The sequence below is a fragment of the Haplochromis burtoni genome, unplaced genomic scaffold, assembly GCF_018398535.1.
Source record: "Haplochromis burtoni strain Fernald_Lab_line unplaced genomic scaffold, NCSU_Asbu1 Contig_182, whole genome shotgun sequence".
NCBI classification, from domain to species: domain Eukaryota; kingdom Metazoa; phylum Chordata; class Actinopteri; order Cichliformes; family Cichlidae; genus Haplochromis; species Haplochromis burtoni.
The window spans coordinates 681,263-822,624 of record NW_024582543.1 but is presented as its reverse complement, the minus strand read 5'-3'; the positions used below and the strand labels follow the sequence as shown (position 1 = coordinate 822,624).

Here is a 141,362-nt window from a genome sequence, read left to right as displayed (position 1 = left end):
GTGTGGACTTTGTATGAGGTCCCCATCTACATTTCATGGTCCCAAGTAAGTCGCCTAGGTTCAGATCAGGTTTTATTTTATTTTTTTTAAAAGACTTACTTGTTGCTTTAAAATATTATTTTTGGGTTTGGTTGTCTCCTCAGCTGGCTCAGTTTACCTCGCAGATCTTCTCCACAGAGGAGGACGCAGAGCAGGTGACCCCTCTCCAGAACAATTTCAGACACATTCATCACATCTTCAGTCGCGTTGTCTCAGCCTCCATAGATGCCAAACTCCTCAGAGGAGCGGCTGGTCGAAGCCTCTTGTCTGCTACATCAGTGCATCTGCTTCCAGTCCTTTTACTGGGAGGCTTCTTATCTGGACTTTAGCACCATGTTAAATCCAAGGCTTGAAATAGTACAACACCAAAATTAAAATTAAATAAAGAACAGGTTAGTTGAACTTTTCATTTAAGGAGAAGTTTTTCAGACATTTAGAAATACTCTAGGAAAAACAAGCAAACTGTGAAGAAGAGTACTGTAAGTGTTATTTAAGGTCTCTTGTGTTTTCAGGAAATTTGAATTTATTAGCATGTTGCTAACCGTTTAATGTGAAGCCTTTTGCATTCAAAGTGTGCTTTTAAAAACTACAACCTAATGTACATGTGTATATCCTTTGTTTTTCTGTAGTGAGCAATTAAAAAATAAAAAATAAAAGCAAAGTTAAGTCAAAGCAAAACTTGGTTGGTTAGCATAGCATGTTAGCATGCTAACAAGGTTGATTGTTTATAAAACATTTGAAAAATTAAAAGTATTGGTCAGGCATTTTAAGCTGATGATAATGATTTAAAAATATGCCCAAATAACGCAGTAATGCAGATTTATGAAAAAAGTAAAGAAATATATAAAGAAAAATACAATTAGATCTATAATTCATTAGACAACATCATTTCCATGTCCTTGTATGTCACTACAGTGGATTTCAAACTGTTGAGATGTGATTTAAATGAGAATTTCAGTTTTAATTTATAAACGTTTTATAAAATTTATATACCGTCTTTTAATTAATTGAACAAACCATATGAATTTAAACATACAGATTGTTGAATCTGACACTCTTACTTCCTCAAGAGTGTGACTAGATGTGAAACTGTTTTTTCTTTACCATCGAAATAATTCTGTGGTCATCCACTTCACCATTTCTGTGGTCTTTCAGACCTTTTTGATGTCGCCAAGCTGCCTAGTATTTATTCCCTTTAAGGTTGAACTGAACTGCTAAAGCTTTTGCTATCGCTCTGATAGATTTATTTATTTCAGGCTAACAGAGGTCTCCCTTACTTGTACTTCCACCTTTATGGGCCTCACATTTAAAATTAGAGTGAAAAGCCACTATATGAAGCTTAAGGTCTTACCCTTCAATCATTTCTTGATTTTGTTTTAATATAAAGTATCCACTGTTGTGTTATAATGAGGCAAAACTATAAAATATATTCATATTAATTAATATTAACCTCCTAAGACCTGAACTCTTTCATGGCATGCATTTTTAATTTCTCTTTGCTATTTGGGTTGATTGGGACCTGATGAATTTAAAAACAAAGAATTAGCAGATTTTTTTTTTTTTTTTTTACCTAATTTTAGTTTCTGAGAAAAATGAGATCCACAGTTGAGGACATTCGTTTTAAACTTTGATAGAACAGTGGCAGTATAACGTCCTCGTAAGTGGATATCAGGTCCTTGTAGAGAAAAATTAAGTATTTTGGTCTAGACAACCCAAAATGTGATGTCCACATATGTGTACTCCAGGTCCTAGGAGGTTAATATTAATTCTAAGTGTAACTCCTCTGTTCAGTAACCTCAATAGATGCAGAGTCAATCGCAACATTGTTCTGAAGCACAGACATGTCGCTGCTCCGTCAGCATCACCACCATTCAAAATTATTGTTATTTAACACTTAATACCACTTAATGATAGGAAAATTGATCGATTATAACCCATTAAACTGTCCGCGTTTGTAGCTATTTCCTATTTACTCATTAGTGTAAGTTATATATTAACATCAGTAGTTTCAGCTTTTTTATGTAATGCAATACTTTTAAGGATTTAATTTCTTTATAATTTACTCATAGCTATTTTAACGATTTTCCAAACTACTTTCAGCACCTTAACTGTGATATTAACATTACTGATTAAGGTTAACTGTGTGTGTTCTCTAAGGGTTTAATTTTTAGTTCAGAAAGTAGTCAAGAGAGCATGGAGAGGATGCTTAGCTGTTTTAACCACCGAGCCAGTTACTCATTGCTTAACTGTGTGCTTGTGTTGGTTAGCGATAAACTCTAACCCTTTCAACTCTAATAGATTTAGCCATACTTTAAGCTGGCTGTTTAAAAGATTTATGATACTATTACATCATGCAGGCCTGTACATTCCTTTCCAAATGACTTGGGCTAAAGCAAAATGTCCCCCTGGGCACTGTTAGCCTTTGATTGGGACGAACATTAGTGCTTTACGGTTATTCCTGCAACAGTACGTTTTCACTGCAGACATTTTGAAATCCAAAGTTACATTACTTTGCATGGTGCCTCACCTGCTTTTCCTACAGTAGCAGGAGGAAAGGTCTGTTTTGAAAAGAAGAGGGCGTTAAGGAAAGGTGCTAGAATATGGCACAGTAATGGCTGCCTAATGAGCCGATTTACGAGCGTCACGCAAAAACATGCAAACATTAGTTTGTACTCAGTGCTCAAGTCTGCATTGAATTTTGAAGTGTGGCCGTACGTCGTGTAAAGGAGGACTGCGGGTTACGCCAGGAAAAAAAGAAACCTGCAAGGAAACAAAAGCCTTAATATTTTCTGTGTGACTGTTCTTTAAAGTGTGACTCGCTCCCTTATAACACTTGTGTATCCTAACAATAAAATCATTCTTTAAAATCCTATTTGCTGTTGTTGTTTTTTTGTTATTCCTCATGCAAAAAGGTTTCAGAAAATTGAAAGTATGTGGCTGAACTGTGGTCAGCAATAAATGGGGAAACATGCCAGCCGACTCACACAGGTGTAGAATATATGGTGATCATGGTCACCACTGTGACAACATCCATGTGACCTTAATCATCTACCAAGTCTGGGATGTAAATCTCTCTAAATTTAGCATTTCAGGCCTTTTATAACACAAGCAAATAAATGCAAATACTCCACCAAGCAGCTACCTGCAGCTGGGCTCAGACGTTTGCATCCAGTCACCGTGGACATGATTGTCATGATAATTTTGGACCTTTATTTATTTGACGTCAGGGTGGAATGATTGTACATGTCATTAATGATTTTAATGGCAAGAATTAGGTGCACGTGGCTGTATTTTTTTTTTTTTTTAGATCTTCTTGAGGCCACACAGTCAAATTATATACATACATTCATTTAAATCTTTTAATAAGAGGTGCTAAAGGTTCTACAGTGTCCTTTAACTTGGCATGTACATGGCCTGTTATCTTCTCATTAGGGATTATGATTGACTACAACTAGTAGTTTCTCTTTGCCAGCATAGAAAGGATTTGTTTTGACTCACTGGATAGGCCGATGCTCCGAGCAATAGGACAGTCCAAGAACCTCAGTGAAGGTGTAAGAAGCTGAATTGTAGATTTACACAAGTTGGAAAGGTCTCTTCCCCGCCATGACCGGGAAACTGCTGAAACAGCATTACTGTCACCAGCCTGAGAGGCTGCTGACGCCTTCAAAGTCAACTAAAATCTGCAGCTGCATCTGCACCTGCCCGCATCATGCTCTGGGGCTGTTTTTGCCAGTGGTACTGGTACATTACACAAAGTGGATGGAATAGTGAAAAACTACCTGCGAAATCTTCAACTTCATGTCAAATCAACAGCTAGATGGTTGAAATTTTGATACAGGGAACCAGTCTCACATGAAAACTGTGAAACTGTGAAAACCTTGTGTGCTCAGTTCTTGTTAAAGGCGTACGCTGTACAATCATTCCACCCTGGAAACAGAACAACTCCACGAAATCTTTAACAGCAACAAAATAACCCTGAGCTTCATGCCCATGATTAGTGAGTGTAAACTCCTGAGCACACCTGCACATCATCCCCAATAATGGTAAAATGTAAATATCAGTTTTTCTTTCAGCTTTTATTTTCTAACTGCCCTTTTCATAAGGATTACCAAAAGAATCAAAGAAAACATTTTAAGACGATCTGAGCTGCAAAGATGACCGGCAAAGCAAGACAGCACAGTTGGAGCGACAACGACCAACCAATCAGATCCTGTGTTTGATTTCGCTAAGCAGATGGCGACGAGTGCGACTTGGGCTCCCATGCTGTCTAAGCTCGCTCTCTGAGCCCAGCCTCCCCGCTTGTGGTCACACCATCCTCCTCCTGTCACGGCCTTAGGGCGGCGCGCGCACACAGGGAGACCACACTGTGAGCCTTTTCTGTCTCCCTGGGGACTGTGTGAATGTGAATCCAGGCTTCTGCAGATTTTCACTGCAGATAAACACAAAAGCTTCTAAATTCACTGATCAAACACATTATTAATCCCAACTACAGAGAGGAGGGTTGGAGCACTGAATCAAAGTAGTTGGAGTCTTGCTTTGACAACTCGTTGGTTTGGTGAATGTTTTATTAAAAAAAAAAAGCCTTGGAAAAAAAATCTAATGCCTTTTCTGGGGTTTATTTAGATGAGCTTCACTACAATGCTTCTTCTGCCAGGGTGCTGTACTCGCTGTCAGCCACAGTCAGATCTGTAGGAGCAGTCATGGATGAAAGGGCACCCTCTACCTCTAACCCTCAGGCCACAAGTCCCATGCATGTATGTTGACTTGCCATTTGCTCATGGAGAATTGTGACTGACCCCTCAGTGAACTGACGCAAGACCTGGTTTGGACTAAAAGTCTCTTTGCATTCATGTTTGTGTATAGCGTATAGCGAGAGAGAAAGTCAGCATGTTGACAGTTTTAATTTGAATTATTTTAGAGTCAGGTTGAATCACCTATGGTCACGTGAAATTTAACAAACCTCTCCCATAAACAATTTGGCTCCTCTCTGCAATCCATCCATCCAATGATCCAGCAAATTCAGGGTTATGTGGTACAGCCTGGGAGGTCATCAGTCCATCGGAGTTTGAAAATGTGAATATTGTTCAAATCATCAGTAATACGTTCATAGGAGCATTCAAGAATTTGGGAGTTGAAAGTGGCTCGACAGTAGCAGTGGAGCGCATGATGAGCGTAAGCAGAATCCCCCCACCTGTAGTATTATGAAACCTGCACTGAGTCGCATGATTGATGCAGCAGCTGATTGATCAGCTGCCGCCTGCATCAGCAGGACGATCTTCATTCCATCAGTCGTATTTCTATCTCACATCGTGCAGCCTCAGGAATAACAAACCACCAGTGTTTATGGATGTATGCAAAAATGCTTTATTTCCATTTTTTCTTCCTTTTTCATACATTTGTTGTATAATAAATAGACAGGAGAAACAGGCTGACACATCAGTCCTCTTCTCATGCCGATTCTGCACCTTTCTTTTCTCCACACCGCAAACTTTTCATAGAATTTACAACAGAAAATTTAAAAAAAAAACAACAACCCCAAAGCTTGACACAAGCTGAATTTCCTGCTACCAGCTCATCTAATTCTGATAGATGTCTGAGCCGTGTTTATGTAGCAAATCCCAGGGAACAAAAATATATATATATTTATATATATATATATATATATTTATTTATATAGTATTCACAGTTACACTATTTACACATATTAGGATTACAAAGCAAATGGGCAGAAAAATGAAGACGTTTCTACAAGAAACAATCTTTCCAAAGGGAGGTGGAGACTCGTCCTGTACACAGTGGACCTTTTTTTTTTTCTTTAAATAAACAACCTTTTAAACCATCAGATTTCTTTTACAGATCCCTGAAAATACGTTTGTTTGTCTTTTTAAATACTCAGTCTTTTGTGAAAAACAAAGAGCGAGAGAAAGATGCATTTTAAAAGTTGTGAAGACGTATATAAAAAAAAGCATTAGATCTTCTGTACAAGTCATCATTTACAATATGAACATCACTGGTGGAAAAAAAAAATCTCCATTTTCAATTTAACTGAATGAAAAGCAAAATGTTAGACTTGGTCTTAGCGGGAGGACTGAGTGGGTGAAAAAGGGGGCGGGGAGGGGGGGGGGGACGCATAAGTGCGAGCCCCGAGTGCATTCACAAGTTTGTCTTTTTCATTGCGATGAGTTTATAAAGAAAGAATCGGCTCTCTTCTGCCTCGCGGGGAACATTAAACACTGGTAGTATAAAGAGGACAGAAATCTGTGAGCACACAAACACGAGACGGTGAACCCAGATAGAAAAAGGAAAAGAAAAATCCTCCATCAGCCAAAAACAGGAAGCATTTCTGTGCACATCCATGTTAACGCATCTCTGGATTCCTCGGGTTAAACAAAGACAGTAACGCATTCATATGGCACTTAAAATGAGAACTAACTACTCTCTCCAAAGCTGAAAACTTGTACCTTCACTTGCTCTGGAAGTAGACAGGACTTGATTAATCTTTAGTCTTTCTTGCTCTGCATGATTGGTTGGCTTTTCCATGCTGCGGCCCACGAAAGAAGGGGGGGTCAGTGCACTCACAGTCTCGCGCTCTATCCGGACGCGATAACGAACACATTCACACACGAATATAGTGTCTTTGAAGTAAGAAGAGAACCTAAACGAAACCGCAAAACACTGGAATATCATCAATACAAAGTTTGAACATCTTAATTAGCTTTTTTGCATAAACTAAGAGGAAGCAGCATGATCCGTCGCTGGCTGGTGAGAGCAGGAGATGGTTGGATATTCCAGATTTTGCAATGGTAAGCTTGATTTTTTTTCCTTTTGTTTCATTAGTTTGATTCACGTCCAGGAAAACCACCCGCGTGGAAACGGCACCGTCTGCCATCCGCCTCTCTTCCCACAAGTGGGGAAGAGGGTGGCGTTTACCTGGTGGGCTTGTGCGTCTTAACAGTGTTAGTGAGCAGCTGAACATGAGAGTCTGTGTTGTTTCTATGTACCACGTGTGGTGTGGGTAAAGCTTATGAGACAAATGAGAAAAAAGGAAGAAGAAAAAAAAACAAAAGGTGTAAAACTTGTACGAGCCAGGTGTAGAAGCAGCCACGCTGAAATACTGTCCGATGTTGAGAGGAGGGGAGGAAACGCTGCACCCGCAAGTCAAGTGTTTGCACATAAAAAACTAGAAGTTTTCTTCTTCTTCATTTTTTTTTTTTTTTTTTAATTTGTATGTTAAGAGCACCATAATTCGTAAACAATCTAGAGTTAAATATGTGAAGAGGGCCAGACAGGTAGCTGAACTCTGTCCGGGTGACTTGCCGGTTTTCTTCTCCTCACTCCCAAACAAGCGTTCCTTCTTCAGTTCCTCCTGATCCGAGATTTCAAGCACGGAGTTTGCGCCGAGTTTGGGGCGAGCTTAGAGAGAAGCTGGGGGAGACCTTTCTTTCTGACCTCGACTTGACGTTAATTCAGCGTTCCCCGACAGTTCTCTGCCCCACACAAACAGGGGATCTTCTCGTCCTCGATGGGGAACTTGTAGTCGTACGTGATCTCCTCGTTAACGTTGATTGGCTGCCTGGAGTAGATCACGATCTTCTTTTGAGACTCCACAGTGATGACCTTCGCATAACAGTTAGGCTGCAAGAGGGAGGAGAGGGGGGGGAAAAAAAAAAAGAAGGGCATAAGAACAAATTTTCTTTTTTATATTCATGCTGCTAAACCTTTTTCCCCATGCAGATGTTGCCTTACATTGCAGCTGTGGTTGATGAAACGAGCAAAGTTGCCACACTTCGTGGCGTCTATGATGGTGTCGTGGTCGACACGGAACATGTAGCTGCTGCCGATGCCCTCTTCTTCATAGCGTTTCTCCCTCATGTCCGCGATCACCTGCCAGACAAGAACGTCAATCATTAGATGGTATGTTAATACTGCAGATATCTGCTGACACCCCGTGAACATATTAACAGCTTCACTCCTTAGAACCACTGGTGAAGAGCTTAACAACCTAAACCTCTGGCTTCTGTCAAGTCACAATTGTTGGTTACCTGGACTAACCTGAGGAAAGGTTACTTTCAGTGGTACTGAAATTCCTCATGATGCACTATTTCTATACTGTAGGTTAATCAGACACATGTGAGTCACATAAAAGTAGGTTAAAAACAAAAAACTGTTTACATACATGCAGAAAGAAAACCCACATTACACAAACCAGCTGTCTGCCTCTCACCTGTCTGATGTTCTGTCCCACATATTCGATCACCATTTCATCAGCAGCGATGGGCTCCATGGCGAACAGACCCCAATCGTGGATGTGTGATTTGCAGAATCTGATCTTCTTCTTACGGAACTGAAACAGACAAACACTGGGGTGTCACAGGAAGTTTGATAACATTTTAAAGTGTCTGCTGGTAAAAACTGTAGAGTAAGGCAACCTCTGCACGGGTTCTCCTGCATAATATTTACTTTCAGCTGGTTGAACTTGAGCAGGTCGCTGTCACACGCAAAAGAGGACAGCAAGCGCCGCTGCTCCGAACGCCGCTCTGAGCCAGCTCTGGTTGAGGCGTGGACCTGCGCAGGAATACTCATGCCCTGCAGAGACAGAGAGAAGCTAAACGTGTTCACCCACAGCAAGTTTTTGTTACACACACCATCACAATCCACACGTCCTGCCCACCTGTGTGTCAATCGGCGGCTCCTCCGACTGCAGCCGCGTGCTCTGAAGGTACTTGATCTTGTCCTTCTTGTCGATCTTGTAGTATCCCTCGCTTCGCGCGCAGCCCGTCGCATGATCCCTCATGCCATCATCTCGCCTCTTTTTCTTCACTCCAGGGATGCTGGTAGGTGCAGGGAAGTCAAGGAAGGGACTAAAAACACCTTTAAAATTATTCCAGAAAGCCAGAAAAATCCTTGAACCCTGACTCAAAATTTTCCAACTTCCTCTTTTTCACCACCAGAGGGTGCTGCTGTTCAAAATACAGTGCAATACAATTTCATTTACAAAAAAAGAAAGAAAAAAACCTTTAATAAGAACTTTTATGTTGTTTCTCTCTGTGATATAAATTAGAGACTTGAGCATCGACTTTTGAGAATGAAAGGATATGAGGATGGTTGACCCAGAGCGTGTCGTTGAGCCAGTCGTTACCGTTGTCCTGCTGGAGCATCTTGTCGTAGGTGATCTGCAGAAGCCGTATGTCCTCCTCGTCTATGCCTTCGTTCCAGATGTCATACAGGATGGTCATCTCCTCAAAATCAGAGCGTCGGGTGAAGTATGGCCGTGGAGGCGTGGTGACAGGAGACAGGCTTCCCAGCAGGATCTCATCCCAGGGCCGCCGCGCCCTTCGTGCCGGCTTTGAGACCACAGTGGGTGCCTCGTCTTTGTAGGTCAGGAAGTTGTCTTCATCAGGTAACACCGTCTGAGGCTCCACTTCTCCTTCCCGGAAGTCCAGGCTCGAGTGCTTGGGGGACCGTGCAGAGATCGTCTGTACAGAGAGAGCTTCGAGATGTGCTTCATCAGGCAGATGGATGGACTCGGATGAGAGCTCCAAAGACTCCTCAGCCGCAGAAGCCGCTGGCAGCTTTTTGCTTCTGGGTCGTCCAGGTTTCTTCTTCAACGGCGTGACATCGGACGGCACAGGGACATCTAGAGAGAGACCAGTAGGTAGATCTTCAGGGATGCTGACTGAGTGCTCTGTGCCGGCTGCCAGGACCTGGCCTGGCACAGCGCTGATGTGCGGCTCCTTAAAAACTGGTCTATCATCCAAGCTCTCCAAGGACACTTTCCTATTAATTGCTGCAGGGTCAGGGAAGACAGGGGCGAATGTTAAGTCCCTTCCTGGAGTACGGGGCACTCCAGCGCTAAGGACAGGGGACTGAGCAGGGTAGGAGAAAGGACTACCAGGGATGTGAGGGGAACTAAGCAACAGACTGCTGCCCGTGAGTGGAGCATCACTGCCTGGTGTGTTGGGCACTGTGTCGGTGCTCTGGGATTTACCCAGACTTCGGGCACGCTCCATGAGGTCCCTGCCAGGCGTGCGGGGGATATCCTCATCTGTTGGGAGCCGGGGCCGCTGAGGGAAGTCGGGCAGGGGGCCTGGAGGCGGATGGAGAAGGGATCGGCCTTCTATTGCCGGGTGAGGAGGGAGAGGGAGGTGCATTACAGATGCGGAGGCCGATTTGGGGAGACCCATGCTTGAATGTAATTGGGAGGAAGCTAATCGACCAGGGGTGCTGGCTACATCTTCAGGCTCTGCTTTACCTTTTGCTTTTGTCTCCTGGTCACTGTCAAACAGGACGCCTGTGGGAGTGGGTGGCCGAAGGTTTGCTACAATCTCCTGATGTTCAGACTTCACTGCAGGAATGTGGCTGTCTCGCTCTTGGACTGAAAGACAAGAAACAGTTTTTTTTTTTCCCCTTTTCTAATTTTCATTTAACCTCTGACAGCATCATTTTAAAAATTAGAAATGCTTTTTGTTGAAGTGATGCACGCTAGACTACAGAAATGGGAGCAAACATTTACCAGGGATGTGTTGAGGTGACGGTGGCTTCAGGTCCTCTGCTGACGGCTCCTCAGGACTAGGAGGTCTGCGTATCTGCTCCTCCTTGACCTCTGGGAGCGGTACTGCAGGAGAGCTCGGAGGCTTAGCTTCTGTTTCTTCCTCCTCGTCCTCCTCCGAAGATGAAGATGTAGAGGATGAAGTAGATGAGGAGGTCGCGGCATCTTTGCCGTCAACCTCCGCATCTTCTGCTGCCTCCCTTTCTTCCTCATCGTCGTCTTCCTCTTCCGAGCTTAACCCGTAGCCAGAGGAGTCAGAGCTTTCTGACGAGGAGTCTGAGCTGGCCTTGGAAGAAGACGAACTCTCAGCTTCTGTAAGAAAAGAGGCAAAAACAAATGAATAACTACTGGAAACGCATTAAAATAAATAAAGCCAACCAGCTGTTTCTGTCAAATATCTGAAGTACCATCATCAGACGAATCTGAAGAGGAGCTTTCACTGGATAAGTCTCCCTCATCTTCACCTTCGCCCTCCTCATCACCACTCTCCTGGAAGAAATCAGAACGAAAAGGTTTATGATACACACAAAATTTCTGTACACTTGCTGCTTTTTTCCCCCCCTTTCATTTTGGAGGCGACTTACTTTGCCAAGCGACAGCCTCTCCGCAACCTCCATTTTAACAGGTTCTTCCTCCCTGTCAGACAGCGACTCTTCCTTCCCTGAGGTGTCCACCTCCTCCTCTCCCTCACTGTCCAGCTCAAGCGGTCGAGAGTGGCGTCTCTTTGCCGACGTGCCGTCGCCATCCAGTTTGGAATCATCTGAGGGGAGCTCAGCTGGGTCTCGTTCCCGGTCTGACAGAAAATTACCAAAAGATAAATTGGGTTTTGAAAGAGAACTGCATGCATGGAGGACCGAGTGAGAGTGTAAACGGTGGAGGGTTACCTTCGTCCTCCAGTTCGTCGTCCACAGGCGTGGAGGGTCGGGCTCGTTTGTTGTCGCCTGCAGCTGCGGCCTCAGGAGGGTCCTTCCGTTTGACCTGAGCACGACATGCACCATTTTAAACACCTGGTGCATATGATGCTTCCTTCTACAGTTCAGTAAAAAAATTTTAGAAATCATGATACCTTGAAGGAGGGTAAGCGGATGGCCCCTCGCAACCCGATTCCTAGGCCCATACCCTCGTAGCCCAGCCCCTCACCCTTGTTCCAGTTCTCAAGGAGACTTGAACCAATCGTCTCTTTGGGTTTAGGTCTCTCTTCTTCTTTCCCTTCTGCGCCCTTTACTGGAGTCAAAGATGCCTTGGAAAGAAAGACGTCAACTAAATGAAACCCTGTGTTTCTCATTACCACGAACAGCAAAAAGTAGCTCAGTCAGATTTCCTCAGTGATCAAAGAAAAGGGATTTTAAATTACTTCTTCATCCTCTGATTGTTTGTTTTATCCAATCAGGCACAAAAATGCAAATGAATTAAGTGATTTTAAACAACAAAAAAAAAATTTATTTACAAGATGAAACGCGTGACCTCTTCAGCTGTTCTTGCATTCATAACAATGCATTACCACATCAGATGAATTCATTATGACACTTGTCAAAATAATATCTCGTATTAATGCAAATCTCCTCGCTGTGCAAGCACGCCGGACCACAAACAGGAAAATCAGCTGCAAACGTGCCTTTTCATTACTCTCCTTAATAATCTTGAAACGCATCACGTGATCCAACATTAATGTCACTGCAGTCTGTGGCCTCTGGTACGTATAATTAATTCATATCCTATGGATCTAATTTTATTTCACTATTTAACTGATCGTAATTCAAAACTAGTACAATAAGCAGTCAGTACATGCAGATTTTCCCGCTGGAGCTCTTGATAGCTTACCTTAGCAGAACGTTCCTTCTTATCCCACCAGTCATCGAAGGCCCTAAAAGCCACAACCTCCACCATTTTGCGGTTCAGGTCGCGCTTCATGATGGCCTTCAGCTCTTTGACAATGACCAGGAGCACGCCATCAACAGTGGCCTTGTGGGGATCTTCTTTTTTAGTCTCATATCCAGGAGGAGGAACGGTGGGGTTGAACTTTGGTAAACTGGGATGCTGCCATTGTTGTCCAGGTGCCCCTGTGCTGCCTGCAGGTGTAGCACCCATGGAAAGAGGTGCATAGGGTCCCCCGAAAGGTCCGGAAGCGCCATTGTCCATAAAATGTGGATAGGGATAGGGCCCTCTGGTCTGAGCCATGCGACTCAGCATCTGCTGCTGCATCTGGAAGGACATCGGAATTGTGCTCCACTGCTCCCACCGGAAGCAGCTCATCAGATCCATAGGCACCACCGGCATTGGAGGGTAGGGACCCATGGGCGGCAGCATGGGGTGAGGCACTCCGGTATGGGCGGCCAGGTGAGGGGCCAGGGGGTGATGCGCGATGGCAAAGCCGGCTTGGTGGGACAGGGGGTGGTAGCTGGAAGGATGCATGGCCATGGTCTGCATCGGGGACACGGCAGAGTTCACGACGATGCCTTTGCCACACTCTCCGCTTGTGGTCGGAGTCCCGGGCATCTCATCGTCTGAGATTTCCATATCCTCTCCCGATGACTGTTGGCCCTGTGTGGAGACAGGACAGCCTGTCAGGACTGAACAAATCTGTGCAATCACCTGCCCTTTTTCACCTGACACCTGAGTAAATGTTATTTTCTTATGAAGACCTTAAAATGAGGTCAAACTATCAGACTAAAAAAAACAAAAAAAACAAACCAAAGCAAAATGAGTATACCTCGACTTAAGAAATGTGGCAGCCCCTTAAATATAAACAGCGCTGGGCATTGTGTGGAAATGTTTGAGATGTTTGAATAAAACATAATGATAGTAAAGGGATGATTTCTTGGGATACACCACTTTAAAAAACAAAACAAATGAACAAACAACAACAACAAAAACACTGGTTTTGTAATGTTACATTTGTCAACATTTAAAAAAGGAAAACCTACAAATCTCAGTAGGCATTCAGTGCCAACTCTCTTTTATTGCCCTCACTGATGTGCTACACGAAAACTTCAGACTGTACCAAATATTATCTTGGACTCACAGCACCTTCAAAATAAGAGCACTAAATGATTCTACACCTGGTCTGAGTTCAAAGTTCAGTCACAGTCAAACACAGCCGACCCGAGTCTTCGATCAGCGTGTTACCAAACCGAGATGTTTGCTTAGGCACCGAACTAAAGCGCCGCAGTGCAAAACACAAATGCAATACTCTGAAAAACATCTGAGCACTGAACTCTCATCTGTTCTGTTTTATTTCATAAGTCTCAGCTGCTGCAGAAATGAAACCGAGCAGGGAAAGCTCAGCATGGGAGTGGCGTTGTTACCCAAATGACCTGTTTGTACTGTTTGCTTTGCGATAACTTGAAATATGAGAACAGAGACGCCTCGGCCAATCCTGACTGTCAGGCTCAGCTAAACCAGGAAATGTGGCGTGCTGAAAGGGGCCAACAGCCAAACCGTGCTTTTCGTCCATGTGAGCGTGTGCTGCGAGTGTTAGAAAGAGGAAACAAGAGTGTTCAATTCCCCAACAGCAGAGAGGCTGTTATTCTTCCTCGCAGCACGCTGTGTTGAAACGCAACCTGACAGGCCAGACGGTGCTACTGCGACTTTAAAACAAAGAGAGGTGGTTTGTCTTCCCATGAATGCGAAGGCATTTGTAAGGCTGCACCGAAAGCTTTTTCATTCATAACTTGCTGCAACTCTTTTATCTGCGCCTGACAAGGAGTGCGTGTGCGCACATGAGGCAAACAAACACGCTTCCTCAGAAGGTTACAGGTGCTTTATTCTTCATTTTTCATTTGCAGAAAAATAAAGAAAGAAAAATGCCAGTGGTAAACTGGAGGAGCAAACACCTTTTTGGTATGGCCCCTATTTTTTTTTTTAAAGCACGGTTTGCTGTGAAACCGGAATTTCCTTTACAAAGCAGAAGAAGAAAAAGAATGAAACAAAAGGGAAGGTTTACTACTACCGCCGCACACTGAAACTAGACCCGACTTCCTGCGTCCTCTGTGTAACTGTCATTCACAGCTGTGCGTAAACATCAGCACCGCGCTTCCATCAACTTAATCAGTGCCATTAATGAGAGGTAATTGAAGCAGCACCTGTGTGCCGTTTCTTGTCAAATGTGACAAGCATGGAGGTAAATATGGCGCTATTTGGACACAAATATCAGGGAATTAAGAAAATAAATATTTGCTTTACCGTGTCCATTTTCTCAGCGGGAGAGTGGCCTCCAAAAGATCCTTCTTTCTCTTTCTCGTGGACAGGAGAGCTGATTCTCTTGATCAGTGAGGCAGTCCCGGGAATTGGCTCTTCATCTTCCGAGTCCGGCAGTGGCGTGGGGCTGATGTCTTCCAAACCTGTGCTGGAGGGACGGGAATTTTGCTGACCACCTTGAGAGCCACCTGTGTAAGGAGGGATCGGGGATAGCTGCGAGGACGAGGAGGAAATCGGACTTCCCTCCATTCGCACCTCGTTGTCCGAGTCCCGCTCGTCCAGGAACGGCAGCAGTTTTGTCCTTTTCTCCTTGAGCAGCATCTCAATGCGAGAATCCAGGCTGTTCCTCTCTGGATCCAGAATGGGGGAACCGGGTGAAGGGCAGTGCTCTGGTGTTTGAGGAGGAGGGGTGGTTGGATGAGGAGCCGGCTCTGGTGGCGGAGGCTCCGGGATCGGAGGAGTCTCTGGCCGCTCCTTGGCGGGCAAAAAGTCAACAGCAGCCGTCAGGGGCGGCTCTGGTGGTCGGAGGTATTCACCCTCCCTTTGGGCTGGGTGATGGAAAGCTGGCTCTGATGGAGGGAACGCAGGGGGCAAAGGGGGCTGGTAGGGTGAGAAGGCGGACTTGAAGTTGGGTGTAGCGGGGGGAGGCGCTGTGTAGTTGAAAGAAGTGGTGGAAGGTGGAGGTTCAGGTGGTGTGAGCTGGTGCTGTTTGAAAGGAGGCTGCTCAGGCGTACTTCGATACATGTTGCTGCGATACTGAGGCCTCTCCGGTCTCCGGTTGTACGCATCCTGAAATTTACTCTCGTGTCGGCGAGATTTGTAACCTCCGGAGCTCTCAGGACGGCTAGATTGGTAGGCAGGCGTGGACTGCCGACTGGAATAACTAGAGTCCTGAGAGAAAGGCGTACCAGCCTGGCGCGGGGTATGAGGGGTTCCCTGGGATTGTGGCGTATCCTGTCTTAGGCTGGAGTAGCCGGTCTCCAGGGTCAGGGGGGTGGAGGAACTGCTGGGCGGCAATGTTCCTCCCCCAGCAGACACGCTGCTCTCTGATAACCTGCGGATGGGCTCGCAAGCCTTAGAGGACACAAATATGAAATTGTTAGAGGCAAATTCTAATTTGGGCATTTTCTTGAGAACATCTTTAGGTTCGAGAAGATTCTTTAAATCAGTTTCTCAAACAACTAAAGCAAGTAAGATCTTTTAAAATCAAAATAGCAAGCTGGTGGCACAGCAGTGTGAGGACATCTCAAGATACAAAGCCACAGGTTTGCCTGACTTTCAGTTAAGTTCCTGCTCAGGTGTATCTTGAAACATTTCTACAAAGCACAATAAAGCATCTACACAAGAGTGTGCAACAGTTCCTCCAAATTGACCTTCAACAAACTAGCACAAAACTACTACTGAATTACTATTTTACTCTTAACTGCACAACCTAAGCTTTATTTCTTTTTGTTTTTTTACCAGTAAGGCTTCTGCCAGGCTTCGAGGGGAAACTTCTCTGGCCTCCTCTCCACCAACAGGCAGCGTGCGTGGAGTGTAGCTGCCATTCATCAGGAGCTGGAAGTACCTCAGGCGATTCTCACCTGCAGAACAGCAAACATGTCTGGGTCTGATGCCAGGTTTACAAAGCCAACAGACTTCATCGGGCATCATTTAAGTGACAGTGATTATTCTCCAGTAGCTGAACTCCAAACTAAACATTTTAAAGCAGCAACTTGTGCTTATGGAGGGGGGTTTGCAAACTAATATGATGCATTATTATTTGTATCTGCAAAAGCATCATTATGTTCTGGGATAAATACCACTGATCAGCATATTTTAATTTAAAAAAGCATGCATTCCTTTAGCATATTGATCAAAAAAGCAAACCCTAACTGCACTTCTTAAAAAGACATCAATCACACTTAGGGGAAAAAAAATCCATCAATTTGGGGTAATACTTTAACATAAAGACATTACTACGGACAATGAAAACAGTGCAAGCTGTGAATCTAAATATTTGCCAGTATTTATAACATTAAATAATAAGCAAAACTGCTAAAGTGGTATGTTACGATGCATTCAAGCTGCAGTTTTGCATCAGTAAAAAAAATAACAAGACAGAACATGCATGGACTTGGAATTCAAACAGTGTTAACAACAGAAAAACTAACTTCTTTTCTTAGTTTTAAGTTAAATGCAAACAATTTAAAGTACAGAGGACTCGGACAGATTGGCTTGTGTTTGTTTGCAGGTCTGAAATTATGCACAGTGGGAGTGCACAGCACTGTCAGCTCTGGGGTTGTGGGAGCAGGCTTATATTCAATGAATGAATTCAATTATCCACGTAACCAGGCAACGCACGTAAATATGCACACGTGAACGCTGTCACTCTAAAGGTAACACTCGGCTTGTCATATTTCTGCGCTCCCGACTCTTATAACACATATGATTCTGATTTTTTTTTAAGCAAACTTAAGCTCTTGTTTACCTTTCGGGTCCAGCTCCACGTGGATGATGTTTCCCATAACAGACGTGTTGTGAAGCGACTGCACGGCCACTTTGGCGGCTTTCACACTCTCGAAAACAACTTTGGCTATCCCCAGGTGCTTTTTGTTTTTCGGATTGTACAGGATCTCGACCTCCTCGATTTCTCCGAATTTTTTGCACATGTCGGTAAGAAATCCTTCCCTGATATTGTCGTTGAGCCTGGCGAAAGTCACCTCCTTTGGAGGCACGGGGCCGATGTAACACTCATCGATCTGGAAGAAGAATGACAGGAGTTAATGTTGCACCGCGTGTGTGGAGGGTCATTTCTGACAGCTGAGATAACAACTGCTAGGAGAAGTTTCAAAGATCGCGTTGATGCACTCGGTCGAGTCCGTAAAAGCAGACATGCATCACAGCAGAGCGTATTATTTTGGTCCCCGACAGGCACATTTTCACTTCGCATCCCGGAGATGAGTGAGAGGGGGGTGTGTCTGCAACTTTTGACAGCACCCCGTATCCGCAAGGAAAAGTGTGGCATCGATCTTCAAGCCAGAGTGGATACCTTAAATTTTGGCACCGGCAGGTCCGTCTCTTTGTACTTAGTCCACAGACGACCGATCCTGGGGTCTCGGACGATGTCCACCGGTGGTATCCCGGGGTTCTGTGGGAGAAGAGGGGGGAGACACACACACAATGCCGTTATCCATTCACAGCTCCACACGCTACTAACTTGTTGCAAAGTTGTCCTGCGTCGGTGAATCAACACGAACACCTCCGGGCACCGTGTTCAAGATGCTGAACGTGCCCGTGACAAACCCACGGCCAGCACAGCCACATTGTAACCTATCATGGAGGTCGGCTACTCGGTTACTATTGTAGCCGCTCCGCCGCGTCAAATGCGGCACTTACGGGCATGCTGAAAGTCTGTCCATCGTAGCGATACAGCTTGTGAGATCCCTTCTTAAGCGCCGGGTCGATTATCAACTTGTAACTTCTCCAGTGGTGACTCCGCTTCTCCGCTGAGCCGCAGACGGGATGACTGTCCATGCCGTTCGCCAAACCTGAAACGACAGGCAGCGACAAGGAGAGGAGAGCTAACGTTATCGGGAGCCAAGCGCTAAGCACGGTTCTCCTACCAGCAAAACCTCCCCCCTTTCCACCTCCTCCAACACTTTAAAACAGCCAAACGTTACAGATGCATGACTTCGGTGGCGGGGGTAACCCCAAGCGAGAGCGAAAAATGGGATCTAGTGTATATCCCACTTACGGAAAACAGGCATTAGGAGGGCTGGAGAAAGAGGAAAAAAGAACAAGCTTACTTGAACTCTGCTTTCTGCCATGGTCTTCGTTCAATCTGTTCCTCTCCCCTGGCTTGGACATGGTTCGTCCGATCGAGTGTTGTTTTCTTTGTAATTGATGAAAAGACGAAATCGCTTTCCTTTCGCCGCTTACATTACATGATTTAGCTTAAAGAATACTGCCTCCTTTTCGGCGAGAGCCAACACATATTGTGTGCCTCTGGTCTGTAGCTGCTTGTCTCTCCCACAATACACCGCTAGGCTTGCCCACCTCCAACGGCACTTTCGTTACAAACTTGCCTCCATGGCCGCAGCTTATTTAACGCTGCATTAGCCTAACAATAAAATAAACGTGTTTTTAGGCAGGCCACGCAGAAACGCTCCCATTTATATCCGCGACTAAATGAGGTCTGGCGATAGTTTAGTGTCTCACAAATCCTCTAAACGACATAGTGGTGAATCTACCGGCTGTATTTACCTAACTGGCAAACACAAGACAGACACAGGGGGTAATATCTTCTTAACTGCCACTAAAGGGCTAATAAAACTGCTTTGGTGGCGAGCTTTTCTGTGCGGTCTTGCGGGCGTTTGTACATTCAGGACATGTCGGTTGATATGTTAGGGTAAGAGTCATTACGGCGACACGGCAATAGGTGATGGCGGCTAATATAAAAATGTCAAACACGGGAATTGGAATTTTAATACGAACACTCGCATGTCTGGCAGCTCGATTTCGCTACTCGGCTATATAACCGTTGGAACGCGGCGGTTTGTTTGGTTACAGCAACAGACTAGTGCCAATCCGTCGCCTATGTTCCCCATTTGTCCTCTTTTTAAAAATTATTAATGTTATGCTACCATTTAAAAAAAACGGTGGCGCTTTTATTTATATAATAATAAACCTGACTGTGCTTCTCTTAGTTTGTAAATTATTTCAGTGGAGGTGCGTTGCTATCGGACTAACTGGGTTTTGTTTGACATTGCCTGGTGCTGTTTGCAGTGCTCGGGCAATTGGCTGGTTAACAGCGGTAGCTCAACGAGCCAATCAGAGCGCAGCAGCAGAGGAGCCGTCTGCTATTAGAGGCACGGCTCAGGAGTCCTTCAACAGAGAGCAGAGAGAGGGGGCTGAGCGCTCTCGGCAGCCATTTTCCTTAAACAGGACTCAATGGCCTATATGGGTTTCCTTTGTTCCAAAGGGATCTTACATTTGATTTCCTCATCTCTCACGGACTATGATAAAACTATGATTGCTCCTTTTAAAGGATTGAGAAGAAGGAAGAGAATGTGCTGGATGCAATTACCCCGTGACATTTTGAGCCTTTTTTCCTCTGCCTTGGAATCCATCTTTGTCTTAACTAGGTCATGGCACACCCATATAACAGTATTTATATTTCTTAAGTGAAAAGAAACCAAAAGTGTTGTGAATAAACAGCTTTATGCTTTTGGAGATGTTTAAAATGATAGAGGTTGGGGTGGGGGAAAAACACAAAGTGACAAAATGTGCAATGGCAGCTTGCTGGCATTGCACATTTTGGCCTTGTAGGATATGAGTTGCAATGAGTAAGTTCAAGTCTTTTATCATAATTTATTTTTAAATTTAACAAATTAATGTAAAATGTGAGGCATGCAGTTAATGTTATTAAAAGTATGTCTGTCACTTTTGTCTACTTGAGCTATGTGATCACATAAAAATGCTGCAGCTTTATTGTTTAAAAAATATGTCCACTGGCATGCTGACATTAAAACATACAAGGCTAGAGGTGCAGGGTTTGTAACATCAGTGCTCCTCAAATGACTGAAAGCAGGCCACGGAGACCTAATGGCCGCTTGTTAAATAGTTTGTTGACTGATAATCCATTTGCTCTGATTAACAACGTCTCCCACTTTTCCTCTCACAACAGCAACGCTTTAAACACCTTGGTGTCTCCTGTTGTGTCCTGTACTGCAACTGTGGAGACAGCTTGAATCGACTAGGTTTGTGCTGTCCAACTAAGAAAGCCAAATGTGCAATTGTCGACTTGACCTTACTTCAAGGGCATAATTTAAATTTAGAAAGAAGCCCACTTAGGAAGTCCCCCATCACCACCACCATTTTTAATTATTTAATTTTTTTTCCAGCTTTTGCAGCGATTTTTTTTTCCTTTTAAAAACACAACCTCAGATTAAAGAGATGGAGGGAAAACTTTCAGGCTGAAAATATTTACCTCAGCAGTTAACAGGCCTAAACGCAGGGGCAGGAGGAATGTTTTCAGCTCCATCTTCGGATCCTCTAATAATGGCATTAATAAGGGGTGGGAATGCGTCTCCTGAAAAGGAAGGAATCCATTAGCACGAAAAGATAGAGCTCTTTTGATAACTTTTTTTTTTTTTGATCAGTGGTAGCTTTGCCTCTCTCAGCCAGCGAATATGCATCTTCAAGCATCATCTGTGTGGGCAATATGCAAAACCATCTCTTCTCTCTCCCTGAAGACAGGATTGCAGTCGATAATAGCCTCTCTTGCTTTTTTTCGACATTTCTAGCTGATCTACACTTCACTTAAAACTACAAGGATAATGTTTTGGACAGGTAATGGATTTTTGAGCTATTTCACTCAATTTGCCAGCTTTATGTGTCTACATTAAATAGTCTCATAAGAGAGCAGACATCAAAGAAGCAGTTGATACAAAACGACGTCAGCGTAATTGTTAAAAAAGGGAAAAATGAGTAACTGTAACCCACATTTTTAATGATATTGCAAACTTACAGGCAGTATTCAAAACATGTAATCCAAGTCTTAAACGAGCCACCAAAAAATAATCTTATGGGAAGAAATCTTGTGTTTTTTAAACTGCTTCTTCCCCTTCTCCAAACAGAGACCTTTTTAGTGGTATGTAGGCAACACTTGTTCTGTGGTTTTCTCTGCTGTTCTCTGTCTCAAAATGGCTTCTTTACAGACAAAGGAGAGCACTGTGCCGTGAAAAAGCTGCTGCGCCATAACTGGGTGAGGCTCAGGAGAGCGTTTTTTTTTTTTTTTTTAATCCGAGGGTAATTTCAACTGGAAGTAACCACAATAAGCGCCACTGGGGGGTGATTTATTTTTTATTTATTTAATCCAAAATGGTGGTTGCTTTTACACGAATATAAAAAGAGAAGAAAAGACGACAACTGCGTGTGAGGAAGGAAACTTTCATAAAACCGGCGTAGTCAGGCGGTCGGTTGCTAGGCTGACTCGCGCCGAGAGCTCGAGCGCATTCGTTGGAACCCCCTCCCCCTCCTACACACCGTTGCCATATAAGGTCACGAAGAATCCACTGCAGCGGCAGCTCTGTTGTTTGGTATCTAGGCGAAAATAGCACGCAGCGTGCGCGTGATCTCTCGCTTCAAAGTCCAGCGGATCAACGGCTGCTTTACCAGATTAGACAAACATGACATGAACCTCTTTTTTTTCGGTGAAGGAGTTAAATATACAGAAGGGGAGGGTCTTTATTCACGTACGTAAAATGGAAGGGGGGCGCGGGGGGTCTCTAGATACACCTCTTTAGTTAAATGGTGCAGTCTTTCTCTGTGTGTCAGTGTGCGTGTCAGAGGCCTGTTTTTCTTGTTATCAACTGCCGGCCCTAAGCTGCCGAGCGCGCGCATTCAGGTCACAGGGCTTCAATACCCTCCCCCCTCTCTCTATGTTAAGCTTGTCCTTGCTCACAGCCAGCCCACGGTTACGGCATGTAGAGGGTTTTATGGATATGTTTAAAACAAACAACATAAAAGTGAAAATGTGACATTACTTTAGAGATGGATTTGCGATTAAATCGACACAAATTTGGTTACTTATAGGCCTTTTCTTTTTTCTTTTTTCTGTTGTTAAAAAAAAAAAAAGCTTCCCGAGTGGGTTGTGCCCGTTCAGCGCTGCCGCTGACAGTCTGGAATATTCCACACAGAGAGGACTGGCCTTTTTCCCCTGCAGGACAGCTGTCTCTTTCTCTTCGGAGTGATAATATTTTGACAATTGTTCTTTCTTTGTTAACTGATGAAAATGGGCTGTATGCGTGTGGATATGTAAGGACAATTTAATATCCTTTTAAGCCATATGTTATACTGCCAGTTACACCTTGTAAGTCAATCAAGCACTTTAAAAAAATGTAACTTATTCAACATATTTATTTTAAAATTTATTGCGCTAAATACTGTACAAAACTGACAGGTACACTGCTGTGTCTTATTTTTTATGGCTTTTTGTACTTTCAGCTTTAAATCCTGACGGACTGGATCAAATCAAACATTCCTCGGAGTCGTGTTTTTCATTATTTATGGGCACAGTTGGCTTTTTCAAGGATTTTTTTCCCCTCTTCCCCGTGCAGAGATTGATTGGTACTGTAAAGGGGAAAAAAGCCAGATTTCTTCTTCTTAGCTCTTAAATATTTGCATGTGTAGTGTATTGCTGTACTATTCCACATAATGATCTGTAACATACTCTCATTGCAAGTTTTATTACCTCTTGGCTGTGTGCGTGCGTGTGTGTTTGTGAGATGATGAAATAAATAGACTATGCATTAATTTTATTGTTTTCTTTTTATGGAAACTAAAAGGAGATTTTGTTGAATTTTTGGGCCCATCCTTAAAACTGTGCCTTAGCTGTGATGACACAATATATGGTATGTTTCACATGCTGTGGGGTGAGATTACTGGAGGAATTTTGAGTAGAAACACGTTTATTTTGTGCCAATTTATTCACATTTTAAGAATTGAATTTTTGAAATGGAGGAAGGGTGTCAGCCTTTTCTCTTAAAGGGACAGGTTGTTCACATTTTCAGCACTTCCATGATCCAGCTAAACATATCATTAAACATCCCTGGGTTTAATTTGACTTTTTAGTCCACGTCAGCATGTTTAAGTGTTTGGCGTTTTGTGATCATATATGGTTGTTCCCTGTGATCTGCTCTCTCCCGACACCCACAGTCACTGATAACCAGTCATCTACACTGCCGAATGAAACACGTTCCCAAACCTGCTTTTTCACACTTTCTGCTGTGTTTGTCTTTTAATATCTAGCCACGTCAGTGTTTAGCTCTAGTTTGTAACACTCACCCTTGTGACAAGAAAATACACCCAAAACACTGGAAAATACAAAAATAAACTTTAAAAAAAATCTTCACGCCCTTGAAAAGATTCATCACATTATAAAAAAAGACCAAAAAAAAAAACAACCCAAAAACCCCACATCCATAAACTGCACCCTGGGAAGAGAGAAAATAGTTTGTCCTGATGGTACCATCTGTGATGTCACGGCAGAGAAGCATTACTCACATCCTGCTGAGGACTCAAAATGATCACATGGTACAGAAAACACTTTAATTTTAAAGTAATATACAGTTATTTTGATCTAATCTGGAAGCGCTGGTGCTCAGATGCTCTGTTTTCTGTTTCAGATATATTAAATATTCTACCTGCAAGCTGCTTGCATGCTTCCTTAAGGTTCCAACTGTTATATCTTTCCAGCCTGACAGTGGAAAAGATAACTAAAACAGGCTTTTTACCTGGAAAAAGCTCACATTTAGATGGGTGCACCCAGTGACCCACTCAGTCTCACCAAGACAATGCTTCACACCTCCACAGGCAGGAGTCTAGAAACCTCTGTAGTGACAGCTGTCAGCGTCAACAAAAACCTGCTGATCCTGCATCAGTAGGATCAGCGTGAAAAGTGAGCATTTCTCAGTGTTATCCCTCGCACACACACGCCACACGGTCAGTGGGGGCAGTGCTTCAGACTGAGTACCCACCCAGAAAATGAAATACGCAAACACATTGCGGTAGAGGAAGTAGGAGCAGCCAGACTCAGTCGCTTCACATGTGTAATTCGGCGAGAGAGCGGCATGCTTTCAGTGAACAGGCTCATAATAGGAGAGGAGAGAAGTGGGGGGTCAATTGGAGGCAGACAGTGTGACAGGAACAGGAAGTGGTGAGCAGAGTGAGCTACCTGGTAAAACATGAGGCTTGGCTGTTCCTCACTCTGCCTGACACTCCCTGTAAATCATCTCAACCATTCAAAAAATAGACTCGCTAGGCTGTGTCATGTATTTAAGTTAAATCTGGAGGGAGCACCTGCGTGACACTTTGGAGGCGAGATGACACAAAACGGTGCCGGGAGCGGCACCACGAAAAAGGGAGATGAACTTAAAATTGTAATTGTGGGAGATGGAGGCTGCGGGAAAACATCTCTTCTGATGGTTTATGCCAAAGGTGATTTTCCAGAGGTAAGAAGAGCTCCCATGTCACTTTTCACTCATCACAGCTTTCTGAATTTATGAACGCAGTTCTGATGTGTGACTGTAACCTGTCACACCCAGCACTGTAAGCTGCCTTTCCAAAGATTAACGAGGCACACCTCTGAAACACTTCAAATCGGTATAAATGAAGGGATATATAAACATGACACTGTCTCTTAAAGTTGGAAATCTTTCTTTTTTGTGTGTCAAAAACAGAAGTATGCACCTTCAGTGTTCGAAAAATACACCACGACTATCACTCTCGGAGGAAAAGAGATAAAGCTCAACCTGTATGACACAGCCGGTAAGACGAAAAAAAAAAAATCAATGATCATCTCTGTGATTCAGGGTTCTTTTCTTCACTTAAATTTCACATTGTATGAGAAGACATCAGGGTTTATTTTTTAGCTCAGAGGCCACATTATTTGTCCTCTGGGTGGAATAAAACAGAAGTATTGTATCTAATCTAATGTGATTATCAAGCGAGAGGAAGAGAAACACCCTTTTATTTTTTTGCTTTTTAAGATATTAAAGTTCAACCACACTCCCATCTTGTGAATTCGGTTGTTATCTTCGTGCTCTGAGAAACACTGTAGAAGGAAGTAGTAAAGGTTGACGCTCATGTCAGAGCATCATCATCATGATATTTCAGGAACTGTCTAAAATATAAGTGTACTAAGCAGCTGTTAATATGAGGGTTTTTTATAGGGTAAATAAACCAAACGAAACACCTACAATCAAGTAAATATCCAAAAACTTGACTGGAAGTAAACCTAGAGTCTCAGATTAGACCCTCAAAACATTTTATGGACTAATTTGATGTATTTTTGCTTCATCAAACCATTTAAATATATATTAATAACAGTATTTTATATGTTTTGAAACAGAGCACGTATGGCCAGCTGTACAGCGTCGACTTGCTAGTACCAAAATTAGATTCGTAAAGTGGTCAGCGTGACTCAAAAGTGACAGTTTTAACACATTTCCATGTTATCTGAAGAGCTTTTTTAAGAAGACATTTCATTGTCAGGAAAAGCCACGGCAGTCTGGTCTGTCAGCTTATCTGCTGTAGGGTGCCTTACATCAGCTGCAGAGGAAACTGAAGCCAGGATGTGGTTTCTTATAGCCACCATAAACTTTGTAGCATTTTTATGTTTAGACTGTTGCATTTACAGCAGAATATTTGTTCTTTTGTTTCTTTAGACGCACACACAGAGTTTTGTAGCGTATGGGCGTATTCACACTTCTACATTTATCAGCTAACCCATATTTCTTGCCCTTCTCCTTTCAGGACAGGACGACTATGATCGACTGAGGCCACTTTCGTACCAAGAAGCTAATCTGGTTCTAGTCTGCTTTGATGTCACAAACCCAACCAGCTATGAGAACGTCCTGATAAAGGTGATCCTTTTCTATTTTACAATGAGCCAAGTTACTCATGCAGGCACAGGAATGTCGCCAAACGTTCTCGTTTTTTTGTTTAAGATCCAGTTTACGATTAATCATTAATCGCCTGGTATGTTGGTGCTGCCTTGCATTGTCTCGTATATTATTAACTCTTATGTTGTGCAAGCCTTCATGTGAGCAAGGATTACAATACAGGACCAATGAGTGCTGCAAACAAACAGAGTAATGCCAAATAATTCAAAAATCTAATAGGGGAAATAACAGACATGTACTCTATCACACCGTTAAACTCCCTATTCTGTTTGCCTAGTGGTACCCAGAGGTGAAGCACTTCTGTCGGGACACGCCAGTCATCCTGATTGGCTGCAAGACTGACCTCAGGAAGGACAAAGAGTGTGCCAGGAAGCTGAAGGCTATGAATCTGGCTCATGTCACTTACATGCAAGTAAGAAGCGAACCATGCAGACGTTCACCGATCTCTGTAAACATGTTTTCACTGATGTTACAGGATACAAGAGCATGCACGCTAACCAGAACCCATCACCACATCTAAAAGCTACAGAGTTCCTTCAGATACATGTTTTTTCCTTCTTCCTTTACTGATCGTTGTCTTCGCAGCTTTAAAGTCTAATTCTTGCTTTTTTCTAAAACTTGCTTTGATTTTTGTTCATTTTTTTCCCCTCACCCAGGGTGAGGAGACTCGCCAGCACATGAACGCAGAGCTCTACCTCGAGTGCTCGGCGAAGTATCAGGAGAACGTGGAAGACGTTTTCAGAGAGGCAACGAAGAGGGCTTTGGCCTTCAACCGAAAACAGAGGAATAACAAGAGGAAGAAGAAATGTATCATTTTGTGAAAGTTTTTTTTTTTTAAAAAGGACAAAAAGCCACAAGAACCCTCTTCTTCAGTGAGACAGATTGTGCTCAGTGTCTTGCAGAGATTGAAAGTTGGGGGCCTGCGCATGATCCTTCAGTGTTACAAGGAAATGAGTGATGACACAACAGGAAAGACAATTTTGCAAGTTGCAACGTGGAGCTTGAAACACCCTCTTTTGGAGGGTTTTACTTTCATATGTTATGTCTGGTTTTTTTATGTATTTTCTTCTTCCTGAGGAATTTTGTACTCTCTCTACTTTTGTACTGTTATTTTACCAAAAACATATTTATTGGAGGCACCGAGTTATTGTTTGTATTGTGATGTAGCTTTTACAATCTAAAGGAGTGAAGGAGAAGAAAAAAACCCCAAAAAACCCAACTCATGACTGTTAGGTTGTTTTGTGGCCGTCAGGCTGAAGCACGGCTCTTAGCTTTACCAATAGCACCCACTAGAGTTGAAAAACCATAACGCGTTAGAGCGGCTGCACAGTTTATTTAGGCTTTTATCACAGGTTGGACTGAAACAATGTAATGAATACAGTGAACACCTGTGAGAACAAGAAAAAACGAGTTACTGTTCTTAATCAGGTGCTGATTTAACCATAACGGACACATGAAAAACTCAGGGAGCAAATTGCATTCTTGAAAAATGGCTACGTACAATTTTTCTTTGTGTTAAAGACAAAGTGTTTTAATCACATCAGATGTGATCAATTTCCCTCAATAATAAAAAAAAGAAAAGAAAAAAAAGTACACAGACACTGAGATTCTCTCCAGGAGCATGATTGCACAAGACATGACACAATCAATGAAACCATTTTCACAAAACAAGTGGTGGTTTTTTTTGTCCCCTCCCCCATTCCATGAATAAAAAGTAAGGCATCAGAGAAAACTATGTGAAGCAAAGTGAAAGGTCTCACCATAAATTAATTCAAATATTATAGGGTATATGGGTCTTTGGAATTAGAAAAATAATTGAAAATATTAAAAAAAAAAATTCATAATCAGTCTCACAGTACTGGTGCCAATAGCAGCATTTAATCAAAACATTTCTCCAACATGTAACAAAACGGGAACTCAGAACAGTAATTTGAACCATCTTCCCCAAATACTGTGTCGCTAAATGTTATGTGCGTCTTCTTGGGATTTAAAAAAAAAAAAGTTATGGCTTTTGAAACCACTGCTTTCAAAAAGACAAACAATGTAGTGCTCCCTTTGTAGTCCCAACTCATCTGGAAACAAAACAGTGACAGTAAAGACAGAGCAGCTGCTCTCACTCGAGACAGCAGAGGGATTCTTTTTTTCCCTCCACCCTTTCAGATAATTCTCAATACTCAAGTATCAGCTTGATATATATATATATATATATATATTTTTTTTTTAAGCTTTGGACCTACCGTACATTTGAGATTTTCATGACCTAAAGACTAGCAGTAAAAATAATATCACACAACAGGGAGATGAGACAAAAAGAAGGTGGTGAAGTACAGCCTCAAACTGAAAGTGATCAATTTTTTCGGGAGACGTTTTGATCATCATTACTTCACAGAAGTATGAAGCATGTGTGTGACAGACGTTAGGTCTTCAAAGGCAAACTATTTTCTGTTCTGTTAAACGATGCTACCTTCCCTCATTACTTGCATATGATTTGAACAGAGGCTCTCCGCGAAGGTTCATGCACAGACACAAACACCCAAATAAACGCACTCTTTCCACCCACCCACCCACACCCACACCCACACACACACACACACACACACACACGTTAAAGAGACTAATCTATCAGGTGAACGTCACTTTGTGATGTGCCCATATGAACATCAACACAGTCATACATATGTAAAAACATGTTTGTCAGAAACTTTGGCCGGACGCTGCTGCCCGAGACAAAACGGTGGCTTCAGCCTCGTCGTCTCGACCTGATCACACTCTGTTCAGTCCATCAAGCGATTGTGCGTGTTACTTCAAAATGACTGGCCATTGAAGATGCCTTGCTGAGGTTATTCTCAGTCAGTTTTTTGGACCTTCTCCGGGTTTTTCTGAACTTTTTGGTGGACGACTTTTACCGTGGTGAGAAAGTTTCCCAGGAACAGGACGAGAAATGTTAGAGCCAGCATGAATACCTAAAAGAAGAAAAAAGGGTTACAAGTCATGGCATGTGCAGCTGTGCGCCTTTCAAACAGGACACGAAAATGAAGACGACTGTTCTAAAACGCATCATTTCCTAACACTTGTGTTCGCAGACGGTTCTTGCTGTGATGAGGAAAGTGCAGGCACAGCGCGAGCAAAGTTCAACAGATTGTAGGCGACACTGAACATGGCACAGTTATTAGTGTCAGACTGGGACTTTCCCGCACAACCATCTCTGGGGTTTACAGAGAATGGTCCGAAAACAGAGAATATTCAGTGAGCGGCACTTCTCTAGGTTAAAAAGCCTTCATGTCAGAGATTAGAGGAAATGAGACGGATGATGAGACTCTGATGGTAGGGTCAGAATTTGTAAATATAACTCTGAATACGACCCCAAATGTGGCCTTAGCTTATACTGCTACCAAATATACATGAGGAATGTACAAATGAGATCCAAAAGAAGCATCTCAAACATTTTCCTCTTACATAAAATTATCTTTGAGCTCTGCTTCAACATGTCGGTTTGACATTTAAGCACTTGAACTGCAAATGCGATCCTTACCTGCCACTCCTTACAATCCTCATGGCTTGCCAAGCGGAACAAGGTCACAGAGTTGTACAGCTGCCAAAACTGTGAAAGAAGAGGAGGCATCATCTTTCATGATGTTGCTGCACAGACACATGTTTCTTTTAAAAAACGCCAGGCCATTTTATGCTCTTAATGCCCAGTGAGGATCTTGTGCAGTCCTCCTGAAAAGTGCAATCGAGCAATAGAAGTTTTATATTGGATACAAGTAGAAAAACATGAAAACTTACATGGCCAAAAAATAGAAAAGGCAAAAGAAATGTGAGTCCCCTCCACATCCAAGATTGAAATCCCTCTGCAGAGACAGAAAAACAGTCACTTGTCATGTTTTGTTTTTTTGGAGTGCTCTCGCTCCGATTTCACTGCTCAACAGCTTGACGTTTGAGATGTTTGAGGAAGCAGATCTGTGTCATCGGTGCTCCAGCGTGTTGGGACATCTGTGACCCTGCACGCTGATGTTAACAACTGCCCCCATCTCTCACCTATCCCCCATTTCCCCCACCCAGACATGATGTTGCAGATGACTCAAACAACTGAAATGGTTATCATCAAAAATAGCTTACCCACTGTGAGGTCCAGCTGATTTCTCTCCCCCAAAGCTCGCAGCCTGTATAAGCAGCCGCTCTGGTAGTAGTACTGAAGGAACTGAACAAAGCCTGGAGGAACAAAAAGATTAAAAATAATTATTCATCGCTGCACTTTGTAACCACGTTCTTATTGTAGAGCACTGATGGCAACAATAACAATCAACAAACTGCAGCTCTCCATGTGAAATTTGGCTCAAAACCACAAGTTCTACATTCGGTTGAATCTGTCAGGCAGACTTTTTTTTTTTAAAATTATTACGCTTTCAAACATTTGACTTGTCATCCAAAACCCTGACCAGAGAGCACCCTCACAGAGTTGACACCTCATGAAATACATAGCAACAAGTACAACCGCCAGTGTGTCACATGACTTCCCTTCTATACTCAGGAGAAGACATATTTCCACAAACTGCTTAACAACGGCTGATGAAGCAGCTACAATCTCATCATTTTCCATCACTGTTAAATAAACTGCTTTTTGTTATAGTCCGGTTAGTTTTTAGGCCTTTCTACAACCTTATTAAATCCAACTATCAACTTTAAATCATCTATTATTAAAGCTCTTATTTAAAAAGGTTCTCACCAGGAACCTTTTTACAGACATTTACAGCAAGTTCTGCAAATACAGATCAAATCTAATCCCAGACTACAACAAAGAATTAATGAAGCTCTTCACTGACAGCTTTTTATTTGTGTACCTCAGCTCAATCCAGTTGTATGGCTCCATCCAATGACTTGTACAGTTTAAGAGTAAATATACAGACACATAATACAAAGAGACACGGTTTGCAAGAGCAGTTGCAGACACACTAATAAATCTTAGCTGCCTACAAATGGAAAGGAAAAGTATTCAAATCCAGTTTTTCCAACATCATTGTGAACATGAGATACTGTGACATGACTTTCTAATTACTGTATTTCTTTGTAGTACAAACTTGTAAGTCATCACCTTTAAGTGCTGCCCCATCCTGAAGTCAAAGTTTTCGTTTTATTGGGGGGTTATGTAACAAATTTGGTTTTGCAAGTGACCTGACCTTGCCCTCTTCTGGCACAGTGTGGCATCACACCACAGTGTGACTGCATGTCAGCGTCTGACATGGGAACATTCGAGGGAAAATAGTGATGAAAGCATCTGAAGTTTGTTTTACCCCCTCTGGGTCCTCAACTAGAGCTTTGATTTACAGAATGTGTGTGTGTGTCTCTCCCCCTTTTTTTTTAATTTTTTTTTTTTTTTATAAATCCCAGATTTTAGACCTTAAGCTCAAGTGCATCTTCTCTCTCCATGCACAGTTTTATGCAATAATTGGCTGAAGGGCAGAAATTATTATTTTCATCCCTTAAATATCACAAAAGCCAAATAAAATGTGATAGAAGCACCTCCAGTCTGACAATTTGCTTTTTAACATTTCTTTTCGTTTACTTCCGCAAATAATCAAAATATATTTGTCTCCGTCTCCAGGAAGACACTCGTATTGCCAACTATTGATGCAATTGGTAGTCATTTATTTGGCACTGCGACAGCATGGTGCCTCAAATGTGATGAAGTGTGGCAATGTTTGACAAAACAACAGAAAACCATGTGAAATGCATTATTTGTTATGAGGTTCCTTATAACAAACAGGAAAGGCTTTCATGCTTAAAACCCCTTTCTTTAAACTGAGGTTTAAGTCAACCCCAAGTATTTTTAGTACTGTACTTCATCTATACTTTTCAGTGGTGTGCCCAGATTGCTCTGCTGTCATGATGTAACTGAGCTGTTTATGTTGGACTTTGAACTATTAAATCTTGAACTGTTGCTTTTAAAGAAGCGCAGGAAGGGGAGTTGGAAAAACAGAAGATTACCTGCTGAAGTTCTGAGCAGCAGAATGAGGAAAGGTGAGAGAGTTAAGAGACTTTGACTGTGGGATGGTTGTTTCTGCCAGACGAGCTTGTCTGAATATTTCATAAACTACTCAGCTGCTCTGATTTTGCCCACATAACCATCTCTAGAGTTTACAGAAAGTGGTCCAAAAACGAGACAACACCCCATGTGAAAGCTCAAATAACCTCAAACTGGTTTCTTAAAAATCACAAAGAGTTCACTCTACTCAGATTACCTCCAAAGTCATCAGATCTCAGTCTAATAGAGGACCTTTGATTTATTGGAACTGGAGTTTTGCATCACATATGTGCAGCTGACACATCTGCAGCAACTGTCAATATGGAGCAAATGTTTCGAGGATCATATTGAATCTTACATGTCATGAAGAATTCTGATCTGAACGCAAAAGGGTTCCCAACTTGGTACTAACATTTGTATCTAATAAAGTGGCCAGTGAGTGTAAAGAAATAAGCTAATTTAGCACCACTAAGTAAATGAATTAATCTCATGGATTCATCTTACTTTGATAGATGGAGAAGGCAAGAAACTGGCTCCTGAACATCTGATACATAGCTCCTTCTGGCCTGAGGAAAGAAAAGACCAACTCATTCACATTTCCCAAAATAAAAACAACACAATGCTGAATCAACAAAGACAGTATCTCACCATGTCAGCATAACACCTGACAAGAAGGTGGAGACATAATGGTGAGACACCCACCACCCTTTGATCCTGAAAAGAAAAAAGGAGGAACTTGAAAATTTTCCCAACTAAAAATCTTCCATAGACAAAGGCTTTAATTTAAAAATAACCCACTAAAGGATAAATGCTCCGATAGTAGCAACACACCTGGAGCCGTTGTTTATGAGGATGCTTTCCCTTATGGTCAATGTGCAGTAGTACCACACCAACAAAAAGTTGAAGATTTCATCAGTGACCCTAAACAAGGCAGAAAACAAATAAATAAGAAGCCAATCCTTAATAAAATAACACCACCAGTCATGCTTTGAGGGGAGGGAGGTTATCTCACCGACAGTTTAGAAAGAAGAGGCAGGTTATTGCTCCGAACATCAGGATTATTGTCATGTAAAGCTTGAACTTCTCATACTCGTCTTTGTAGGCAAATCTTTGTACATAAACGGAAGAAAGAGATGATAAGAGACTGACATAAAAAAAAAACAATCTGAACCCACAGCGGGAACCTGCTCCTGAGGCTAAAAGTTGACACATACTTTGCCTGGTTGCTGAGAAGGGTTACATTCACGTTGCCCAGGACCAAATTCAAGTATAGTCTGAAAATGAAAAGCATGCAAGTTAATGAAATAAAGCTTAGTGATTACAGCAGATCTCTCACTAACAACAAATAGTACTCACCCATTTTTCTTTGGCAAATATGCTTCCATGTCAAAGAAAACATTTTCTTTATCTTTTATTTGTGTTTTGATGTCAGTTATTAGTTTCAGCTCTTTCTCGTCACACGTCTGTGCGCACCTGTAAGGAAAGCAGAAGGGCAAAAAGAGAAAAGACGAAGGATACTTTTCACTCTCCATGATATCACCGAAATCAAAACCAGATCATTTAAGTGCTTATTTTAGTCGTGGGAAACCGTCGACTACTTGCTTGACTACTTTTATAGCAGGTGTACTTACTTGGTTAAACTGTGCCTCAAGTCTTTCAGACATTTCCTCTGTTTACTGATGGCGTTGCTGCAAGTTGCTTGAAGACTGGTGAGCTCTTCTAGTTTTTGTCTGTATATTTTGTGAGTTTCCTGTGAATAAATTAAATACATGTCTGGTTAGAAACATCTGCTGAAATGCAGAAATAAGGATTAAGCACAACCAGCTAGGACTTAAAGATAAATACAGCCACAACTGAATCAAAATACAAATACAAAGAAAAGCCAGTGGGTGTTTACAGATTAACTTCAACTGAAATTTGTCATATTCCCTTGAAAACCTTGTTTGATAGAATAAAAATGCATTATTATCCCACACAAGTCTTTGCCAAGCTTTAAAAAACAAACAAAACAACAAAAGATGAAACTTTTGGCTCATAGTCTCTTTCAGCAGTAGTGGAAAAACTGTCCAACCTTTCTGTATGAAGACAAACTGCAAATTCCACAAGATTTTTTAGTAAAATAAATACTCAGGTTTACTTGCGTTCGTAGCTACACTGTCATCACTTTGTCCCCATCAAAAAGCATGAAGCATCACACACACACACACACACACACACACACACACACACACACACACACACACACACACACACACACACACACACACACACACTCTGTCTTTTACCTGACAGCTTCAATAAGAATTATAAATTAATTAAAAGTAAATTATATCATTTGGAAATATGAACTGCAGTTCAAACAATTAGTAGACTTCAAAATGTAAATAGAAATGTCCTGGCTAAACACTGAAAACTGATGACACACCCATATATATAGTCATGCTTCTAAGTTTAAGTTCTTTTATCATTAATTACATACCCATTTTTATTAATCCTATTTATTTATTCATTCTGTTCATTTATTGTCATTTTAATCCTAAGAGAAAGTACAATGAAAGTTTGCCCGATGTATAATGACAATAAAAGTTCATTCATCCATTCATGCTGAGAGTGACTCACTATCCTCTGAATCTTTGAGCCTTTAATACTCTGTTCTTCAGTGAAACAGTCCCCGTAAGCGGATCCTATTGTCATACATGTAAACTACATGTAAGTTTGCTAATCAGGGGTCAGATTCCTATCCCCCTTAGAGCCAGTTCAACCCCCTTTGTTGTACCTCCATCCATCCAGCACACCATCACAAAAGCAGGACTGATCTCTTCAGCAGAGCACAGTAATTGTTTAATACTTGTCCTATGAGTGTCCTTATGATGAAATAATTCAAAGTTAGCGACCCTACAAAAAGTAGGGAGAACTCCCCAGCAATTAATAGGTAAAAGAAAGCAATCTACATGCAGCTCTCATTTGTTGTGTTTCAGCATTCTTTGTTTTATCACATGATCATTTCCTGACATCAGTTATGATGAGGCAAATGGCCTGTTAAAAGAATGGGTTATACCAGTCAGCCAGTACTGAGCACACGATCTAAGTACACGTCCATTCAAACTGACACGAAAACGATGCAAAATCTGTTTTAAATTCTATGGGTCTGGCACCAGTCTCTCTCTCAGAGGTCACATGATCATCATATACAGATAAGTCAGATGCTATGCAGCTGGCCTCCTGGTCCCAAGATCTATACACCCAGGAGGAATCAGCTTTTAGCCATCGTGGCCCCAGTGTCTGAAGGTGAATGACTCCACCTCAGTGGCAATTTAAAAAACCCCTTGACTTATGTTTTTTTAATTGAAGTGGGCTCAATATTTCTGTACGTGTTAAAGCTTTACGACATTTTTCTTTTATCGTTTCAAAATTTGTTTACACATTTGCTTATAGTTGTAAAAGTTTAGTCAAAATATGTGTTTTAACATTCTCTAAAGAACTGCAGCTGTTTGAAAGATGTAAATAAAGCTGAAATATAAAAGCTATAATATGAACGGGAGGCGGTTTCTGCTCAGTTTCAGATCCACGTGTGCACAAACTGTGAGGTGTCTCAGAATCAGAGATTTTAGGTGAACAATACAGTTTTTTATCTTCATGTTGTTCAAAGTTAGCAAACTATGGCTAACGTGAGCTAGCGTGTCAACTTCACGATGGCTGCTGATGTCCCCAAGGACTCCTAAATAAATCACCCAAGCCAAAGACCCAGAAACTAATTTGTGAAGCCACTTTAACCTCTACCTCAACTTCGGTAGCAATGATTTAACATTAGTCAATAGCACAACAATGCAGTGTGCGGTTAGCTAAATTACTGTATCTGCTTATTAGCAGCAAAGCACCTTAGCCCTAAGAAGACTATTGCTAATGTTAGCGGCTACAACACAGCGATGTTACAGTAAAGTCAAAAAAATTATTAAACGCACGGCAAATATATTGCACCCCTCGGATACTGCTGCCAACAGCGTACTTATTGGCTCGATGCTCGGTTTACGGATGACCTGAGAATGAATGGCGAATAGGAAAGAGCTAGACAAACTGCTACAGAATTCTGCATGTCCTCGACGGCACGCTACTCCTACCAACCTAGCACAAATTATACTATACTCGTTTAAGAGTTTTCAGTCACCTGTAATTGTTGATATTCCTCATCAATTTCCTCCCACTCCGCCTGAAACCTCGGCTTGGACATTGCAGTGTTGTAGCTTATTCGGCGAAGAAGACTCTTTCACAAGGCTTTTCACCCACGGGCTGCTCCTGCTCCGGCCACTCAGGCGAGTTTTAACTGTCTTGTGCGAAGCATGCGCACTTCGTAAACCGCCGTCATGACCAAACGCTGTGGTTTAACCACGGTTGAAGCCATCAAACAGTAAATAAGAAAAACTAACGGCAGATAAATAAAACATGACTTGTGGATTAAAAATGACACCCAAGCATGTTAAACTCGAATTTTTAAATGGTCTCCCAATTACATTTATAAGTCACCAATAACTGTACACATTGCTGTTGCTAGGATACAGCATACAAACTTGCTCGCCTGCTGCTGCTGGTCAGCAGGGAAGCTGTGTACGGCTAGTCGTGTAACATGTTTTCTGGATTTCTTCGGTAAATTAATGGCTTTTGTTTGGCAAAGTTTGCAAGCGGATTCAGTTTCAGTAAGTTATCCGCTTGGAAACTCCGCGAAGGTACAACTACTTTGCTATTTTGCTTTTCCACGTTTCTATTTTACTTGTAATGCTAACTAAGCTGGAGAGCTTAACTAGTTTCCTTAGATTACCTTGTGGCTACTTTTCATATTCTGAATTAGAAAATACAGTTTTGATATACAATTAGACATCATGGAAAAGTGTCGCGAGTGTGTTTAAAATACTGTCAATTCGTAATTAAAACCTCAAAGAAGGGCAGTGTTTTTTGTTGTTGTTGTTGTATGAATTTGGTGATATGTACTGCTTAATGGGTATGGAAGCTTGTTTGTGCCACCAACAAAACTTCTATCAAGTCAAAAATGTATGTTAGGTATCTCAAAAAAGAAAATATCAATTTACTAACTCAAACATGACAAAATAATTTTAAAATTTGAGTTATTAAGTCAGATTTTGAGACAATAACTTTAAATTTTGACTTATGGGTGGCAAAAAATACAAATAAAAATATTTGTTTTCATTTTCAGTGGCAGAAAGACAGCAAACATGTATTTGTTTTTTTAAATTTCATTCTAATGCTTACAGGTTTCATCAAGGTACAACTAGCAATGCCATTTCTCAAAAGACCTCCAACTAGTCCCCCATTGTCAACACTGCTGGACATTAAATCACAGAAATGTGGACTACGACACACAGTTTTCTCAGCCAGTGGAAACGAATACACTGGGGAGTGGCAGAACAATAAGAAGCATGGTGAGATATAGTTTGTCGTCAGCTTCCACTCAACTCCTGAGAGGTTCGAAGTATAGTGCAGCTGTCATGTTTGCTTGTTTGTTTATTTATTTTTATAAGGCAAGGGAAATCAAGTTTGGAAGAAGTCTGGTGCCATTTATAATGGAGAGTGGAAATTCGGAAAACGTGACGGGTATGGTACCTACAGCATTTTACTTCCAGAATCAAAGAAGTATGTGAAGAAGTACTGTGGTGAATGGACAGATGGAAAGAAGCATGTATGTATCTGCCATAATGTTTCACATGCACGCTACAAGACATATCGGTATGTATGGTCAGTGATGTACTTGTCCGGCTTCTCAGGGGTATGGCACATACTTTTACAAAAACTCATCAGTGTACGAGGGGGAGTGGAGCGAGGACCAACGGAGTGGCTGGGGAAGGATATACTATGCAAATGGAGACATCTATGAGGGCAAGTGGCTGAGGGATAAGAATCATGGAGAAGGAATCTTTATATTTTGTAAGAGAAAATTTTCTATACATGCATGTGAATCAAAACTAGATTATAATTTGGATGTTATAATGCGACTTTCAAATTTTTGTTTAAGCAAATGGAAACAGGTATGAAGGTAGCTGGCGAGAGGGGAAGAAGGATGGTCGTGGAAAGTTCTACTACTGTGACAAAGGCCAGCTTTATGAAGGCCTTTGGGTGGATGGAGTGCCAAAATGTGGGACCCTGTCTGATTTTGGGAGAGATGGCGCACCAATGCCTGCAAAATATCAGATTCCAAAGGTACAGCGTTGCTTCTGACTGTTACAGCCATGGATCAAAATTAAATTACACGACTAATTACATTACACTGCTTACATGACATAATCATATGAGCACTGACAACAAAGCCCTGTTCCATTTGTACTACTGTGCATGAAAGCATGCACTTATCTTCTATTTTCAGGTACACCTGATCGATACTCAGCTGGTTTTAAGGGAAGCCGAATCAGCTTACCTTGGCCGGTTCTGATAAACAACAAGAGGATCAAGAGCAAGTTTCCACTTCACCGCATGCTTGCTGATAAAGAATAAAAAAAAAAAAGCATAATGGGTTCGCAGCATGTATCCATTTTGTCACAGATTATTTGTCCTTGTCAGAGGGGCAAAATCCTTTAATCATCCATTAATGTGACAAATTTATCTGTTGCCAATGCCAATTAAAAGTGTTTAGATAATAGATCATAAAGGAAAAAAAATGCCTCATCAGATTTTTTATATATATATATATATATATATATACCTCTTAAGATTGAAAACATTATATTGGATGACTTCATAAAAATATGAGCACACAATTGAAAGAGATTGTCATATGATAAATTCAGTATTACACATCCATCTGTTTGTCATATGGTGTCTGATCACACATTAGCCTTGAGTGTGTAAATCCTTGTGAACTTGTAACTAACACACAAGCCGCTTTGTTCTGTTTATAGTTTGTGTAGTTGTCCTAAGAATAAAACACTAGTCCTAACAACCAGTCTGTAAGAGGATGATATTTTGCTATGTTTACCACATCTAAACCTTGAAAAATACTACTGCTTCTCAAAGAAATACAAAAAGATAAAATTTCATATTATTCTATATTCATCGCACATGCAGTGATATATTTCACTACATTTCTTTTTTTCTTAATTTTGGTGATTATGAAATATAGATGAAAATCAAGAATCCTGTATCTAAAATTATTAGAATATTTAATTTAGAGTTTGAGTAAATTACTATTCAAACAGTATAAATACAGTGTATCTCACGGTTTAGTTCAATACCACCAACCACAATCATGTGGAAGACTGCTGACTTGACAGTTGACTAGATGATGATGATCATCACTGCGCATGAACACAGGAAGTCATTGCTGAAAAGGCTGGCTGTTCTCGAGAGTGCTTCATCACAGGATTTAAAAAGTTGACTGCTAGTGTGGCAAGAAAGGGTGCAAAAAAGATAATCACACCTTTGAGAGGATTGTCAAAAACAGCTGACTCAGGAAGTGATATTCAGGCACTCCTGAAGCAGAGACATCACAAATGTCTTACCTCGGCTAAAGATGAAGAACTGAATTTGCTCAGCGGTCCAAAGTTCTCTTTTAAGACGAAAGCAAATGTTGCATTTTGTTTGCAAATTACAGTCTTAGAGGTTTGGAGGAAGAACTGAGATGCGCAGACTTCATAGTGTCTGAAGTCCAGTGTGAAGTTTCTGCAGTCTGTGGTGATTTGAGGTGCTGTATTATCTGCCGCTGTTTTGGTGTGTCCCCTGTGTTTTACATCAACTCCAAAATCAACACAGATGTCTGCCAGGGTTTTCCAGTGCTCTGCATGCTTCCATCTGCTGACAAGCTTTAAGGAGATGCCAATTTTCTTTTCCAGCAGGACTCAGCCCCTTCCCACGGAGTCAAGCATTCTACTACAAGGTGTGCTGACTCTGCCGTTACTGTGTGCAAGTGGTCAGCCAACTCAGGAGACTGGATTTCAGATTTTCATGAGCTACAAGCCATACTCATCAAAATTAAAACAAAACAAAAAAAATGCTTAAAATGTCACTCTAAGTGTAATATGTTTTCCCCTTTAGAAATACAAAAAAACAAAAAACTTTTTCATTATATTTTAATTTTTTAGAATTCACTAGCAACTGGATTATGGCCATCTATCAATGTTCCAGCTGCTTAAGTAAACACATCTCTGACCACATTTGGACTACAGCCTCACATAGACTCTTAATTCAAAATAATCACTTTTTATGTTAAAAACACAATTGGAAAGCTCTCAGTATGTACTTCAAGACTGAATCACAAAGGCAAAATGCCAGTTCAGAATATGTGAGTGCTCAGACTCTTCAAAATACAGCACTAACAATTAATATTAACGTTACGTTTCCAGCAGAGATCCCAATGAGATTATAAAGCTGTGTTAGTGTGTATAAAAATGTCAGCAGTCTAAGGCAAACAGATAGGACTAAGCTCTTTTTCATACATATACTGCATAATTTTCTAGATAATCTAGTGTGTGATAACACAAATGTCTGGCTTGCTCTGACATTAGAGGCTCTTTATCCTGCCAGCTCCATAGTGCAAAGTCTGTGTAATATAAGGACAGAACATCTATCTATTGGCAAGTCAGCATCCTCACGAAGCCCAAACCAGACTCTCCACACGCAGTCACGTTTTTTGATTTTTGCTATGATCGTTAACTTTTAACATCACTTTGTGAAAAGGTGTTTATTTGAACACCACAGCCTGTGCAAAACGAGACAGCAAAACATACTGAAGTTGTACTGTAAGTTGTGCAGCTGATTAGTCGACACAAATGGAGAGCATTCTGAATGCAAATGGTGAACATTTAAAAAAACAAAAACAATAAGACCGTGTAAATAAAGGGTTAAATACACGTGGTTCACATGGTAATATACATAAACAAATGAAGTATTCACTGACAGACGGTTAAATAAATACAGCAGGCAGCAACAGACAGGATTCCAGGTTACTGTTCAGACATCTCTCCCATACCGTTGGAGATCAGTGAGGCAGCTACCACTGTTAAGACTTTCCGATTTCAAGCTACATGCAGCACGGCGGATATACGAGTTCACAGTCAATCAAGTGTGTTTTCTAAAAAATACAACTGTTCTTCACAAAATAAGTTTCACAATAAAGAGTGAGATTAATCTTCATTCCTGTAAAAACCATAGAAGCCAATAACGAGGCTTCTGACTTGGAGAATTCCCAAAGGGGTCACGAGTTCCAACACAGATGTGCATCAGCTGGACCCGACTATGGGAAATGTGAGCTTGGCGACTGCAAGATGGAAGATTCTCCTCTGTTATCAAGCTCGTTCTGTAGCCTGGTGAGGTTGGAGAGCTCCTCCAGCTCCTCAAACTGTCTGTCAGTCTTGTGGCTCACCAAGGAGCGATAGAAATGCACAGCGAAGACTATGAAAACCAAACCAAAGGGCACCATGATGGAGGTGGAGGTAATGGCAGCAGCCACTCCGGAGGAAACTGTGCTGTTGCTGGATTTGTTGGGCTTGATGGGCAAAAACTTAACCCAGCAGAGTAGAACCACCTCTGCCAGGAAGAGCAAAGTACCAATGACTGTGGAAAACGCCCACGCCAGCTCAATGTGCCTGTGCATTCGCTCATGTGGGGACTCCTTCACCGAGTTGAGATTGTGGACGTTGCTCACGGCCTCTATGTTGGGTAAAATGCAGGTGCTGACCATCAGAGCGAACAGGTGAACGGCTACGAGCACAGTGGTGCAGGCACTGAAGGCAATAAGGAGGGCAGGTGGGTAGGGGTAGCTGTTGTCCAGCTGCACTTCTACCATAGCCACCTGAGAAGACGGAAGGAAACAGGAAACACAACGTTACAACACAGGTCAGTAATGTCCTCTAACAGATTCGGAAGAGTGCCAGTGCTTGCCAGGAGACCGTGTTACCATAGCAAATCCAGACAGCAGAGCCGAGGTCCGACTGGAAGCCTTCAGTTTAGCTCGACTCAGGTACAGCTTTCTCCAGGACAGCGCTTGCAGGGAATGCTCGTTCAGACTCATACTGCGACACTTAGCAAAAACACTCTGTTACTTAAAAAAGGACAGCGTACACTTACACAGCATTTAACCTCGCACGCTAACTGAACTGCGGAAGCAATTTCTTGTCGTTCTTCAGCGTGCCGCTGTACCGCCTGCACCTTGCATTACCCATAAGTCTGCGCGCTCCCATGGAAACATCCGCTGCTGAGCATTTGCTTTAAAAACATGGTGCTACTCATTATTAATTAGTCAGCGATAATAGTGTAACTACGGAGTTATACATGTTAGCTTGTTTCTGCCAATATAAATAAATACATACATTTTTTGAAAAAATGGCTAAAGTCACATTTTGCCGGTACTTACTCAACCGTATGAGTAAATAACTCGAAAATTGAGGAAGTATTTGGAAATTCGAGATGTTAAGTTGAAATTTTGAGAAAATAACCGGAAAATTCAGCTTAGCTACGCTTAACGGAGGCTTGTTTCCGCCATTGATTTTTTTTAAATAAATAAATAAATAAATAAATAAAAATGATGCCAGGCAGAGGTAAGTTCAAATTCGGAGTTATTATCTCAAAATGTTCTCAGCGCTTTAAGTTGGTAAGTCAAAATTTTGAGTTAACCTATAATTTCGACTGAGCTACGTTTTACGGACCCTTGTTTCTCCCAGTGGAAAAAAAAGTAGAAAATAAAAATAAAATGATGCCGGGGAGAGGTGAGTCGATATTTGGAGTTATCTAAAAAAAATTGAGTAACTCAAAGAGAAAAAAATATGACTTAACAGTTTCGAGTTATGAAATTAAAAAATTTGCAACAATAACCCCAAATTTCGAATTAACTCTGTACTTTCCTCGCACTAGAGAAAAAGGAGAAAAAAAAAACCCCCTGATTGAATAGCTTGAAATTTCAAGCTATTTAGTTAACATTTTAAGATAATAACTTTTTTTTTTTTACATTTTATCTTATTTTTCAGCGGTGGAAACAAGCTTATTAGAATTGCACGTGTAAAACTTATAAACAAGGAAATAAAAAATAAACTTTTTAAGTTAAATGTACCGTTCTTTATAGTTTAATAAAAGTGAGTAAATATACCTCCTTTTTATTGCTTGATGTTTAAAATAGATATCAGCGCTATTCGATAACAGGGGGTTTAACCAGTATTAGTATCATTTTCCCCCCCACTACTACAATAAAACCGTGTGACGTGGGGAATGTTTATTGTTGGTGAGCGCGGTTAAAAGCGTACTGACATGCCGTGACGTTGTCCAACAATGTTTTGGTTCCTGGCGGTGACGTAATACACAAAAACATGGTTCCCTTGTTTTGAACCCGTAAAGCGTGCTAAGTGTTTTCTCTCAACTTCGCCACGCACGGAGATGCATTCGCGAAACTGAGTGGCCGGAAAACAATCGTAAAAGACGATGGCTCAGGCCGCAGAGACGTGTGCTGAATCCGGACGCAGGCTGGTGTGTACCATCTGCCGTGTTAAATGTTAGCTTATGAGGCGAGACTGGCAGCGAGCTAATTAGTTAGCTAAGCTAACCCTCGCCACTGTGAGCGTTGGGATATTTGTCAAGTCACTTAAGATGTCCAAGTTTAAGTAAAACGAGGAAAAACGGCTAACTGTCGCATTTTAGAGTCTATAACTTCTTTTCTGATCGCAGTAGTTGAGCGAGCGTAGCGTAATTAAAACGAGATAAATCAATATCTGGAGCAGCGGAGTCGAGCAAACATTTTACAATCGCTTCCATAAAATATCACAAACAGCTGGCTTAGTAGTTTTTGCACTGGTTCACACATTCAAAGAAATGACTGCTGTTATAGTACTATCAAAACTTTAGCACAACCCACTGCTCCAGTTTGAAAGTCACACGTAAAATTAACGATCGGTTCCCTCACACGAGTCACAATGACCGTTCAAGGGGGGCAGAAAGTGGCCTTTTGGGGTAGAAAGAGTTCTCTCTTTCCGCGTGGCTCTGTTTTTGTCTTGTAAAACATCTCGTTTTCAATGGCAGCGCTCCATCTCCCGGACGATGTACGACGAAAACGAGGACCTGTCTGACGTGGAGGAAATTGTAAACATCAGAGGGTTCAGCGTGGAGGAAAAGGTCCTCAGTGACAGCTACAGCGCAGACTTTGTCCGGGTGATGGAGGGTAAAGGTAAAGCAGCACGGTGCATATTAGCTTTCTTATAGGTTACATGTGACTGCAGTAGTTTTCAAATAATTGCTTTGGACCTAAATGTAAAACTACTGTCTTGCAGACTTCACTTATGAGTATGTGCAAAGGGAGGGTCTAAGGATCCCTCTCATTTTTAAAGAGAAAGATCAATTAGGGATCAGGTGAGAAACCTTTCCTTTAAATGTGCAATGCCTGTGCACATGCTGTAGATTCAACCTACTTTCTATTTTATTTGTATATATATTTATGGTTTTAAGTCTTTGGGAACTAAACAACATGCATCCCTTTCCTATAAATATGCAGAATGCCAGATCCAGAATTCACAGTCAGTGAAATTAAAGGACTAGTTGGTAAGTAGACACCGATGCACACACATGCATATTTTTACCCGTGCATATACTTATTACTCTTAGCCTGTGTGCAAACACGACCAAAGTATATCTGCATCTTCTTCAGAGAATAAGGGCTTTTGCATTGTTGTAAAAAAAACAACCAAACAAACCCCAAAACAGTCTGTGATATGGTGAGGCTCCATGCTGACTTAAAAAAATGTAATGAAGTCGTGTTTCATGGTCAAATTTCCTTTTAATTTAATTTATGATGAAACATGTTCAGTCTGCACTAACTATGACTAGACATGTGGGAAGTTTCAGGATAATGAGTAGCTGTTTTAGTTTTGTCACAACAATTTGCTAATTTTATCTGATATTATAGAAATTGCTAACTTGAAAGATATAGTAGAAATGATTTATTTACTGATCTGCCTACCAACCATCCAAATCTAGTGGATGTTGCCGATGCCAAATGCTAGAAATGGACATAAAAAATAGAAGTGAACGTCAAAAAAAGTCACATTTTAATCATGCATGTTAATACATCAGTGTTGTTTTTTGTATTTTTCTTAGGAAATAAGTTATTTAGTGAGCATGCATCTGTTAGTCACTCTGCTGTATGCCTGTATCTCTGTCTGTGTCTACCTCTTGTACTATTGTGTTATGTGTGTAGGATCATCACGATAGGTTCACCCAGGGCCTCTTGCTCATATTGTGGGGTTATGTTAAAGGTCTCATCATGCTGTTTTCTGTTTGCGACTGTTTTCCAATGCAGTGCAATATAATTATGTTAAGTGTGCCCTGGAAGAAATTGAGCCAGGGTATGATTGGGGTGTAATTGCCCCATCTAGTGGTTAAATTTGGGAATTACAAATAAGAAGTACTGCTCTTGTTCATAGTAGAATATTTTGCAACAGTACAACTTCTCTGTGTATAAATATGACAAAGCATACGCCGACTCACAGACAGACTGCACTGGATTGTGTGTTGATGTTGATGCGTACGATCTCATTGGCTAAATTCATCGTATCCTGGTTGTTTTTCGCAGGCAGTCGCCGGTCTGTGGACGTTATGGATGTGAGCACTCAGAAAGGTTCTGAAATGAGCATGGCTCAGTTTGTCCGCTATTATGAGACGCCAGAGGAAGAGCGGGACAAACTGTTCAATGTCATTAGCTTGGAGTTCAGCCACACCAAGCTGGAGAACCTCATCAAGCGTCCCACAGTGGTAATCTGCCCCCGACCCTCGCTGTGTATCATACTATAAGAGGTTTGATAGAGGTCACAAATCTGGTGATAGATTCAAAGAAGAATGACAAAAATAGAAGATGATAGAACACTGTGATTGGTTGCTGAATGGTGCTGCTTTGATTGCTCTTATAGGTGGATCAAGTGGACTGGGTGGACAACATGTGGCCTCCTGGTTTGAAACAAAGCCAAACTGAAGCCACCAATATCATCTCAGAGATGAAATACCCCAAAGTGCAAAGGTATGCATTGCACTGTTGTGCTTTTGTTTTTATGAAGTTCTCTTTGGAGCTGTGTGTCAGTCTACGAGGGGTGAAAAAAAACTGTGTGTAGAGCAAGAAAATAAATACTAATAAAAAGAAAACACTTGTAGAAAATGTCTGTTTTCCTCCCATCTCTCATCCATCGCTCCATCACGGTAGAGTACTGCATACTGTCACCTCCTGTACGTGCTCCTTGTTGTTGCTAGGCAGCAGGATTTTTTCCCCCCTCCTCGCATAAGAGAAAGGTTTCTAACAACTGTGGTCTGACTGCACACACACACCTCTCAGCCAATCAGCCGTTGAAGAGTCAAAATGAATCAAAACCAGGGCTGCCTGTCTTTTTAATGTCAGCTGCCCATATTTTCTACTGTTACACTTAAACCCTGCTAATCTCCTGTATTGTTCATAGAGGTTAGGGAGATGCTGGCAGTGGTTTAGGGTGTAACAGAGTAGAATATCAAACAAGACGATTTTACTGCTGCAATTTCAGCACACTGTGCAGAAGCTAGTTTAGAATCTATTACTCAAAATAAAGCCATTTTCAAAACTGAAACATTTCAGTCATCTGTACTCTTGTATTTTTCCCTTCAGCACACTCACTGGTGTCTCCTTTGCCTAGAGGCTTCACTTTAAAATTGTTAATCTAGTATACTGTTGCATGAAGACACATCCCATGTTGTTTCTCACCTCCTGTTCTATTTAATTGGACACCAGCTTTTTGTTAGGTACACCTGTTCAACTGCTCATTAACACACAAATATCTAATCAGCCTGCTGATGTTCAAACAGGTGACATAAGTGACTTTGAACGTGGCATGGTTGTTGGTCCCAGACTCGCTGGTCATATGAAAATGTTGATTTACTGCACAGCCAACCCATCCAGGTTGCTTTGAGTTGATACGAAGGCAACAGAAGCTCAATCAACTTCTTGTTACAGCCAAGTTATGCAGAAGAGCATCTCTGAATGCATATCTTGGACTACAGCAGCAGAAGACCACACTGACATTTTTAAGATGGGGTCAGACCAACATGAAAGCATCCATCCTTCCATCCATCCATCCATCCATCCATTCATCCTGCATTGTATCAGTGGTTCAGCCATCTTCTAATGGCTGCTTCCTGCAGGATAATGTGCCAGATCACATAGCTCAAACTGATTTTCTTTTAAACATGACATTGATGTCACTGTACTCAAATGGCCTCACATCAATATGAACCAACATCTGAACTGGAATGACTGACTATTCGCTTTATAATTTCAAATAAAGTTCAGAAAAAGAAAAAAAAAAACAGGAAAAAAACCAAAAACAATATGAACCGACATCTGAGGTATGTTCCCAGCACCTTGTTGAATCTATTCCATGAAGAATTAAACCAGCTCTGAAGGCATAACGGGGTCCAGCCGAGAACTAGTGAGGTGAAACTCGTGATATAGCTGTGGAGCGTTAAATTTTTTATTATTGTTGCAGTGAAAGCTACCCTGGATATGCTCTCATTTATGATTCACTATGAACTCAGTCTTCTTTCATGCGGTGATAACACACAAGTCTTTAAATTAAAAAGCTGTGAAATAGTCAATAATGATGTCAGGATTTTTATTTTTTTTTTAATTTTGGCTTAGCCGTTTGACGGATGGTTCAACTGGCAAAATTCAAGCTTCTTTTTATTTGTGAAGGTGTTAGATTCTCTCTCAGTGGCATTCACAGTATCATCGTGTGCAAGATGTCCTTGGAAGGGCTTTCCTTTAAATGTCTCCAAGTCAGTGGGGATTCTCTTAGAGATTATACTCTTTAGCTAAATTGGCAAATCATTTGTGTCTTGGGGTTCTAATCATTCCTAAATTAATTTCTAGAGGAGAATTGCCTTATTGTGAAGTGTTTTCTACGCTGTGTCGCTCCCGAGAGTTACCTGTGTCGGTAGCATCCTGAGATTATTGCTGCCTTGTAATTAGCCATGTTGTGTTTACCACTTTTTTCTGTTTACCTATTTACTTCTTGTCTCTTAGATGATTTTCTAATTTCCTTTGTAGGTATTGTTTGATGAGCGTGAAGGGCTGCTACACAGATTTCCACATCGATTTTGGGGGAACTTCAGTTTGGTATCACGTATTCAAGGGACAGAAAGTAAGTTTATTCTTTCTTTGTAAAGCTTGGTTGCCTCTTTAGGATATACTGATCACACCTACGAAGACGTCTGCTAATATTCCTCAAAGCTTTGAATGTTGTTAACAGTTACAGACTCTAAGTAGAAATGACTGCTTCTCCTCAGGTGTTCTGGCTTGTGCCTCCAACTCCCTATAACCTTGCCCTGTATGAGGACTGGGTCCTGTCAGGCAAGCAGAGTGATGTCTTCCTGGGAGACCGAGCTGATGGATGCCAGAGAGTGGAGCTTCAACAAGGATACACCTTCTTCATCCCATCTGGTGTGTTGGCATGGTTGTCTTAAAGTAGCCAGCAGGAATAGATTAGGCTCCGTTAATGCTCAGCTTTGAATATTTGACCATTTTATAACACATTTAACTCTCTGTAATTAAGGGTGGATCCACGCTGTCTACACTCCCGTGGACACACTGGTGTTTGGAGGCAACATTCTGCACAGCTTTAACATTCCTATGCAGCTTACCATCTATGAGATAGAGAACAGGACAAAGGTAGGAGTCTATTTTCTCCAGTTTGTGGCTTAACTCTGATCTGGACTGCAATATAGTAAACTCCACGTGGGAGAAATTAATCTCTCTGAGAACCAGGGGAAGGTGAAAAGTTTACCCTTGAGAGAGACAGGAGAATAAGAGGTGTGGGCATTTGCAAAACTATTTTTTGGATAAAGTAACCCTTTCTTGGGTTCTTTCTATATTTTACTTGCGTTGTGCATTAACATCTTTGTGGCTATCTTTTTCCACTTCCTGTTAAATGTGAGCTGGTCTGCTGGGATTACAGTTGCATTACTGAGAATTCTGCATAGCCTCTGACTGTCAGAGCACAAGATACTGCTACAGATAGCAGCCGCCTCGTTCCTTATACCGGTAGTCCTTTATAGTTTGACTTACGCTTTAAGCTGTTTTTTATATGCATTAAAGCTTTTGTGGTAATGGAAGACCAACTTTGTTTTAACCTTACTTAAATGACCAATCATTGAAAGCATCCATTTGAGATTTTCATTTACTTTTTAATGGTTCTTTAATTGAATCTGTCATTTTTAATTTTTTTTTTTTTGTCATCCCTTCAGGTTCATTCCAAGTTTCGTTTCCCCTTCTATTATGAGATATGCTGGTATGTCCTGGAGAGATACCTGCATTGCCTTACCAAACGGTCCTACTTTTCTCAGGAGATCCGTAAAGAATCTATGGGTGAGTGAAAAACCTCAATTACGGCACCAAAGTAATTGCACTCTATACCTCTTTGTGACCAACAACCACCAGCAACTGCTCGCCGGCTGGTTGGGTAATACATATTTTTCCCTAGCGACATGTGGTTGCCGGGGAGGGGAAGGGGCACTGACTGGAGCCTAACCCAGCTGGTATGTCACAGGAAGTCACTTTAGATCAAACTTGAATGTTTCAGGGGTTTGGATGTGTTGTTGTTGCTTTGTTATATGTGCTAACCTACAAATTGACCCATAATTTCAGGATTACTAACAGGTGCTCCCCAAACTAGAGAAATTATTTGCTCATTGGTATGCCCGTTATCAAAACATCCATTATAGGAAATCTGCTTTCATCCCTGCAGATTTTGAGACAAAGTCAAAGACAGAAAGCCCCTCCTCTGACTCCAGGAGTCAAGACATGAACGAGGACTCGTGTGGGACTCATGTCAGAGATGAGCAGGGTGAAAAACTAGAGAGAGTTCCTCAGGATGGACCCTGCACACCTGACAATGGGAAGGGCCAACATCTCAAAGCTGTTTTATCCATCGACTCTGAGGACAGCTGTAACCCCAGCTCGGCCTCTTTAGATTTCCCTAAAACTCCTTCAGACTCTCCGAACTCAGAGCCTCAGAATAAATGGATTCATTTAACAGAGTTTGAACTGAATGGGCTAAGGACGCTGATTGAAAAGCTCGAGTCACTCCCGGAAAATAGGAAATGTATTCCAATGGGAATAGAGAACCCCCAAGCGCTGTTGGATGACTTAAAGGTAAAAAAACCAAAAAACCAAACATGTTTGCGGCATGCCTTCAGATTACTTAACAGACAGGAATCATAGTTCGGCCCTATTTTGATTTTGTTCTCTGTGCCCGTCTAGGTTGTCTTAAAGGAACATACTGATGATGACCCTAAATTAGCCATCACTGGATATCCTGTGGTGTACTGGCCTAAGAAAACCATAAAGGTAAGAAAGTGTCACCTGCAATACATCTGTTTTCCAGCAAATATAGTGTTTTTACTTAATTTTCAGGCACTTGAGAATCATTTTATGTGCTGCATACCTGTGTAGTACAAAGCTTATGCACCTTTTGCTTAAATTTGTGGTGCAAGCAACATCACTGAGTATATTTTAAATAGATATTTACCTATCAATACAGGTGTGCATATTTTATATATTTCTTTACCTATGTTATACAGGTACATATCTGGTACAGGACAATTATTAATGGCTAAGGTCCTGTCTTCCCTCACTCATCCCACCACTCACTGCACTCCTTCCCTTTAGCAGGAGATTTAACAGTTTGCATAATTTTGTCATAACGGGCTGCAGTATTGCCTAATGAAGTAAATGATGAGATATTTTTGCTCCTCTGCATAATTTGACATGTGTTTTGTTGTCATTAATGCTTTTTGGTGTGCCTTCCGAATCCAAAACAAGCCTTTAGTGTCCATAAAAACATTGTTTACTAAGAGCAGAAATTATATGGCATGTCTCACCATGTCACAGCCTTCGCGTTTTACGTTGGGGGGACTAAATATTTACAGAGATCCAGAAATATTGCCCTCGCTAGCCTTTTTGCTGTCATATGTTTTGAGTGGTGTCGAGTTCCACAAATGCGGTGTTTCGCATTTGTTCGAAACACCGCGATGCGGTTCATTTGAAATTGTGATATCGTAAGACGAAAATGGTTGTTGATGTCAGAAGGCTCGAAGTGCATTTGATGTCATGTTACCTGAGTTTCTCTAGCCGTGAGCTGAGCAGCAGACTGTGAGGTCATAATTGAGGCTTTTCATTTATTATCCAAATATAACAACAACAACAAAAAAAACATGCTCCTTAATATCAGTACAATTCTTATCTCACTCACGGTGTAACATAAGCTATCCCAAAACAAATCAAAATGTGAATAAATGGCTTTAATCAGTGTGATGGTTGCAATTTTAATTAGAAGTGTTTAAATATGCCACGGTGCTGCTCTATTTTAGTCGCTGAATATGTGTGATTAAAAATGTATCCAAACAAACACACAAGACATCGGAGCCTCAGCTGAAAGTTTAAGAATGAGATGTGCTTTACAGGAATGCATGAAAGTGAAGTTTGTATGGGTCTTACAAACCCTCAGGATCTCCCCCACCGGGCTCTCCAAAGGCCAGCTGCTGGTCGTGGGGCCTCTTTGTGTTTGCCTTTTGTAATGAGATGCCATCTGGCTCTGGCTGTGCAGAGCCTGCTCTCCTCTCCCTCTGCTACTCATCATAAATATGATAATACCTTTACTGCATTTTCTCTCCACATTGGATGGAGGCAGACTCCCCCCGAGTGCATATTCTGATTCACAGCAGCCTCCCATTGGCTCTGCGCTGCCCAGCACCCCCTCCTCTTCCTCAGTGAGTCGATCCATATTAATGAGGCAGGCTTGTATGTGTTTCCTACATCTGCTTGTGGTATTGTGGAGCTTTTGGAGCAGGAGGGAGGGCTATAGGCCTGACAGCAGTAGCAGGAGGAGGAGGAGGAGGAGACTGCAGCCATGTCAGTTTGCTGTAAGCTGGACGGTATCTGAAAACCAGCCATGGCCATGTCGCTGAGCGCCGATGATGAGGACTACGACTCAGACTCCGAGCAGGTTAGCACCCTAAAAGCCCTGCAGGCAGGCGTAAGGAGGCCGCCAGAGGAATGCTTGTGTGAGACAGAGCAGTGTGCAGCATCACAGGGCAGTGAAGTAATGGAGATACCTGAAGACAAAAGCACTGATTCAGTTTATCTTCTGTGCTTGGGCTTTGATTTTCTATTTTATTTTTTTGCCTTTGTTTTTATTTTTTTTGCTTCTTTTTTTGTGGTAGATTTGTTGTTTGTGCGTGCGTGCGTGCTTGCATTTTTATTATCAGATAAATCCAGCAATAGGAGCTTCTGTTTATGTAGCTCGAGGTTGCTATTGGTTGTGTGAAGATGCAGGAGCTGAATCTCTAACGGTTTTATTGTAAACCTATCGATTGATATCAGAATACATGTCATGGTAAACCAAAACAAAAGGGGAAGGTTTTTCTTTCAGTGTGCGTTAATGAAAAGACATAATTTTTTGTGAAAACGTTAGAAGATGGGACTTGCACGGAAATTGTTCATTCAAATATTTTCCCCCCTACACTCTTTACTCTGAACCACACCCCCCTTACATTAAGCCTGTGCCTGCATTTAGATTAAAAAAATGCTGACTGCAGATGAATGAGTCAATTCTGCTCTGCTGACAGATATTAAAAAGGCTTTTTCCCCCCTCCAAGTTTTATCCCAAAGTTCAACTATTCAAACATCTTTGGGATGTATTACGTCCACAGCAGGTTGTATAACTGTTAAATCACTGCGTTGCTCCAAAGCATAGCAGTTCAACTTCAACCTGAGCAACTTGTGAAATATCACTGCCCGATTATCTGCTTGTGCTGTGTGGTCTCAATATCTCCGATACATGCTCTGTATATATGGAGATTTTAAAACTGATTGACATTGTAATTGATCTCCATTGAAAAGTTTACTTATCTATATCCCCTTGAAGAGAAATTGTGAATACCAGGAACCATTATTGCATCAGAGCAACGTGAACGTGGTGTGTTTATGTCAGTGCAGAGTTTAGATCATCACAGTGTTCCATGTATTACTGCTGTCAGCTATCTGATTGTGAAGTTTGCCATATTGTGTGCAGTGTGTGTTCGTGTGTGTGCTGTCTTCACTGTAATGATGGGTATCTTCCTACTAGCTCAGGGCTGTGTCACTGAACATAAGGGTCTGCTCCTCATAATGTTTTCCAGCTGAATGAGCTCTGTAGTGCTAAGAAATCACTAGCGGGTCACCCGTGCTGTCCTTGTTACTGCACAAAGGGGACAAATGTGCATCCTTCTTGCTGTAAAAAGGCACACGCTACATAATACAGATTTCATTGGCTGCTTTTCCTGAAACATGCTGATGAAGGCTTAGCTGCCACCGGTGACATATTTTCTTGTCAGGAGTTCTTGGATATCATTGCACAAAAACATGAGCAGATACAGGGAGTACTTACTGAGATTTAAGGGAAGTTGGTTGTCTTTGGTGATGTTGCTGTTGCCAGCCTTTCCTGTGATTGAAAATTGTGTGTCAGAAGGATATCTGCTTTAGAGATCACCCCACTTATCTGTCTGCAGGGAGGGAGCAGAGTTGGAGGGGGAATTGGTGGAAAATATAGACTACAATCCAAAACCTGCCTCCTTGTGGTTCATGTCACAGGCATAAACAAACATGAATGGAGGCAGTGTTCCTGCACGGCCCGGTTACTTGTTGTTTCATGTGAATCTATTGCAACTTCAGCCCATCAGCTGACACTTAAAATGGCAAAAGCTGAGTTGCAGAACATCATGTGTGTTGTTTTGCTGGGTAATCTGGTCTCATTTCATTGTTTCTTCTCTTCTTAATCCCACCCCCTCCCCAACCATCCCATCCTACACACACACACACACACACACACACACACACACACACACACACACACACACACACACACACACACACACACACACACACACACCCACACACCAATATCTCCCGCTAATCCTGTCTGGTCACCACATATCTGACTGCCTATGTCAGTCAATTCTGTGGCTATTGTTGGAATAAATTATTACAATGTGCGCAAGACAGAGCCTACTTAATTTTTTTTCTTTTTTTTTTTTGTGTTAGATGGTCTCATTACAGTTCTTATTGGTTACAAGTCCGTGTGTCATAGACTGTTCTGTTAGGGAATGGGACGTGGCTGTTGCTATGCTGACACTAGGAAAATCTGCACTGCCGATGTAACTAAAGAAATCCGATCTTCATTTCCAGGAGCTGCAGTGTTTTGCACTCCTCGTTCATGTTTATTTCATTTCACACACTCCACTCTTTTTATTTTTGATTTTTTTCTTCATGTGGCACGGCTGGCAGTGTTTTGACTTGTGGTTTTCATGTTAAAAATACATTGTTGTGGTGGGGATGTGAGCCCGAGGGGGTGGGGGCAAAATATATATATATATATATGACACAAGAAAAATAATGATGCTGATCAAAGACTCCCTCATTTCAATTGGCCACTTCTGTTAAATAGAGCACATTTAATAACGCGCACGGCTGTAAATCATGGAATAATAGATCCTAGTGATCCATGTGTGAAATGTAGCCATAAGTGTAGCTCCTCTTTGAAGTAGAAACATGCAAGCAATTGAGGTGCTAAATTTGGAAGACGCCTCCAGGGATGTTTTTGATGTGTTTGTTTTCTCTCGTACTCTGAGCTATACCAGGCGTGAATAATGTGTTTATGCGCAGCATGTTTCGATCAGGTTTGTGGATATGTGTTATGTGCTGTTTTTGCGTATATAAATGCAGGTGTTTTTTTTCCTTTTTGCTTTCGTCTGCGCCTGGAAATCTTGACCCAGAGATGGGGGGGAAACAAAGAAGAGTCCAGGCAGTACTTTAGACGTCAGCTGTAGCACCAACCGCAGCTGGATTTAATAGCCTCTTTTTTTGTTTTTTTTTGTTTTTTTTTGTTTTTATGTAACATGATTGTAAGTGTGCTCTAAAAGGGCCGCTCGACTGCAGAGCTTCATTATTAGAATGTAGATAATCAGTCATCAGAATGATGATAAACATGTACAGCGGTTTGTTATTAACAATGCAAACCAAAGGTAGTGAAAGCTAATGATGCGAGTACTTTGCCAATGACATCCTAATTGTTATATTAATTAACTGCGCTGCGCTGCATCCCGCTGCGTGCTTAACATGTACTTGGTGAATATTTTGAACATTCACTCTTTGCCAACACATGACTCTATCTGACCTTTAAGTGCATACTTGTTGGCTTATCGTTACTGATGCACCGCACTTTGTCCTTCTCACCGTTTTGTCTTTCTTGGGGCGATCGTGGCCCAAGAGTTGGCAGTTCGTCTTGTAATCGGAAGGTTGCCGGTTTGAGCTCCGGCTCCGACAGTCTCGGTCGTTGTGTCCTTGGGCAAGACACTTCACCCGTTGCCTACTGGTGGTGGTCAGAGGGCCCGGTGGCGCCAGTGTCCGGCAGCCTCGCCTCCGTCAGTGCGCCCCAGGGTGGCTGTGGCTACAATGTAGCTTGCCATCACCTGTGTTTGAATGTGTGTGTGAATGGGTGAATGACTGAATGTAGTGTAAAGCGCTTTGGGGTCCTTAGGGACTAAGTAAAGCGCTATACAAATACAGGCCATTTACCATTTCTTTTTTCCTTTTTCTTTTTTTTTCCTTAGCCCCGGCCTCCCAACCGGCCAAAACCTAAGATGGCAGCATCTCCCGCATCAGCGGTCAAGCTGTCGGCCAGCCGGGGTACATCTGGAGCCAGGAGGAGACGGACACGCTGTCGGAAATGCGAGGCGTGTCTGCGGACGGAGTGCGGAGAGTGTCACTTTTGCAAAGACATGAAGAAGTTCGGCGGGCCGGGACGCATGAAGCAGTCCTGCATCATGAGGCAGTGCATTGCTGTAAGTATGATGTGTGTGAGTGAACTTTTGTGTGGTGTAGTCATCAGTGTGGGCAGCACGGTGGTTAGCAGTGTTGGGTCGCAGCAAGAAGGTCCTCAGTTCGACTCCACCATCTGGCCGGGGCCTTTCTGTTTGCATGTTTTCTCTGGGTACTCTGGCTTCCTCCTATAGTACAAAGACATGCAGTTAGTGGGGTTAGGTTAAATGGTGATTCTAAATTGCCCGTAGGTGTGAATGTGAGTGTGAATGGTTGCCTCTCTTACTGTTTTAGCCCTGTGCAGGATTGGTGACCTGTCCAGGCTGTACCTTGCCGTATGGTAGCTGGGATAGGCTCCAAGCCCCCTGTGATCCTGAAAAGGATAAGCAGAAGAGGATGGATGGATGTACTCCTAAGTGTGCCTGATTTAGGCTTCTGCAGGAAATTTACTTATGACCTATCTTAGCCCTACGCCGTGACCTGACATGTAGTTAAATTTCTCGGGAGATAGATGTCAGGGTACGTGGAAGGTTATGCCGCAGGGTTAAAAGAGGGTAGATTTCCTGCTGAAGTATAGTTCGGGCATTAATTTTGACAGCAATTTCGATGTAGTTGTAGTCTGTTGACTAAAAGGTCATTTAGTTTTAGTCATAAGTTAGGCATCTAAATTCTTATAGTTTTATTAGACTAAATATCATTATAGTAGGCTAAATCTGAAGCTCATTCAGTTGATTAAAATATAAAGTGTAAATGTTGGGCTGTGAGGGTTCGCTCAGCACGGTTTACAAAGCTTCTCATCTTTGAGATCAAATGTGAAGAGCTTCCACATATCTGCTCTTTTCTTGTTCCGAAGCGTTGACATGTTGTCGCGTTTTCGTTAGAAACAGGAAGCATGGATGCTAGCTGAATCCTTCCTTACACAATTACAAGGAGATTACTTCTCATTGGATCACTTCCGACTTGTCCCGCCTTTCATCACAGCTTCATTATTTCTGATTGGATCTCATCTGTCCTGAGTACTTTCAACTTGTTTTGATTTGTTGTTGATTTATTCCGTTATTATCTTAATTTCATCAGGAAAAAAAGAATCTTTGAGGAAAAGTATTGGTTAACGAATTAACATTGGTTCTTGTGCTCATTGGAGAACGCACAAACAAATCGTGGTATGCTTGTTGGCTACAGGGGAACAAGCATCATAAATAGCACACATTAATGTAAGAAAAATAGAATAAAATTGGGAGAGCTGATTCCTTTCCATCACAAAAGTTCACCAAACTCATACCAGTAGAGCAGCTGTATTCACTGCTTCAAATATAGGAATCCAACAAGCAGCTCTTTCCAATTGAAAGTAATTCTCATCAGATATAGTCACTGATGCTGCTCGAAGCTCGACAACAAGTGATAATGATTGGCCTCCTGGGAGCCACATGCCTCCAGCACCTTGAAGAGCCTGAGCAGGCGTCTGCACAGCTGTGGTGACATATCTACTAGGACTCTCCACGAGTTTCATATACTTATATTCAAAATTGTTAGTTTCACATTTCCATTTCTGTTTTATATAAACGGTACTCACTGTTTTAACTTCCTGAAGTCCCTGATTGGTAACAAATTCAAAGCCTTTGGTGAAATAAGGAGGTACACCCAGTGGGTGATTCACTTAGCTTTGGATGAATACTGAAAATGAATGGAAACGCCTACATAAGCTATCTAAAACTTACTGTATCTTCTTTGTTTGATGATGAAGTTATTTAAATGTAAGTCTCTTGCATATTGGTGTCACTATCAGTGAAGAAGTCAAACCTTCTCGACAAGAAATAATTCAAGTATTTAACCTCTGATCAAACGACAGCTTGGTTTCTCTACAGATTAAACAAACAACTTCTAATGCCTCAGTGAGCTTTAAAGTACTTACAGAGCTAGGATAGCTGTTTGTTGTATCTATTGTTAGCTAAACTAAAAGTCTCAGTCACAATCACTTTATTGTCCTTGAGTGCATCTGTAGTGACATAGACCAGTGTTATCCTTTCACTCAGCAGCTGGTTCTGCTTAGCTTTATGTCCCTCGACTGTGGACCCAAGGCGTCTGCACATTAGGTTAAAGCAGAGGTGGTTCCTTTAGTCAACTTCCTTGATACTGTTTCATATTCCTGCACCAATTGAAGGGTGTTCCTCCCTCCCTAGGCAATATTTTCTGTGTAGATTCTCAGTCATCCAGGTCATGGTAGTCTTAAGCATTGAAGGAAACTGCAGTTCCTTTTAGGTTTGTGAAGGTGTTTCACGAAGCCTCTCGAGTGTGGTGAGTTCTCAGAACTGATTGAAGAGTTTCAGATGTTGGTACCACATTTAAGACAATTCTTGAGATCCTTTTCCAGGTGCTTCAGCTGTCATTCACACATTTATGTGACCTTAAACATAAAGATCCCAGGATTAGATACCACTTGATGAAGAGGTGAAACATCCTCATGAATCTATAGAAAGAAGTCCAGTTGTCTTTGACTCAAATGCTAGACCGAATGGCTCATGACCTCAATGACTGAGAAACTGAGAAACTCATAAGCCTGGCTTTCTTATAATTATTATAATTATTATAAGAAAATAGTAATTATATTATTATATAATTATAACTATAATTTATTATGTTTGGTTCTGGAGTAGCTGCCTGAATGTTTTTTTTTTTAGTTGCTGTTTGTTGTAGCTGTGTAATAAAAAAGAATGCAAGTAGCAGTATCAGATATTACCTGTTACAGTAGCATTTATATAGACGCACGGAGAAAGTGATAATGGCCTGGTCTAAATGTTTCAGTACCAAGGACAGAGACTTGTAGAGAGGCTGAGTTTGATTATTTCTGCCTTTTATATGATGAGAAGGACTGTGTTTTAATGTTTAATCATGCTAGTTAAAAGATAGCGAGAGCTGTCGGGTCTTGGGCTTTTTAGCCACCGTGACTCGTGTTTAAATAATGCAAAACATGCTTAACTCGCCCTTCATATTAACTTACTCTAACACAGATAGAGAGCAGTCATCAGAGCCAGCGATTACACACAGTTCATCAAGAGCCACTCTGTTGCTTTAGCCCATTTATTAGTTGGCTAATGTTGTTGTAAATCTGTTTGGAAGCTCACGGTAAATGATGAACTAGCTGTTAGGGCTATAACACTCTGGATTCATATGGAATATAAATGAATGAATAAATCAGGTCATTTTTTTTAAAGTTATGGGGGCAAACTTGAGCTGTCAGGCTTTTAGATCACAATTAACGGTAGCTTATACAACTCTATAAACCAGCTACTGTCTTAGCAATTAGTGAAGTCAATCTTCCATCAATATTACATTATTATTACTTTGAGGTTGCTGTGGCTCAGAGGAGATAGAGGAAGCTGGGAGCTGAAGCAAATGGCTTGATGTTGTGCGTTTGGTCCATGTGATCTTTGGGAACTGAACTCCAGATCGCCTCCAGTGAGTGATTTGTGTGTGTCTATGATGGAGAAAGTATTGGATGTATAGAATAAAACGATCTGTCTGTACGTGTGTGTAAATGGGCGACTGTTGCTTGTAGTGTAAAGTGCTTTGAGTGGTCGATAAGACGAGAAAAGAGCTATATAAATGCCAGTCAATTTACATTTTTCCATCACTCAGATTGGATTTAAAATTTTCTGGGTCCTTAGTTGAGTCATATGAGGAGTAGGCTGTTGAAAGCCATGGCAGCAAATAGTTCCAGCTCTGCTTTGTTTCACCCTTCTGAAAAAGTGTGGGTTAAATTTTGTTGTGACAAAGAATTGCTTAAAAAGACGAGTGAGCTGATGCAGAGCCTTTATCTTCTGCACTGTCTTTTCTTTGTTGTTTTTTTCTCCCTCCTCCAGCCCGTCCTACCCCACACAGCAGTGTGTCTCGTCTGTGGCGAGGCAGGCAAGGAGGACACCGTGGAGGATGAGGAAGAGAAGTTTAACCTTATGCTCATGGAGTGTTCCATCTGTAACGAGATCGTTCACCCTAACTGTCTCAAGGTGAAGACCTGAGTGTCATTCAGCTGTTGAATAATTGCTCGTTTCATGTCAAACGCTGTTTAATAGCCAGTGTGTTTCTTGTTATTCAGATTAAAGATTCAAATGGAGTAGTCAATGATGAGCTGCCAAACTGCTGGGAGTGCCCAAAATGTAACCATGCTGGGAAAACTGGAAAAGTAAGCATCAGTATGGACTTTATTCTGTGTGTGTGTGTGTGTGTGTGTGTGTGTGTGTGTGTGTGTGTGTGTGTGTGTGTGTGTGTGTGTGATGCATTTGTTAAACAGCCGAGTTTTAGTTAAGAATCTAAGAACCAGAAAAATAAAGTTGTGCTCTCTTTTTTCCTAACCTTTTGGCCTCAAAGCAAAAAAGAGGCCCAGGGTTTAAGTATGCATCCAACCTTCCTGGCTCGCTGCTCAAAGAACCGAGGTTAAACCGAGATTCAAAGGAAGAGCCAGACCTACCCATGGTGGCGCCAACACCTATTGCTGCCTTGACTACCACTTCTGCTGTGAAGAGGAAGGTGGAACGGGATGTAATCGCAAAGAAAAATGACGAGGAGCCTCCTAAAAAACGCCCCCCCTTGCTTTCTCTAGATGGTATGCCCCGGCCGAGATTGGAGGACAATCCTCTTAGGAAAAAGAGGAAACTTTTTGACACAAATGATGAGCCTAGCTTTGTTAAAAAGAAGGTAAGACTCATGTCTCTTTGTAAAGTTTTTTTATTTAGGCTTTTTAAAAATATATTTAAAATAGTTTTTTAATGTTGTCGGAAATGTTACAAACGGTGAAGATGCAGAAAACCAAAAATGGAAGAATATAACTATTCTTGAACCACCCTTCATTTCTTTATACTTTGCTTCTAAGAAGTCAGACTGTCTTTTTTTTTTTTTAAGTGATCTTGAACAATAGTTCACCTGGCTTTGTTACAGCCCTCCAAAGTTTTTCTGTGGACATTGGCTGCTTTTTCGCTCATTTTCAGAGCAGTCTTTGTATCTGACCATTTTCAAATCAGTGTTTTTTCAATGCCAGGTAAGCTGCTTAACGGTGATCTATGAATCCTTAAGGTTAAAAAAAAAGACACCTACCAATGCCGTGTCTATATGTAATAGACAATACAGACGAAAACCATTTTAAATTGTATATTTTGGCACTTTGTTACTAGCGGGCTGTTTCTAAAACATGTAATCTGTTCCCATTTATTTTGGTGAATCTATGAAAAATGCCAAAGAAAACACAGTTTGATAAAAATAAAGTAGTAATTATGTCGTTACCCAGAAGGTGATTTCCAAAGAGCAACTAGCTGAAAACCATGTGCCTTATGCATTCACAGCATAGTGCATACTGTGCAATATGTCCTTAAAACATTTGAGGAAGCTGGACAAAAAGAAGGCGTGACATGCCTAAAACAAAAGTCATGTCCTCAAGAAATTGGAAAACATTTAGCAAAGATTTGACACATTGCATAGCATCTGAGCTATCAGTTGATCCATCTACTTTTCACTGATGCCTCAGAAAGGGTCTTAGTTGAAGGTTGGCTGTCAAGAAGCCATTCTTATAGAAGGGAAACAGACTGAGGTATGACAAACTACACAAGTTCTGGACTGAAAATCAGTGACCACGGGCCTTATGCAGTGATAAAGTTTTTAGTTTTAGTTAATTGTTATCAATATACAATATTTCAAGATTCATGTTGTCAATACAGCAGTATAAACAGTATACAGTGTACCGAAATTCTGTTTCACCCCAAGCCCCCATGGTGCATTTATAACTATATAAAAGATATATCTCCAAGAGATATAAAACTAGAAATTACAAATAAATAACATGCTAAATTTTGGTAAAATTAAGGGATACAAAGGTAACAATTACTAACTATACAATACTATACAATACTATAATGATAACTATACAACTACACTATACAACTATACACATGGAGGAGGTGAGGAGAGATACAACAGTGAGTGTCTACAGCAGTTTGTAAAGCATGGTGGAGGCTCTGTCATGGTTTAAGGCTGCATTTCAGCCAGTGGTGTTGGAATTATGAAAGCAGAAAATTACAGTCAGATTTTGATCCACCATGCAATCCCATGTAGAAAGCACGCAGTAAAAGCATACCAGGATGGAAAACACGGAGTGCAACTCTATCAGTCATGGATGGGCCTCCTCAGAAGAGAACGAAGGCCAGCCGACATCCAAAAAAGAGCTTTGAATGTCCTTCAAGAAGCCTGGAGAACTATTCCTAAAGACCTGAAGAAATGACAAGAAAGCTGCCTAAGAGAGTTCAGGCTGTGTTTGAGAATAAAGGTGGTCATTTTCCAGTGAAAATTAAATAAATGAGGCTCAAGACTTTTGCAGAGTATGATATTTTTTTTGTCAACTTTGGTTTTAGATGTTGCATAAAATGCAGACAGGCACTAAAGTTTTCAAATATTTGTCTGCAGATGTTTAATTAAAAACTCGAATATATTTAAAATATGTCAAAGAAACAAGAACTTAATTGAAAGTCCTGATCTTTATGTGGAAAAGCTGATAATTCTGTCTGCTTTCAAAACATAATTACGCTCCCTCTTTTCTTTCTTAGAAGAAGCTTTCAAAACCGGATGACTCATTTACTTCGAAGCTGCTTCAGCATATTAAGAGAGAGAATGATCACGGTGATGAAGAAGACGACCAGGAGGATCATGAAGAAGATGGGCTGTCCTTGGAGAGGATGCATTTAAGGGAGAAAAATGAGTATGACGACGAGGACCAAGATGGGGACGCTGAGGAAGAGGTGACGGTGAAAAAAGAGAGGGACAATAATGCAGAGGACAAAGCTAAGGTCCTTCTAAGCCCGCTGCTGAGAACGTCTGCAGCCAGAGAAAGTGACCAGACATCCTCTAACTCTCCCAGAGCGGGACCAAGCGGTGAGTCGGGAGAAGCCCAAGAGAGAAGCTCTGCTCAGCTTAAAGCACGACATCAGCGTAAGCGGCTCCCCAACAAGGAGGCGAGCAAAGAGTTCTGCCAGGAGACTCCGAAGATAGAAGACTGTCTGAGCAGCCAGAAGCTGGGCTCAGTGAAGAAGGAGGAGGACAGCCCAGCCAACCTCAATCGTCGACCACTTAAGACCGAAGACTCCCTGACCAATCAGAACCGAAAACCACTAAAAACTGAGGACCCACCTGCCAATCCGAGTCGTAAAGCCCTTAAAATGGAAGAAGGCGTAAACAATCAAAACAGACTGCCGCTGAAAACAGAAGACAGCTTGACCAATCAGAATCAAAGGCCAGTGAAATCTGAGCCCGAGAGTGAAGTGGACGAACAGAAGCCCAGGTGGCCTCTTAATAATGGCAGCAGCGACTTGGGCGACTGGCTGCGACACCGGGGGCGGGAGATGAACGGGATGCCGCGTGGCTACTCGCCGCTCAGTTGGAACAGAAACACACCGATCGCACCAATATGCCATCGACCGCTTCCCTGCCGGTCGCCACCGAAGTGTATCCAAATGGAGCGCCACGTGATCCGGCCCCCTCCCATCAGCCCCCCGCCCGACAGACTGCCCCTGAACGACGGCGAAGCGCATGTGATGCAGCGAGAGACCTGGATGATGGTGTTCGGTCACCTCAGTCACAGAGATCTCTGCGTCTGCATGCGTGTCTGCCGGACCTGGAACAGATGGTGAGTAGAAAGATGGTGGAGATGAAAAACGTGCCTTCTGCACTTCATCACACAGCAGTCCAGCGAAAACGTCCGCTGTCTCTCTCATCAGGTGCTGTGACAAAAGGCTTTGGAAGCACATCAATCTGAACCGCTGCAAGTCCATCACTCCCCTGATGCTGAGCGGGATCATCCGCAGACAGCCGGTAGCCCTAGACCTCAGTTGGACCAACATTTCCAAGAAGCAGCTCAGCTGGCTCATCAACAGACTTCCAGGTAAGTAAATCCACCCATCTACACAGGTGTGTTTGTGTCTGTATGAAACAGCCTTAGTGACATGTACAGGTAATGATGAAGGATTTTATGTGGCAGTTTTGTGTATTTATCTGTTTATTAACACCGGAAACAGACAACCAAAACAGTTTTACCACCCTTTGGCCATAATTGTGGCAAATAAACCAGATATACGGCAATATCATGTAATCTTTTTTTGTTTTTGGGGGGGGGTCAGCACGTTTGTCTCACTGCAAAACCAAATGTAGTGAGCTCATCATGTTACAGAGCCCCCTAATGGTCACATATGGGAAAAAATATTTTCAAACTACTTTTGGGAATCATTCAGAATCATTTTTCCTTTTCTCTTGAGGCTTATGCTGTACTGTTAGAGGATATTTGCAGTCTATTGAAAGGATGTTTCAACAGGCAGAGTGGCCGCAGTGTGGAGCTAATGCCTGTTAGCTCTGCTGCAGCTGCTCTGCCTGGTTGTGGAGGTAAATGTGGTTATGGTTTGGAGTTTATGGCTGATTCTGTGGTAATAAAATTATTTAGATCTTTGGTCCTTATATAGCTCACGTGTTAGTATGTGTTAGCATTCCAAGAGTTCAGAAATACTGCAACATAAATGTAATGCAACCAGTGCATGTAGTTGGTGTTAAACCTTTCCAGACACAGCCCAAATCGCAGCCACAGTCGTCGCTGCAGCTCATCTCATAAGGTTTCTGGAAGAGTGGTGTGAACAGGTTTTACTTACACCTGTGTAGCCACGAGGGTGCATTGATTCACCCTGTGGTCATTGCCAGCAGCTGTATACATTATAATGTATAATACTGTATCGGAGTGGATGGTGTGTCACTGTTCAATCTTCCAGAGAATTTCTAATTCAAATCCATTTATTATGTGCGTTTTGGGGGGGGGGAGTATTTGATTAAATGTAATTTTTCTGTGCTGACATTTGTAGAGGATGTTTTTTTTTCTTTGCTACACCAAGAATACTGCATCTGAGACAGAAAACGAAGAAGCAGATGCCAATTATTGCATTTGTCCACATGAAATCAAACAGCAAACCAAACTTTAAGAACTGTCTATAACAAGGTTTTTTGTGTCCTTGCAGGTCTGCGTGTGCTGCTTCTCTCTGGATGCTCATGGGTAGCCGTCTCTGCTCTCTGCACCTCCAGCTGTCCTCTCCTGCGAACTCTGGATGTTCAGTGGGTCGAGGGACTGAAAGACGCTCAGATGAGAGACTTGCTGTCGCCTCCCACAGATAATAGGCCAGGTACCAACCGTTTTTCTGTCACAGAACACCAGGACAACATTATTGACTGAGTGAGAGAGCTTGATTACAGAGGGGGGGAAAGGAGATTGTTGGTATAGTGACTCTGTCTGTGTTTTCTTTTCTGAATCACTATACTTCAAGTCACTCCGTTTCACAATGGTAGAATACAAATTCATCTAAAGACAAGCTCAGATGAAGTTTATGTACTAAACTAAATATCTTTGAGAGCTGTTTTCACACATGCCCTTCCCCTGAATTTATCTCAACCTGTTAAAACTGTTTTTAAAAAGCCTCCACAGTCAAATGGCAGTTATATCACATGCATAGAGTCCTGTGAAAGCCAAATACACTGTTACAGCTTTCATAGGGATTAAGAAGGTCAGTAGCAGCCAGGTGCTGCTAAAAAAAAGCACTTGATTAAGTGATTATCAGCAAGTGTGAGCACCTCAGTGGCAAAATGGATGTCCCAGTAAATTCTCCCCAAAGTCAGACTGTGCAATGTGCAGAAAAACACAAGAGCTACATCTCAGAGTCTACAAGTCTCTGTTAGCATTTTGCAAGTCAAAGCTCGTGACGGCAAAATTGGAAAAAAGACTGAACAAGTATGACTTCTTTGAAAGGGTTGCCAGGGGAACGTATCTTCTCTCTAAAAAAGAGGCTTAGGTTTGCATCTGCACAAACCACAAGACTTTGAGACCAAAGTGGAGGTGTTTGGCCATAATAGATAGGAGAAGTAGATTGATTGGTGCATAGATTAACTGATTGATCCTAAAAGGTAAATTATTGTGTTACAGCATTAAGAATAACAATAGTACCGTGTACTGTAGATAAATAACAAAGTTAAAATGTTTCAGGTGCACAGTGAAGGGCCTTTACTGTGTGATGGGTGTGTGCAAAATCTGCATACAACAGTGACTTTGAAACCCCCCTCCCCCCCAATAAAAATAAAAATGAGGCAAAGTTAAAGAAGAGTAAAAATTAAGACTGAGATTGAGCAAGAGTAGTGTAAATTGCATTTATCATAAATAATGTGTACACAATAAATACTGCCTCGGGCAGGATTTTAAACATACTTTACTCTCCCTGCTCAGTGGTTCTTAGTTTGTCTGATTTCTTACTGAACCCATGTGAAGACAGAGCAATTCATTGTTTGACTTTAAAGTGGTCCTGCAGGGTCTGTCCAGGCAGCATCCTGACCTAAACTAAATTGAGACCTTTGAGTAGTATCAGAAATGAATGAAAAGAGCTCTGTGTCAACAAATTCTGATAACTGACCAAAATAAAACATCAAATTAATCAGTCTATCAATAATTGGCCACTTCCTTACCTGGTCTGTAACTCAGACCGAGAGCCAACCCACTGGTTCCTGTTGAAGACCTGCATACATTTAAAAAGTCTGGCCTCTCCAATTTAGCAAATTGCTGTAATTGGTGTATTTTCTGTTGAATGCAGAATTATCAGCCATGAATGAATGCAAAATTGGAGTCTTGGCTAAAGCAGCCATGTTGTAGGAACATGTCACCCAGATGTGCGATGTGTGCCTTTAATGTTGTTTGTAGACAACAATGCAGCTTTGTGGCAGAGAGATGATGTTATGTCAGGCTTTAGATCCAGAGACAGCAGTTGTTAGTAGGATTACTTCACTGTTGGGGGATTTGTTTCTTTTCCATGCTCATTAACTATATACCATGAATCATCTCTCTTTACTTAATCCCTCTGGTAATCTCCTCCCCTGTGTTTTTACACATTTTGTAGGTCAGTTGGACAACAGGAGTAAACTGCGTAACATAGAGGACCTGCGTCTGGCAGGGTTGGACATCACCGACACATCTCTGCGCCTCATCATTCGTTACATGCCCCTCTTATCTAAGCTGGACCTCAGCTACTGCAACCACGTTACTGACCAGTCGGTTAACATCCTGACTGCTGCGGGGACAACCACCAGAGACTCACTCACTGACATCAATCTGTCAGGTATGAGTCTGTCTTTGTAGGCTCTAAATCTGCCTGGATTAGACTCATTGCACTGACTTGTGGCTGAAATCAAAATGTATTAGACCTGAATACTGAATTATCACCTCTGTCCCCTTTAGATAATCCCAGTGAATGTATAAAACAGCTTGATATTTAACCCCATTAGCAACACCATGCTTTAGAAAACTTAGGTCCAATATTAATAAATAATGCAGTTATAGTACTGTGCAAATAACTCCCATCACCCCTCATTCCTTTATATGTTGCTGGGAAAATTGAAATTAGGTGCAGAAGTTTATTAAAAATTGTGCAAATATACACTGAAGTACAGCATATACGGCAAAAACAGTTTGTGCAGTTTTAATGAGATTAAAAGTCAATATTCGGTCTTTATTCTTTAACATAGCCTGAACTCTCTTAGGGTTAGGCTTCTTGAAGGACATTCAAAGCTCTACTTTGGATGTCGGCTGCCTTTTGTTCTGCTCTCTGTCAGGATGATCCCACACTACTTCAGTAATGCTGAGGTCTGGGCTCTGAGGAGGCTGATCCATGACTGATGGTGTTTTCGTCATGTGTTTGTCTATCCAGGTATGCTTTTACTGTATTAGCAGTGCATCATGTTGAAAAATGAAGCCGCTGCCAATCAGATGCTTTCCAGATGGTATTACATGGTGAATGAAAATCTGACGGTACTTTCCTGCGTTCATAATTCCATTAATTTTGACAAGATCCACAATACCAGATGGCTGTAGACACTCACTGTTGTATCTCCATACAAACGAACGATGATGATAATTGATGATTTCAAATCCTTAAGAGTGGCGTCTTGACAGCCAGCCATCCACTGAGACTGATTCTGACTTGATGTTTGTAGACCGCAAAGTAGGCTTCAGTGAACAGTAGATGGATCAACTGAGGGGCAGGTGCATGTCTCAGGTCCTGTGTTCAGTCTTTGGATGTTTTTCTAGTTCTTCAGGACCCAGCTTTCAGATACTGTTTATCGGTTGTAGATAGATTTTTGTAGCCCTGCCACTTCTTCTTTGGTCCTGTGCTTGTTTAGTTTTGCATTGCGCACCAGGCAGAGCTGACTGGCTACTAGTAATGTTTTTTTAATTTCTTTTTTGCCAAGCTTTCTGTTATGTGTTGACACAACACTGGTTTATCCCTAGATTTAGGTACCTTTTTGGTTCTTAAATGATTCATAGGTCAGTCTTAAGTGGCTTTGGCTTAACAAACAAACAGACAAACAAAAACATTACTCTGATAATGTCAGGTACAAGGACTGGACTGAAAAATAGTGAAAAGCAGCCAGTGTGTAAGAAAAATTGCCTTCACAAAGCCTATTGCTTAAGATCGCATGAAGAAATTCCTAGAAAATCTGGCTCCTTGGATCCAAAGCATAAAGAAATGAGGGGTGAGTCAAGACTTTTGCACAGTACTGTAATTTTGGAGAGGAAATCTTGTTCAGTGGCCTGTGCAGAACTGATAAAAATAACTCAATACTTTTCCTCCAAGAATATTATCAAATGTTTAACGCAGTAAATCAAAGGGCCATTTTAGAAACCTCACCATACTGAGACCGTTTGAGCTCCTGTCCCAAAAGGCTGATTAATCCATGCGTGTGCAGAGTCTGTTTCAGCGCAGGTGACCTGTTATACACCATTTAATTTTTTTTCCAACCCAATTTCTCCCTGCAGTCTGTAACAGGGTCACAGACCAGTCGCTGACCTATTTCAAGCGCTGTGGAAGCATTTGCCATATCGACCTGCGATACTGCAAACAGGTGACCAAGGAAGGATGTGACCAGTTCATCGCCGAAATGTCCGTCAGTGTGCAGTTTGAACTCATTGAGGATAAACTGCTGCAGAAGATCAGTTAGGCACACGGACAACTCTGGTGTGATTTTTTTATTTTTTTCACAAGTAGTAAAAGTGCCGTCCACATGGAGGCAGCAGAAGACTGCTTACTTGTGTGTGAAAGAGCGTGAAGGACTCCTGTAAAACTGATATAAAGGGAGTTTGCGCTGCTAAGCAAGAATGTAAAAATGGTCCTGTAATGGATATATGTATGTATATATATATATATATATATATATAGTTTTTGTTGTCACACCTGTTTATACGTTATTTATTCTTTATATTGATTGTTTTATGTATTGTATCCTGGTTATCTTTTTGGTGTTTATAGACTATTTTTTGTTTCAATGCAAAGTTTATTGCATTATAGAAGAATATTTTTGTATCAGAAAGTGTTTCATACATTTATGTGCAGTATTAAATGGACCACTGTAGTGGCTCCATGCTGTAGTGGTTTTCAAATTCGCCTAATAAGCGAAGGAACCCCCAGTATCCGGGGAGGAGACACGAATCCCTTTGAGGACTGCGTCAGGAAGGGCATTCGGACATAAAAAAAGAAAAACAACAGCCAAATTAAAACACGCGGAGCTACCCGCTGTGGTGACCCCTTTCCAATAAGGGAGTGGCTAAAAGTAGCTTTTATTAAATGCACCACTGTACAGTATCACAGCACTGAAAGCGATTATTAGTTGGCATTACTGTTAAGCTTTTTATTGTCGAGAGACAAAGGTCTAACGATTTGTTGCCAGACTTGTAGGATGGTAGTTTTTGTTTGTGTGGGTGTTTTTATATTTTATTATTGTATATGCCAGAGTTCTGCTTCCTTTTAGATAAAGGTACTGTATATTTTGTTTTCCATGTCCGTTTGGATGAAATATCTAGTTATTTGCACTGATGCGGTCAATACGAATACATGAATGCATTCTTACATACATTATACAGTGTACAGTGTATAAAGCATATTTTTTAAACACTAAAACGTTCTGCTAATTTTACTAACAGCTTGTAGGTAACTGGGCTATTATAAGATAAAAACATCTCCATTACTCTTTAGTATTCCCGGTGCTTTGTGGAAGGAAGCGTTTTAGCTCTGCATGCAGACATGTTTACACCACTGTCAGTAGAGTTAGTAACAGTTAAACGATATAACCATGTTTACTCCCGCTGAACTCCACGTTACCATAAAGAAGAGACTGTGCTGAATCATGCAAGGAGTAAAGAATCTAAAGCCTATAAGGTTTAAATTTAGAAAAGAGGATCAGACATACAAAAATGCAGCTGAGTGTCTCTACTTTGTAAATCGCTCTTATTTTGGGCTTTATATGCCTAAAGTGTCATGTTCCAAGGAAATTGACAACAACATTGAGAAAACAAGTGAAACCAATAACAGTGAAGCCATTCCAATCTCAAAATGTGAGGCCTTCACCAGAAACTCAGCATGAGACCAAATACACTGTATCCAGTGTAGGAGAAAAGTGAAAAGGTCAGCAGAGGGTTGTATGAAAGATTTCTGTAAAATATAAAAGTAAAAAAAGGCTTTTTTTTTTCTTTGTTAGCCAGAAAGTTCACTGAAAACAAAAGAAAACACATTAACACTGGTTTATTTTTAATTTTTTTAATGATATTTTGAGTTGATCTTCTGATGTAAGTACATTGTGACCTGTCATTCAGTGATAAAGTTTCAAATTCATAAGCAATGTTCTTACTGTGCACCTATACTCTTTATAATTGTATTAAGACATTCAGAAGTCGTTGGAAGTTTTGACTGACTCATGAGTTTAGTGATTAATAGAATTTCGTTTTCCTCTTTAAAACTCCAGATTTTTCTAAAAGGAAGTCTTTTGCGTAATTTTTGAATAGCACTCCAGTCCATACAGTTCAGTGGATGGGTTTACATTTAAAATTTTATGTTTTTATTAAAAGGCCGTGTCTCCATGAAATATTTTAGTACATTACTTCAGATCTATTTATCTGTACATAATGTACACGCAAAGCCTCTTCAGAGTCGACCTTTGAGATATTAAATTCATTTTAAATACTGATGAGTGTGTGAGTTTCGTCCTTTGGGTTTAATCAGTAACAGGTTTGTATCTTATACTGGAAAGCTGGTCATGTTAGATTTACCTCTGTGTTTAATACACGCTGGCTCCTATACAGTACTGTGCAAAACTCTTGAGCCACCCCTCATTTCTTTATATTTTACTTGTAACGAGCCAGACTTTATTGAGAATTTTAAAAGTGGTCTTGAACAATATTTCTCCTGGGTTTCTGGAGGTCTTTCAAAGTTTGATTTTGGAAATTGTCTGCTTTTTCAAAAAAAGTCTTTAACTCTATTGGTCCCTCTGTGCTCACTATAATCAGCACCTCGCTGTTCTCTGGTCAAGTCCCTGCTAATTTTAAGTACACCATCATCCATCCATTTACAAAACAAAAAACAAGCTTGACCCTTCTCTTCTTAGCAATTAGAGACCAATTTTAAAATGTCATTTATTGCTAAGATTTTAGAAAAGGCTGTGGCTAAGCAGCTTACTTGGACAAATACAGTTTACATGGCAAATTTCAATCTGGTTTTCTAGAGCTCATTCTACTGAAACTGCATTTCTTAGTGTCCAGTGAGATTTTGATGCCGACTGAGGCTGGAGACTGTTCTGGTCTACTAATATTGGACCTGATCTCCACTTTTGATACTGCTCACCACCACATTTTGTTTTATAGGCTAAAATGTTGGGTGAGTATATCTGGATCTGCTCTGGAGTGGTTCGCATCATCTGTCTGAACGAAGCTTTCCTGCTTCAGGTCCTTGTCTTCTTCCTTTAGCTATGGTGTGCCACAAGGTTCTGTACTAGGACCTTTAATATTTCTATTATATCTGCTCCCTCTTCAGCACATTTTGAGCACCTTTGAGGGCATTTGCTATATATTCCCTTGTATATCTCTTTTAAGCCCCAAGATGTTTCTAAGCTGCATATCCTGAATAAGTGCCTAGCCTTGTCCAACTTAATTTTTTCGTCATTAAGCCCCTTTTTGAGCCCCTGAGAGATTTATGCCTAGTTTATGTTGCTGATCCAACTGCAGTGGCTCCCCATTAAATTGAGAGTCCATTTCAAGATTCTGGTTCTGACTTTTACAGCTCTTCATGGACATGGACCAGCAATTAAAAACTTTCTAGATTTGCATTTAGGTAACGATTTCCTTTTTTGTGAGGGACTTATCTTTTTCTTAAAAGGTGCTGTAAAATACAATTTTACTTTTTCAGTAATTTTGAGTCCAGTCCTACTCTGTAACCATTTTCACAGAAAAGTTTCTTTTATCCATCATTTGTTCCCATTTCTTGGAAAAAAAAAAATCCAATATAACACAGTTTGACAGGCATACAAATGTATTTTTACTTCAACAGGATGATTCCCAAACCATTGACACTATAGCTGCAATGCTGTCTGGAAAGTGTCTGATTACCTTAATTTTTTTGTATTGTAATGATCCCAAACACACCGCCATTGCAGTAAAAGCATACTTGGATAGAAAAACACTATCAGTCATGGATTGGCTCAAGATTTTTAAACAGTATATCAATCAGTGAGAATATCACAGTTTTATAAAATGAAAAGCAGGGTTTTACATTCTGGTTTGTAGTACTGCATTTTATTGAATCTAATAAATCCTTTTTTTTTAATATCTTGATTACCAAAATAAAAAGGTTGAACAGTCAAAAATATAAAGATCCAGGATTACGAGTGCTTATGATGTGCTCTCACTCTGATAATACCTTAGCTGCCCGTGAGTGACATCTTTGAGAGACAGCAGCAACAACAAACTGACAGAGTAACAGCGACTGCTACATCGCACGGTGCGAGTGAATTGGAAGCAGAAGACAACAGAAAGGTTGTAGAAAGCAAGACTATGATGCAACTTTAATAGTGAGAGACATGATCAAACTCATGTGACCATAACTAGCAGAAATACATTCTGAAAAACAGTAAATTCTCCTTTTTTTTAAACCTTTGTAATGATTAGAATTTTTAATCCTGTCAACTCCAAGGTAAATGGAAAAATATACATTTAATAAAGTATCAGTAAACAACAATAAAAGCTATCTATGCAATTTACTTAACAGCGATTAAATTGCAGTTATTTTATTTACCACAGGCATACTGTACACACAGATACTTCAGTGACATCCGAGTTAACTGGATCTCGTGACAAGAACAAAATGTTTTATTTGCATAACAGGTTAAAGTAAATCAGGCTGCCTCTTACTGTGTGATGGATATTTGGAAATGACGTGGCAAAACGTCTGCGTGAGGAAGTTTCACTCAAAAAAAAAAAAAAAAAAAAAAAGAGTAGCACCTGTTACCTTCCTACGATCTGACATTAAAAAGGATGACACAAACACGTGATCAATTTGGAAATGAAACGGTATTGCTTGGTGAAAGCTATAGAAGACTAAACCAACTTTAAAATGTAGATAAATATAGGGGCTAAACTCAAGGTCCACTTAGTACCTCCTACTGGGGACGTCCAGCAGCATGTCATGGGTTTGTTTTCATTAAATGAAGCTGCTCACTTCATTCGCTCCTGTGTCGTCCTCACCTCTCAGCTCCTCCCGGCAAAGATGGGAGAGAGATCTGAGTACAGAAGCTGCCAAATTAGAAACTCTTGCTTCCATTGTGTCAGACCTATTAGGCAACATCACTTATTTATGATAGGCTGCACAGCAGGATCATTTGTCAGCCCGACTGGTTCTACTGTCCACAGAAAAATTCCCTTAGAAGCTGGTAAAATGCAAGAAGACTTAAACTGATTAACTTAGTTGTGCATTTATAGCTGTGTTACAGTTGTTGATTTAATCATCTTCTAAGTCCTTCATGGATAAGTGATATGTTATCTTTTCTGCTTTTTTGTATCAGGAAACGTAGTTGGTAACAACTGCTACACAATTTTGCAGTAAAATTATATTCCACTGTGTTAGTTACTGTGAGATGATGGAATAAAACTGTCTCACGTGCATCCTGTCTATAATCACTGGTGGACGTGTGATATTTATAAATCAGTTTAGCTCCTAAGGTACATTTAACGATGACTGTGAGGAGAAATGGACCAGTAGGAGAAAGGACGTGGGGAAATAAAATGTACACAGGAGAAGAAGGAGGCCTTTCACATGATCTCCCACCTTAAGTCATGCGACATCAAGGAACATGTCAATGGCAAATCAATGAATGATCACATTACAGAGACTGTAAAATGCAGCAAAAAGCTCTACAACAAGCTTGAAAGTGGGCCTTGAGTTCATTTTATTGTCGTTGTCTTAATAAACATTCGCACAGTAGATCTAGCAGGAATGTACACTGTGACTTAACCAACCGGCAAACTGCAGGAGTCTTGGATGAGACAACGGAGAAACGATCCTTCACACAGTAAGTGTTAACCGGCTCACATGTACACACTCTGTTTCCCCAAAGTTCATTTGAGTAAATGGAAAAATAAGAATAAGGTATCACACCAAGCTTGCTGGTTATGTGATGCATATACTGTGAAACTTAACCAAATATCAACTCAAGGCATGATTTTTTTTGGCACCCTACATGCTCCTGTGTGAGACGACCTGGTGCATAATAAATATTTTCTAAGAACACTTCTTTTTTATTTTTTACTTTTTTCTGATATTGCACATCCTAAAAAGAAACAAAGAAACAAACAAAACAACACTGAAGGAGAATGACACAATGCCATGTGGCATGACTGTGTAAACCATACTGACTCAAACCCTGGGATCTTATATTTTAACTGCTTCTCTTCCCCACAAATAACAAGGCGGTCCACTTCAAGTACCCGCAGGACCACCTCCTGCCCACTCCTCTCTTGTGGGTCGAATCTATACAGACACTGGCGAGTACAACGTGATGGCAGGGGCTTCTGCTGTGTGTTTTACGACCAAAGACAGAGAAAATGAAAGTCCCGATGTAGCCGATGCCGGTCCACCAGGGTGGAGAAAGGAGGACTGGAACATAAGTTAGTAAGGAGGGCAGGGGGGCAAACCGTGGTAGGCCAGAGACAACAGTCTGGTTTTCAAGACCGAGAAGTTGCTCACGCCTGCTGCAGCATTAGGCCCTGTGAGACGTCATGCACAGCAGTTCATTCTCAGTGATAAATTCAGGGCTCGGGCCACGCCTGAGAGCCGCGCCGACATTCACCCACTCACCCACGCTCACACTGAGTTTTAAGACTTGAAGACATGCACGGCCCGCACAACATACTGCCTGCAGATGGGGCACTCGCTCATCCTCTTTCCGCATTTGGTGCAAGTTACCATGTGACCACATTCCAGTAACACACAGTCAATGATGGCATCCATGCAGATGCGACACAGGTTTTCATCAGCCGCCAGCTGAGCTTTGACGCCATCTGTGGATGGGAATATATATATATATATAAAATAAATATTTTCAATAAGAAATCCTTCTTTGCTGTGGGCTCATAAGAGTGTATGGAGATCAGCGTTGGAGGTGCAGATGCAAGACAGAATAATAAGCACAAACACCATCACCAATGTTCGGCCCAGTAAACTACAGCCCTACACTCCCTGTGGGTTTGAGATGTTATTTAAAATGATAAAGTACTTTGAAGCTTTATTGCAGATATTTATATCTACACTTCTTGTGAGGTGGAAGCTCTCCATCTCCAGCGATTAAAAATATTACCATTCATTTTATTTGGTGACAAGTTAGTTCTCGGACTAATCTAAATCCCTGCACTTTCCATGTCAAAGTAAAAAAACACAAAGAACAAAAAACTAAACTAAAAAACTTAAAAGCATGTGGTCCTTCCTCTTGGACTGAAACAGTGAAGCCAGTACTGAGGTACTAAAAACGGGTGAAGCTCTAAAATGCCACAAGATGCTGCCATCTCATTTAAATCTGATTAAGGATTAAAGACAGGCATTATTAGGGGTACGGCAACTTTGATTGACATGTCGATGCCAACGAGGCTTGCTTGACTGTCTTTGTGGTGTTGGTTCCTTTTGGAGCCCTGTATATTGCAAACAATATGGCCTTCTGTATGGTTAACTGAACTAGCAGACATGTCAAGAGGTCTGTGCTCTGGTTTTAGTCTAGGCTCTATTTTGAAATGTGTGTGTTAGTGCCAAATAGAGCAACATAAACCTGTCTGTGCTAAATGTTTCCATGTGCAGGGCAAAATAGGGGGTTTTATTTATTTGAGATGGAGATAAAATATCGATACTAACAAAAGGAAACCGCTGAGCCGTCCTGTGACAGCTTGTGAACAGAGCCATGCATAATGATCAACACATGCTGATGGTAGGCAGACAGCCTCTCCCATCAAAACCATTTAAAATCACAGCGGCAAATTGTATCAGTGCTCTGGTTTTACTAACACTTAAATGATTTCTGACTGATCAGCTGACTGGCCTAAATCTGGGTCCTGCTGCTCACATCTAGCGTGACAGGAAAAGACCAATGCAGCTGCAGCCTGTCTGCTGCCTGTGCACAGCTGACTAATAAGAGGAGCTAATGTGATCCGCAAGCCCTTCATGTCAACGAGGACGCTTGACAATGCAATTACACCTGAAGACATGCTGCCACTGAAGCACCATGACGGCTCATCAAGAGGTAAAAGCACTTAAAGAGGGCATTAACGACGGCATGAGAGGCTGTCCTTCAGAATAAACAGAGATGATGTACACAGGAGAAGAAGCACGAGTGACAGAATGCAGACACACCGAACCAGGCAGGAAATAATGACTTAATAAAAAGCACCCTTGCAAGATCACAACAAAGAGGAAGATGGTAAAGGACGGGGTGAGTAAAAGCAGCTGCAGCATGCCTTAACTGGTCTAGCAGATGAGTTGCAAATGCAGTATCAGTACAATGGCGATCATGGAGGAGATGGAAATAGTGTGTTATGTGGCTTTTTTTTTTTTTTAGAAACACATCTTACCTCCAACTCCACTGTTGCAGAGAGGTGGAGGATATGCAACCACTATATAGTTAAGAAGGGGCAGTAACAAAGAAGATTAGTTTGGGGGACGTGAACTTGCTCATTAATATAAAAAGTGAAGCAGCAAATAAGCAGGTTGTTTTGCATTAAATGCTTCCTCACATAATTACAGCACATCAGCGGCATAAATGCAATGTTGTAATCACAGATGAATAGACATAATTAAATGTAAGTTACCTGCAGTTATGTTGACATTTTCCACTAAAGCACAAGGAGAAAAAAAAAAAAGTGTTCATCAAGAAAAAAATAAAAATAGTGAAATTTGTAAGAAACAATGAAAATTCAAAGCTCTCACTTGACTTCCTGTTCTGCTCGTTTTCTCTGTAGAGTCGATGCACTCGCTCCAGCAGCTCCCACTTCTCGCAGCAGCCAGAGTAATTGACAAAGTTCCTGGCGAGAATCTCTTTCAGCTGGCGGACGGACAGGTTTTCTATTGCCTCTTCGTTGTCGAGATCCGACAGCGAGGCTCTGATCCTCCTTTGTGTCGCCGGACTGACCTGCAATCCACACACAGCAGCAGAGCCGTAATCACTTACAAAGCAACAGGATAGCATTTCCTTTGACTTTAAAGATACGGACAGTTCGACGCTGTAGATGTGCACAAAAGCGGGTCTCACACCTCTATGAGACTTTCCGTGGGCTCCAGGTTCAAGAGGGATGCTGTTGGAGTATCATCATGCTCCTGTGTGAGTGGAGACAAACAGTCAGGTTAACTTAAGTCAGATCCAACTGTCACAATGATTTTGAACTTGTTAAGATAAATACCAAAGACTTCTCAGGTGTGACAATGACTGATTTTCGTAGTTCGTAGTTTAACTCATAAGATCTAATGCACATCCCATATTAGTTCTTTTCCCTGTGTAAAAATACTTTAAAAATCTCAGGTATATAATGCACATTCGTGCTCCTCCCTGAGCCTGGTTCTACTGGAGGTTTCTTCTTGTTATAAGCGAGTTTTTCCTTCCCACTGTTGCCAAAAGCTAGTTCAAAGGGGCCATCTGATTACTGGAGTTCTCTCAGTATTGTTGTAGGGTCTTCCCCTTACAATATAAAGCGCCTTGAGTTCGACTGTTATGTTGGTGCTACATAAATAAAACTGAAGTTATTTACACGACTTTTTGTTAGAACAACCTATTCTTTCAGAATACATGTGCTACAACACTATTGAATGAATGCATAAAATGTTACATCACAATAAAAAGTTCTATACAAGAACCACTCGGTTATTGCAGTTAAAAAAAAAGACACTGCAGAGATAAACATTACATACTTTGCCATTTTACCTGATGGCTTAGACCTCTTTTGGTCAAAGTAACGAATGTGGAACCTTTATGGAAAGCATAATAAAATAAATTGTTCCTGCTCTGTGTGACAAGGTTTCATCATTGCCACGATAAAAGAAATTACTTTACCGCTATCTGTGACTTTAACTGCTCAGAAAGCCAACAGAGATGTTTAAACACTGTCACAGCTCCTCTTAGCTCAGCAGTTAATTAATCTCTTTGAAGGTGGAGGTCAGGAATTTGCTGTATTTAATAAGAGAACGAAAGGAGCTACAGAAGAGTTTAGGCTCTGTTTTGTGTAGCTGTGTTATCACTGCTGATATTGCCCTCTTTGTTCTTTTATCTGTGTGACAAAACGAACTCGTGAGGCACTGAAATAAGCTCTAATTGATACCACTGAGTTCAGCGCCTCTCCTTCTAGACCATAAAAACTAAACTCCCTCTCTCTGCTTCAGCACATTCCCGCAGACCATCGTCTTTCTTGAATAAAGACGTGTTAATAATGAATCCATCAGGAGCGCTGCTAGGTGCCTAACGCTTTGTGCAGACATCGTGCTTTTGCTCAGACGGCACTCCTCAGAGACACAAACATGAGCTGCAGTCTCGACTCTCACAGAGAGCCGAACCTCAGTGGAACACGTGAATGATGTTAGATTTTATTCAACCATCAAAATGACATAGAAGTACTAGAAAGCACTTGAATTAACTAGCAAGGCTGCAGAAGCACAAGCAGAAACAAAACGTTCAGAAGGCTTTTGTGTACAACAAAACATACATGGGCTAGATAGTTTTTATTTTGGCTCTGCACAGGAGGATTTCCTTGGAATGTGTCAGGCTCCATCATATGCTTACTGATTCATAGATTTGATACCAAATGTTAGCAAAAAATGTCCAGACATTTTCAAGGGCCATAACCTCCTGGACGGATGCCGATATCGTCGTATCTCATGCCAGAGAGCTACAAATGTCAAGGTAATTTCAAAGAGAAATTACGGCATCTTGTCAAACAAAGAGGCTTCTAGTTTTGACATTATATTGTGATAAAACAATCCCGTCAATCATCCTGTGCACTGAAATGTTAAATCTCAAAGCAACTGATCCAATTTCCCCCCCTTTCTTTGATATTCAGTCTATTTTCCAGCTCCAGTCTGAAAAGTGACACCAATATCCCCCAAACATCGCCTCAGAGAAAATGGGTTATTCATCAAAAGCAACGATGTGTATGGTCCTTTTTTTTGTGAAAATGGTTGAAGTGGTATCAACTCGAGAGTTTGAATATTTAAGGGAGCATGAAAATCTTACTCAGTTCACGCAGTGGCTTTGCATTATCACACAAAAAACTGCATCACCCAAAAAAGTATTTCACTGCAATGTGTAGTTTCAGAAGCTAAAGCTAATAGACGTCAAGTGATGTCAACCACTAATCAATCACAAAGCAGAGCCCTGAGCAAAGTGGACACTGTCATTTAAAAAAAGAAAACAAAACAAACAAAAGCAGACACCACACTAGGGACATTATTAGGAATTATTTCACAACCCCACAGATCTCAACATTTAACATATATATCTGCAACATGCAGGATCTGTGGGGCTTGTCCTGCTGAAATGGTGCCAACTCCAGCACCGGGCATCCTTGTCACTCATCGGTCCTTCTGCTGGAGCAGAAATAGAGACTCCACTGTAGCCCATCTGCTTCAAGTTTTGATGTGTTGCATGCTCAGAGATGCTCTTCTGCATACCTTTGTTTTAACTAGTGGTTACTTGACTTGCATTTGCCTTCGTATCAGGCTATTCTACTCTGACCTCTGGCATCTTCTTGCCCAGAGGTTTGCAGATTCTTGGATATTTTCTTTATTTCAGACAATTCTCCATAAACCGTAGAAATGATTGTGCAGGAAAATCCGAGCAGTTTCTGACATGCTCAGCTCGCCATTCTGATGCTCTGTTTGAACTTGAGCTGCCGACCTTGTCTAAAGGCCTAAATGCACTGATTTGCTGTCATGTGATTTGCTGATATTCAAACAGCAAAAATCAGATGTACCTAAAAAGTGACTGTGTGTCTTTATGTTAATTCACTGAGCTTTTGTAACTATACATGGAAGTTTCGTCTGCCACCACACTTTTACTGGCAATGATGCCTGTTAATTCTCAGTTAATTTTAATGATGAGGTATATTTTAGGAAGACCACGGCACAAATATATCTGGTACATACGTTAGATTAGTTCAGATCTCACCCCCCAAAAAGCCCCATATCCTACATATGTCTAGTCTAAGAGTGCCGTTTGGAGTGATCTAGTTGGACCGTCCAAATTTTTTGACAGATTGTTTTCTCAATAATTCATGAAGTTAGCACAAATGTCTTAGATGACTTTTGCTTTCTTGTCTGACTGTCTTTGTAGTATTTGTGTCAAAATTTGGTGGTAAGAAATTTAAAGTGCCACAAACTAAAATTTGCACAGTGCCCATCCCATGAAGAGATGAGAGGAGGAGTGTACAGTGGTGTTTCTGCTGTTTGGTTGCAGCTGTGACGCTGTGGGGAGTTCTCAACCTGTGCTCCTGTTACATAACAGGCTCAGTACATGTAACAGTACTAAAAAAAGGCAAAGGGCTTAATCTGCCTCGCTGGCTGGTCTGAGGGCTTTGCACTTACACACAGAGCTAGCCCACATAGCTAACACAGCTGTTTTCAGCTGTCACATGGATATTTTGCTGAACACTGCACCAGTACCACGGAGGAGAGTTAACCTTTTTTCCCTTCAATGGAGTCGATTTTTCATTCATAACAAAGCAACAAGACCAGAAAACAAAACAAAACACAGAAAGCAGCACAAAGGAAAGAGTAAAGTATGAAATCAAATGAAACAGACATCTAAGCCCTCTATGCACACGAGAGTGCTGGTTTGTTAGCGAGTTAAAAAGAGAAGAAGTTAAAACAGCCACTCTGAAACTTAATATGTTGATTTCACCTCTGAAATTAATTATCTCGGACAGAATGAGGACAGATGTGATGAAAGTATGGCGGATGTAAATCAGGGAATGATGCTTGTGCACGTGCGGCTGCCAGGATGCTCGTTGTTAGGATGCTGACACACTCTGAATGAAAGCGGTGTGTTTGTGAGCACAGACCTGGCTGGTGGTCCCTGAGCTGTCACTTGGGCTGAGCACGTCTCCCTGAGAGGCGGACAGGACCGACTGTTCAGAGGTGGAGCGCGTTGCGGAAGGGGGCGAGGCGGCACGTGAGTGCGGGAGCGAGTGCAGGCTGTCTGTGTCATCTCCCCCTTCATCTTCCTCCTCTTCATCTTCCTCCTCCTCCTCCTCCTCCTCATGTGTATCCTCCTCCTCCTCTTCATCCTCCTCATCCTCCTCCTCCTCCTCCATCACCGGTCTCGGGGTCTGCCTCGCGCCCTGTCTCGCGCCCTGGTGACAGAGCACCAGGTCCACCAGGTCCTCCTTCTCCCTGCATGTGTCGGTCGGTATGTTGCGCAGCAGCAGGTACTGGCGCAGGTCCTTCACCCTGAGCTGCATGAGCCGAGGCCGCTGGAAGGCCGTGCCGCGCAGGAGGTGGCAGGTCGTGCAGCAGCGCAGGTTCTCCTGCAGCACCGAGCACAGAGCGCAGAAGCTCTTCTTACAGTCACAGCAGATGTGCTGCAGGGGGAGGAGAGATTGAAAGACAGATGTGATGTGATCAGTTATTCTTTCTCTTCTGACTGACGCAAACAAACTTGTTCTTGAAGTTGTTCTTTTTCAGCAACATAAGGGTGATGATGTCTGGCCTGTTAACTTATAAACTCTTCACCATTTATGCCACTTTAAAAATAAATAAATAAATAAATAAATAAATAAATAAATAAATAAATAAATAAATAAATAAGGGAAACACCTTCTGAAAGAAATCTAATCAGATCAGACCTCTGAAAAATGGGCAAAGTTTAGCTTTTGACAGACATTCCTTTTAATCAGTACTGAGTGCAGCCATGTCCCCATATAGCCACTTATTTAAATACTGCATGCAGGAGTCGCCTGGATCTGCCTGAATCGCCCTGACAAAGAGAAACCTTAATAACCACGAACACAGAGTCCCATCTGAAACAGTGCCCAGTCATTTCTAGGAAAGAGAGTCCAGAAAAGAGACGTAAACCATCTGTAGCTCCTGGTGATGTTTGACATTTAACAGGCTTAACACTGTCTCCTGATACAGAGCCTCTGAGTAGATTGACACTTCAAATGGGCAGGAAAGCGGGTCGGCCACGGCTGTAGACATTTTCTTATCGCTTGTGCACAAATGTGCTCTTGGTTCACAAGAAGCACATTTGCACCGTAACAGATACTTTGCTTCAATCAGTTGTTGTTAATCCCCCAGCAGGTTTTTTCCCCCCTTCTTTTTATAAAGATACCATAAAAATACCACACTGACAGTGAAATGGAAGTCAACCCGGCATCTGTGAAGCTGCGTGGAAAGAGGAAGAGTTTTAATCAGTCCGTCTGACTGCCAGGCAGATAAAACTCTGCCATGCTAACATGTTGAGCTGTGCAGACACCCTGGAAAGGTACGGCGCACATTCTAACACAGCCACGTAAGATGTTTAGCAGAGTCCTCTTAAAAATAGTTTTACTCTAAAACAGAGCGTTTGCTGCAGAAACCAGCGAATAAATATACATTAGAGGAATAAATACTATGAAATGTTCAAAAATCTGAAGTTTTAGAGTTTCGAGACGTCAAAAAGAGACAAGCCAGTGAGTTCTCAATGGCTACGCTTACGTGGAGGCTAATATTCACATTATGAAAAGTTTAAAAGTAGGAAAATAATACAACTTCCTCATCATGCACAGCTTGAGCTTTTCTTTAAAGGATTTCTGTCAATAGCGCAAAACAATGTTCTTGACTTGCACCAAAATGGGATAGATATATACAAGTATCAAAGACCAGTCTGAATAATATTACTCTTCACTAACAGGGACCAATTAGATTGACAATGTTTCTTGTAAGAGAACGGCTGCTGTAACAAAGATGGATCTATGCCTACGACTGTGGTTTGGGGAAGGCCTCGGTGAGGACTGGTGGGGGCACCTCAGAGCTGGGCAGATCTCCATGTACTAATGAGAGCCATGAGAACTGAGGAGAAAATGAAAATGAGAACAGAAGAGTGAAAATTTGGCCTTGCTCCTTAAATTAAAAGGTATCTCAAATTAATGATTGTGCTGATTAAGAAGAGCAACATAGGCCCTTTAAAAATAGTAAAGAATTACATCATTTATTATGGATTGAATATAATATTGTATGTATAAATCTTATAAGTTATTAGGTTTATATTAAAATATAATAAATAGGATTTTAAGGTTGAGAAACTTCTAAATTTTTTGCAAGATTTAAAAGAAAAAAAAGAAAAGAAAAAAGATGACTCCGAACTTTAGGGTGCGTTTTCCTGAATGCACAAGGAAGGAAAAGTCGCTGCTCACAACCGCACAGAATGATTACAAGGCTGAAAAAAGGTGTGTAAAATGTTGAGTGTGAGGGATTACTTCGCACCTTTGCAGTCTCTGCGAGTTCATTTTTATATAGCACTGGCATGATGTGACTCTCTCGCCCTACGACAGCTGGGATAGGCTCCACTTACTGCTTTGTCACATGTCACTCGCTGACATCCGTGTTTACCTTGCGTCTGAAGACCGAGAAGGCCAGTCCGCAGGCCTTGCACAGCTGCCCGGCGCTCCCTGAGCTGGTGGGGGGGTAGGTGGAGTACCCAGCACTGGGGGCGAAGCGAAAGGGCCCCGCGCCTGCTCCAAACCCCGGCTGCTGGGCCCGCACCGTGCCCGTGCCCATCACCTCGTTCAACAGCCCGCAGCATGACGCCCACATGGACGATGCTCCTGCCTATAACAACACAGACAGAAATACACCCACATGACTTAGATATGACTTTTAGAGACATCTAGTACAGAAGTTTATGCAGTACTTAAGTATTATCATCGATGAAATTAATGACATTTGAGGATGACATTTTAAATTCTTTTTCAGGCAGATGTAATAATGTAATAATAAAAACATTTTTGTTTGTGCCCTTCTGTTGGCAGAGTCGCATGAAAGACAAGAGGAGCTAAAACGGTTAGTTTTGGGGATTGGATGAGGGGCTGCACTTAGGTCAGTAGGGTGAATAAGGATTGTTTTGAACTGTAAATCAATCAAACCCCCCAATAGAAACAGAAATATGGAGCTAGGGAAGAGCAGAACAGCACTTAGATCTTTTAACTTACTTTCAAATGACTGAAAAATAGAACCTATGTTGTAGAAACATCATTAACATTGGAGCAGATAAAGGTAGAGCCAACTTTAATTACTTTAAAACTACACCTCTGGGTAGCTTGTGAAGATGAATTAAGTATGATCTTATCTTAATACATCATAACGCCATAATTTCTTTACTAATTATAATTACTGTACTGTTAATTAGAACCTATAAAGTTATGAAACAAATAAAGATAAAGTACAATATTGCATAAAGACCCATATAAAATATCAAACTACAGTACGACACTTGAGTAATACTGTGCTCAGGGGAGATCAATGACCGGAAAGAGAGAGAAGCACATTATTGAGAGTGCTCCTGCAGGTCAGAGATAATTAGAAAGAAGACGTCTCAAAAATATATTACCGGTAATGACATTTTTACCAACAGCGCTGTGGCTTAAATTTATAAATTTATTTTGAGCCACGTTAAAAGAGTCCAAGCCATACAACGGCTATTCTTGTGTGGCTCAAATGGGAAGAGGTGGATGTAAATACATACTCTAAACGTCCCGAGGTAGCTTCCAGACTTAAGTTGGTATATGTAAAATTAAAGCAAAATGCCCCACGCAGAAAGAATAAATCGGATGCGTCTGCAGATCTCAAAAACGGCCCAGAGACGGGGAGCAAAGATGGTGCGATGGGAGCTACGGCTCCTTGGAGCATACTGATGCGGGGAGGAAGGAGGGGGGAGGACAGCGAGGAGAGAATATGTCTTCTGTTGTTCCCCAGCCTGCTGAATCAATAGCTGACATGAGCATAATGTAAGCCCTCTTTGGTTCATGGCTCCAAAGGAAAAACAAAGGAATTCACGGGATCCTGCCACATCTTTTCTTAAGACGGCCCTCTGCTCCGACTTGTCACAAACACCCTGTGATCTGACTTCACCCATCTGCTTAAGGATGGCGTTATGTAATCTTAGAAAAGACACACTAAATGTGGTCTCGGGACGCGGAGGGGAAAAGTCCACTTCCACCGGCTCCACAGTTCAAATCATTAACTAATCTCATTAATTGAATGAATGACTGTTTCCGGTGGGCACCGTTAATCTTTCTGTCTCCCTGCCTGCATTTCTGTTTGTCTGTCATTAAATTAATGAATAACAATTTTGCCCGATTTCAATTCATATTTTTTGAGGCTACTACTTAATTCACATGGCATCAACTGGTTCATTATTTTTCAGTTAACCGATAAATTGTTTAGCCTGTAAAAGGAAGTATGGAGGAAAATGTCTTCCTCCATTACTCTCGGCCCGAGGTGATATTTTGAAGAGATCGTTTCGTCTTTCCAAAACGCTGGAAGTTTTCCTTTTACAGTGATACAAACACCCCTCTCCCATTGCCGCATGGGTATAGATTCCAGGGAGCTGTGCTCCTCAGAGATTCTGCTCCATATGGTCCTTATTGACATGATATGTTAGCATCATGCAGCTGCTGCACATCCATGATGTGAATCTCGGTTCCACCACATCCCCAAGGTGCTCTATTGGATTGAGATCTTATGACTGTGGAAGGCCATTTGAGTACATCATTACTAGGGGTGCAACGATACACAAAATTCACGGTTCGGTTTGATACTTTGGTGTCACGGTTCGATATTTTTTCGATACAAAAAAATGTTCATGCCTTTTTAATTTGTCATTTATTAAAATGATAAATATATATTTTAACTCAAAAGTACAGTTTTTAAATTTAATGTTGCTGAAACAAAAGTAATTAAAAAAAATATATATATCTGATTGAGGAATCACTCATCTTTGGAAAAGAGAGTTTATTACAGAGAAATGGCTCTTTCCAAAATAAAAGCTATACTATACGCTTCTTCTGGGCTATATTCTCAGCAGCATATTGTAGCGGGTCAGGGCTGTTCGGGGTTCTGTTTGTACAGTTATGTTTTGTTTATGTTGCCATAGTGACGGGTGACGCCCTCTCGCTGCGACGGTGTGTCCTTCCGGGGTCAGAGGGCGCCCTGTGTGTTGTTGTTGTTGCTGTGCGGTTGCTGCGCTGAGCAGTTAGCTAGCGGCAGTGTTCTTCTGCAGATGTCAATAAACGGCTGTGCTCCCTGGCTAGCTCACGGGAAGCAAGACCAAACGACACCTCCGTCTCCTCGTTGTCTGAGCTCGCCACATTGGTGTCAGAAGTGGGATGATGGTGGCACCCCATGTTCTGACCCGAGTGACTTTTCCCCCGCCGGTCGTGACCGGCCGGTGCGCCAAAAGAAGGCACCTGGACATTTGCAAAGTGAAAGCAAAAAACAAGCGCAAATTCAAACGCGATTTCAATATGTCACATATTGACAGTGGCTCACCGATGCCAATGACATAATTACCCAGCTACATTTCCGAAAGAATGCAAAAGCATTGACATATATTTTTCCTTCCTACAATAGCCCGACGGGCAGGGCAGAGATAGATTTTGGTAGCCCGACTGGAAAAATTTAAGCCCTGTGTTACAGGCATGGCCCTTTAAGGATGAAGCCTGATGGGAAATGTATTCGGGATGTGTGTAGCGGGACTGCCTGGTGTGTGTGTGAAGAGAGAGAGCGGAGAAGGGGAAAAAGTAACGGTTAGCTACAGAAGAGACGAAAAGAAAATAAATAAAAGGAATATAATAACTCCCTCGACAGCCAGAGTTGTGTCGGCGATGCTCGCTGTGAGTAAACTGTTTCAGCCCACTGTACGCGGTGTTCGTGCCTTAGAGAAGAAATAAAGTTCGGTGAAGCAGTTTCCTACGCCTCCTTCGATCTTTTTGCTAGCGGAGTTGACCTGTATAGTAAGCTGTTGCCGGCTACGAGTCAGTTACGGAACCTTCAAGTAACTGCCAGAGGTTTCCTTACTACGGTTCGGGGCCGCGGATCTGGCGCGGTAACACCTGTATCTGATTGAGGAATCACTCATCTTTGGAAAAGAGAGTTTATTACAGAGAAATGGCTCTTTCCAAAATAAAAGCTATACTATACGCTTCTTCTGGGCTATATTCTCAGCAGCATATTGTAGCGGGTCAGGGCTGTTCGGGGTTCTGTTTGTACAGTTATGTTTTGTTTATGTTGCCATAGTGACGGGTGACGCCCTCTCGCTGCGACGGTGTGTCCTTCCGGGGTCAGAGGGCGCCCTGTGTGTTGTTGTTGTTGCTGTGCGGTTGCCGCGCTGAGCAGTTAGCTAGCGGCAGTGTTCTTCTGCAGATGTCAATAAACGGCTGTGCTCCCTGGCTAGCTCACGGGAAGCAAGACCAAACGACACCTCCGTCTCCTCGTTGTCTGAGCTCGCCACATTGGTGTCAGAAGTGGGATGATGGTGGCACCCCATGTTCTGACCCGAGTGACTTTTCCCCCGCCGGTCGTGACCGGCCGGTGCGCCAAAAGAAGGCACCTGGACATTTGCAGGACTTTGTGTGGGGTAATGGGGTCGTCGGGGACGACTGACCCCTTAGGTGGGGGCTATGTAGCGGGTCAGGGCTGTTCGGGGTTCTGTTTGTACAGTTATGTTTTGTTTATGTTGCCATAGTGACGGGTGACGCCCTCTCGCTGCGACGGTGTGTCCTTCCGGGGTCAGAGGGCGCCCTGTGTGTTGTTGTTGCTGTGCGGTTGCCGCGCTGAGCAGTTAGCTAGCGGCAGTGTTCTTCTGCAGATGTCAATAAACGGCTGTGCTCCCTGGCTAGCTCACGGGAAGCAAGACCAAACGACACCTCCGTCTCCTCCTTGTCTGAGCTCGCCACAATATTAAACATATCAGGTCCCCATAAGGAGAATCATGTGCTAACGGCTGTCTAAATGACTCGGGTAAAGTTTGTAGCATGCATGCTTGTTGTTTTTGTCTGCTTCCACTTGTCTTTGCACTAGGATGATGTCGGCGTAAATGTGCAGTCATATTCGTTGTGTTCCCACTAGTGCTGTCAGCGGCAAATCTCCGTTAACGAGCTACCCCTGCATGGGGCTAGACGGCCAACACGTTAACGAGCTAACTGCGCTAACACACTAGTTCCCACCCATGTAATTGAGCATTGCGTGGCACATCCAACATACTGTTTTACTTTAGTCCATGACGCGCTTACCTTCAGGGTCATACGTCACATGAAAACCAAAATAATTCCAAACGCCAGATCTGAATGAGGGTGGGGGAGGTTCAATTTGCCATGTTGCAAGGAGAGCTTAACTTCTGTCTCGCTAGCTTGCCCTGCGCTCTTCCTTCTGAGATGCTGTCTGTGTTGAGCGCTCAGTGGATCTGCGCTCGACAGTGCAGCCTAGGCGGAGTAGTCGAACGCAGATTCACTGAGCGCTCAACACAGACAGCATCGTCAGAAGGAAAGTTGATAAAATAAATTACAAATTTTGTATTGTTCGATACATATGCGTACCGAACCGAAAGCACTGTATCGAACGGTTCAATATCGATACGAGTATCGTTGCACCCCTAATCATTACACTAGGACCAGCCCGAATCCTTGAATGCATAGCTCGCAGTTGTTTATGCCGAATTATCTCCAATTTTCCTTTTCTTAGCTGACAGCGGTGGCACCCGGCGTGGTCTTCTGCTGCTGTAGCCCATCTGCTTCAACGCTTCACTTGTTGTGTGTCCAGAGATGGTCTTCTGTGGACCTTGATTGTAACAAGAGGTTATTTGGGGTTTTTTTCCTCACTGGATATTTTCTCTTTTATCACACCAGTTTTATCTGTAAACCTGAGAGGTAGTTGTGTGGAAAAATCCCTGTATATCAGCAGTTTCTACAATACTCTGGAACCAACAACCACGCCACGTTCAGTCACTTTAATCCTGTTTTTTCCTCATCCTGATGCTCAGTTTGAACTCCAGCAGGTCCTCCTGACCATGTCAAAACCTGCCGAGTCAGGTGACTGGATGAATTACATATCGTAGAAAAATGTAAAAAAGTAAAATAAAAATAAACAAGAGATTTTGAACTTTTCTGATTGTCAAATTTGTTGTAGAGGATGACCCCAGATGCCTGACTCACTGTCTCCTTCTCAATACTTAAACAAACGATACAACCACGCATTATCGGTGGATTGGTAGCTACCTGGCTACCAATCCACCAGTATATTATGTTATATTAATGAAATAAATATCTATAAACATATATATATATATATATATAAAAAAAACGCTATATAATAAAAGTACATTTTTAATTTTATTATATAGGTTTTATTTGTTTTTTATAGATTGCTGCTTATCCTTGGTACATTCCTCCACAAGCTGCTCACTTTATCCAGATATATTTATGTAGAGTTACACTAAATCTTGTATTACTCGCCTGTGGCACAAACTTGACCCCGTGGTTAGCTGCTAAGAAGTCTCCGGTTAGATAAAACCTCTCTCATAAGGGAATGAAGCCACTAAAAGGAATTTTACTGCATTCTCCAGGATGAGGAGCCACTGCAGCCTGGCCATGAAAACAGTCTTATTTGGCTTTAAGCCAGCAGCACGAGTTCCCCGTGTCACTTCAATTAGCACACTGCGAGCTCTGTAGGCAGGGAGTCCTGAATAAACAAGTGACAAGTGCAAACATCACATGTAGGGCAGCGATTTAGTTTTTTTTTTTTTGCTTTGTTTTGTTTGTTTTATCTTCACTCAACAGTCTTAACTTGAATGATACCTCTGGGGATACTGTACTGTGCATTTTTATCATTCCTGTCACCTGTCACATTTCACACACTGCTGCTGGGGTTCAGCCATCACACTGACTAGCCCCTACACACAAGCTTAAAGTGTGAAAGTAGCAAAATCTAACAGAGGCATGGATTTAAATAGAAAAACCCACAGGGGAGAGCCTTGTGTGGCCAAACAGCTAGCCGACCTCATAAAATGAGCCTAGAAGATAAAAACTTAAAAACTGCCCAAGCATCCACAAGTGTAACCGGGATGAGAACCTAGATGAGGCTTAAATGGGTCACTGACAGACTGACGCAAACTGGAGAAATGAGTCACATACTGAGACAGACGATTTTAACCTTGCTTCAAACTGTACTGGGTGACTTTTGATAGCGTTTGTGCATTTCTGAACTACTAAACATCAAATGAAGAAACAGTCTCTCAAACAAAAGATCTTCTCTTTCTCTGGACGTGGATATGTAATAGTAAGCAAACACGCTGACCCCACAGTGAAACAGAGAGGACAGGAGAGCAGCAAAGTGGCAGCAGAGACTCTCACGCAGAGCTGAAATTACATAAGTGCACATGAATTGGACTATATAATTAACATAAATGACTTTGTTTTACTTGGAGCTCTGACACTGCTTTTACTTTTATTTTCTGTCCTTATAACTGACATTTTGAATATAGACTAACATGCATCAAGCCAGCTACAAAAACAACACGAGGATGGGGTTCTAATAAAATTACTCAAGTTGCACTATGGGAAATGTAGGAATTGAATAATAATAATGGAATTCAGCGTAGAAGGAAAATAAACTTTAAATACTTTAAATGGGAGTGCTTTACTGGTGCATTGCAGTGTCCCGATAGCATAATTTGATTATCGATGGTGACCTTTGTTGATGTCACGTCCCCATCCCTCTTCCTTTACCTTTTCCCCCTTGCAAGAAACACAACTGCAAAACTTAAGATGTATTTTTAAGTGTTTGCAGGACTCGGAAAGCACTGACGCACGTTGCATTGTTGAATTAAGTCATCGGCTGGGTCTTGGCTTCTTGTAGCAGTACTCAATGTGAACCTCTGAATGATGTTTGTGGTAATGTAAGCATAAGGCTTTGATAAACAGAGGGAAATCTGTAAAAGTGGATATTATTCTTCTGTTAAAGGAGTGAAATCTAAACAAAAAAAACAAAACCCAAAGTACTCTGGCTACATCTGTCTAAATGATACAAATGACACCTGGGGCTGACTTCTGCAAGTCTGCACGCACATGTGGACCAACCAGAGTCTATTATGAGGACTTTTGAGAGAAAACTGTGCACTGTCATACATTTTATTGAAGGGGCCTTCAACGCTAATCTTCCACCATCCACCACCTCTCTCCCGCCTTTTCATTTCCTTTCCCTCTCCTGAATCTCTCTCAGTTTTCCCCCCTCTTGTATCAACTGCAAATGTCACTCACACTGTGAAAAGTGAATTCAGCTGGCTGCCTGTTTATACCGGAGATAATGGTTTCAGAAAAAAAAAAATAACTAATTGATTTAACGCCTTTAGACATTTGTCTGAAGATGATGGAGCTAAATGTGATATTTTTCCATTTAAATTATGACACAAATACAGTCAGTGATGTCTGCTGGAGGATGCAGATGTCAAAGTCTGGAGAAATATGCATGTGCAAATCAAACTGCTACAGGCAAAGTTGGATTTGTGCGTGCAAAATGTGAAATTGACAAAGTCTACTCTGAAGGCAAAGGACGACTTGGCTGGATTTAGCCCTGGAAACAGATGCCGAGTCCTGCAGTCCTGCAATATAAAAACTGTCATGAAATATCACCAGGAATCTCGTGCACCCCTTTGATTCTTTATAGCTTCAGTCAGTTTAGTCCCATTTGGAACAAAGTGTGATACACTGGAAGCGGGGATTTGTGACTATTTACTCCCACCATGCCCAATATGGGCTTCGAGATGGCCGTGAAAACGAGAATTTTTAAATGCAACATAAAGAAAAAAAAAAAAGAAAAAGCCAACCACTTAAGTCAGAGGTTTAACTCTGAATAAAATGGCACTGGCAGCACAGACTGTACAGCAGTCTTTCCCGTTTTGAGATGCATGCTTACACAACCCAGCGCCGTCCCGTCCACAGGGGCAGAAAAGCTGCTTTTCAATTTAAACCAGATTAGTCAATAAAACGTCACATCCATTTTGCTTTCCCGGGACACAGCGAGTGATGATGTGCCTCGGGAAAATTAACTTCACAGAGTTAAGCCGTCTGTTTTCTTATCTGCCACAATATTGCGATAAACAGGAGGGGGGGGGGGGGGCGGGGAGGAAGGGAGGCATTAAAAAAGAAAAAAGGTCTTAGTTGAATCTGCAAGCAAAAAAAAAAAAAATTTTTCAGAACAGCCATTCAGTCAAAAATCACGTCCTCTGTGATTTCAACCTGAACCCCAGCTCACTTATTCTCCAAAAAAGCTTCTATTTTACGAGGACGGGCCTTGCACATAAAATCAAGTTAGTTAAAAGCAACCATTAAGAGCTACAAATGCACCGATATATCAGCCAAACATCAATATCGTCCCTGTTCGCTGCCATCAACCTGCCAGCAAATGGGATGACATTTACTGATGACTCTGGCCAAAATGTCTTTTCTGCTGTGCCACATAAATTTTGCGCCTGTTTAATGTTTGAATATAGTGATATGATGGGAGTTTTATTCCCTTGTTTTCTTAGCACACAGGAGGAAAACTGCAAAAACAAACAACTTCTTTGGTAATCAGCCAAATGGTTATTTTAAGCATCAGAATTGGCTCACAAGTTCAAGATGGGTGCATCACCACTAATTGCAACTATAGAAAAAAATATTTCCCTTTTTACCCACTAAGAGCCAAATGAGAAGCTACAATAACACTGATGAATCCAAAGCTAAACAGAAGAGCAGCATAGCTCCAAAACAAGAAAAAAGGGGGATTAGTAAAAGAAAACCTACATAACACAAATAAACATCAAATATTATAACAATCCAGCAATCTTTAGAGACTTGACTGTAAAAATTTGGCAGGCAAAACCTAAATAATATTAAAAAAAACAAAAACAAAACCCTCCTCAACACACTGCAGCCTAAAACGTGCAGGAAAACAGACGACGGGGTGATGGGCCAACACATGTTCAACATTTACAAGAAATGCTGCAAAGTGAGAAAATGTGACCATACACACAAACCACGCAAGAAGCTAAAACGCCCTTCTGTTTAAATGTTTCAGTGGCATGTTTCAGAAAATGTTCCATCTGCTGAAATCCCTGCAGCATTTCAGTGCTGATGATGCTTCCATAAGTTTGCTGTGTGTTGGGCCACTTCGGGGTGACTAAAGAAACAGCCTGACCTGGCACAAAGAACATATCATTTCATTATGAATCGTAGGAAAAGGATTTCACAGAAAAAAGAGACACGCCAATCCAAAGCAGTGCTTTAGTGAGGAGTTAAAAAGCTATGTATTTGGTTATTTTGCACCTCTGGAATTAAGAGAGGCTTTATTTATTAAAAGGGGGACATTTCCCTTTTAAGGTAATCACTGATGCATGCGATGAGCTTTAAAAAAAATCATCCAGTCAGCTTTAACTGTAACAGATGACTAAGTGTCAACTGCCACCGACAGCAGCACAGTTTTCGTACTGTGTACACTCACGTTCCTTGATGCTGCTGCTGTTTCACTTCACCTTTCACACCGACTGCCACCAGAAACCTGCCACCACCAGAGGACCAATGACATCATCGCTGTAGTCTTCATCATTATCTGTCCTAAGCTGCCAGACAGCTTCATCACCTTTCCTTCCTATGCTGCAGCCTGTAGCTGCTACAGCACAGGCGCACACAAACAAACACACGCATATACACAAGCGCACACTGAGAGGAAGGAGACTCCTGCACAGCCTGACACAGCTTGGACCTGAGAGGTGACCCTCTCGGTATCCCGAGACGTCTCCCGAACATCCCCACGCTCTCTCACTCACCGGCCGCAGTATCTCTATCTCGTTAGAGCGGATTAAAGCCTGACGATGAATGGATGTCGCTCTGGCCACTGAACTAGCACTCTGGGGTCAAAGCAGGCTCATTAAAAGGCTACACACTGTACCCAGTGTTTATCAGGACGGCTGGAGACGTGGGGAAAGCGTTTCCAGGCTTGCACCCTCGACAGGAAAATAATGCAAACCCCAGACTGTCAGGCGCTGGAATGACAGCGGCGAGTAATGAAATGTGATGGCAAGTTAAAAATTAAAGAGTGTCTGCAGCGTTCAAGCCTGTTGATACAACTGCACACAAATGAAATTAACTGGCATTAGGATGGGGATATTCCCTGCTTCTCGATGCAGCACCCCCTGCACATCACGGCACCGCATGAGCCTCGTTAACAATCCAAATCACAAACGAGCTGCAGAAACAGGCACATACCTTCATTGCACCTCTCGTCTGAGGAATTTGCCGAGTAATGTCAGAACGACGACCATTGCAAGTGCACACGGAATCAAACCATTACGTCTTCCCTCTCTCCGGCTACCAGTGTGTATGGAGTAAGCATAACGTAATGGCCAAGACAGCCACAGCCAATCACAAAGAGCACACGGGCGCTGGTATCTTTAGCAGCCAATCCGCCCCGACACATCACCGGAGTAGGCGTTCACGCCTGTGCGTAAGGACGCATCTGAGCGTGCCAGACGAATCACGCTATTTTTTTTCTCCTCAGCGTTGGTTTATTCTGGTGACTTAGCAGCAATAAGCATTATAATAAGGTGGTCAGCTTTAACAGCCCTCACACAAATTTGGTGCCTTTCACAATGAAAACTCCTTGAAATCGCAAAATATAACACATCAGCTTGAAGGGGTCGTATCTGCAGGAAGAGGTGATAACTAAGCTTATCTTCCGCACCAGCACACGCTGTGTTATTTCTGTCTGTTTGTACCAAAACTAAATGCGTTTACAGTCTTATTTACGGGCACATTTAGCCCCTCTCTTTGTGTGCGCGCGTGTGCGTCTGTGTGCGCACAAGGATATCGTCTGCAGTAAGAAGATTAGAGGGGTTTTCTTTCTTCACATAGACAGTACCTGCTGAAAGCCCGCAGGGGGCAGCAGATAGCCTTCAGTGAGTTATTATCGTTCAGACACGAGGAAGCCGCAGGCATGAAGGATGCTCCCGATGTTCTTAGTGTGTAATATTACGAAATCCTACAGAAAATATGCGTCTTTGAAATACGCGCAGCTGCTGCAGCAGTGGTGCAGGAGAGAAAAAGTGCATCTGAGGTAACTACACAAGACGCATTGTTGTGTGTGAAGTGAGTACAGTGCCGACTCTCTTTAAATTCACTGTCATCCACAGTAGTACATCAAACAGTGACCTTATGGTGATTTTATTTCACGTAGCCACATTAAAATAAATTTGTGGATCCCTTCAGGCCAGCAGTGACACACTTTAGAGTTTTAGATTCGACCTGAATATTTTTTGCACTGTGTGGCTGCACTGCAGGATGGAAGAGTTCTACTTTTTTCTTTCATTTTAAAAACATGCAACCAAGTAGAGGTAGACATATAATCCAGCATGTTCGACGCATCTTTAAACTACTTTTTGGTGGTTGCTGCTTCTAGTTGTTCAAGTTCTGATCTGATCGAGCCATCACGAACAAAGGCTCTTTTGTTCCAGTGGTGTTAAAGCGTTTGAATTCTTCTCTTTGTGTACGATCGCTTGTTTTAATTTATTTCCATCTGTGTTTCCTCCTTCTGATCTGGTCATGTCTAAATGGCTTTGACCTCTCTCTGTCCTCTAGTGTAGTGCGGTTCCCACGTCTCAGTGTTATTTTTCTGGGAGTTATATCCTGTTTTACATTCAATGTCTGTTCTGTGTTGTGTCACACAGTTTTATTTTCTGTTCCTTTCCTTCCTTTTGTGATTTTTTTTGCCCCTCCCTCATTCTGTCTCAGTGCCCTGAGATATATATTTATATATTTGTAGTCCTATGTGTTTCCAAATCTTTGTCTGGCTGTTAAGTTCTTTGCTTTTTATGGTCCCTTTTGTGATGTTCTGCTTTATTGTTTGTGACCCTGTTTCTTTTTGTGTGCTTTCATTTTTGGCTATTAAACAAATCTTTTGTTAAATTATTCTGTAAAACTCTAGAGGTACACTCTAGAGTTTTACAGGAAGAGCATACTCTTGTGCAACAGGACAGATTTTATATAAAGTCTTTGATGTGGTGACCACAGATGGATCCTGGCTTACATTGTTACAGTTAGCTTGTAACTGACAGAAGATGTGTGGAAATCAGTTCATGCGGTTGCTTTTTTATTAGTTAAAAGTAATTGTTCAACTGTTACGCTCTTCTGCAATTAGAGTTACAGACTCTCTCTTTGACACCTCTCTAAATTTGTGCTTTAAGTGAGATTTATCTGCTATAACAACCTAAAAATGAAATAAAGGATGACTTTGAAAATCATAGCATCAGCTTGTTTTCTCTAGATATCCTGATAACATCATCAAATTAAATGTTTTTATGCAAAACAGTAATGCACTAAAATCTGCTAGTGTGAGGGCTCAAATCATAACGAGACAGGGCAGGAGCAAACACAACATGACGTATACTGACGGGAGACTATCAAAGTAAAACAGGAAGTACACAGAGAAGCAGACTGGAGGGAGAGAGAACACGGGAAGAGCACAGACATAACGGGCTGGGGAAAACATGGAATAAAACACAAGGAGGAGAAACGAGGCACGGGAACTCACAGATATACATGGGGGGGAGGGGGGGGCACATGGGGTAAAGACATGGGGGAAATCTAATAAACTTAACCGAACAACCTGGGAACCATGGGATAAATAAAGAACAAAATACAAAAACACAAGAAAGTCAAGTCAAGAAAGCCTTTGTCACATGCAAGTTGCCCTGCAGCGAAATGGGACCCCCTGCCCCCCGACCTTACATACACAACACAGACATCACATAGGGAGGAGACCGGTAGTACCATGGAAAAACACTGAAATGTACAATACAATGGGCAAGTCCAGGAGGGGAAAAAAGAGACCTCTACTCATGCTGGGCTCCTATGGGAGGACAGCATGAGAACAGAAAACAAAAAAAACCTCCTCTGCACAAAAAGCACATGAATGTCCACATCACAACATCATGAAGCACGTGACAAGCAACAGGGGTGGGTAAGGGGTGAGAAGTAAGCCGATCCAGACACAGCCATCCTGCCCTGCAACTATTCATCCAGCGCTGGGCCAGACCCGCCGTCCGACTCGGCCTTGGAGATAAGCATACAAGGGCGTTTGGAACGAAGAGTCCAAACACAGTTTGTTATCAGGGGAGAAGTTGTTTGTTATGCTCAGCTCCAGCCTTGAGACCGCAGCTGGTGCCGATATGGTAGCCGCATATGCGAAAAACTGCATGTCAATTTTACAGTCGATCTAACGTCCATCACTGGTTCCTCACCATTCCCGTTGGAGAGCCGTGAGCCTCTCCACGATGTTATCCAGCTACACCAAGATGTTATCCAGTTTGCTCATAGAGCACGAGTGTTCACGACAGCCGTGAGCCTCTCCAAGACGTTGTCAGAGTCTCAGCACTCAACGCAGCTGCAAGCTTCTCCAAGATGTCATCCGTGCTGCGTCTAATGCGCCCATTCTGAGAAGCCACGGCTCGCTCCATCATTCCAATCAACATAGTGGGCAGCCTTGTGGGGATTTGAACAGCCGTTTCTGCTTTCTTTATTCTTCGATAAGCCAGGGACAAGCCAGCGCTGATTTATGATTTATGAAACTGATTTACGCTGCTAGTTATGCAAATTATAAAAGAAGACCTTGTCACTGATAGGAAATCAACATTAGTGGACAAGGTGCTTTCCCGTGAGAAATAAATTGTATTCTTTGACTGCCACAAATGAGGAAGACCAAAGCAAAGACCACTTTCGAAGCAGTGTTTATGGAACCCCCGCATTTCTGGAGGTGGTTTGTGTTCTTTTGTCTGTAGAAACTAACTTTGGATGAGAACCATATGACAAGTTCAAACTCAAGGACTACAAACTCTGGGAGAGAGTCCAGAAGCTATCAGTCTCCAGGATTGTGAAACAAAGCATACTATGGGAATGACTGATTGGTCCCCCCATCGCTTTTTGTTGAGGTAGGGAAGAAATAAGCCATGTGTGTTTGCTTTATTAATTACACATTTACCGCAGTTTCTCATCTGTTCTCCTGGTGAGATCAGAAATGCATGGATGAGTGGAATAAACTCTGAACTACCGCTTGCACTAACAAGCTCTTCTTTCAGCTGACATCCGGAGCTGGCTCTGTGCAGCCAACAAACGCCACTAGATGGAGCATGTATGCTTTCCAAGAAAAGAGCAATCCACTGCTCACTAAAGGCTTGGGTTCATGCACATCTCAGGAGAAGTTAAACAAATGTTCAAGTATTTGGTGTACTGTATTTTTATTACACAGAAAAAGCAGTTTTAGTCACAATATTTTGAATGGAGCCAATCTACTGAAATACAATTGTGCTATACTTATACTCTAGCTCATGCAATTAATAGAAGAAAATCATTTTTATTTTACTTTATTTCACTTTTTATTTGTACTCAATAATAATTTATCACAAATGAACAGATTTTTACACTGTAGCTATGACGTCTTTTAAAATGTTTTATTGTTACTTTTTTAGCTCCAGAGAAAATCCAGCACTCCCTGTTTTGAAAGTTGAGTGAATGAATAAACTCCCTTTGCTGCCAACATGAAACATGACTGTAATGCAGTGTGTTTGCTAACCTGCTAATATGCATTTCATGCCTGAGAAGACCCAGAACAATGAGTAAGGAACTGGACTGTTGGTTCAGAAAACCCTGGAGTGCAATCTATCCCAAAATATGTGCAAACACTTTGAGATGATAAAACTGCAGCTATGTTCTCACGTTGCCTTATCACATGTACATCATGTTCAGCAGGGGGCTACAGCACATGCCAGTGGCGTACATTCAAAAGCTCCATTTTAAAACTTGGTGATAAATGATTCCTGGACTGACACGAAAGCAGCATTTTATTCCCGCTGCTCACATACTAGGTGGAGGATGTAATGGTTGATAATTCAAAGGTAATCCATAAAAGCTTTACTGGTGGATTTCTCTTGTTTAAGGGAACTTCAGATTCATAGTAAAACCTGTTGAGGAATTACCCTCGGTTTAGATGAATGGGAAGTCTTTGATGTCTTCTGCTTTCCAAATTCTGTAGAAAATGTCTGTGACATTTACCTATGACGTCAAACTAAGAGAAAGAGAAAGAGGAAGAATACATGTTTATATATACTTCTTGGCTAAAAAAGTGTTCCCACTGGATTTGAACTAAACAAATAGAGGCTTGGAGTGGACTGTTGGTCTAGGTTTAGTAACACCAGGTGCCCAAAAATGAGGCCAACCATGTACCTGAACATACCGAATAACCAGGTTTTTCCATCAGGGGTTTTTCTTCTTCCGGATGCCATATCCCAGGATGACAATGTTGGGTTTCATCTGGCTCAAAATGTGAGAGACATCATTTTTACACATGCATTGGCCACCACAGAGTTTTCATTTTGACCCGATTCAGAATTTTGGGGATTGTTCTGGAGAAGACTTTACACTTGGTGAAAACATAATGCAATTTCTGGACAGAAATAAATGTGACACTGCATAATCTTACCGATGCAACATCATGACAAATGTGCGCTGCCATCAAAGCTAAAAGTGGACCGATGAGACAGGAGTGTGTGAGCGTTGATGTACTTTAGGACTCCTAAAACATTTGAATGATTCTTTGTTTAGTGTGATGTGTTGTTTTTGCTGCTGCATTTTTTTCTTGTTCAAACTTTGTGCTCGATTTTCATCTTAACGAGAATGCCCGAAGAAATATAATAGTTATACACCCAACGGCAGTGTTACACCTCTGATCTTTGTTTTGAAAGGCAGAGAAACTAAACCCAGCCAGTAAAAGTATTTACAATAAGTAAATATGCTTTATTATTGTCCACTCTGATTTTTGAGACAGTAGTCACAAACTGCACAGATGTGAGGCTCCAGAGGTAAATAGGGGCAGGGATAGCTTAGTAGGTAGAGTGGTGGCCCCGTGATCGGAAGGTCAGGGGTTCGATTCCCCTGAACAGCTACCCTGAGGTACCGCTGAGCAAGGTACCATCCCTACACACTGCTCCCCGGGTGCCCAATGGCTGCCCACTGCCTCACTGAGTGAATGGGTTAAATGCAGAGAGGAATTTCCCCACGGGGATCAATAAAGCATACATTCTTTCTTTCTCTAAATGTCTGCATAGTGTTTCGGCGTCCTCTACAAACCAGAACAACATCCTCTGTTATCTGACACTCCTGTGTTTCCTTTAGAGGGACAGACAGGAATCACAGATGGACAGCCTCAGGCTCTGCTCCTGCAAACATAAAAATGCCTTGCAAGTAGAGCCACAACTAGCCATCAGGATGTTGATATGGTGGTGCCTCTGACAGGCCCGTACAAGGAACTGTTCTCATCTCTACGCAGCACTAAGAACATGAAACATGGAAACCAGCTGCTGAAATTGGAGCCCCTTGAAAATGTTTAAAGTATTCCTGATGAATGAGAGTACGCATGTGCTTTCCAGGCAAAGTGACTTAGGTGCAACTTGTGGTGGGAGGAATATATCTCTTTAAAGCATATATATATATACGTGCATGTCATAAAAATACAAACATCAAATATACCTTATGCCCCCATAGATCTGACACACATCTTTCCAGTCAGATGAGTAAATTTCCCAGTTATAAGACTGACAGAGTATAAAGCACCGGTAAAACCTGAAAAACAGAAATGTGGGTATGTTTTCCCATGGCAGGCTTAAAACAAAGAGAGACTGTTTAGTGTTTCTACAGAGTAACGAATGAATGTTTATGGTGTGAAACCGGTCCTTTGTGTTAACGAACCAGTGATTATACTGGTCACACGCTCCCATGAGTGCCCTGTTTTGATTTTCCACCCCTGTTCTAAACTAGACAAGCGAGCTGTCAAAACTGCAGCTTGACAAAGTCAGCGTGGATGGATGTGGGTACACGGTAAAGGAATGACTAGTATCAGAGTAAATAAGGGCGATCGCTCTCCTTCTTCTTAAGGAGACAAACTATGTAAGCAGAGCGATCCAGATGCTTCACCAAACAGAATTATTTCTCACTTTAGCGAGAAACAAGTCCACAGAAGGGAAATGTTATTCAAACTGTGTTTACTTCTGAAGGAACAGCAGGCTCGCGAGCCAAAGTCAAATTTGAGTAAACTTTCAAACGACTTTACCGCAGTGAATTTCCAGGAAGGTCAACGTCTTATCTATCAAATCGAGAATGTGGACAGATTTTCATTTCTGCTATGCAGCTGAGTCACTCGTTTATTTTTATATTAACAATAAAAACAGGAAAGATTGCGAATTCAGGGACGGAGTTGCGCAAATGAGTAAACATTTCATTTCTGTGATCAAAGGTAGTAATTTACTCTGCATGTTCAAAACACACTCATGCACACAGTCTAATTACCATCTCACAGACACACAAAAGCCAAGGATTCATTTCATTAATGTCCCCCTGTAAACACAAATACTCTGAATTTCATGAATAACAGCACTGAAAGAGAACAGACCACATTAATACTGGTAGGATAAAGTGTGAGCTGTATTCACAGACAGCAGTTTTTTTTTTTTTAAGAAATCATCAAGCTCCCCATTCAAAAGAATTTGAAATGTATTTGGAAATGTAGTGCACACGTAGATGCTATCTGTCTGCGGGTTAAATGCTGTGTTACAGTAAATAGTCATGCCCACTTGTTAAAACCAATACAAAAGGGTGGCAGCCACCCATATATATAAAAACAAACAAACAAAACTCATGCCACAACAAAATCTGATCTGTCCGTGGGAGCGTAACAGCAGAAAGGGAAAGAAAAAGCAGAACTGCTTGTAGTCTACAAAACTGTGAGAATATCTTCAAAATAGGCGGTTTCCTTCTCGTTTCTTGTTGTCTGATTCATAAACGGAATCATTCGATGATCGCCATTGGACGAAATGATCTGGGGCTACGGTCCTATTTGCTGAGAAAAAAAGTAGATCCTCTGTACACCGTCTCTGACTGAAGGGGCATAACGAGCCTTGATAGAGACAGTAACCAGTTCATCAGCAGCTCACAAACTCTGTGTGCTCCTGCCAGCATGTGTCCATGCGTGCATCAGGGCTTCTGTCGGCACATCGGCACGGACTTGAAGCATCATTCAGTATGCTTTAGCTTATCATAACTGATCGATTAAAAAAAATAACTCCTGAAGAAATGCAGAGTCCCAGCTGTAGCAAAACTGAAATCATATTTAATGAAAACAGAATTACTTTATTTCCAGATAAAACATACATATCACAAAAAAGCTCTAAGATTTTACAATAAAGGGCAGAAAAAAACTTGCTTAGTTAGAACAAGAGAGGAATGACTCAGGAATGAACCGATGTGTAATCAGTCGTTCATCAGTGCTCTCCCACCCGAACTTCTGACAATTACTTCCTACAGAACCAGCTGGAAAATACGATATTAGTGTGTCATTAGGTGAAACACCTGGGGGTAACCATCCAAAGAGAGAGGTAGTGCACAAGAGATGTGAAGAAGAGAGTGCAGGCAGGGTGGAGATGATGAGTGCTAGAAGGATAGCAGCGAGAGTCAAAAGGAAAGTTTACAGGAAGGTAGTGAGACCTGCGGTGGTGTATGACTTGGAGATGGTGGTACTCATAGTTTGGAGACAAAGTTAGAGTGGCAATACTGAGAACGTTTGGACATGTGCAGAGGAGGGATAGTGGAGATAATGGACAAAGGATGCTAATGATGGAGCTGCCAGGGAGGAGGAAAAGAGGAAAACCACAAAAGAGATTCAAAGATGTAGTGAAGGAGTAATTGCAGAGGGTTGGTGTGACAGGATGTTAGGGATTGGGTGGGATGGAGGAGGGGGAGGAGGACTGGTTCATAATCATACAAAAATTCATCAACTCTGATCCAAATATTCATCAACCCAAAACAATAACTGCTTATTCATTACTAAAAATCTAATTAATATTTAACATTTGTTACTCTGTCTGTGTGGCCTCAGCAGTTCCTCATGACTACTCTATCACTTTGTGTTTCAATCAAACCCCTCACTTTATGGATAACTATGAACGAATCACTAATATAGTGCCTCCAGCTGGCTCTAGTGAATAATTACCCAGTGTACAGTCTTGGATCAGGAGTGCTGATGAACGACTCATTACAGTCAACTTGTTGCTTATACTTTCCATACTCTTTCTTCTCTAAGTAAGTTAAATGTTCCTGTTTCTTAAGTGTTTCCTATGCAGGATATATAGTTACTTACATATATATCAGACCCTGACATATTCAGGCAAGGAATGGAAAAAAGAAAGGATGTGCTTAGAGAAAGTGAATTAATAACACTCCCCTCTTCCTCAGCAGCTACTGCTGATGTGCCCTCGTGGAAGGCACTTAATCCACAGCTGCTCCAGCTTCCAAGTGGGACAAGCACACAACTTCAGTAAGATGAAGCACTGGAAGCTGGATCAGTTCAGACTCCCCTGGATAAATGAAGGATAAATCAGTCCACAAGCATATTCTCACATTTAATTTCAGTAGTCAGAGCATCCAAAGGGACACACAGCACATTTACTTATTTTAAAGTTATTTTCAGAAACGTGTGGGTCACTGTAAGCATCTTCTACCACACTGACATCGGCTAACGCAGGAGGAGCAAGGTGATACAGAGGGATATGCAAGGCTGCCAGTCAAAAAGAAAGCAGCTCTGGGTGATCACCTCCCACAGAAGTGCACCGGCACATTTTTTGACATGCTTTCTTCTCCAAAGCCCCAGGCTTGAAGCTCCAGTCTGTCCTCCTCCTCCTCCTCCTCTCTATCATCTTCTACTATATCTCCCTCCTCGTACAGACTAGGCTCCTCCACAGAGGTCTCCATGTTCGGGTTATAGCTACCGAAAGCCTGCGCCTCACTGTACTCGTAGATGGTGGGGAGGCTGCTGCGTAAACCGAAGCGGCGCCGCAGCGCCACGAGCAGCGGCTGCGGGATGGTGAAGATATCCACATTGTTCCCCAAGTCAATCCAGGCTAGCGTGGGGAACTTCTTGGGCTCCTTCATTACATCTGTCAGGTCTTTCAGGATGGCCGCTGTCAGACGGTTGCCATTAACAGCAAGTATGGTGAGTTTCGGCAAGCAGCTGAGGTAGGGCAGCAGCATGCGTAAGCTGTCGTCCTGCAGTTCAGTGAAGCTCAGGTCTACGGCGGACACCATGTCACTGCTGCTCTGAAGGTAGAAGGCCACGCGGTGGACATCCCGGCCGGAGAGCGGGATTCCCGAGAGGTTGACAACGTCTCCCGAAAGCTTCTTTTTCAGCGTGGTCTTCAGGCTGTTTAAAAGAAAAACAAATCATTATCACGATGTTCAAAAGTTTGGTCTCCGAGGTACAAAATGGTGATTTGCTGCAGACATTAAATGTGCAAGAAAATGCTTAGTTATGCAAACACAAGTAGGTGTTACTTATTGATACAGACATTATTGATTTAAGGGCTCCATAATGTAGACTCTAAATGTTCCACTGCTGCAAAAAAGACTGCAAAAAAAGAAACAGCATTAGGCTGAGTTCAGCCCACAATAACACGCAGAAGAGAATTTGCATTTATGTTTCGTCCCGAGGCTCTCAAACAACAAATTTTGTCTCCGGTGCTGAATGTGCGGTGTAGAAAGGCGCCAGGTGTTTTCAGCTTTGAGTGTCATCTGTTTTTTTCACCTCTGTGTCACCACCAGTTCTACTAGTAAATAAAAAATCCATAAAATAAACCCCACAGAGACAAGAAAATTAAAATATTTGTGATTAAACAAACCGAGCGAACAAAGCAAAAGTAAACATGTTACCCTGACAAATGAGTCTCCTTGCTATGATCTGGGACTGTAGCGTCACTCCTGGGACACGGATTATTTTGAAAACAGGGATTCAGTGGAAAGTTTGGGTTTTTTGGGGGTTCGAAAAAAGAAAATCGGGCCACTTGTGTTTGAAATATTGTGAGTGACAGGTTAATAAGCCACTGGAGTTGAGATGAATGCAGTTTAGAGATGAGAGTATTCGCAGTTGAGTCTTTATGCCAGGAGCATTAGGATGCGTCACATTTTGCAGTACGCTTTATAAGAATACAGACAGTGTAAAGTTGGGCGTTAGAGGCGATGATTACCATTGGACTGACTCCCTATTAAGTTAATTTAGCCAGAAACTGGCGTTAGCTTTAAATTTAATGTATACACTTGAGAGATGCATGATTCCTCTCCACAAACTGTCAGCAAGAAGGCAAATACATGTACTTCCCTGAACTTTTCCCTGTCAGGATTTGATAAATGGCTGTTAGGATATTGTGTAGAACAGACAGGAGGATAAAAGAGTTGATGATGCACGTACAAACAGTCTCGAAAAGGCAAGACACACAAGTGATAAAAGCAACACGTCACCATCTATGTCAGTCAAACTGTGGATAACAGATGTTAGGGTGAAACCATCTGAAAGGAAACTCCTACGCAGATAGGTCCATAACTTTTTGGACAAAGACTCAATTCTTGTGGTTTTGCTTCTGTAGATTGCCACGTTGGACCAGAGCAGTCAAGATGTGATTGAAGTGCCGACATTCAGCTTTAATTTAAGGGGTTTTACAAAAGCCTCGCATTAACTGTTTACAATCTTTTTTTTATAAACGTTAACATTTCAAGAATGTTTATCCAAAGTAACTGGACAAACAAACACAATTTTAAATATATATGTTTTTGATAGTTGGAGGAAATGTCTTTGACTCCCTGAAGTGTAGAACCCGTGGATGTTACCAAACGTGGTTTCCTCCTGCTTGTTTGTGGGTTTCTCTGCCTTTAGTTTTGTCTTCAGTTTTTTAAAAACCTGCCCCACTAGGTTGAGATCAGTTTACAGACTTGGCCACTGAAGAATATCTAATTTCTTTGAATTGAGAAACTCTTGGGTTTTTTTGCACTTTGCTTTGGGTCATTATCCCTGTGCGCTGGGAAGTGCCATCTGATCGGTTTTGCAGCACTGCTTCTTCTCTCAGCACTTACATCATCCATAAAAACTAGTGACCCAGTTCCACTGGCAGTCACACATGCCCAACATTACCTCCACATGTTTGCAGTATGCATCAGTTCATCTTGGTTTCATCCAAATATATGTGCAGGCTCTATTAGGTTTTTTTCTGGCAGTCTAATCTGGCATTCTTGTTCTTGACTGTAACCAGTGGTTTGCACCTTGCACCTTGCACCCTCTGTGTTTACATCTCCTGATTTAGGACCCCATGCAATCTGCATGTTATAAGAATAAGAGGAAGTACAGCATCATTTATAAGAACAAGTTTGTGGCAGTAAGGACGGACCCGACCACATATTTGCACTTTGTAACACTATTCCCGGTTGCTGCTCTTTTAACTCTGGCTGCAGCTTCCCAGCTGCCAGCCACACATACGGCACAACAACAACAAACTCAGGTGTCAGTCTCCACTGCAGGTCACCACAAACCACACCCGCCACAACAGAATGGATACTACGGAATCTCTCCATTTAGCAGGAACACAGTGAAAGGTGAAATACTACTATCGGTAACTATCAGACTTCCAGATCTGTCATGGAATTGCTCAGCAAAACATTTGCTCTATAAAAGAACTTGGTTGAATATGGATAGCTGAGCTAAAAGGAGGAAACATACATGTTAGGGCGGTACAGGAGTGTGTAGACAGAGCCTGCTGCAGAACACAGTTTTTTTTGAAGAAGTCAGAGGAAACAGATATGCCAAACAAATGGAGAATTAGTTAAAGAAAATCAACAAACAGCAGAAAAACGCTCTGTTTGAGCGACCAGAGGTTCATTCTGTTTTTGTCTTAGTCCTGTTTGCTTTTCCTCGCCCCTCTGCCTCCTCAGGCGCAGTAAAGGATTATCCCTACATCTCTCTCTGGTCTGTCTGGGAGCCTCATAAATTGGCAGGCTGTGCTCTTTACATCTGTCACCCTCTTTGCTCGGTTAAGGGAAAGAAGAAGATCTGTAGCACACCGGGGCTGCGATTCGCAAGATTATTGATTTGAGGAGTAGGCTATAATTCATCTCTCCCTCCCTCATATCCTCACTCCTGCTCACTGCCTCTCACTTTCTTGCTCTTTTCTATTTTCTTGGCCTCTTCGGTTTGTTTTGTTCGCAGCCTCACCGTCTCTCCTGTTCTAAATCTGATCTGCTGAAGCAAACGTATTCACCCCTTCATTCTCTCATTTTTGAATGGCTCCCTTCAAAAGGTTATTGAATTGCACGCACCAGGTACACCTAAACCTCTAATAATTAAGAGATTAAAAGACCTAGAACAGTTTTCATATGAGAATGAAAACCGTATTTTTGGGTTATGTATTATAGGGGACATCCACAAAGTGAATCTCCTGTTCCATCACATCCTAAAAATACTGGCAGCTGCCAGCGCTACACTGCAGCCTCCTAGTAGATACATGCATGGTATAAATTTCAAAGTCCTACATCGCCTCGTTCTCCAGTTATCGCATTCACAAGATTTTCAGAAAACATGACCTCTGACCTTGAGGTCAGACTCGAACTCGTCCAATATTTTTAGTAGATACACTTATGCTATTGATTTTAAACGCCTACCTCTCCTCTTCCTCGAGTTATCGCATTCACAAACGTAGGTGTGCACGCCACTTGCCTGGCCGCCCACCCGGCGGGGTGATGACAATGCCCCATCAGTCTTATACTGCTGAGGGTAAAATGCTCAACTGGATTGATGTCTGCTGACTGTGTCATTTGATTACAGTGGCTCAATGCCATGTTCAAGAAACCAGTTTGAGATAATGACACAGCGAGTTATTGTGGTGGAAGCAGCAATCAGAAGACGGTCATCACAACACTGTGGTCATAAAAGGACGGGCATAGTCACGGACAATACTCAGGTAAGCTGTGACATTTAAACAATGCTAAGAAAGAAAATATAGCCACATCATTATACCACAACAGCGGTACCCAACCCCCGGGCCATGGACCGGTGTCGGTCCGCGAGTTGTTTGCTCTGGGCTGCGAGAGTTGAGGCTCGGGTGTGAAATTGATGGTTCTCAGGGTTTTTAACATTATTTTTTAAATTGTTTTTATCGTTAACTTGGTTTCCCTGGGTCTTTTCCCGTGTCTTATAAATAAATCTTATTTTTTCTGGTACCGGTACTGGTTTTATTTTGTTGTATTATTCCGCAACATGTGAAAATATTGTTGGGCATAAACTGGTCCGTGGTGCAAAAAAGGTTGGGGTTGTACTACAACACATCCATGCTGTCATGTTTTTTTTTTTTATTCTAACCCTATCATCTGGAAATCACAGCAGAAATTGAGAGTCATCAGACCTGGCAACACCAATCTTCTTGTTCAGCCCATACAAAAGTTTTGCTGACAAGAGTGGCACCGATTGTGGTCTTCTGCTGCTGCAGGTTCAATATGCTGTGTGTTCAGAGATGCTCTTCTGCATACCCTGGTTGTAATGTTTTTTTAGCCTTCCTATTAGCTCAAAGGAGTCTTGACATTCATCTCTTACCTCTGGCATCAACAAAGCATTTTCACCAAGAGACCTGCTGCTCACAAGATATTTTCGCCTTTTTAATGCATTTTCTGTAAACTGATGGCTGTGTGTGAAAAATCCAGAATCAGCAGTTTCTAAAATACTCAAACTGGCCCGTCTGGCACCAGCAGTCTTGCAGCATTCAAAGTGATATTCATCTTTCTTCTCCATTTTGATGTTTGGTTTGAACTTCAGCAGGTTATTTTGATCTCGTCTGCATGCCTTGAGTTGCTGCCATGTGATTGGCTGATAACAGTGAACGTTAGTGAACCTAACATAATAACAACATAAAATCCTAACCAGGGCAATTGATGTGCAAGTGTATGTCTGACCTTCAAGAAGCTAATTTGCAGAGATTCAGTTAAACAAAGGGTTTTTTTTCAGTGCTACTTTTCATGTAATTTTTATGTTCTACCTGTACCAGTGCATGTGACACAGCACAGGAGCCTGAAAACTGTCCAAAGTCTTCTATGCTAATTTTCATTGCTTAATTTGTAATATATATTTTTTTAATTTTCCATGGTCCCCCTCTGATTCGTTCTCATTGTCCCCCTGTTATACCTAGTTTGGGGATCGCTCCTCATATTTGATGTTAGTTTCTCGGCAAATTCTGTGATCTCTTATATGTTAACAATTAAATTACTATTCAATAATCTTTTCTCAGTTTAATAATACAGAAAACAGAAAATGATGAAGGAGGTTTGCACATTGCTAAGAAGCAACTTAAAAAGCAGGAGAAGTCTTCTTGGGTTAATCAACCACAGGTTTTCTGTTCCACTGTGCAGCTTCTGCTCTTTACTGTCATCTAAGTGACTATTGTTCTCTCTGACTTATTTATAGGAGGTTTTCCTGCTTCTGCTAGAACCTTTCCCTCTCACCTGTGGTGCCTTTGCATTCATGTAGAAAGAGCTATTTCATGAGACAGGCACAGTAGGTGCTGCAACTGAGTAGGTGGTGCACGGGGAGGTGGGGCTCTAATATGATTTTAATGAGACAGAGTAAAGACCCCCCCCCATCCCCCAAAATGTGCTTCCTCCCAGCTCTGTGAGCTCAGTTCCACCCACGGGCTCCTTAGTTAGCTGCAGGCCCAGGGGGCATAAGTAGGATTTCTAAAGCCACAGTGTATGCAACTGTCCATCAGCATGAAAATGATAACAACATAAACAACAAAATGTCTTATTTTGCTCTTTCTGATGTGGTTGCACACTTGTAGGCAGCGGTGCGTTTCCTCTTGGACCAGCTCAGTCACAAACAACTTCAAAGGCTAGCACGTCCCCATAAATATGATGTGAACGAGAGCGTCCCCAGCTTCGGGACCAATTTAAAAGCAAATAACTGAGGAAAATCCATCTATTGACATCTTCAGGAGCAACTGATACAACAGCGCAGGAATCCAATAATGGCTGAGTCTCATGTGTCGAACTATTGGCTGCTTAAATGTGGGTTCACACAGGCTGTCTAATTGCTTTTCATATGCCGTCTTTCCTCTGGGATGTTGTTAACTTTTATCCACTGAACCAGGGTCCTTGTTGCTTTGTAGTTATGTAAACCCCAGAGGTGGAGACTAAAACATCTGGGGTTTGTGACGTTAAAAATGAGTGCAGGCAAAGAGAGTGGAGTGCACAAAAAGGGTCAGAACAAATTGAAAGAATCATGACTTAATGAAACATTTTTGAGAATTCGGTTTAGGAGCTACACGAGTGATTCAGCGTGTTTCAGACTGCAATGGAGTTAACGCTGATTAAAAAACCTACAGTGGCTTGATCTATTGCACAATCTGCTGCTGTTGAGACAGAGATTTATTCAGTCTAGGCTGCCCGGCGACTTCTGTGCCTTTTGAATACATAACAGCTGATTTTTTTTTTAAACAAAAATGAATAGAAAAATATTCATATTCAATTTGCAACTTTTATTTCCAGATGTAAAATATACAACTTTGGCTTTTTTTCCCATTTTCACTGAAACATTTACCAGATACATGTAGGAGTTGTAATTTTGTTCTATACATCCCCAGACAGCATTAAAGCCTCTCCATTAAGGCTCGGTCGTAGCAGGTCCATTGATTTCTGCATTCACACTCATTTTCTGTTCCCCGTTAGTCTCCACTCAGTCTAGCTGTCTCAAAAAGTTAAGTGCCCATCATTAGTCTGCAGCTTCCCTCCTTCACCGATGTACTAATCAATTTTTGTTTGAATGCAACCAAACACTTTCTCAGCACTGAACCAGGCAGAGATGGAAGGCTGAGGAGATGAACACATTTAAAAAGAGCTGATAGGGTGAGAAATGTGGGGAAAATCTTATCTGCAGACTTCATGACTCGTGGACTACATGGATCTCTTTTTATCCTGGGGAGCTAGAGCCAACCCTAGCTGGGCATAGAATGAGAGGCGGGGTATTCTTGCATAGGTCACGGGTCCATCACAGGGCAAACGTAAAGAGAAAGACAATGCTTATATTCACACCTACGGCCAATTTAGACTGACCAGTTAACCTCACATGCATGTCTTTGTACTGTGGGAGGAAAGCGGAGAACCTGGGAAAAATCATTAATCTGTTTCTTGAGATGCTAACTGCATGGCTGACATCTCGATTCATCTTTTCACTCATGCAGTTGCATATAGTTTCTGTAAAGAACTATTACTGTTAAGCAGTTATTTTTTAAAATTAAAAAAGCTTGCTAACAATAATGAGATGTATGATATTATTAAATATGCCTCACTGTCATTATAAGTTATTAAAATGACCCCCAACTGGTCACGGCACATGGCTGCCCCTCCCTGAGCCTGTTTCTACTGCATTTTTATTCCTGTTAAAAGGGAGTTTTGTTTCCAAGTAACTTCCTCAAGTGAGAAATTCTGACTTTAATCACAGAATTTGGGTTTTTATTTTTTCACAATGATGAACAAAATTATAATTCTGAGGCGAAAGTCAAAATTCTGACTTCAAATAAAACAGAACAAAAAAAATCTATAAAAACCCCTCCAAAACAAAGCAAAACTCACAAAACACAATGGAAGTGTTTTTGTGGAGACGGTAGAAATGACAAGCTAACATTTTACTGCTAATAGCAAACATGCGCTGGTTTTGTATGAATTATGCGATTTAAACACACACTACCCCTTTTCTCCCTCACAACACTGAAGAATTCTCTGCTTCTCTTAAGTTTGTTCCGGTCCCTCAGATGTTTTCTTTTTCTATTGTGTTTTTATTCAATTTCCATTGTGTTTTGTGTGCTTTTGCAGCAATTTTTATTGTTAATTTACAAGCGTCTTCTTAAATTACAGTATATTTGACCCCTTGGGGCCACCGTAGATTTCTGACTTTTTTTCCCCTCATAATTTTAATGTGATAATTCTTACTTTTCTCACTTTTTTCTTTAATTATAAAAAACTCTTACCCTAACCTATAACCCTAACCTCTATAATCCTCTAACAGCACCTCTGAGTAGTGTTTTCATAGCGTTATTTTATTTAATTTTCTTTTGACAAATAAGGTCTTGCTGTGCAATCAATTACACTAACAGCCCATCCAAGAAGTCTCCAGTCTCTGTTATGAAATATATTAATTTCTTGGTTTGAAGCATTATTAAGCAGATATGTCTGTGTGGGCCATACAGCTGAAGTTTGTGGGTGATTTGATGGTGGCGTTATCCATATTCTCTCCAGTCTCTTAAAAGCATGAAAGCTGAATACTTTATTACAAATTATAACCCATTAATAAATCATTTATATTATATAATCTGTCTTATTAGAACATGTTATTAGAAAAGGTCTGTGGTCCATTTGCACAGCTCTGACCAAGTTCAGCATGTCCGTGATCACATCAGAGAGAATAACGAGCAGTATCTCAGCTGTGAGGAGAAACTTCTCTGAACTACAAATTTGATTTGAATTTTTTCCCGCTGAGCATGCAGAGATACACCAGATTCATTTCAGGGCAATAAAATAAAAGCACTTAAGAAACACTGGATGTGGATGCTGTACCACAGACCCGTGGGACGACCAGATCAATGTCTGCTTCATCAACGCTTTGGTCTTGACTTGTTTATACCTCAGATCGATCTGAACTGTTTTGCCTCCGGGCATTTGTATAATACATGCGTGGTAGTCTGTCTCAGTCAGGGAGGGCCTTACAAGGGTCCAATGTACTGTACAAACTCATCGCTGAAAAGTGAGCTGCTAAAGGGCCGATCCTTCAGTTCTCTGCAGATGTCACTTCAGGCCTTTTGACTGCAGGCTCAACATTTTCTCCACCAGCTTGTGGAGCTTGACTCAGTTATAGCATCGGCTATGTGTCACTCTTACGCCTCAGGCTACTTTGGCCCGTGTTAATGAGGATTCTTTACAGCGACTCTAAAAATGGAGTTGAATTTGCACAACTATGCAACTGTCATACTGATACTACGGTTCCTGCAGAAAATGCACTAGGAAACATGAAAGTGGTGATTACATACACCATCCAGAGTCCTCCAGTTTCATGGGGATAATGGCACATTTTCTGGGAAGGAAAAAATAGCCTCAAAGCTCATTTGGATTTGGATTAAATTTCAGTGAAACATTTAGCGGATGGGCTGATTAAGGCTGCCTCTATTGTACACTGTCAATGCAGCAGCTTGAGGCTGTGCAGTGTTTTGACATCTCAAATCATTCACTTGGTTCTTGGAAACTTTGAATTCGAAGTTTCGGGGAAACGTCGGTGTTGACTGAGAAAGAAGTGACAGCGTGTGCCCTTAAAATGAGAAAAGCTCTCGCTATTTTTTGTTTTGTTTTTTTGTCTCATCTCACCGAAAGACACAAATCATGGAAAACACAGGTCGAACAGTCTCCAACTTACAGTCCCACCCTTAAAGATGCAGCGCCATTAGTCACCATCCGCCTTTCGTACGAGTCTGAAGGTGGAGTTTTAATTAGCACAAAGAAAAACAGGAACAAAAAAGACTCCAGGGTCTGTCGAGTTTCTATAAACCACAACTATAAGCTACTCCATCACACGACTCTCAGAGGTCTCTTCACACATCGATGTGGAAAACACGTCAGACTGCACAACCTGGAGTGACATTTTTTCTCATAAAAAAAAAAAATTCCCACCAAAAAATGTAAGTAATGTACAGTACAGCGCAAAAGAAACCAAATGTCTTTGACTCCCATGTAAATACCACTAACATTAACGCCCTGTTATGTTCATTATACACCAAAAATAACACAAACGGCCCAGCGAGGCAATGACGCGGATCTCTTCTAATGACATGTAAATTCAAACCAAAAGCATATCGTTGCCTTTGTGCCGATGATACTTAAACCTCTCGGTACAGGATGTACCACAATTCAACTGCGCAGTGTGGCAGAAGCAACACGTGCTTCTCGGGTGAGCTATAAATTCACCCGTGATTTGATTTCATGTGACAAACTAGATGATTGGGAGGAAAGAGCGCTGCGACAGAACACATAGAAACAGTTTGCATTACATAACTGTATATCATGGAGGAGTGTGCCTGTCTCTGCTACACCGTGTCACGGCGCAGTTATGAAACCAGCATTAAAATGCAGGGCTCCAAACACAGGCCCGGGGGCTTGATCGTGTGGAGTGATCTGTGTCAGCCTTCAAGGAAGGAGACCCCGCAGATCATCAAAAACACAACAATCCTTATTTATGTTTTAGTGAAGCAGCCTTATCTCTGATTCACAGTTAAAAACATGAACGGTTAGGAGAGGAGAAACCATCAGAAAGAAGCTCTTGAAATGCATAAAGAGGATTTTATTTCAGTTAAACGAACTACACCAGCGATCTTCAGTTAAAAGATCAACACATTTAATCATTCTAATTATTTAATTGTCACCCCGTGCCCTGAAGTCACTGAGCGCCTCCTCCTCCCTCCGCCTCACTCTGCAGGATCTCCACGGGAAGCCCTCAATTATTCATGGACAAGGATGGTGGATGGATCTTTAAGGCTGTATTAAAAGTGGAGGTCAGAGAGACAGAAAATCGAGGAGACTGAATGTGGCGTGCATTCAAGTAGAGTACTCCATCGCCGAAGGGAAATAAAAACAGGGACGGTCACATTTTACAAAAAACAGACATCTGTAGTTCATATTTTCCCACAAACTCTTTCCCCTCCTCAGTTATGCGTTGACCTTGAGGCGTAGTCAGAGGTCAGGCACGCTGTGTCAGAGCCTGTTTGGACTGCCAGAGTACACTTCAGGGGGGTAATTTGGCTCCAGACAAATAGGTCACGCATGCTTTAAAGGCAGATGACACAAAACTTAGTTTGCAGATGTCACAAGTACAGTAAAAACATTAAAGAAGAACTAGATAGTTAATTTTACCAGCAGCAGATGTGCACATTATTGGTAACAGCTTAATATTTAGCTCTACGCTAAAGTGTTGGACAGATGTAAGTTTCAACTGTTGATGGCTTAAAGAAGAACAAAAAAATGTCTGTCCACAGGAAGCACAACAGCTAAAGCGAGAAAGTAACCAAAAGGTGCTTTCAGACCTGAGTTAGAGGAACTGTCTGGGACTAAATGCCTAATCGTGTGCTGTCCCATGAACGACACACCTTTAAAGGCTTTTTCTTCCGTGTATTGGCACCACTTAGTACACACACATGATTGGATTACTAGTATAGCTGCTGCTACTACTATATACAAACAGTGTCCTGTGTATTGTGTTGGGAAAGGCAACGATTCAACCCGAAAGCAGGGTTGAAATGTGTAGTGCTATACTGTCGCTATAACACCATTACACTGCATGAAACATATGTTCACATGTTTCCAGTCAGCTTCTTCAGTTTCCCTTCACGGAAAGGCCAAGGATGTGAGCTGAGGACCAGTTTGCCTTGCTCGGTTGACATTGTTTTGTATTTCCTTATACAGACGTAAAAACTTTAACAAAGCTTAAAGTTACACTGTTGTTTGATTGTCTCCACAGATCGCGTTTACATCATCGTGTTGTTTTGGTTTCTTTTTTTAGGGGTCACCACATCTCACCCTAGCATACTTTCCTGTCACGCCAAGACTCTGGATGTCTTTCATTACATCCATGAACCTCCTATGAGATCTTCCCTTTTTCCTCTTGGCTGGCAGCTCATTCTTCAACATCCTTTGTTCAATATATCCACTATCCCTCCTCTGCATGCGACCAAAGCATCTCACTCTTGAATATTTGACTTTGTCTCCAAACTGCTCAACCTGAGCTGTCCCTCTCATATACTCATTTGTAATCCTATCCATCATGCTCACTCCCAATGAAAGCCTGAGCATCTTCAATTCTGCCATCGCCAGCTCGACCTCCAGTCTTTTTGTCAGTGCCACTGTCTCCAAACAATAGACTAGGTCTCACTACCATCTTGTTAACCTTCTCTCTCACTCTTTCTGTCACACATGAAATCCGACACTTGTCTTCAACCGCTCCACCCTGCCCGCATGCTCTTCTCTTGCTTTGGATGATTGGCCCCAGTTTGCATTTCCACCCATCTCCCTCTCATTCACTTACCTTCAAACAGATTATGTTTGCATACATTTTTGAAATATCTTTCCTTAACACTGGATACCACAAAGTATGAATATATAAATATGTATAAAAAATACACTAAATATTATGCAGAAGTGCACAGAAACTACAGTAGTGGCAATTTGCAAAGTTTTCAATGACAGAAGAGGAACCTACCTAAGGAGGACTCAAGTGACTCCATAAGGGAGCAACATGAGTCTGTTTAAGAAAAAAAGGAGTTATCCTGCTGGGAGTGAACAAAGAAAGAAGAGGAAAAAAAGAGGAAAAGGACAAAAAAAACAAGACGAGTGACAAGTAAACAATCAGACTCAGCAGACTGAGTCCAAATGTTAGCATAGGTAGCAGGCTGAAAAAAATGCTAGCAGAATATTTGACCTGTCTATTGATGCTTTCAAATGTTTCATAACAACGTGGTGATGAACGCTGGTTAAAAGGGGCCCCTCTGAATTTTTGTCTAGAGCCCCAGCAGTCTCTAGAACCACCACTGAAAACACGTTTCTAAGAACTCTGACAGTCTGACAGACCTTGTGCACAAAGACCAAGAACTTCCTCCTGCAGTGTTTAAAAAACCTGGCCGGTAACTAAAGTCCTGTCCACAATTAAAACAAGTTTCTCATTGTCACAGTTGGGCTGAAGTGAACAGATCCAGCTTTCTTTGCTTTTATTGGCTTTCTCTTTTCGGTGTTAACGTTTCCCACGCCATCCAATGTCGGTAAGCATTATTATTCCATCCCCTGGTGCACATTTGAGTTACATCACTTCCAAGTTGAGACCCACTTGGTGTTCCCAGCAATTCATCACAGCAGCAGAGGTAAAGTCAGGACATCATGACATGAAAGTGAGTAGAATACATCGTCAGGGAACCAAGAAACTTTCATGGTCAGTGTGTTTAAGATTACTGAAATCTTTATTTCTTTGCCCTTGCTCATGTTAGCAGTTTCCCCCTCTTTTCCCTGTATCTCACAGGATGTGTGTTAAGGAAGTCTCTGCCATTAAAAAAGATTTCTCACCATTCTGAAGCCAAAATATCGATTTATTAGCTGAAAATGTTGACTTACAGATTCGACTTCTGAATAATTAAATCAAAATTGAAAAACAGCTTGAAATTTTGAGTTAAGTTAAACATTTAAGATAATAATAAATAGAAATAACTTGAATGTGTCCTCATGTGCCTTTGTTCTTCTCATCACTGTCTGGTTTAATTTATGAGCGCCTCACTGTGCATTTCTCACTGCTGTCTATTTGATCTGAGTGGTGTATTTCAGCCTTTTTAAAGCCAATGAGTCAAAGCAGCATTTTGTTATTGCGTTTCTTAAAATTAACACTTAGAGTAGCTCTGCTTCCATCATGGTGTCCTTTCAGAACTTCACCTTAAAAACACCATAAATATCCCATCTGGTCTGACTTTCCCAGAAAGATAAATTAAAGACAGACATTTTTTAAAACCACATCAGTGTAAATGTTGGCTTGAGGTAAGCTCTGAGTCAAATATTGCTGTGGCTCTGGAAGGATTGTGTAAAAGGGGAATTCTCGAAATAACAGCAAGGAAACGAGGAAGACGGGAGTTCTTTAAAGATTAGAGCAAATGAGGCTGAGGAGAGCAGAAAAAAAGCTAGTTAGAAAATCCCACTGAGCTTTTTTCCCTTGTGATTAGTGAAAAGCTGTCACAGATTCGGGGCTGAAGCTGTAAAAGTGGTCATGGGCATCCAAACTGTTAAAGAGATGTCTAGAGAATTTTCACTACTCAACCAAAATTAGTTGTATAGTGAAGATGCCTGGATGGCTTTTCACTCGTTAGTGCTGCAGGGGTGTGATTCCGAAGTGACAACATGACATGAAGTGCCACTTGTGCAAGTGCAGCCTATGAGCAAAGGCATGGAAAAGGTGATCTTGTTAAAGTAGGAAGGGCATTTCAACTCTGGTAGAAAGGAGAATGACACATTTGTGAGCTTTGTGCAGTGGATGAAAGATTTAGGCAGATCATGGGTATTAGTGTACTTGTTTCTTGAGTTGAGATCTAATGTTTATGTCGAAATTGTTTATGCAAAAACAGCCAACTAACAACTCATTAAAATATAGTCCCATACTGTCTATGATCCAGTAGGCTGCTCGGTATGTGCTGGAAGACAGGTGCACATTTCACATGTTGTGATTGGACTTCAGTTGAGGTATGACCAGAAATCAGGCTGAAAATGAGCAAAACAAAGCATAACCGATGGTCCAGCCATGAATACTTCATACATGACAGAAGCTCAAGATTATAGATATCTGCCTCTTGTTTCTTTTCCCTTTACTCTGCTGGTTTCCACTGAAATTCCCGATGAACACGTGGCATTTTTAATCTTTGTTGTAAATTTGTGTTATTACAAAATATTTGAGTTGTGCAACAGTAAAGTGATCTCAGATGTTAAAATGTTATCAGATGTTTCCAGATGCTTTCTTTCTGACTATTTCATAACACACTAAACACATCTAAATCACTGCTACATCACTATGAAAGCGTGAGTACTTACAGACGAACAAGACCTTGGAAGATATCAGTTGTTAAAACTTGAAGCCAAAATGAAAGTGATGAAACTGGCATCTGGACATCCTTCACAGTGTGAAATGTGGGTGGAAAAGCAGTTTAGTTTGAGCAGTGTGAGGTCAGGGTCAAATATCAGGACTTGGGTTATCAACACTCATCCGCAGCTGTTCCCACCTGCTCAAAACAGCTGTCACAGCCGCGCCTGGTTTCAGCATTGGACAGCATGACGAACAAAACTGAAGATGAGCTTCAGTTAAATCTTGACTCAAATACAGCAACAACAACAACAACCCAAAAAACAGCTCCACAGATATTTTTCCAATACTTGGATGGTTTTCTCTCTACCCTATTAGAATGAGTGCTCTTCTTGAGCTATAGTAATTTTACCTGAAGACGCCTCTAATATCTGCTGCCAGAGCATCGCATCAATTATTGCCCTGCAGTAAAGACGAGTAATGAAATAGCAATCTGCAATTGGATTCCAATCTCTTCAAAATGTGCTGGAGGCGCAATTTTAGTGCAATATGAAGCATGAGCTTGATTAATCTGAAATTCAATACCAATTACGGTAACATTAAAAACTCCACTGGATGTTTGGCAATACTGTAGAAAGCTGGCACAAGCAGCTGCAGAGTAAGAATGAAACTGCCTCGATAATATATTATGCGTGACACACTTGCTTTGCACTTACAGTGTTAGAGAAAAAAACAAAACAAGACTCTGTAATAAAGCTTGAATTACAGTTTATATGTCATCTGTTGAACATTTGGAACCACTTGCATATATTTCATGAAAGTAATCTCCCGTGTGCCACGGGGACACTTCGACAGATGGGTTCTCATTATCAATTAATGGAGAAAATAAGATTGCGAGGGTACAATGCAGCTTACGTAATAGCTATCGCCTTTTCATTTTATAAAAAGATCAAATTGTTGATCGATTCAAAGTGAGTCTGGAAGAAGGGGAGGGCAGGCGGGGGCTGCGTGTGACTTTTAATCTGCTACCTTGCACTGATTCCAGATTTTCTCTCTCCCTCTCTCTCACTGACAGGCCTTTCCCCCAGAGCGTTTCCCCAGAGCCTCGGCTCAAACTGCAGAACCGCTCGGTGTGGCAACTGTTGAACAAAATGGACTCTCGCAAGGAGGAGAGAAAAAAATCCCACAGGAAAGGGGGAGAGGGAGAAAATCGATGCAAGAAGGGGATTTTCAAATAGGTTGAACTGAAGGTCGGGGGGTTACTGAAAGAGGAGAGCTTAAAGGTGGGCGAGAAGATTGCCAAAGAAAGGAGTGAGGGATTGAGAAAGAGAAGACTGAGCTGTAATGAAAAGCATCTGAAATCACGTAAACTGATGCTTAATCTAATCCAAAGGCAGCCACGTTTTCTGCATGTTTCAGACAGCATCGTATCCAGCAGCAGAGAGACAGCCACAGTAAAGTGCTGCTGTGTGGATGTTTGCAGCCGAAGCTGTGAGAGAGACAGAGCTTGCTAATGAGCACACTGGGAGTGTCTGCCTTGTTGTTTTGTTGAGTGTTATTTCGAAACATTGCAACCAAGAGACTCGGGCGGGAAGGCAACTCTAGCTGTCAAACAATCTTTCGATCTGGGTTAATTGTTCGGTGAGAGTGCCGTATTATTATGATTAGCACTGTTTTTCTTTTCTTTTCCCCCCCATAATGTTTCCTCAAATGTAACTGTTACTTAACTGAGTTTGAGCATTTTTATTTGTTTACACGGATTTTTCTCAAGCTGATCAAATCAGTGTCCTTTGTTTACTCCTTTACATCCTTTATCTCGCTCTCTCTCTACCTCTCAAGCATTGATAACACACTTAAAGCACACTTCACAAAGTACATCAGTTTAGGGGTTGGTTAAAATATCATCCAGTCAAAGAAGCAACTCAATTTAGACATGCAGACATGGTCAAAGTCAAACTGAGCACCAGCCTGGGGAAGAAATTTGATTTATGTGGTTGTTGGTGCCAGACAGGCAGGACTGAGTATGTCAGAAACTGATTTTTCCACAGAGCCATCTCTAGTTTAAGAGAGAAAACATCCAGTGAGCAGCGGTTTTCTGGGTGAAAATGCCTTGTTGATGTCATGGAGAATGGCGAGACTGCCTCAAGCTGACTGGAAGGACAGAGTAATGCAAATAACCATTCATTACAATAGGCAGATGGGCTACAGCAGCAGAAGACAACACTAGATTCAACTCCTGTCAGCCGAGAACAGGAAACAGAGGCTACAATATACAGGGGCTCCCCTGTAAATTATAGCCTCAGTTGGACAACAGAAAATTGGAAAAACATTGTCTGGTGATGACACTGTAGTGTAACGGTGTGGGGGATATTTTCTTGGCACTCTTCTGGCCCCTTAGTACCAACATCATTTAAACACCACAGCCTGCCTGATTATTGTTGCTGACCATCTATCCCTTTATTATCACAGTGTAGCTGTTTTCTGATGGCTTCTTTCAGCAGAATAACACAACAGGTCATAAAGCTCAAATGATCTCAAACTAGTTTCTTGAACACGATAATGAGTTCACTGTGCTCAAATGGCCTCCACAGTCACCAGATTCAAATCCATTAGAGCACCTTTGGGATCTGTGTCATAATCTGCAGGATGTGCAGACTGGAAGCTGAGTTGTACTCAAATGCGGACACGAGCAGGCGGGGTTTAACAGAAAGCAAACTCTTTATTCAACTGATGGCAAAAAATGAACAAAAGCAGCAAACGTCCAAAAGGGGAAAACAGAAAACTATAAACTGCTAAGAAATACACCGGAGTTACTAGGACTGAGAAAACACTAAGCACAAGAAGAAACAGGAACTAAACAGATGCTGACAAAGGACAGAGAGACAGACAACACACACAGGAGGGTGATTAGGGGAAGTGGAGACAGCTGGGGAGAACGAGGCATTGATGAGCAGAATCATAACAGACGACATAAAGGAAGCAAAACTCAAGACGGCGCACATGAACAAGAGATCACCAAAATAAAACAGGAAGCACAAACACAGACAGAGACTAATACACATGAACTTGACATAGACAAAAGGTAAACAAACCGGGAGGCACGGCAGACTTCAGGGAGACACAAAAGGACGAAGCACAAAGAGATGACTAAGGTTACAGGACGGGAACTAATGAAAAGCGATTTACAACTAACCTAGAGACATAAAATAATACAACAGGGAACTGTTAACTGCTGTAGTAATTATTTATAAAACTCAAAACAGTGTATGAAGTGACACGGGACAGGTTTGTAGCAGATTTTACTACTGAGGGAACGAGAGGGCGATTAACGCTCTGGGTTTGTCAAACTTGTCACTGGCAGTGTTTCAGTCACAGCAGTATTGGATGAGAGCGAGAGAAAAAAGAAGCATTGCTGTTGAGAGGCCAGTGAGAAAACGGACACATCCCAGTAAGCACACATTGTGATGTGTTATTTTACAACAAGAAAAATTACATTTACCAGGAAAAACTCCACTTTTCATAACTAAAGTAAGTAAAACAACAAAAGTAAAAGATTTATAATTACTTTATTCATTCTTGACTTTGTTATTTTGCAGATAATACAACCTCTTACCTGTACATATGCACAGATATAATATGCTGTATTTAAAACGTCAATCACCTCAATGTTTAAGAAATGTACTGTAAATGAAGCAAGAGAGCACAGGCAGGCTAGTGGTGGTGTTAGACTGACTGACTATGCACTGAAAGTTGATTTGGATCACAAACATGTCCATGTAAACAAATACAGGGCACAAGGTGGAAAACTGTAACCTGAGGACTTAAGTTCAGATGAAAAGAACTGCGTTAAAGATGCGTCTTCTATTTTTCTTAGGAAGGATCTTGGTCAGGGGTGTGATCAGATAAATGTCAGTACAAATTAAAAATTAAAGAGCGGTTCATCGGCCTATCCCAGTGTTATTATCACAGCTGGGATAGGCTCGCAGTCCACCAACAGCCATGAATAGGATAAGTGGTAAAGACCAGAACCATAGTGATGCTCATTTGACTCACGAGCCATTACAATTCACAGGTTTTTGAACATATGTGATTTTGACCTTGAGCACAGTTTGCACAGATGAAGACCCATCAAGTAATTTCTGTATGCAAGTTTGATCAAATTCTGACCAACACGTAGGGGGAGCAGCGATTTTTGTGAATTATTGATGGGGGACGCCTCTCTGTGGCATAAGCTCATCGGTCCTTCTGCTGCATGTAATGAACTGACGACCTTTAAAAGTCTGCATTCTGCCACCTGAGCCGAAGTCAGTGTGGGTAGTTTACCATATCGCTTCATAACTGAAGCAAAACTATGTGAATGAATATAAGAAACACTTAAAAAGCACAGAAATGTCCTTAACAGTGGAATACTACATTTTCTGTTTTTATGTTTTATGTGTTGATTAATGATACAAAAACATCATTACTGGCTACACACATGGATTTGTAAGGGCATATCAGCTCTAATGTTATTTAGGTAGAAGAAAAAACATCAGGTAAACAATTTTTTTAAAAGAAAAAATGAAACCTGTCATTTAGTGTTCCCCTGTGATTGGTTGTGGGTTAGAAGTGCAAGCTACGCCTTGTGGTCATGGTACCCTTGGTTGTATTACTAATGCAACCCTGACTGGCTAATGTAAGCAAGGAAATAATGTTTTTAAGAAGAGCAGCATGCAGGAAACATAAATCCCACTCCAACTGCCAGTTTTCACATCATAACCTAATAACCAAATGGAAAACAAATCCAGACAGGGCAGGTCAAATGTATTCACAGTCAGAGGATGAGCTCTACAGATTGTTGTTGAAATGACATGATAAATGATAATGATCCGATCAGCTCTGATGATACAGATCTTGAATAGTTTAAAGCCCATATTGTTAAATTCACTCTGCACTGAGAAAGAACCTTACTTTGTCTAATTAGTAGCATATTTAAGACTTATTTTAAGACAAAACAGCAAGAACAATTTAAAATTGAGCCAAAGAAACCCCTTTCTGCTAACTGGAGCAGTTATCTTAGCTGTGTAGCTTTATTAGTGCGCAAATTGATATAAAATCTGTTGCACACAATCATTCCAGCCATCAAATTCAGCAGCTTATCTCTACAAATGAGACGCTGATTTTTCTCTTCTCCTGTCTGGGCTCCTTATGTTGGAAAATTTAGAGCTTGGTCAGTGAACCCCAAGCAACCCAAAATCCTTGCAACCTCCACTTGCAAGCTGGTTGAGGACTTTACATTTTCCTCTAGTGACTGGTGGTTGCCAGGGGATCTGACTGGATCTTAAATCTGCACTGTTCTCCTGGTAAGTTGGAGATAGATTAGCTGCATGAGCTAAGAGGAGCAGGGCTTAGCAAGAAGTCAAGGAACATATTCCTAGACACAGAGATTGTTCCACACTTGCTTTATTCCACAGATGCTCCGGAGGGTTGTGAATCACACTGACACACACGGTGAGGATATATTTACTGTGTGATGGCACAGTTTCAGGCGGTAGCCAAGAGAACACACTCACCAGGCCTGGGACTTTCTCCTGGGCACGCTCTGTCTTGTCCACTTGGAGTGAGGGGTCAGGTGGTAAATCAGTTGGCGACATATCTTGTTAGTAGACTTAAACGAGTCAGTCTCCTGCAACACACAAAAGGGGCGAATGAGGGACAGAAAAGCAAGCCACAAATCTATAAACAAACTGTTCCTCATGCATGAGCACACCTGAAACAGGGAACTAAGCAAACAATGTGATACTGGACAGCTTTTCCAGATGTTAGATATACTAAAAGTCAGTAATTAGCATATATTTTCATCCTTTATTACTGCTGAAAAAAAAAAAACTTGTGAAACTACCAAATTTTACATGTTTACAAAGTATTTCTTTGTCTTGCTTTAAACATTTTCCACATGACTCAGTAATTCAGCTTCTCTTTTGCGTTCCTGTTCCTTCCTGATTCTCCGGCACCTCTTTACATTCTTTTTCTTCGCTCTCCCTCCTCCGTCAAACACTGGAACGGGTTGCGCTGGGCAGGCTAAATCTAATTAATGGTACAACACGACAACTAGAAAGAGGCAATGCGGCGAGAGAGGAAAAAAGACAGGGCCAATTTACCTTAAGGCGATTAACCGTTCCCGCTGCCTCTTCTTTTCTTGGGTGACAAACAAACATGTCACGCGCTTCAAAACATTCAGTGCTTCTCTTTCAGCCACTTGGATGAATGAGCACGATGTTAAGCAGCGCATGCTGATTTACAGAGCAAAAGTGTTCTTAGAAAAATGCGTGCTCCAGAGTTACTGACAGAGTGCAGTACTGTAACTCTATAAGCAATGCTAAGCATTAATAACGGGTCTGCATTAAAACAAGACACCTGCATATGATGTATGTTTTAACCAATGATATGCCCTTGAATGCTCAGCCTAAATAAATCTAAGGTGGAAAATACTGGCCACAGAAGCACCTGCTGGGCCCTATATCCACCACATTGCCGCTATACACCCTTGTCACGTTTAACACAGTATCCTGCCACGGGTCGCCAGCCAGTCAGGAGAACATTGCTGCCAGCTTCTCACTTTTCTTCCCTACCTCCAGGGCTTTCCTTGCTGAAGTAAACAAAGATAAGATTAGAGTTTCTTCCAGGTGATTATCATCTGAACTCAGTAAGTAATAACTACACCACAAGGACGTTTTTTCCCCCCTGTGGCAGCCATTCTTTCATAACTGTATCCGTAATAGCTTCTGGGTTCATGTTTTACAGCCACTCTGAGTAGATTCTGTAATGTCTTCAGCCTCTTACCTTAGATTGAAATGTACTTTGAATTTCAACGTGTCTGATTTGTATGCTGTGCTGCAAGTAAACGAGCCGACTGCCAGTTTGGACAAAGAAAAAAAAAAGTGGCTTTGATTTTTGGGCAGAATTCAAATTTCGTGCTGGAAAATCTCTCTTTGCTCTTTCCTAGATTTCCCAGTTCCAAGAGGAAAGCATTACCTTCCCCAGTTTGATTTCTGGCTATTTATCAAAGCCCTCAAACTTCCCTCACTGTTAGTGCCAGGGTAATGAGCCCCCTAAAGCCAGGCAGCTAGAGGTTAAGAGCTCTGTTGACCTCTGGCTGCCTGGCACCTGACCGTGCTTTCCAGTATAACCCAACCAGAGCAGGTAATTTAATACACCTGGTGCATAGCTGCTTCCCACTTGCAACTGGGCTAACCGAGCGCAGAGTAACAATGAAGAGTCATACCCTGGTTCTGTTTGGCCCTGATATTCATCCCTAACCTCTCATGCTAATGAGTCAGCGCTTACAATATTTTCCATTCTTCCTGTCTTCTGCATTTGTGGCTGCACAAAGCAAACCGATGGTTCATTGTTATTGCAATAGCATGACAATGAATATGACACAAGCATCTAAGCGTGGCTAATGAAGGCGTGCGTGTAGCCTCTGTGTGAAATGTACTGCTTGTCCTTTTTACTGGTGTCAAGTCTGTAAACAAACAGCTGCTTTGAATGTTCACTATGAATAAAACTGTTTTATTCATACCCTTTTTGGACACTGCAGGTCCCGGGCAAGGCTGAGCAGCAACTCGTGGGAAATGGGGTCCACCAGGTTTAGAAACGCTGCATTTTTGTACAAAATGTCATTGAGTGACGTTCCCTGAAGTCCCAAATCCTAAAGGAGAGAAAAGAAAAAGGATGTGAGTGATTCAATTTACTCTTTCTAACCCATGGATTAGAATTTCAAAAACAGAATTTGATTCAACTGAACCACACTTTAAATATTAAACTGAGATTTCATAGCTAGTTAACTGAAAATAGACTTTCAGTATTGTCAGCTATGTTCATTATTCCCTTTTATCACGGCTCCTTAACACAAGGTCAGCTGATAAGTGTTTCCCATCATAGCTGTGTTTCTCCACCCAACGTAGCTGATTAGGGTGTGCTGGGCAGTATACAGAATATACAGTTGTAGTTAACATCCACTCATCATTGCCAAATGTCTTTGTAATTGTGAGCATTTAATGAGCTCTCTGAACCGTTCTTTTCCCACTGTAATATAATTATACAGCATACATCTTTGATGACTTTAAAAAACAAGAGAAAAAAAGAAGATAAAAAGAAGAAAAACAAGACCTAATATTTTCAAGTTGGTGATCATGATCGACTGCAATTTGTAGTTTCTCTTTGCGTTCAAAAAGTTTGTTTGACATGATTCAATTGATTTATCAATACTGAGTGGGAATAGGAACAATTATAAAAGAGGAGTAAAACTGAGGCTTTCAAACGAAAGAACTATACCAGCTGTTGGAGGTTGGTAAAATTTGTGGACTAAACTATAATGAACATTTTTCCTTTCAAATGGTCTGTATTTGGTTTTACTTACTTGGGAATCAAAACATTGCCAAACCTAAAGGACCTGTGGAAACCTAATTTTCTTCCAGTTTATTCCTCAATAAAAAGAAAAGACATTGACCTTGGCATGACGTACCACTTTCTCTCTGATAGGCCACATTAGTTTCATTAAAATGAATATCCTCCCTCATATTTTATAAACTTTGTAGATGCTTCCTCTGTAATTGCCCAGAAGAATATTCAGGATATACAAAAGGCCTTCTCTAAATGAATCTGTCATGGCAAAAAACCTAGACAGAGGCTTATACCTTTACAGTTACATACAGACATGGGTGGCCTTTCCATGCCTAAATTACTGTTCTACAACCAGACTTGCCATGCTCACATCTTTGGTCTTGGCTAATGCAAATCTTAAATTGGAATCATGTATTGCTTGTTGGAGTTCTCCACGCTTCCTATGGAGTCTGGTCACGTTATGTCAGTAATATAAGCCCAGTGGTAAAGCACCATCTTATTTTATATAACAGTATTAAAGACTGGCACTATATTACTAAATACCTTGGAAGGAATAATATGAAATCCTTGCTGTCCCTTATTGTCCAAAATGCTGACTTTCCTGCTGGCACTGGCTCATCTGCTTTCTCCTTATTGTGGGACGGGGAGATAATGTGTCCAAAGGAACAATTCTTTGGATATTTGAAAGTTAGGCACTTTTTATCTTCTAATCTCACCTCTACTTCTATTAACCTACCTACCTACAGGGTTTAGTTACCTACCTATAGCATCATAGAGCGGTTTGTCTTAGAGCCTTAATCTGGGAAGTCTTTTATTTCGCTATTCTACTCCCTTCTCTGTTCCTCTGATGAATATGAGCTGCCTAATATTGCTCATAAGTGGGAAAAGGATTCAGGCACAGAATATATAGAGGATGACTGGCAGGGAGCATTATAAAATCTGCCCTCATATGCAATAGACAGAGCGACTCAGTATAAGATTCTTCACAGATTGCATATCACCCCTGTTGTTTTGTACAAGATCAACTGCTCTCTCCCTTCTCTGTTCTCTTCTGATTGGGGAACATATTTTCATTGCTTCTGGGAGTAAATTAATTTCCAGCTTGTGGTCATTTATATCTATGGAACATAGTAGAATATTTAAAATGAAAATTTAAAATGATCCTGGTGTTTTCCTCTTAGGCCTATCCTTTAGAGAGTTGCATCTAGCAGTAGCTAGCAGTCATAGCTCAAGAATTGGGAGTTCGCTTTGTAATCGGAAGATTGCCGGTTTGAGCCCCGGCTTGGACAGTCTCGGTCGTTGTGTCCTTGGGCAAGACACTTCACCCGTTGCCTACTGGTGGTGGTCAGAGGGCCCGGTGGCGCCAGTGTCCGGCAGCCTCGCCTCTGTCAGTGCGCCCCAGGGTGGCTGTGGCTACAATGTAGCTTACCATCACCAGTGTGTGAATGGGTGGATGACTGAATGTGTAAAGGGCTTTGGGGTCCTTAGGTACTAGTAAAGCTCTATACAAATACAGGCCATTTACCATTTACACTACAGACTTCTGGAGAAGCTTCTTTTAATTGCCAAAAAGTGTATTTTACACAACTGGATCAAAGCTTCTTTGCCAAGTGTTACCATTTGGTACCAGGAAATCTAATACTCTCCACATGAAAGACTACAAAACAGAAATGACTCATTATTTTTTAGGGTCTGGTCACTCTTTCAAGACTTTCTACCTTCTGGCCTGAAAACCCCAAAAAGTCAAACACTTATCCAGTGTCACAAAATGTATTTCTGTCCACGGTTTCATTACTTCTTTGCCAACATCTTGTGTTAATGATGGAAGAATCTGACCACATTAGTTTCATTAAACTAACCACATTAGTTTCATTAAACTCCCTGAACCACTCTTGCACATTTTGAGCTCAGTGAATCTTGGACTATGACTCTGCCATCAGGGGAGAAAATATCACCTGATGGACAAACCTGGTCATTCAGTATGTTTAGGTAGTCAGCCAAACTGAGTTTTGGGCACATAATGTTGCTGAAGCTAAATCTTCAATCTAGACACTGGCAAGCAGATCGTTATTGGTTAGTGCCTCTGCTGATTGGGCTTTTTTCAATCCATCCTGCAGATGCTCATTTGGACTGAGCGCTAGACAGTTTGCAGGGTAGATCAGTGCCTCATTGTCATGTTGCTCAAGCTGTTCGTGAGCAGATTTTGTGGAGTGGTGCTGCGGGTGGGGAGCACCATTGTTATATTATAGCAACACAGTGGTGGAGAAAATGAAACTTCTGTTGCCTTGCAAATGTTAAAAAAGCTTGATCTACAGAGACATGCACACAAGCATAAAGCATCACAATCTTTTACTAATTGAAGTTGATCTACTCAGACATATTAAGAGATTACTGGCATTTTTATAGCATGAAAAGAATAGAAAAACATGTTCCTCTGGCCCATCCTCTTACAGTTTACAGTGATGGCAGATTTACATAAGGACACAACAAGAGATTATGGACCTTAAAAATTTGTTCAGCTTTGTAAACATACATATAACAATGTACAATTGTCCTCATTCAGGCTTTCAGTACAGCCCACTGGGATCCACAGTGCAACCTTTTTTTGTTTGCTGAGAAACCTGTCAGACTGCTAACTTTAACTGTTTCTGCCTGCACAAGTACATGCGAGAGTCTTCACTCCCCCCAGGCATCTGAGAAATGAAGATCTAGTAGTAATGCCACCACATCCGACAACATTGTGCGTAATGTAGCAATTTCTGCCAGAGTTTCATGTGGGTTTTTAATCAAAGCACGCACAGGTAAACTCCAGGGTTCAGTTAACATGTGAGAGGACTATAGCTATACTTGTGCAACCTGCAAGAACACAAGTTTATTTTGCCTGGTTCTCAGGCCAGGGTTATTTCATTAAACAAAGGTAAAGCTACAGACACCGAAAAAGAACTTTTGCAACATGGATAAAACTTGTAGCATGTTCAGTTACAACTAAGAGGATGGTTTTTGTTGCTGGTTTGAGATGTTTCCCTGAAACTGTAGGAAATGGTGTGAGGCTGTGAACTGCATCTCCTCTCAACTGTTTGATGCATCAGACGTCACATGTATAATAACCCCCCCCCCTCAAAAATGCTGTGAAGACAACAGATCCTCTGTCACAGGTGCACCACTAAAGGGCTGAATGCAGGGATGCTAAAATGAGCAATCAGTGTGATATTTGGAGCTGGACACTTACATTAACCAGTTGAAATGGGAAAAAATGTAAGACCTCTAATCCATTTGAGGATAATGCTTTTTGAATCAATCTAACGTCGCTTTTTTTTTATCTTCATAGTTCATAACCAGAAGACTGTGTGATGTGCAGAAGATTTTAATAAAACCATAAAACAGGTCACATCCCCAGTGGGGTGGCTGATGATATTTTTTGACCGGGCTTTATTTTCGTTTGCGGCGACAATGTAAATAGAGTATATTGAAGCTGCATCTTGAGGTACTGACGTGTCATTAACAGCCAGTGTTTGAGATGTAATGTTTTCAGACGCGCTGAATAACCCCAGCAGCACGCAGTGTCAGCCACCTTTTCAATGAAGACGCCGACACGTAAACACCCAACAAGCCATATTAAAAAAAGAAACAACAAACGGCGGAGAAGATATGAACGAAGCGGAGGAGACCAAATAATCCGAAGATTAAAGGCTGGCAGCAAAAGGAAAGGAAGTCAAAGGAAATCTGGTCTTTAAAGGCATAAAGCATCAACGTCTTTTCCTAGTTCAAGACAAATTAAAGAGTTTCCCTACTCAGATATATCAACAGACTACAGACCCTTTTTTTTAAATACGAAAAGAATATAAAATCGTGTTTCACTGGCCGATCTTCCTCTAACAGTTTACTGTGATGGCAGTTTTATGTAAGCATGCAACAAGAGGCCGTGGAGCTTAAAAATAAATACTGTCAGCTCTATATGAACTGAAAAGCTTTTCAAACTGCAGGCTGGAGGTTGAAACTGTGTAAGACATGCTCTATATGTGCTGACAGCCATAACACTGCGGGGCACAGTGGAAGCAAAGAGGAAAACTCCCATCAGCATTTTCTCCTCCTCCAGCTTTTGTGTTGATTTATTACAGCAGAGATCTGTGGGATTCCCTGACGCCGGGCTATCCTCCAGACCAGCTCTCCTTTCAATAAACCTCATTAATTGGAGACAGAAGGTGCCACATGCGTCTAAAAGTGGAGGCATAGAGGATTTTGGAGATTATGATCATGATGCGTGTTAACCATAGCGCAGCTGCGGCATCAGATATGATTTTTTTTTCTTTGTGGAGCATTCACAAATAAATCGAAAGACATTTCAACTACGCAAAAAAAGATCTGATCCCGTGGATTAATCCGACCGATTCCTAATTATAAAAGCATGAAATGTTTTGCTATTTCTCACTGAGACGATGCCTGTGCATACGCTTGTGTGCCTTCAGATCCCACGACAAATGTCCCCTGTGAAAGCTGCATATCTAATCTGGTGTGTGCTTTGTCACAAAAAAGTCTGAATCGAGCGATGAGCTCCGAACCGCAGAACATCATCCCACACATGCAGTTCATTAGAATCCAATTAAATATATTGCAGAGTGCAACAAATCCAGTCCCACCATTTTATGTAGGAAGAAACATGCCAGAGCTGTCAGGTGAAGGATGTTCCAACTCCGGTTATGCTAACCCTTTTTTCTTCTTCATTGACTGGACTAAATTCAAAATATCATGGCTGTAATATGAAAATGAAAGCTGTAAAGACTTAAACAACACTTTGGTAAGGGTAGGATGGAGTCTGTATGTTTGGTCACAGGTGTCAGGACACAGTAAGATGACTATTTCTGTATTTTATGATATTTTGGTTGTTGCTTTTCGCTGTCACATTGATACATGGGAACGCTAATATGAGTCACTACATATTGGTTTTTAAGTAGACACTTGCATCCAGTGCTAGCCTGGCTTTACAAAAGTCAAGTATTTCTGAAACTAGCTTGTTCATTAGCCTGTGTATAGAAACCAAACTGTTTCTAGATACAAAGTGTGGCGAGGTGTAGTCTGCGGTGCCGCTGTAGGGGAGGCAGACGCACCTGCATGGCATCCGCAATCATGACTCGCCGGCTTAAAGTCTGTGCTTTCTGACTGTTGTTGCTGAAGAGCTGCAGCTGTTGTGTACATTTCAAAAGCCGTGAATAAAGATGCTGAAAAGTATGCAAACGTGGACGGGTCTCCTGTGGTTCTGTTACACAAACAAAAAACTTCTTGCGCCCTGTTAGTCACCTGAAACTTCAGGAAGTTCTAACTTATTTGTAACATTTATAACACATGCTAATTAGCAAGCAAGCTTTAAAGACACTTGCTGATATACTTTGTTTCTCTCGGACAGAGTTGAGCTAAGTCCTTCCCTCGGTGGCTGTATTATGAAGCAAATTCGACAAAGCCAGGCTTTCCCTGCATTAGCTTGGTGCTGCATTTCTAGCCTTATAGCTGCACATTAGCACTCTGGAAGAAACATTAACCTCCTAAGACCTGAACTCTTTCATGACATGCATTTTTTATTTGTCTTTGCTATTTGGGCTGATTGGGACCTGATGAATGGAAAAACAAAGAATTACCTTTTTTTTCTTTTTTTTTTACCAGATTTTTTCTGAGACAAATGAGATCCACATATGAGGACATTCATTTTAAATGATCAAGCCCTTGTAGAGCAAAATTAAGTATGTTGGTCTAGACAACACAAAATGTGATGTTCACATATGTGGAAGCCAGGTACTAGGACAGTGGTGGGCAACTTCAGGCCTCGAAGGCCGGTGCCCTGCAGGTTTTAGATATCACCCTGGGTCAACGCACCTGAATCAAATGATGAGTTCATTCATTGGAGAACTTCAAGACATGTTGAGGAGGTCATTTAGCCATTTGAATCAGCTGTGTTGGATCAAGGACACATCTAAAACCTGCAGGACACCGGCCCTCGAGGCCTGGAGTTGCCCTCCCCTGTACTAGGAGGTTAAATGTTACTCACTCTGCTCAGATCTATCATACCCCCACAGTCAAATAAACAAAATGTAGAAGGAGTTCAGCACCTAACCAAGTACAAGCCTGGAAATACCACGATGGCTGAGGGCAACGAGGCGCTTGCGGAGAAACTGAACCACGTCTTTGCACGCTTCATGGTGAAGGGACAAGAGGCAGCCGCAGCTCAAACATCGGACAACAGCAGCAGCCCAAGCCTCATGGTGCAGGTATATGAGGTGAGGTGCACACTGAGGGCAGTGAACCCCAGGAAGGCCGCTGGTCCAGACGGGGTGAGTGGGAGTGTCCTAAAAGAATGTGCAGACCAGCTGGCTGGGGTCTTCACTTTGATCTTCAACACGTCACTGTCCCAGTCCTGCATCCTGCCATGCCTAAAGTCGGTCACAATTGTCCCACTGCCAAAATGTACCAACATTAGCAGCCTCAACAACTACCGACCTGTTATACTGAAGTTTTTCGAGAAACTGGTCCGATGCCACATCATGTCCTGCCTGCCACTCACACTCGACACGCTCCAGGTTGCATACAGAGCTAACAGATCAACTGAAGACGCCATTGTCCAAAATGCCATCTCTCACCTGGAACAACAGGGGTGTTATGCCAGGCTGCTGCTTTTAATACGAAACTCCTGGCCGGACTAATAGTTAAACTGCTCGATATCGGATTTCCTTCTACCACCTGCTGCTGGATCAGAGACTTCCTGTCAGACCGTGTACAGAGAGTTAGAGTGGGTCCCCTTCTTTCCTCAGCCCTCAGCCTTAACCCTCCACAAGTCTGTGTACTAAGTCCCCTACAGTGCACTCTGTACACACATGACTGTATCAGCACCCAGTCAACGCAGTTATTAAGTTCGCAGATGATGGTGGAGCTCATCTCTGGGGGCGACGAGACAGCATACAGAGCTGAGGTTCAGAGGCTGTCGGATTGGTGTGTAGACAATAACTTGGACCTCAATATCACCAAGACAAAAGAACTGGTAGTCGACTTCAGAAGGAGGAAGTCCCTGTTGCAGCCCTTCAGCATTACGGGAAGTGTGTAGAAAGGGTGTCCTTAATGGGTATGCACATAGACACAGACATCCAATGGAGCTCAAACACTTCGACGGTTGTAAAGAAGGCCCAACAGCGTCTCCATTTTTGTGAGAATCCTCAGAAAAATGGACCTGAAGAGGGAGCTGCTGATCGTCCTCTACTGTTGCTCAAGTTAAAGTGTGCTGAGATACTGCATCTCTGTATAATTCTTCAGCACACAAAAAGGCACTTCAGAGGGTCATTAATATGGCCCAAAAAATCATTGGACATCCTCTTCCCTCCCTGAAGGACCCGTACAGCACTCGCTGTCTCAAGAGGGCACGCAGCATGTTTAAGCTGCTGCCGTCTGGCAGGAGATTTAGGTTGCTGAGGTCACAAACAAACACACTCAAGGACAGCTTTTACAACAGTTACAGTAACAGTTAGATACTAATCAGTGCTAACAGCTGACCTGAATGGCTACCTCCCTTGACTTTTTTGGTGTGCAATAAAAACAATGTACAATAAGCATTCACTTATTCTTTTATTTATTAAGTCATTCATTTTTTTGCTCATACCTTTCTTGCACTTAAAAAAACACTTTAAAGTTACTGTGTTGTGTTGTGGTGTTGTGTTTTGTTGTGTTGTGCTTGGTGCCGACGTGGCACCAATTTCGTTGTACTATTGTACTAGGTATGACTGTGTAATGACAATAAAGAGTTATCTATCTTATCTATCTAATTTGGCTGACTGAAAATGATTGGCAATAAATAGCCTACACATGTAAATAATTGATTTTCTAATCAGAGCTCTGTTAGCTGCTAACTCATCAGCGTTAGGACCAGTCACACTGTAAAATCCATTCAAAGCAGCCCCCCGACGTGATTCAGTGTGAAGCTTTTATTTAGACTATTAAAACATTACCTCGCATGTACATAAGCAAGAATGCTGCCATTAAGAGGGTTGCATCTTGGCTGCAATCCAGTTATACTGTTATTACCATATTAACAAACTTAAGGCAAGTTGATTTTCTTTTATATTTTAATTCCAAGGAGCCAGGCTGTTGTAATTTTTAAGTGGTCTTGAGGAATAGTTTTCCAAGCTTTCTCAGGGCATTTTAAACTTTAACAGTGGACACTGACTATGTTTTCACTCATTTTCAGTCCAGTCCTTTCACCTGACCAATTTCAGAGTTTTTTTCCTTTTAAGCCACTGACCACCAACCTCTGACTTATTCAATCATTAAAAGGCTTTTAAGTCAACTGAATAACTGGTATTGTGTCTATGCATAACAGACAACTTAGCAAAGAGCCAAATTTTCTTACCAGCAGCAAAACACACCATGTCTCCACTTCTTTACTTGGATATCCAAAAATTGCCAAAGATAACACAGTTAGCAGGCATAAAATAGCTTTTTTAGACCAACGAGGTGATTCCCAAAGAGCCAAAAACTTGACGTAGCGTGTCTTAAAAAAGGAAACCGGACAAGTGGTGAACAAAAGAAGAAGTGGCAGGTCTAAAAAAGATTTGAAAGTCATCTAATTAAGAAATAGGAAAAATCCTGTAGAGATCAGACACAGGACCCGAGAGATGCATCTGACCCTTCAGCTGATCCATCTACTGCTCACTGAACCCGCATCAAAACGGTTTTAGTGGAAGGCTGGCTGTCAACAAGCCATTCTTAAAGAACGGGATGAAAATTACAAAAACTGGACTAAAAATTGGTGGCAAGATGTTTTATGAAACGATGAATCCAAATGTTAAATTTCTGGTTTAAATCATCGTCAGTTTACATTGAGGTACAACAGTGATGTATCTACAGCCATCTGTGTAACACAGCGGAGGCTCTGTCATGTTTTGGGGCTGGATTTCAACCAGTGGTGTCAGAGATCTTGTCAAAATTGATCAATTTTGAATGTAGAAAACTAGAGTCAGATTTTGACTCTTCATGCAATACCACTGGGAAAGGATCCGGTGCATTTATCAGCAGTGATCTGAAGCACACTGCCAATGAAGAACAAACAGCAGAATGTTATCAGTCATAGATTGGCCTCCCCGAGTCTGATTATTACTGAAGCAGTGTGGGATCATCTTGACAGAGAGCGAAACAAAAGTCCGGCAACATCCAAATAAGAGCTTTGAATATCCTTCAAGAAGCCTGGAGAACTATTCCTGAAGACAACTTAAACAAATGACAAGAAAACTTGTCTAAGAGAGTTTAGGCTGTGTTGAAAAATTAAAGGTGGTCATACCAAATATTGACTTTCAAGCTTGTTAGAATTGTACAAATTATGTTTTTGCTTTATATGCCGTATTTCCATGTATTTTTTTTATATCCATTTCTAGCCCACTGTTATTTAGGATGTTTTTCCAGTTAATAAAATAAGTGTGCTTCTGACAACTAATCTTAATCTTTAAAAAGGTCACATACAATAATGTGGAGCAGTTTAATTACTGTTTTCTCCATAGCTACATATTGGTAATTAATATCAGTATTTGCTGATTCTTTGTTTGCTAATAAATATCTAGAAGATCCCAAACTAATTAACTTAATGGCCCAGAAGGCAGATCTACCGCAGAGATATCATGTGGGGGCCGATGTTATTCGTTCCTCTTTGAAACGACTTCCTCGATGTGAAAGACACTTGTTCCAGCATCCATCACTTCGAGGTGATTATCTCCAAAACCATCCGTCCCTGAGAGGAAAAGCTGCTTTACTGCTAGAGAACAACAACAGGAGATCAACTGGCAGTTTTTTTTCCCTCCAGTCTTGAAGTATTATTAGTCAGACACTTGGCTTCAGCCCCAACAACGTAGCAGTGCTCTGGCTTCACCTCACTGAGTGATGGAGAGACTATTCGTGCTTCGTGAGCAGTTTAAATGCCGAGCTATGGAGAAAGCAGCCCCTGCACACGACCAACAAATCTACATGTTGATCTTTAAAATCCTTTAAAAAAATAAAAAGAAATGACTGACTGTAGGTCTGCTTTAATAAACATAGACACTTTGAAGTCTTAAAGGAATATGTATGAGTCACTTTCCTCCTGCTTCATGCAAATAGTGTATGAAGCTTAACAATTCATCCTATTTTGTGCTCTGCTATTGGTTTTAGCAGAAGGATACCCATAAATCTGTCTTTAATTCAGACTTTTGAGAGCTTCCCATCGGCATTGTTTCCTGCTTTAATCTGCACACATCTGTATAATTTATTCTACAGCACCCTACAGATGGGCAGGGACTTTTCATGACAGGAGGCCCTCTTGATCAAAACTGCTTTTGTCTGAACTTCAGAACTGTTCCCTTTGATCACAGCTAACAGAAGGCAGCAGGAAGCTCAGGCTTCAAGCTTGAAAAATATTTATTTTTTCTTATTTCTCTAGTTTGTATAAATCTAGAGCAAGGATTAACCCAGAGATGGCAACACACAGCAATGTGTAACAGATGAGAGAAGAAAGGCTTCCCTTACCCTAGACCTGTATATTATTTCAGAGCTATGAAGCTGGGGAAAGAAAGGTGTTTCGATCGGGGACTGATTAGAGCTATTTTTAACAATGGTGTATTATAACCTCCAAGACTTTTGGATAAACTGCTTCTTAAGCCTTCTTAACAATGAAAACAGTGAACAGACATGCCATTCATTTACATTATATACAGGCTTTGTATACTCTATAAACTTGACTGGTAAACAGAGTCACCCCAGGTTCTTAAGTCTGCCTACTCACACTTTCAGTGTTAATATAAAAGGCTGATAAAAATATTGAGCCTGAGTTTATCATCTCCATCTTCATCATCTGAATCTTAATATTTCACCAGCATCTGAATTTTTAATCTCACATTTCTAAGCTCATTCAAACCTATTTCGTTCAACCAAAAAACAATGCATAAATCAAACACAGATCATTTAGACCCACCCATAATTTAGAGCTTTTAGTACGCACTTTAATTTTCTCTCATCTCTCACATTTTATGTGCGTCCCTCAGTCCCGCTTAGCCCATCATCAGCTCATCCAGAATTGCAGCTGCTCACAAAAAACATGGCCACCACCCTTCTTATCCTGGCTTCCCTTTCACTGACATCCAGTGAAATTTGTGAATTCATTTCAAAGTGTTACTAATTTCATATAAAGCCTTTATAGCCTTGTATGGCCAGGCTCCAGGCTCCGGCCATCTGAGCAGTCTTTATACTGACCCAAGCTCTAATTTGAAATCTTTTTGACTTTATTGTAAACTCTCTTGAGGTTGTAGTACAACAGCCCCCTCAGTTTATCAGGTAAGCTGAATAAGTGGGTGTGTTTTAAATAACTACTGAGAACTAATTTCTGTGGTTTCATATGTTTCTCTAATCTTTCATCCAGTATTTTTGTGATATAACTCAAACCGAATGGATGCACGGAACTATGCCTTTATGAAAAAACACAATCAAAAGATTGTGTGTGCCTGTGTGTTTGCATGATGGGTTGTGTATACTTATCTTTAATGTGTTTTTTTGTAATTGTGAAGAGCTCTGCAACAATGTGTTAAGAAATGCCGTACAACAACAACAAAATAAAATCATTACTCATAGTATAATAATGTTTGATTGGACCAGAATTTAACCAAAGAAACAGACTTTATGGAACTATTCAGCATGCCTTCATTTGAGGAGAAGTTGCACAGGATTTTAGAAATCAGAAACGCTGATGGCCAAAGGCTATTACTAGCTGGGGTGTGATTATTATGCTGAACTTCTGCTTTTAGTGAATGTTCTGTTAGACGTGACCAGGTTTTAGCAGACATGCAAAAACTGAACTACAGAATTTTACAAATGCACTTGTGGATGGTTCAAACATTAAGCACACAGTTTCACGCGAAACCAGCTTCCTAGCGATTTAAGAAGGCCAGTTGCTTAAAAACCACCCTCCATCCTTTAGTCACAAAGTTTCAGGTACACTAGGAATAAAGTAGTCCCCCCTCCCCCAAGCTTCCACAGTAAGCGCATGCATGATTAAAATAAGCTCGGTCTCTTGCCTTTCTCAGCACTTTCAGCACTTCGGCCGCTTGCTCCATCTTCTGCTCTCGGAGAAGCCTCTGGATTTCCCGGACCCAAGCCACCCGCCTGACATATGGGCTGTGGTTGGTTTTCCGCAGCATCCCTGGAAGCTTGTCGGACTTGAGCATCAGGGAGGTAAACAAGAAGTCTCCGCTCCTGCCGCCACTCCTCTCGCTCTCTCCAGGAATATCATTCCTCTGGCGTCTCCTTTTTGACAATTTGCTATCAAAATCGAGACTTCTCTGTCTGGTCAACTTAGAGCCCATCACTCCTGGGAGGATGTGTCACTGTTGGTGCGGAGAGCGAATTTTCAGCGTGCAGCCAAAACATCACACTTAACTTGAAATGTGAGGAGATGCATAAAATAGTGCCTCAAAGTTTGAAGGCTACTAACCAACCGCACAGCATCGCCACCGTAAATGTGCGGCTGGTTTCGCCGCCGTCTTCTCTCAGTCTGCATCTGTCCATGCACTGCCTAAGCACTCTGGCATCCCTCGCTTTACTCGGGGATGGTGTTTCTTCTCAGCCAATCAGATCGGTACTCGCTGCACAGCTTGAGAGTGCAGGAAAACACTCAGCTGAGTTTTCTTGCATAGCTATTAGAGTTGGCTAAAGCTGAACTACAATCTGAAACTGGGTGTGAATAAAGTGAATAAAAATAAAAGCATCCAGAAAATATGTTTAGTTTGAGTTTTTGTCAGTTTGGTGAAATTTGTTATCACAACATGATGCTTTGATGCGTCTGTTTATTGAGATTTGGGGCGTCTGTATGGGTCACCTGCCTTCAGTGGTATTTACACTCACTGGCCACTTTGTTAGGTACACATGTTCAACTTAAATATACAATCACGACCTGTTAATGTTCAAAGTGAGCATCAGAGTGGGCCAGAAACGTGACCTACGTGACTTGACTGAACGTGTCATGGCTGTTGGTGTCAGTCAGACTGTCATATTGGGATTTTCCCACTCAGTCATCAATAGGGTTTACAGAGAATGGTCTGAAAAACAATATATCCAGTGATCAGCCGTTTTGTGGGTGAAAATGCCTTGCTGATGTCAGAGGTCAGAGGAAAATTGTCACACTGCTTTGAGCTGATAGGAAAGCAACAGTAGGTCAAATACATACTCATTATGACAAAGGTACGCAGAAGTGCATCTTTAAATGCACACTGGATCTTGTAGCAGATGGGCTAAAACAGCAGAAGACCACACTGATCAGCACTTCTATAAGCTAAAAACAGTAAAATAAATGTCATAATCTGCACAGGTTCACCAAAATTGGACAACAGGAGATTGGAAAAATGTTGCCTGGTCTGATGGGCATTTATTTCCACCGTGACATTACAATGGCAGGAATCAGACTTTGAAAAAAAAAAGCATGGATCTATCTGGGCTAGTGCCAGCAGTTTAGGCTGCTGGTGGTGTAACAGTGTGAGGATATTTTCTTGGCATTTTTTTAGGTCCCTTAGAACCAACTGAGCATCGTTTAAATGCCACAGTCTGGCTGAGTATTGTTGCTGACCATGTCTCTTTATGACCACAGTGTACCCATCTTCTGATGGGTGCTTTCAGCGGGGTGATGCACCACATCACAAATCTTGGATTATCTGAGATTGGTTTCTTAAATGTCCTCTCAAATGTCCTCCACAGTCACACGATTTCAGTCCAATAGAGCACCTTTGGGATGTGTTGGAACAGGAGACTCACATCATGGACGTAGAGCTGATAAATCTGCAGCAACTGTGTAATGCTGTCATGTTAACAAGTTTAACAAGCCTTGTAAGCCAAAGATGCTTGCATTTTTTTCAGTCCTGTTATCAAAACTCAAAAAACATGTTTAAAACATGGACGAATTCCA

The 141,362-nt window shown here is 41.6% G+C and overlaps 9 protein-coding genes across 18 annotated transcripts in view; 4 read left to right on the top strand and 5 right to left on the bottom strand.

Moving 5' to 3' along the window:
* The window catches only part of car15 (carbonic anhydrase 15), a 5,384-nt gene extending 3,876 nt beyond the window's left edge, over positions 1 to 1,508 (top strand). The window contains exons 7-8 of the mRNA XM_005934661.3: positions 1 to 45; positions 144 to 1,508. The exon at positions 1 to 45 is cut by the window's left edge and continues 116 nt beyond it. Of these exons, the coding sequence (XP_005934723.1) occupies positions 1 to 45; positions 144 to 368 (270 nt within the window). The 3' untranslated portion in view covers positions 369 to 1,508. The remainder of the gene's footprint in view (positions 46 to 143) is intronic.
* A 4,050-nt stretch (positions 1,509 to 5,558) lies between these two features.
* On the bottom strand, positions 5,559 to 20,858 carry setd1ba (SET domain containing 1B, histone lysine methyltransferase a). Of its 3 annotated transcripts, XM_005934652.3 has the most exons (19): positions 18,574 to 18,710; positions 18,164 to 18,315; positions 17,817 to 17,915; positions 17,256 to 17,526; positions 16,247 to 16,368; positions 14,771 to 15,859; positions 12,410 to 13,129; positions 11,655 to 11,828; positions 11,473 to 11,566; positions 11,173 to 11,381; positions 10,996 to 11,077; positions 10,553 to 10,900; positions 10,292 to 10,414; positions 9,137 to 9,676; positions 8,711 to 8,877; positions 8,500 to 8,625; positions 8,264 to 8,383; positions 7,786 to 7,923; positions 5,559 to 7,674 (listed from the first exon to the last, which is right to left on the bottom strand). In XM_005934652.3, the coding sequence occupies exons 1-19, from the start codon at positions 18,632 to 18,634 to the stop codon at positions 7,501 to 7,503; spliced, it is 4,809 nt and encodes a 1,602-aa protein (XP_005934714.1). In that variant the 5' UTR covers positions 18,635 to 18,710; the 3' UTR covers positions 5,559 to 7,500. The 3 variants fall into 3 exon arrangements, with proteins under 3 accessions (XP_005934714.1, XP_014193048.1, XP_005934712.1); XM_014337562.2 differs by lacking the exon at positions 18,574 to 18,710 and adding an exon at positions 20,757 to 20,858 and having other exon boundaries at positions 9,137 to 10,414; XM_005934650.3 differs by having other exon boundaries at positions 9,137 to 10,414.
* Positions 20,859 to 24,381: 3,523 nt separating this feature from the next.
* rhof (ras homolog family member F) lies at positions 24,382 to 27,438 on the top strand. The gene is made up of 5 exons (XM_014337572.2): positions 24,382 to 24,780; positions 25,009 to 25,096; positions 26,084 to 26,193; positions 26,510 to 26,644; positions 26,889 to 27,438. Exons 1-5 carry the CDS (start codon positions 24,652 to 24,654, stop codon positions 27,051 to 27,053), a joined length of 627 nt encoding a protein of 208 aa, XP_014193058.1. The 5' UTR covers positions 24,382 to 24,651; the 3' UTR covers positions 27,054 to 27,438.
* A 405-nt stretch (positions 27,439 to 27,843) lies between these two features.
* On the bottom strand, positions 27,844 to 36,556 carry tmem120b (transmembrane protein 120B). Its single transcript, XM_005934656.3, has 12 exons — positions 36,420 to 36,556; positions 33,886 to 34,004; positions 33,611 to 33,727; positions 33,469 to 33,528; positions 33,267 to 33,362; positions 33,086 to 33,175; positions 32,903 to 32,968; positions 32,759 to 32,820; positions 30,352 to 30,444; positions 30,019 to 30,083; positions 29,765 to 29,833; positions 27,844 to 29,195 (listed from the first exon to the last, which is right to left on the bottom strand). The coding sequence occupies exons 1-12, from the start codon at positions 36,480 to 36,482 to the stop codon at positions 29,079 to 29,081; spliced, it is 1,017 nt and encodes a 338-aa protein (XP_005934718.1). The 5' UTR covers positions 36,483 to 36,556; the 3' UTR covers positions 27,844 to 29,078.
* morn3 (MORN repeat containing 3) lies at positions 36,473 to 38,768 on the top strand. Of its 4 annotated transcripts, none has more exons than XM_042225768.1 (6): positions 36,473 to 36,564; positions 37,519 to 37,686; positions 37,786 to 37,943; positions 38,029 to 38,188; positions 38,277 to 38,461; positions 38,625 to 38,768. In XM_042225768.1, exons 2-6 carry the CDS (start codon positions 37,542 to 37,544, stop codon positions 38,688 to 38,690), a joined length of 714 nt encoding a protein of 237 aa, XP_042081702.1. In that variant the 5' UTR covers positions 36,473 to 36,564; positions 37,519 to 37,541; the 3' UTR covers positions 38,691 to 38,768. The 4 variants fall into 4 exon arrangements, with proteins under 4 accessions (XP_042081702.1, XP_005934719.1, XP_042081703.1 ...); XM_005934657.3 differs by lacking the exon at positions 36,473 to 36,564 and adding an exon at positions 36,788 to 36,975; XM_042225769.1 differs by lacking the exon at positions 36,473 to 36,564 and adding an exon at positions 36,805 to 36,895.
* Positions 38,769 to 40,066: 1,298 nt separating this feature from the next.
* Positions 40,067 to 42,497, bottom strand: orai1b (ORAI calcium release-activated calcium modulator 1b). The gene is made up of 2 exons (XM_005934646.3): positions 42,150 to 42,497; positions 40,067 to 42,044 (listed from the first exon to the last, which is right to left on the bottom strand). The coding sequence occupies exons 1-2, from the start codon at positions 42,261 to 42,263 to the stop codon at positions 41,487 to 41,489; spliced, it is 672 nt and encodes a 223-aa protein (XP_005934708.1). The 5' UTR covers positions 42,264 to 42,497; the 3' UTR covers positions 40,067 to 41,486.
* Positions 42,498 to 42,871: 374 nt separating this feature from the next.
* On the top strand, positions 42,872 to 69,330 carry LOC102301166 (lysine-specific demethylase 2B). 4 transcript variants are annotated; one of them, XM_005934647.3, is made up of 21 exons: positions 42,872 to 43,708; positions 44,258 to 44,402; positions 44,506 to 44,584; positions 44,727 to 44,773; positions 45,804 to 45,982; positions 46,138 to 46,244; positions 48,294 to 48,387; positions 48,533 to 48,686; positions 48,799 to 48,914; positions 49,490 to 49,610; positions 49,990 to 50,396; positions 50,505 to 50,591; positions 55,892 to 56,122; positions 59,960 to 60,103; positions 60,193 to 60,279; positions 60,465 to 60,791; positions 62,687 to 63,762; positions 63,854 to 64,017; positions 65,132 to 65,293; positions 67,049 to 67,267; positions 68,965 to 69,330. In XM_005934647.3, the coding sequence occupies exons 1-21, from the start codon at positions 43,664 to 43,666 to the stop codon at positions 69,144 to 69,146; spliced, it is 4,173 nt and encodes a 1,390-aa protein (XP_005934709.1). In that variant the 5' UTR covers positions 42,872 to 43,663; the 3' UTR covers positions 69,147 to 69,330. The 4 variants fall into 4 exon arrangements, with proteins under 4 accessions (XP_005934709.1, XP_014193049.1, XP_042081699.1 ...); XM_014337563.2 differs by having other exon boundaries at positions 60,456 to 60,791; XM_042225765.1 differs by lacking the exons at positions 42,872 to 43,708; positions 44,506 to 44,584 and having other exon boundaries at positions 44,298 to 44,402; positions 60,456 to 60,791.
* A 1,430-nt stretch (positions 69,331 to 70,760) lies between these two features.
* On the bottom strand, positions 70,761 to 94,918 carry rnf34b (ring finger protein 34b). 2 transcript variants are annotated; one of them, XM_014337567.2, is made up of 8 exons: positions 94,762 to 94,918; positions 84,077 to 84,295; positions 81,550 to 82,068; positions 77,759 to 77,821; positions 77,435 to 77,636; positions 77,317 to 77,340; positions 77,080 to 77,121; positions 70,761 to 75,525 (listed from the first exon to the last, which is right to left on the bottom strand). In XM_014337567.2, the coding sequence occupies exons 1-8, from the start codon at positions 94,765 to 94,767 to the stop codon at positions 75,341 to 75,343; spliced, it is 1,260 nt and encodes a 419-aa protein (XP_014193053.2). In that variant the 5' UTR covers positions 94,768 to 94,918; the 3' UTR covers positions 70,761 to 75,340. The 2 variants fall into 2 exon arrangements, with proteins under 2 accessions (XP_014193053.2, XP_014193054.2); XM_014337568.2 differs by lacking the exon at positions 77,080 to 77,121.
* An 8,733-nt stretch (positions 94,919 to 103,651) lies between these two features.
* On the bottom strand, positions 103,652 to 139,987 carry lrrc75bb (leucine rich repeat containing 75Bb). The gene is made up of 5 exons (XM_042225763.1): positions 139,899 to 139,987; positions 139,483 to 139,791; positions 126,594 to 126,722; positions 124,585 to 124,697; positions 103,652 to 104,791 (listed from the first exon to the last, which is right to left on the bottom strand). The coding sequence occupies exons 2-5, from the start codon at positions 139,768 to 139,770 to the stop codon at positions 104,182 to 104,184; spliced, it is 1,140 nt and encodes a 379-aa protein (XP_042081697.1). The 5' UTR covers positions 139,771 to 139,791; positions 139,899 to 139,987; the 3' UTR covers positions 103,652 to 104,181.
* Between the last annotated feature and the right edge of the window lie 1,375 nt (positions 139,988 to 141,362).

Coding starts and splice junctions, on each gene's coding strand:
- setd1ba (XM_005934650.3), bottom strand. CDS start 18,634: ATGTCCAAGCCAGGGGAGAGGAACAGATTGAACGAAGACCATGGCAGA. Junction 11,829..12,409: donor AGAAGGAACGTTCTGCTAAG/GTAAGCTATCAA, acceptor TTTCTTTCCAAG/GCATCTTTGACTCCAGTAAA. Junction 11,078..11,172: donor AGAGGCTGTCGCTTGGCAAA/GTAAGTCGCCTC, acceptor GATTTCTTCCAG/GAGAGTGGTGATGAGGAGGG.
- rhof (XM_014337572.2), top strand. CDS start 24,652: ATGACACAAAACGGTGCCGGGAGCGGCACCACGAAAAAGGGAGATGAA. Junction 24,781..25,008: donor CCAAAGGTGATTTTCCAGAG/GTAAGAAGAGCT, acceptor TGTCAAAAACAG/AAGTATGCACCTTCAGTGTT. Junction 26,645..26,888: donor CTCATGTCACTTACATGCAA/GTAAGAAGCGAA, acceptor CCCCTCACCCAG/GGTGAGGAGACTCGCCAGCA.
- tmem120b (XM_005934656.3), bottom strand. CDS start 36,482: ATGTCCAAGCCGAGGTTTCAGGCGGAGTGGGAGGAAATTGATGAGGAA. Junction 33,176..33,266: donor CTCTTCTTTCTAAACTGTCG/GTGAGATAACCT, acceptor TGCCTTGTTTAG/GGTCACTGATGAAATCTTCA. Junction 30,445..32,758: donor TGCCTTCTCCATCTATCAAA/GTAAGATGAATC, acceptor TTGTTCCTCCAG/GCTTTGTTCAGTTCCTTCAG.
- morn3 (XM_042225768.1), top strand. CDS start 37,542: ATGCCATTTCTCAAAAGACCTCCAACTAGTCCCCCATTGTCAACACTG. Junction 38,189..38,276: donor AGAAGGAATCTTTATATTTT/GTAAGAGAAAAT, acceptor TTTTTGTTTAAG/CAAATGGAAACAGGTATGAA. Junction 38,462..38,624: donor CAAAATATCAGATTCCAAAG/GTACAGCGTTGC, acceptor TTCTATTTTCAG/GTACACCTGATCGATACTCA.
- orai1b (XM_005934646.3), bottom strand. CDS start 42,263: ATGAGTCTGAACGAGCATTCCCTGCAAGCGCTGTCCTGGAGAAAGCTG. Junction 42,045..42,149: donor TGCTGTCTGGATTTGCTATG/GTAACACGGTCT, acceptor CCGTCTTCTCAG/GTGGCTATGGTAGAAGTGCA.
- LOC102301166 (XM_014337563.2), top strand. CDS start 43,664: ATGGCTCAGGCCGCAGAGACGTGTGCTGAATCCGGACGCAGGCTG. Junction 43,709..44,257: donor CTGAATCCGGACGCAGGCTG/GTGTGTACCATC, acceptor TTTCAATGGCAG/CGCTCCATCTCCCGGACGAT. Junction 63,763..63,853: donor TGCCGGACCTGGAACAGATG/GTGAGTAGAAAG, acceptor CTCTCTCATCAG/GTGCTGTGACAAAAGGCTTT.
- rnf34b (XM_014337567.2), bottom strand. Junction 77,637..77,758: donor CCACGGAAAGTCTCATAGAG/GTGTGAGACCCG, acceptor TGTGGATTGCAG/GTCAGTCCGGCGACACAAAG. Junction 75,526..77,079: donor CTGCAACAGTGGAGTTGGAG/GTAAGATGTGTT, acceptor TCCCATCCACAG/ATGGCGTCAAAGCTCAGCTG.
- lrrc75bb (XM_042225763.1), bottom strand. CDS start 139,770: ATGGGCTCTAAGTTGACCAGACAGAGAAGTCTCGATTTTGATAGCAAA. Junction 126,723..139,482: donor TGCTGAAAGTGCTGAGAAAG/GCAAGAGACCGA, acceptor TCTCTCCTTTAG/GATTTGGGACTTCAGGGAAC. Junction 124,698..126,593: donor ACCTGCAGTGTCCAAAAAGG/GTATGAATAAAA, acceptor TGTGTGTTGCAG/GAGACTGACTCGTTTAAGTC.